At 39.6% G+C, this 144,179-nt stretch overlaps 1 protein-coding gene, 1 non-coding gene and 1 pseudogene across 3 annotated transcripts; 2 read left to right on the top strand and 1 right to left on the bottom strand.

Moving 5' to 3' along the window:
- Positions 1-50,113: 50,113 nt before the first annotated feature.
- Positions 50,114-128,419, bottom strand: LOC126174817 (putative aminopeptidase W07G4.4). Of its 2 annotated transcripts, none has more exons than XM_049921194.1 (12): positions 128,176-128,419; positions 118,861-118,996; positions 118,522-118,667; positions 115,694-115,796; positions 105,385-105,503; positions 97,413-97,591; positions 75,331-75,521; positions 69,503-69,685; positions 66,567-66,662; positions 66,247-66,373; positions 50,879-50,991; positions 50,114-50,435 (listed from the first exon to the last, which is right to left on the bottom strand). In XM_049921194.1, exons 1-12 carry the CDS (start codon positions 128,295-128,297, stop codon positions 50,298-50,300), a joined length of 1,653 nt encoding a protein of 550 aa, XP_049777151.1. In that variant the 5' UTR covers positions 128,298-128,419; the 3' UTR covers positions 50,114-50,297. The 2 variants fall into 2 exon arrangements, with proteins under 2 accessions (XP_049777151.1, XP_049777152.1); XM_049921195.1 differs by lacking the exon at positions 128,176-128,419 and adding an exon at positions 127,695-127,920 and having other exon boundaries at positions 50,115-50,435.
- On the top strand, positions 65,607-65,679 carry Trnat-agu (transfer RNA threonine (anticodon AGU)). The gene has a single exon. It is a non-coding gene; the product is annotated as a tRNA-Thr (tRNA).
- A 1,576-nt stretch (positions 128,420-129,995) lies between the features above and the next one.
- Positions 129,996-130,113, top strand: LOC126177939 (5S ribosomal RNA; annotated as a pseudogene).
- Positions 130,114-144,179: the final 14,066 nt, after the last annotated feature.

The raw sequence follows: 144,179 nt of genomic DNA, 5'->3' as shown, positions 1-144,179 counted from the left end.
GTAGCTTTGATGGATAAAGCAGTGAAGGCAGCAAAGGATCAAGTAGGTAAAAAGACGAGGGCTAGTAGAAATCCTTGGGTAACAGAAGAAATATTGATTTTAATTGATGAAAGGAGAAAATATAAAAATGCAGTAAATGAAGCAGGCAAAAAGGAATACAAACCACTCAAAAATGAGATCGACAGGAAGTGTAAACTGGCTCAGCAGGGATGGCTAGAGGATAAATGTAAGGATGTAGAGGCTTATCTCACTAGGGGTAAGATAGATACTGCCTACAGGAAAACTAAAGAGACCTTTGGAGATAAGAGAACCACTTGTAAGAATATCAAGAGCACAGATGGAAATCCAGTTCTAAGCAAAGAACGGAAAGCAGAAAGGTGGAAGGAGTATATAGAGGGTCTATTCAAGGGCGATGTACTTGAGGACAATATTATGGAAATGGAAGAGGATTTAGATGAAGACGAAATGGGAGATATGATACTGCGTGATGAGTTTGACAGAGCACTGAAAGACCTGAGTCGAAACAAGGCCCCGGGAGTAGACAACATTCCATTAGAACTACTGACGGCCTTGGGAGAGCCAGTCCTGACAAAACTCTACCATCTGGTGAGCAAGATGTATGAAACAGGTGAAATACCCTCAGACTTCATGAAGAATATATAAATTCCAATCCCAAAGAAAGCAGGTGTTGACAGATGTGAAAATTACCGAACTATCAGTTTAATAAGTCACGGCTGCAAAATACTAACGCGAATTCTTTACAGACGAATGGAAAAACTAGTAGAAGTTAACCTTGGGGAAGATCAGTTTGGATTCCGTAGAAATATTGGAACACGTGAGGCAATACTGACCCTACGGCTTATCTTAGAAGCTAGATTAAGGAAAGGCAAACCTACGTTTCTAGCGTTTGTAGACTTAGAGAAAGCTTTTGACAATGTTGACTGGAATACTCTCTTTCAAATTCTGAAGGTGGCAGGCGTAAAATACAGGGAGCGAAAGGCTATTTACAATTTGAATAGAAACCAAATGGCAGTTATAAGAGTTGAGGGGCATGAAAGGGAAGCAGAGGTTGGGAAGGGACTGAGACAGGGTTGTAGCCTCTCCCCAATGTTATTCAGCCTGTATATTGAGCGAGCAGTGAAGGAAACAAAAGAAAAATTCGGAGTAGGTATTAAAATCCATGGAGAAGAAATAAAAACTTTGAGGTTCGCCGATGACATTGTAATTCTGTCAGAGACTGCAAAGGACTTGCAGGAGCAGTTGAACGGAATGGATGGTGTCTTGAAGGGAGGATATAAGATGAACATCAACAAAAGCAAAACGAGGATAATGGAATGTAGTCAAATTAAGTCTGGTGATGCTGAGGGAATTAGATTAGGAAATGAGACACTTAAAGTAGTAAAGGAGTTTTGCTATTTGGGGAGCAAAATAACTGATGATGGTCGAAGTAGAGAGGATATAAAATGTAGACTGGCAATGGCAATGAAAGTGTTTCTGAAGAAGAGAAATTTGTTAACATCGAGTATAGATTTAAGTGTCAGGAAGTCGTTTCTGAAAGTATTTGTATGGAGTGTTCCCATGTATGGAAGTGAAACATGGACGATAAATAGTTTAGACAAGAAGAGAATAGAAGCTTTCGAAATGTGGTGCTACAGAAGAATGCTGAAGATTAGTTGTGTAGATCACGTAACTAATGAGGAGGTGTTGAATAGGATTGGGGAGAAGAGAAGTTTGTGGCATAACTTGACTAGAAGAAGGGATCGGTTGGTAGGACATGTTCTGAGGCATCAAGGGATCACCATTTTAGTATTGGAGGGCAGCGTGGAGGGTACAAATTGTAGAGGGAGACCAAGAGATGAATACACCAAGCAGATTCAGATGGATGTAGGTTGCAGTAGGTACTGGGAGATGAAGAAGCTTGCGCAGGATAGAGTAGCATGGAGAGCTGCATCAAACCAGTCTCAGGACTGAAGACCACAACAACAACAACAATGTAAGTTTAGCGTGTTATTAATCATACGTACGACAACCTGATCTAAGTAAAGTGCATCCAAAGATAGAGTTTAGGAATAAAAAAACTAGTGTGATCTTACTGAAATAAAAATAATTTTTCTACTTTATACACACGTTTGAGTGCAAGTACACTGCTGAGGTACGATTTGTAAACATGATATGAGGCATACTTAATACCGTCTCTTCCAGAAGAAAGCAAAAGAAATACGTACGAGGTAAGTTACAGGAAACTGACGGGCAGAGAAATTGGACAATGCCGAAACAACCTTAATTCTTTACAGGCGGCGTTCATCGAGATGCTACCAGACTTCAATCGGTGAAGAGAAGCAACTATATTACTCTTATGTCACTACGACTTACGATCTACGTTACAGAATTTTACCAAGATCACTTAGAAGTACACTACTTGACACTCAGTATCACCAGAAAGTTTTAATAAATGGTCTTATTTTTGACATGAGAGTGCCAAGAATCTATGCTGACTTTAGAGCAATGTATGCACTGATTTTCTCTCATGTTTACAATATGAACAATGCTATTTAAGTACGTGTATGGAGGAGTCAAGAACAACCAGTGTGTAAAGTGGTTGGGCTCTTTGCCCGGAATTTGACATTTCTTCGGACAGTTCACCCAAGGGGGCAATGTAAAGGAATTATATAAAAAAAAATTATGATCATATAGAAACTAGTTCAACTACCAGAGATTAATGCGTAAAGCAGTTGCTGAACAAAAGAAGCTTTACGCCCGTCGTTTATTAGTTTTAGAATGAGTTACCTTTCGCTGTTATCCTGTGCTAGAGTGCGCGTCATTTTTGTTGGAGGCCGAGTTTAGGTGCGTTCTGCGCATCTGACGTCACAAAACACAGTCAGCCAATGAACAGAGAACGACGTTACCTGATCTCGACTGCAGTGCAGAGCACAGACGTGTGTCTTCAGTTTTAGAAACGTTCAGTCATAAATAAAGTAATAGAACAAAATCAATGTCTTGATAGCAGACTTTCTTTTATAGAAAGTTTGGAAAAAGCATTCTTTATACCTATTGCTTCATGTTCTATTAATTAATTAAACCAAACACACAATAAGCCTCCTAATTCAGGCGATAGCAAGGAAAGGTGTTTGTATCAATCTCATGTACCGTTTTTCGCAATAAAGAACAGTGGTAATTGTTTATTTCCTATTGTACTTCGATGAAGCATGAGTAATTCATAGTCATGCCAACAGTGTTTGACAGTATTTTACGTGACGTGTTATGGTCCTTGAATGAGCTGCATTAGCATAACGGGTAAGGTATTGGGCTATAAAATGAAAGGGAGTGGGTTCAATCCTTGTGTGATGCTTAATATTTTCATTATTTAAAAACAATATCGAAGTGTCTTACTTCACGAATTTTATTCGTTTGAATGCAATTTTTGAAATTTCTAGTGCTTTGTCTCTTCATTAACCCTACTTTCGCTGCTGCAGACACGTGCTCCCCGCATTCCACGCTGTGCGCGATTTTGTCATCACTACACTGCTCGCCTGTGCAGACACATGGTGTTCCTACTGCTTTGACACTCTTATCATTCGATTTCACAAAAACTATTTGGCCACAAAATTTGATTTTTACACATCTTGTTGACTGATACCTTCCCCCCATAAATGACTTAATTTTGTTTCGATGTTCAACGCAGTTATTATGCAGCATTAAATGTAGTAAACCATTGCACGAAATTTTGAAGAGTTTGCAGAGGTAAAAGTCCGTAGCGTATACTTTCCGTATGGTCGATTTTAATTGCCACAATGTTGAGAATGAAATGTGGACAAGATACCTAAATTTCATATAAAATTTACTGTATAACAATATCTCATTTAATTTAAGTACCACATAGGTGTCGTATGTAATATTGAGAAATATTCCGTCTTTTGCGACTGTAATAAAAGTTTTATTTACACCGGGCGCGAATGATAAGAGTGTCAAAGCAGTCGGAACACCATGTGTCTGCACAGGCGAGTAGTGCAGTGACAAAATCGCGCACAGCGCGGAATGCAGGGAGCACGTCTCTGGTGGCTTTACTTCATAAACTGCGCGCTCCCCCCTAAACGTAAGCTTGCGAACTATGCTATACTAGACGCTGCTTCTATTGGGTCGTGCGTCGTGTGCAACTGGCAACGCAGCAATCTCCCATGTCTGGGCGGGCATGCGCGAGCCGCCAAGATAAAGAATTGAACTATAGTGTCAAGACGTGTTGTGCCATTTCTTACTGATAAAATTGGGTTAAATAATGAAAGTAATTTTGAAGCAGAGCGATTGCGTCTTTTGTGATGCCATGGGTCCCAGCTCCTGAAATTCTGGAAAATTATTACTATTATTTTAATTTTATGCAGAGAATTTGGATGGAGGCGACGATCTTCACGGCGACGCTGTTCAACAGTAGAGGTAGCCGCACGTGAATGTGTTCATCTTATTCCTTTCGTGGCCGCTATCGTCAATTTAAATATATTTGCCGCGACATTCAGAACCTGCTGTCTTTCTTTTCATTTAATTTAGAAGTCCACGCATTTACGTTCTAAGATGAATAAATGCATTTAACTGTAATTCTTTTTATCCAGGCCACGGGGGATGATTGCACTCAAAATGTACGTGCCTCCATCCCGTTCGTATCTTCGCATACATTTGGGTGTGTGCAAGCTTAACTATATTTAAGACACATTTCCTACTCAATATTAACGCTTTTTTTTTTTACCTCTCATTCGCGAATATACGTGCCCTCTTATTTGATGTAGTCAATCGGCCGTATTCTTTAATAACATTATTTGTAATATTCAGTGGCTTAGTTTCCACAATTGATCTTTGCCTGTGTCGCAACAGCGCTTCACGCGAAATATTTATTACGCGACATCCACAATAACTTTTATTTCAAAAATTTGACAACCGACTGAATAAAACTTTTTTAACAATAACAATAGCAAAACATAATAATATAAGAGAACGCGTTACAGCTGCAAGAAATTAGGCTGAGAAGGCTCTATGGGAACCCTGAAACGTGACGGCTAACGGGGCTCTGGTGAAGCTGCGATAGGCCTAGCAAGCCAGTAGTGGATAAATCAACTGCTTTTAAAAAGGGAACATGCCTCGGATCACGGAACGGATTTAAAGGAAACCGACCAAGCAATGGAAAAGGATTACGAGATGGTTTACGACTGGGCACCTTAAACGTAAGGACTCTAACTGGGAAGTTAGAAGAAATTGTAGAAATGATGGAAAGGAGGAAATTGGACATCTTGGGACTTGCTGAGACTAGGTGGAGAGGAGTTGGTGAAAAACCACTAAGTAAAGGATGTAAACTGTACTGGATAGGGAATGAGAGGGGAAGAAATGGAGTGGCAATAGTGGTCAGAGAGGGTCTGCAGGAGGAGGTGGAAGGTATCAATGATCGAATGATAAAAGCCAGAGTACGAGTGAAAGGAAAAAGCATTGAAATCATCCAAGCATATGCCCCACAGGTGGGGTGTACAAAAAAGGAGAAGGAGGAATTTGAAGATGACATGCAAAAGCAGCTAAATGGAGGTAATCAGATTATAATAGGGGACCTCAATGCACATGTTGGCACAGACAGGAAAGGATTCGAGGAGATAATGGGACCAGAGGGCTGGGGGAACCGAAATAGAGAAGGAAAATTGTTGCTGGAATTCTGCAAGAGGAATGGGCTGACGATCGCAAATTCCTGGTACAAGAAGAGAAGTAGTCACAAAATAACTTGGTACAGTGGGGACTGGTCCCAAACTTCAGTAGTAGACTATGTACTAGTGGATAGGCAGATGATGAGCAGCCTTACAGATGTTAAGGTCGTTCCATCTGAGGCCTTAGACAGTGACCATCGGCTGTTGGTAGCCACCCTGAGAGAGAAAAAAGATAGGAGGGCAACGGATATACAGGAGAAAAGGTTGAAGACATGGATGCTGAAAGAGGATGAACAGAGGACCCAGTACCAGACACTGATCAGGAAGAAGCTGCCAAAGGAAGATCAGAGAACAGTGGAAGAAGAATGGGGAGATTTTAAGAGGGCCCTAGTTGAGGCAGCTGAGACTGTGTGCGGAAGAACTAGCACAAAGAGGAGAAGTAAGGAAACCCCATGGTGGAACAACATATGTAAAGAGGCAGTACTTCGAAAGAACAAAGCCTTCAGAGAATGGTTCCAGACCCGAACAGAGGAAGCTAGGGTAAAATATAAGGAAAGCAAGAAAGCGGCACAGACCATAGTAAGGGCGGAGAAGAAGAAGTGGATGGAAAAATGGACAAGAATGTTAGAAGAGGACAGTGAAGGGAACAAAAAAGTACTTTACACCATGGTAAGAAATAAGAGGAAGGACAGAAGCGAGTGCCTGAGGATCATGGATAATAATGGAAGAGTTGTGGAGGAAATGCATGAGCTCAAAAAGATTTGGAAGGAGTACTTTGAAGATCTGTTGAATGCCGCCAAGCGGGTAACTAACAGCGATGAAGAGCCTAAGGCAGCAGACGATGATAATAGTGGGGAAATTGATGATCTAACTTGGAATGAAGTGGAAGAAGCCATAAAGAGGATGAAAGGGGGCAAGGCACCAGGTTGGGACGAAGTAACAGTGGATATGATACGAGCAGCAGGAGAAGTAGGAACCCAGTGGCTATACAGAGTGCTGAGGGTGGTGTGGAAGGAGAACAGAATTCCTGAGGATTGGAAGAAAGGAATTATAGTCCCGATCTTCAAGAAAGGGGATAAAAGGAGATGTGAGAACTACAGAGGAATCACCCTGCTATGCCATTGTGGAAAAATCTATGAAAAGATCCTGGAGAAGAGAATAAGAAGCAGTATTGAAAGTAGACTGCAAGAGGAGCAGTATGGTTTCAGACCGGGAAGATCAACAACGGACCTCATATTTGCGGTAAGGCAACTGCAGGAAAGGCACTATGAGTACGGGAAGGACTTAATCATGGCCTTTTTAGATATTGAGAAGGCGTATGACAGTATCTGTAGGGACAAGCTCTGGGATGTGCTGAATGCAAAAGGGATAGATGAAGAGATAACACGAAAAGTCAGAAAAATGTATGAGGGAAGTGAGAGTTGTGTGAAAGTGGGGAGGGAATGTACTGCATGGTTCAAGCTGGAAAATGGGCTGCGACAGGGAAGTGCACTTTCGCCTTTATTGTTTATTATTGTTATGGATGAAATCCTACAGCAAGTGTCAGATGCAATTGGAGATCATAAAATGAAAGCAGTGCTTTTTGCCGATGACCTGATGTTATGGGGAAATTGCGAGAAGGAGGTGCAAGAGCAGTTAGATGCATGGGAGGCAACGGCAGCACAATATGGAATGCATTTCTCTGCAAAGAAAAGTGAAATAATTGTCACAACAAGGAAGACGAATAGGCCAAATGTGGATATAACTTGTGGAGGGGAAAAACTACAAGTGGTAGAGAACTTCAAGTACCTGGGAAGCGTGATTGAAAGTAAGGGGGGAAACGCAATGGAAATAAATGAAAGGTGCAGAAAAGCAGGGCAGTTCTACAAATGCATTAGGGGGCTTATTTGGAGCAAGGAGGTGCCACAGAAATCCAAGGGAATTATATACCGAACCTACTTTGTCCCCATATTGGCATACGGAAGTGAGACATGGGTAATGCACAAAAGCGACAAAAGTAGAATACAGGCTAGCGAAATGAAGTTCCAGAGGAGCAGGTTGGGTGTAACAAGACGAGACAGATTGCGAAATGAGTATGTGAGGGAAAGACTAAAGGAGGAACCAGTACAGGACAGGATAGAAAAATCAAGACTGCAGTGGTATGGACACATGAAGAGAATGGATGAGAGAAGAATTCCTAAGAGGATGTTTGATCTGCAACTGGAGGGGAAGAGGCCCAGAGGAAGACCAAGAGATAGATGGGTGAAGGGAGTGAAGGAATGTGTGACGAGAAGAGGAGAGAAGTGGACGAAGGTGGAAGAGGGGGAATGGTGGAAAGACAGAACACGATGGAGAGGCTTGTGTTCCCGACAGACCCAGCCAGTGGCTGGAAACTGTCCAAGATGATGATGATGATGGAGGCTTTTAAACAGCAAAACATAATAATATAAGAGGACGCGTTACAGCTGCAAGAAATTAGGATTCATATGGAGGCTTTTAAACAGTTGTTTTTCCTTTGTTCTGTTTACGAGCGAACAGGAGAGGAAATTACTAGTAGGGGTACAAGTTACCCACAACCATGCACTATACAGTGGCTTGTCAAGTATGTTTATATATGGCTTGTCAAGTATGTTTATAGATGTAGATTTAAAGGTGGCACTGATGGTGTCATTGAACTGGGGCCCTTAGAGAGACCCTTTGCTATTTTATTCAATGTTCTATTTTTTATTTATTTTTTATTTATTTATTTATCCATCTTTAAGCATTGAAATGCAATCGCTGTCGTCATGAGCGATGTACAATTTACATATTAAGAAATATAACTATTGTGAGGTATCACATAAAGCTAAAGTATACATTTTAAAAGAACATACATAATAAAGGAATACATTTGATACATAAAGATATCCCACATAACTAAAGTGTGCATTTTAAAGAATGTGCATAATAAAAAAATACATTTCATACATAAGGATTTCTCCACATGTTTAACAATTAAATGTGGAACTCCAGAGATGAAAAAAGCTTAGGAAGAGGTTCAAAAAGAGTTGCAAGTTGTTTCGTAAGTCAGGTCTATTTTTGAAGAGTTTTCAAATTCTTTAACACTGTAAAAAGCTTTGTCTTTCAGCCATTTTTTAGTCTTACTTTTAAATATATTAAGAGAGGCACAATGTGCCTGCACAGGTGGTAATGTATTGAAAAGCCTTATTCCCATGTATTCATAACTGTCTTGTGTTTTCTTTAGTCGAGTTGTTGGTACGTCTATCTTAAATGTTTGACGGGTTTTATGATTATGAACGGACTGCCTAAGGTTGTAACTGTTTAAGTTTTCATTTATGTACAAAAGGCAGCTGTATGTAAAAAGAGAAGGGACTGTCATTATCTGTAATTCTTTGAAGTATGACCTACATGATACGTTATTTTTGGTAAACCCAGAGATGCTCCTGATGGCTTTCTTCTGCCAAATAAAAATTTTCCTTGGCCATGGAGAATTACCCCATAGAAGAATACCATAGCTAACATGCCAATGAAAGAATGCATAATAGGAATTAATCAGTAGGCTTTCAGAAACACAGGTGCGTAATTTTTTCAGTAGATAGATAACTCGCGAAAGCTTTCGAGATATGTTGTCTATGTGACTCTGCCAGGTTAATTTCGTATCTAAGTATATGCCAAGAAGTTTGGTAGAAGTGTACTCAACATCAGCATTGGATAAGCTGAAGGATATATTTACAGTCTTTTCATAGTTAATAGCTAACTCATTTGCTTCGAACCACATATTGGATAATCTGAGAAAATCTTTACTTTGCTCCTTCAGTTTATTTATGTCCTTCCCTGAATTGATGAAAGTTGTATCATCTGCATAAAGCAACAGATTTGCATGGCATATTGCTGGGCAGGTCATTTATAAATATTATAAACAGTAATGGCCCAAGCACTGATTTTTGGGGTACACCTCTAGTGACATTCAGTAGCTGTGACTTTTGACCATTGTAGCTTACAGTTTGCTTTCTATTACTGAGATATGATTTAATGAGGGAGAGTTCCAGATCCCTAATGCCATAACACCATAGTTTTTCCAGCAGTATTGTGTGGTTTACAGAATCAGATGCTTTGCTTAAGTCCACTAGTGTGGCTTCAGCAGATAATTTGGATTCAAAAGAAGATTGAACAATAGAAACAACATTTTCAAGAGCATTAATTGTTGATAACTGGGCCCTAAAACCGTATTGAGACTTAGTACATTGTTTTTTGACAAATGCATGTTAATTTTCTTTTGTATACAATATTCGATTATTTTTGAAAAACTAGGTATCAGAGAAATTGGACGATAATTATTAGTGCAGTTTTTATCGCCCTTTTTGTGTAATGGAATTACTACTGTCTTCTTTAGACATTCTGGAAAAATACCACTGTCAAATACCCAGTTTATGAGTGTGCAGAGAGGGAATGATATCAAGTCGATTATTTTTTTAATCACAAAATTTGAGAGGCCATAAATATCTTCTGATCTGGAGTCACTTAACTTTGCCACTGGTTTAATTACATCACTTATTTCCACATGTCCCCAATTACAGGTTGGCACAGTATCAGCAAAGTTTTGTAAAAACTGGTTTATATAAGTAGATTGTGAATTTGATTTTGAACTCTTCTTATGGGGAGGCGAGGGATTAGGGTTTGCTGCATTGATAAAAAAAAGAGATTAAATTCATCTGGGGTGACATTAACATCAGTTGCAACTTTTACACTATGACTACCTGTACCTAATTCTGCTTTAATGACCCTCCACGCAGCCTTACACTTATTATTGGAGTTTTTAATGAAGATATCATTTGCTCTACATTTTGCTAATCTGATTTGTGATCTGTAGTGTCTCTTGAGGCTAACATACATTGCATTGTCAACACTACCATTTTTTACCTTATCATAGCATATCAAAACCATTAATCTTAGCTTCTGTAAATATGGTGTGAACCACCTATGTGGAGTAGTTCTGCCATGCTTTCTTGCCATATTTTGTTTCGTTTGGTAACCATTGGACAGGAGGTATTGAAAATTTCAGATAGAGTACTAACAAACCTGCTACAAGCCTCCTCAACATTGTTGGAAGCATATATTATATTATTCCAGTTTAGTACCTTCAGCTTATCCCTGAAGCTATTTATGCTTTTATCATTTAATAACCTGACATACCGGGTTGGTTCACAATCCCCCATTGTTTCATTAATTGTTAGTTTTACCCATATACCTTTGTGATCTGTCAGATGGTTGACATTAAGGAGTCCCAATTCAAAATCATCTTTATGTATATTTGTGATAAAATTGTCGAGACAAGAAAGTTGTCTTGTGGGACTATAATTTGCACAGAAGAGATTATGGGATCTTAGCATGTTAAGCAAATTAGTATTTTTGTGTGTTTTCTTCCTTACATCAAAATTTAAATCTCCTAAAATTACTGTCTTGTGTTTGGTATATTTTTCTGTACGGTGAATAAGTTTATCTAAACACTCTACAAATTGATCGGCATCACTATCAGGAGAATGGTATATTGAAATAACTGAGTTTTAATGTTGGTAGTAGCATGACAGACACTTCAAGAATGCCTTTAACACATATGTCCATAACATCAAGCACAGTATATCTTAACCCTAGGTTGTCACTTATATATATTGAGGAACCCCCATAACCTTCATTGGTCTGCAGTAACTTGTAATTAAATTAAAACATGGTGGTACATACAGTTTTATCTCTTCTTCTCTTAACCAATGTTCATTAATACATAATACTATTCTATTGTTTCCATTCAACACAACACCAAGTTCATCAGCTTTATATTTCAGAGATCTAATATTTATGTGCATGAATAATATTGATGTTTCACAGCAAGAGGGAAGATGCATGGTGTCTTGGGCTCAACTGGATGCACACATGGTGGTTTTCCTTTCACTGGTCCTCATGTTTGGTGTGGTGATGGTGTTATGTTTCGGTAGCGGCTGGACTTCCTTGTGGCAGGCCATAAAAAATCATTACTTCTCTGTTGTATTTTTCTGGTTTTGTTTGAGGCTTGGATGGCAGACTTTATTTCACCATCATCATCATCATCATCATTTAAGACTGATTATGCCTTTCAGCATTCAGTCTGGAGCATAGCCCCCCTTATACAGTTCCTCCATGATCCCCTATTCAGTGCTAACATTGGTGCCTCTTCTGATGTTAAACCTATTACTTCAAAATCATTCTTAACCGAATCCAGGTACCTTCTCCTTGGTCTGCCCCGACTCCTCCTACCCTCTACTGCTGAATCCATGAGTCTCTTGGGTAACCTTGCTTTTCCTATGCATGTAACATGACCCCACCATCTAAGCCTGTTCGCCCTGACTGCTACATCTATAGAGTTCATTCCCAGTTTTTCTTTGATTTCCTCATTGTGGACACCCTCCATTGTTCCCATCTACTAGTACCTGCAATCATCCTAGCTACTTTCATATCTGTAACCTCAACCTTGTTGATAAGGTAACCTGAATCCTCCCAGCTTTCGCTCCCATACAATAAAGTTGGTCGAAAGATTGAACGGTGCACAGATAACTTAGTCTTGGTACTGACTTCCTTCTTGCAGAAGAGAGTAGATCGTAGCTGAGCGCTCACTGCATTAGCTTTGCTACACCTCGCTTCCAGTTCTTTCACTATGTTGCCATCCTGTGAGAATATGCATCCTAAGTACTTGAAACCGTCCACCTGTTCTAACTTTGTTCCTCCTATTTGGCACTCAATCCGTTTATATTTCTTTCCCACTGACATTACTTTCGTTTTGGAGATGCTAATCTTCATACAATAGTCCTTACATTTCTGATCTAGCTCTGAAATATTACTTTGCAAACTTTCAATCGAATCTGCCATCACAACTAAGTCATCCGCATATGCAAGACTGCTTATTTTGTATTCACATATCTTAATCTCACCCAGCCAGTCTATTGTTTTCAACATATGATCCATAAATAATATGAACAACAGTGGAGACAGGTTGCAGCCTTGTCTTACCCCTGAAACTACTCTGAGCCATGAACTCAATTTACCGTCAACTCTAACTGCTGCCTGACTATCCATGTAAAGACCTTTAATTGCTTGCAAAAGTTTGCCTCCTATTCCATAATCTTGTAGAACAGACAATAACTTCCTCCTAGGAACCCGGTCATATGCCTTTTCTAGATCTATAAAGCATAGATACAATTCCCTGTTCCACTCATAACACTTCTCCATTATTTGCTGTAAGCTAAAGATCTGGTCCTGACAACCTCTAAGAGGCCTAAACCCACACTGATTTTCATCCAATTGGTCCTCAACTAATACTTGCACTTTCCTTTCAACAATACCTGCGAAGATTTTACCCACAACGCTGATTAAAGAGATACCTCTGTAGTTGTTACAATCTTTTCTGTTTCCATGTTTAAAGATTGGTGTGATTACTGCTTTTGTCCAGTCTGATGGAACATGTCCCGACTCCCAGGCCATTTCAATTATCCTGTGTAGCCATTTAAGACCTGACATTCCACTGTATTTGATGAGTTCCGACTTAATTTCATCCACCCCAGCCGCTTTATTGCACTGCAATCTATTGACCATTTTTTCCACTTCCTCAAGTGTGATCCTATTTCCATCATCATTCCTATCCCATTCTACCTCGAAATCTGAAACATTACTGATCGCATTTTCACCTACATTGAGCAACTCTTCAAAATATTCCCTCCATCTGCCCAAGGCATCCACAGGATTCACCAGCAGTTTTCCTGACCAGTCCAAAATACTTGTCATTTTCTTCTTACCTCCCTTTCGAAGACTGCTAATTACACTCCAGAATGGTTTTCCAGCAGCTTGACCCATAGTCTCCAACCTGTTTCCAAAGTCTTCCCACGATTTCTTCTTGGATGCTGCAATTATCTGTTTGGCTTTGTTTCTTTCTTCAACATAACTTTCTCTGTCTACCTGGGTTCTGGTATGTAGCCATTTTTGATACGCCTTCTTTTTCCTTTTACAGGCTGTCTTGACTGTATCATTCCACCAAGCTGTTTGCTTCATCCTACTTTTACACACTACTGTTCCAAGACATTCTTTAGCCACTTCTAGTACTGTGTCCCTGTACCTTGTCCATTCCTTTTCCAATGACTGTAATTGAATACATTCAACTAACTGGTACCTTTCTGAGATCGCTGTTATGTACTTGTGCCTGATTTCCTTATCCTGAAGTTTCTCCACTCTTATCCTCCTACATATGGACATGACCTCCTGCACTTTCGGCCTCACAATCCCAATTTCACTGCAGATTAAATAATGATCAGTGTCATCAAAGAATCCCCTGAATACACGTGTGTCCCTCACAGCCTTCCTGAATTCCTGATCTGTTATTATATAGTCAATGACAGATCTGGTTCCCCTGCCTTCCCAAGTATACCGGTGAATGTTCTTATGTTTAAAAAAGGAGTTTGTGATTACTAAGCCCATACTGGCACAGAAATCCAAGAGTTGTTTCCCGTTCCTGTTGGCCTCCATATCCTCTCGAAATTTACCCATAACCTTTTCATACCCTTCTGTTCGATTTCCAATCCTGGCGTTAAAATCACCCATGAGCAGAACACTGTCCTTGTCCTTTACTCTAACAACTACATCACTGAGTGCCTCATAAAAACTATCCGTCTTATCTTGATCTGTCCCTTCACAATGCGAATATACTGACACAATCCTAATTTTCTTGCTAGACACTGTCAAATCTATCCACATCAGTCGTTCGTTCACATACCTTATTGCAACTACGCTGGGTTCTATTTCTTTCCTGATGTAAAGCCCTACACCCCATTGTGCTATTCCTGCTTTGACTCCTGACAGGTAGACCTTGTATTCTCCCACTTCCTCTTCTTTCTCACCCCTTACCCGAATGTCACTAACAGCTAAAACGTCCAGCCCCATCTTACTTGCAGCCTCTGCCAGCTCTACCTTCTTCCCAGAGTAGCCCCCATTGATATTAATAGCTCCCCATCTCATTACCATTTGTTTGCCAAGTCGTATCTTAGGAGTCCCTGGTTTGTCAGTTAGAGGTGGGACTCCGTCACCTCCAAAGGTCCGAGGCATTTTGCTCTGATTATTGCCAGCATCATATTTAAAGTACCAGGGAAGCAGGTTGCTAGCCTTACTTGCCCCGAGTCCCATTGGGTTTTACCCCTAATGGCTGAGGGACTAACCGGTGGATTTGGTAGTCTTTGCCGTATGAGCACAAAGGTGACCACGACTCAGAATATGTCCGAGATGCCCAGCCTTATTCCAAAGTAACTGGTATCCCGACTGTCGGGACCACTTACTTGGCCACTCATACATTGCCCATGGTTCATGAACTAGGACACGACTACAGGAACCCACACCATGAACCACTTCCTGCATAATTTCACTTCCTGCATAATTTATCTCGCATGGGGGATTTGATATACGCCTACTTGATAACACATTAGTGTGGGATGGCTGATTTGATGCACTAGATAACACTTCACTATGGGATGGAGATGATACAATACTTACTGAGGTTTCTGTTTTCTTATCTGCTAATCGAGGTGACATTTTTGTTGTCTGTTTCTCAAGGTTCTTATTTGTCTCACATGTTACATAGTTTATGTGGGTAGGCTCAGTTGAGGCACTTGTAACACTTTGGCGTAGGATGGAGGTGGTCATACAATACTCACTGTGGTTTCCTTCCTCTTTTCTGCCAGTGACTGTAGTGGAACTGCTACAGTTGTTGACACCATTTCTGCTTCTGTTGCTTGTGCTGCTGCTGTTATTGGTCTTGTTGCTTGAGCTGGTTCAGATGTTGCTGGTTTTGCTGGTGCTGCAGTTGTTACTGAATTTGACCGTGATGCTGTAGCAATTTGTGGTTCTGCAGCTGCTTTAGTTGTTGTCTCCAAGACAGATTCACTTCCTCCATGGTTGCTTTCAGTAATGTATTGGTAGTTCATTACAATGGCTGGTACTGACTCATAGATACTTTGTTTTTTATATGTTTCTAACGTTTCGTAAATTGCTTTGCACAGAGATGACTTGCCTCTTCTATTCAGGTGCATGCCATGTTTTGTAAAGCTGCATCTATCCAGGAAATCTACTGATAGAAATCTTATGTTTGGGTACACTTTACACGCTGTTTGTATCTGTTTATTTGCTTCCTTAATTTCGGTGTTCACACATGAAGCAGATATGAGGTCATGCCTATGTGGTATACCAATAACAGTTACTTTTTGGTTTTCTATCGAACTGAGGGCACTTTTGAGACTGATAATAGCGTTAGCTAACTCGTTACAATACACGTCATTTGCTCCTCCAATTAATACAACATGACGATTTTTGTTGTCTTGTTTGTCCAGTAAAACGTCCCTAATAATTTCCCGCATTGGTGCTCCTGGTTTCACAAGACTGCATACTTTCAGATCGTAATGGTTTCGTAGTACTTCCGCCAGTCCGCGTCCATGGCTATCTGAGTAGATATTTAACTCAGTGAGATTTCGTGAAGATTTATTATTTATTCTTGAAGACAAATATTTCACTTGGGCACAGATTTTCGCTTCGCTGGTATGCATTTTCTGTTGAAATTCATCGATCTCTGTGTGTTTTCTATGTGAGGCCTGTCTTTGTAGTTCATTAGTTAATGAACTTATTATTATTTTTGCTTCTTCCAGTTCGCTTTTATATTTTAATATATCAGGCTGTAGGTCTTCTTGTGTTAAGGCCTCATATTTACGTTTTAAAATGCCGATCTCAGTTAGCAACGTTGCAATCACTTCACTTTCGCATTCTGCACTGATCAATTTTTTTTTCAATGTCGTCTACATCATTCCCCTGTACTCATGCCACAGGAGAGCACAAAAAAGGAAGGATGAAAAAGTATTAACAGCCTTATCTGCTTTGGATGATGTTCAAATTTTGCCAAACGGTTTTGAACAGCCCTAGTGATTCCACCCTATATGCCAAAGCAAACCTTGCAGTCATGCTACATTTCAAAGGGGTAAGATCATGTTCAATGTGTTTGTAGCCCTGTAATTCCATAATATTGTCCTCAAGTACATCGCCCTTGTATAGACCTCTATATACTCCTTCCACCTTTCTGCTTTCCCTTCTTTGCTTAGAACTGGGTTGCCATCTGAGCTCTTGATGTTCATACAAGTGGTTCTCTTATCTCCAAAGGTCTCTTTAATTTTCCTGTAGGCAGTATCTATCTTACCCCTAGTGAGATAAGCCTCTACATCCTTACATTTGTCCTCTAGCCATCCCTGCTTAGCCATTTTGCACTTCCTGTCGATATCATTTTTGAGACGTTTGTATTCCTTTTTGCCTGCTTCATTAACTGCATTTTTATATTTTCTCCTTTCATCAATTAAAATCAATATTTCTTCTGTTACCCAAGGATTTCTGCTAGCCCTCATCTTTTTACCTACTTGATCCTCTGCTGCCTTCACTACTTCATCCCTCAAAGCTACCCATTCTTCTTCTACTGTATTTCTTTCCCCCATTCCTGTCAATTGTTCCCTTATGCTCTCCCTGAAACTCTGTACAACCTCTGGTTCTTTCAGTTTATCCAGGTCCCATCTCCTTAAATTCCCACCTTTTTGCAGTTTCTTCAGTTTTAATCTACAGGTCATAACCAATAGATTGTGGTCAGAGTCCACATCTGCCCCTGCAAATGTCTTACAATTTAAAACCTGGTATCTTAAATCTCTGTCTTATCATTATATAATCTATCTGATACCTTTTAGTAGACATAAGTAATATTTGTATAAAAGGGGATAATGGTCTGACCACTTGATCTCAAGCATCAATTATCAAAAACATTTACTTTTTCATGTGCAATTAATGTTATAAGCCAATCACAATGTTCTATCCGTTTCATATGCATTTATTGACAATAATGTAACCTGTGACAAAAACCTTTAAAATGTAATAAAACAAAAGTACCAAAAGCATGCATTATATATGATTTCTGAGTAAAATATTTCATTATCTCATGTGTCCCAATAGACAGGGAATCAGGAACAAATGATTAAGGTTGAGTCCCAGTACATTACAGAGAAGCTACGTCATTATGGATGTAAGAAAAAGCTAACTGTGGTCCAGTGTTAATCAATACAAGGCACATAGTGTTAAAACTCAACATTTTAATAAATGGTATCTTAATGTTGGTATACAGAAAATTTGTCAATAAATTTAATGTCCATTTATAGCACATGGCTAAAATAATGTAGCACACAACATCAACCTTACAAACAAACAGGAATTATATGGAACACATATCACAAGAGGAATCAGTATACAGTTCTAAAATGTGTAAGATCAACATGGAACATCAAACAAACAGCAAATCAGCTTGCAATAGTTACACAAAACTAGGTAGAACCATGGTCATCTGGTTTAGGCAATTGAACACTGTATAGAATGGGACAAAGCATGTGAACAACAAATGGATATCTTAAGTAGTGGTTTTTGGGAAGTGGCTATAAATTAAAAAATATAAAATCAATTTTTGACTATTACAACTCAGTGAAACGCTTAAATAACTAATGAACAGTGTTGTGCAATAATGATGGGAGACACCATCACAGCAGAGACAAGAATCCCTCAACTCCAATAAGCCATACCGCCATCATAAAGCAATCCTATTAAATGGCATATATATATGTATAATCTTAAATTTTACAGGACTAACCAGAAGGGGTAATGTAACTCATCAATATGAGCTGTATGTGATGGTATCAAAGTGAAATGTAACACTAAAATTACCAAAAAATACATAATGGGTAGTGCACATACGTGATAATGGACCAGGCTGAATAACAACTATCACAATTCCTTGAAAGTCTCTTAGTCATGCAGCCAGATTGATTGATCATTGTAGAACTATTTTTTGGTTGCATAACATACTATCATCATCAGGTTACTCTTGCTGACTGACATCCTGGACGAGCGGATGCCATATATGTACTGGGCATCTCCCCCTTCACTGACTCCATGTGTGGATCACATGATGCACCAGCCATGGTAGTGGGGGTAGCTGGCACTCAGGAGTCGAATTACGGTCGTCCGTCTGCACTCCACCTTTGCCGTGCTCAGCATTCCATTTCTGCTGCATTTGAAGAATTTTAAGAGCTGGAGCCCACACCTGACTAAGTTGAAATCCATTGTCCTTGTTGATTTTGCCAGGTACTGCATAGTTCTATCTTGGTTCACACTCTTTTGCAGTGTCACACATGAGTCCTGAGGAGCAAGGAGGTCATACACAGAAAGAACTTGGTAATGTGACAGAAGTTCACTGCACTGATGTGCGTTGGTGATGGGACAAGCATTGCCGTCTACCCCAGTGACGTGTGTGTCTGCTGTGTAAGTTATGGAGTTCTGTGTTTCATTCACGATAAGAAAGCTGGAATAGTGCGATTGCTCCTGTGTGATGAGTTGCAGATAAGAAGACACAACACTGAACTCAGCTGCAGTTAAAAGAATTTTAACAAGCAGTTTGTGATTCTCCTCACAGTCTGATCACCTCCTTTTGACTTCTTCATAAAACCATGTGATCTGTGGTACATCTAATTCCGTAGCCTGGCAGCCATGGCTGTACCACAGTTGGTTACCATAAGCAGCAATAGGGTTTGATGTCTGTGCGTCTGTATTTGCCAATGGCTGTTGTGTGTATTGTGGTGGGGTACTAATGATGCCAATGATAGATTCTCCGCTGTGGTGTATGAGTGTTCCATATGTCAAATCCAGAGAGAGGTGGAAGTGGCAAAGAAAGTCTGGCCCCAAGACAGGTTCTCTGACCAAAACCCACCATGGTAAAACGTCATGCAGCCCTGGTTGACAGTTCAAGTGTCAGTTCCATAAATCACTAAATCATAATAAGAGAATTGTTTGCACAATAAAAAGCTGGATGGCTGGTATATGCTACTCCATTGGAGGGTCCTCATTGGGGGGGAGGGGGGGGGGGGCAATGGTGATCACTTCTGAACCAATGTCATCGAGAAAGAATTGGTTGGTTGAACAATCCTGTAAGTAGAGTCTGTCACCTCACACGGAATTGGGACAAAACTAGCTTCACCCACATATCACGATTTAATGATTTTAGGTGACTTGGACAAGTACTGCGATTTGAGGCACCTGTTCATCTACTGCAGATCATGTTCCAATTTTGGATGACTGCACAGTGGTGAGCAGTTGCATGCTTTGTCACCAAAGTGTGCATGGAACCAACACTGGCAAGACCTCACCTGCTTGCCTGGGTATGGATTGTTGTTCATAGTTGGAGGAATGTTCATTTTGACAGCACTGCACTAATGATGGTTGTTGGTGGCATCATCCGCAGTAGTGCCTGTGACCATTTGGGTTGGCTTGACTGTCTGCAGCACTGTGCCATGGTATGATCCTTAGCTGTGCAGCTGGCTGTTATTATAATAGAGTTAAAAGCCTTTAAGGCATAATTAATTTTCATTTCATCACTTCATCCTCATGCAAAATCACAGCCATCTGTATCTCTGTATGCGTGGCAGAAGCTTGACAAGCCACACCACAGCATCCATAGTGCATCATTGGCATCAGGGTCAAGTCAGTTAATGTCTGGAGGTGTCTCCAGAGCTGAGATGTGTCTTTGGGTCTAATCATTCATTGCAAATGACTTGACTTACCGGTAGTTACTGCTCTGGTGTCTTGGCTAGTAGGTGGAGCAATGCTGGCTTTGCTCCATCAAATTTGCAGTCAACTGGTTGTGTCTGCATGATATCACTGATGATGAGAGATTGCTCACTTATGTGGGGCAAGTGACAAACTTGGAGTTGTCAAAAATGCTGTAGTTCTGCAGGATGCATTTGATCTGGGCAAAAATTGTGCAGTTTCAGGTGAGGTCCAGGTTGAACAAATGCTCCACAGAAATAATATTGTAGATATGGTGGAACGTGAGGTTGGAGAGCTAGGGCAGATGAGCTTTCTGAGTCCAGTCTGAGAATTTTCTCATGTAAGCAAGCTGGCTGGGCCACACATTACATTGTGAGAGGGCACAGGTGGAATGTTCTTGATGCAGATGGTCCAAGAAAACTGGACACTGTGCCACTGTGTCTGTCTGAAACAGTCTGTGGAACCATGTATTGAGGATATGAGAATTGGTTGCAATCATTACCAAGATCATCTAGGAAGGCAGCAGTCTTCACACATTGTCTACACGCACAAGGGTCGTTGTTGTTACCCACAGTACAAGATGTAAAAACACCACTTTCGTATTTCACACCTAATGGTGCCAGTTCCTGCTGGTTTGAAACACTAAAAGAAGTACCATAGACATCACTGTTTTGTACCCATAATTTATTAGGACTCTAATTGTGCAATGGCTCCATTGTTGGAACTTGAATGATGAGGTGAAGTACACTGAGTAATGATAGTAGCTGCTGATGTGCTCTGCAGTGTCACCAATGTGGTGTATCTGTATAGGATGGCAGAAAAACTAAGGCAGCTAGTGTGGATAACACATTCTTCACTAGCAGCTCTGTGATACAGAGGAAAGCTCGTAAATGCACAATTTTTTTCAGAGAGAACTTACTCAGCCAAACATAGTCTCATCACAGCACTCTCACCTCCGAGCAGATTTTCCTTCTCTACTGCTACCATTATTGACGTTGGAGCTGCCAAAAGCTTAATGATTGCTTCTATAGCTTGTGTTGTTCTCTGCATTATTTTTCATTTAAAGGAATCCTGGACTGAGATTATGACGCATTTGTATTTATACTTTTGATATGTATTATTTCCATCTGTGATGATATCATGATGTTTGTTTCTGATAAAGAGATTTTTGTTTTAGAAATATTTATTGTTAGTCTGGCCTTATTGTATGTGTCTATGATTTTTCTCACCATGCACTCTATATTATAGTCATATGTACCCAATATAATTTGATTGTCATTGAACAGTTAGCTGGATTGTAAACCACATCATGTCTAGGCCCATTCCTTCACACTTATTCATCCATTCCTTAACAACTTAGATAAGACACATTTTAAACAATGTAGCTGCTATGCAGCACCATAGTCTGAGGCCTTTGGTTGGTTGTGTTACTTGAGAAATTTCCTTTTCTGTTCTGATTCTCATCTCTAATTCTCCATAAACCTTTTTAACTGTGGGAACATATATCTTAATTATTTACTCTCACTGAAATATCAATACAGATTATTTAATGGGATGCTGTCATATGTTTTTGTAAAGCTATGAAAATCAAGAGAAAGATCTTGGTAAACAGAAAAGATAATGAGGGTGTCAGTTGACAGTTCAAACACAATGTGAATTACATAATTCTCTATTGGTAATGTTCTTCTTGTTAATACCAAAATTAAATAAGAAGAATGAGTACTATGGTTCTCCTTCCTATTGACAATGAGTTTATTAGTGATGGATAAGGTGTGCCAAGTGTGGCATTATTTTTCCTTGGATAGTGGTGTCCCACGTGTGGCATTATTTTTCCTTTGACACTGAGGTTGGCACTACTCTGGTTCGACATGTCACTGGGCAGTGATGATGTGCCCTCTCTGGCAGAAGAAGTAATATCTGGTGATGCCAAGTGGGGAAAGGGAGTGGACTGTAAGCTGTGTTGCAAGTTTATCATTGATTGTGGAGGATAGCAGACTGCAGAGAAGTTTACTGCGAGCAGAAGCTGGCTTGTTGTAGGGAAGGATGGATGACCGCAGTTGAGCTGTCCTGTGGCATAGTGAGCAGAGCACAAACTTCGAGTTGTGGAATGTATGGCTCGCCAAAATCATTTTGGATACAGGGTGATATGACATGGTTGATGTGTGATTATGAACAATTGTGCTAATAAAGATAGTGCCTCAGCAGGTATTCATAGAAACATTGTTAAGTACAGACCTGATTTTGTTAATATGACTGGACAAAGAGAATGATTAGATGAGTTTGGATACAGACTTCACGTCATTGTGGTCTTCAGTCCAAAGACTGGTTTGATGCAGCTCTCCATGCAGTAAACTTCTCTGCAGTCTGCTGTCCTCCACAATCAATGACAAACTTGCAACACAGCTTACAGTCCACTTCCTTTCCCCACTTGGAACCGCCAGATATTACCTCTTCTGCTAGAGAGGGCACACCATCAATGCCTAGCGACATGTCGAACCAGAGTAGTGCCAACATGTGTAAGCCTCTTCATCTCAGAGTACCTACTGCAACCTAAATCTTTCTGAATCTGCTTAGTGTATTCATCTCTTGGTCTCGCTCTATGATTTTTACCCTCTACACTACCTTCCAGTACTAAACTGGTGATCCCTTGGCATCTCAGAATGTGTCCTACCAACTGATTGCTTCCTTTAGTCAACTTGTGCCACAAATTCCTCTTCTCCCCAATTCGTTTCAGTACCTCCTCATTAGATATGTGATCTACCAATCTAATCTTCAGCATTCTCCTGTAGCACCACATTTCAAAAGCTTTTATTCTCTTCTTGTCTAAACTGCTTATCGTCCATATTTCACATCCATACATGGCTACGCTCCATAAAAATACTTACAGAAAAGACTTCCTGACACTTAAATCTATACATGATGTTAACAAACTTCTGTCTTTCGGAAATACTTTTCTTGCCATCACCAGTCTACATTTTATATCTTCTCTACTTTGACCATCCTTAGTTATTTTGATAGTCAAATGACAAAACTCATCTACTACTTTAAGTGTCTCATTTCCAAATATAATTCCCTCAGCATCACCTGATTTAATTTGACTACATTCCATTATCCTCATTTTGCTTTGTTGATGTTCATCTTATATCATTCTTTCAGGACCCTTTCCATTCCGTTCAGCTGCTCTTCCAGGTCCTTTGCTGTCTCTGACAGAATTACAATGTCATTGGCAAACCTCAAAGTTTTTATTTCTTCTCCATGGATTTTAATTCCTACTCCAAATTTTTCTTTTGTTTCCTTTACACCTTGTTCGATGTGCAGATTGAATAACACCGGGGATAGGCTACAATCCTGTCTCACTCCCTTCTCAACCATTTCTTCCCTTTCATGCCCCTTGATTCTTATAACTGCCTTATGGCTTCTGTACAAATTATAAATAGCCTTTTGTTCCCTGTATTTTACCCTTCCACCTTCAGAATTTGAATGACAGTATTCCAGTCAACATTGTCAAAAGCTTTCTCTAAGTCTACAAATGCTAGGAATGTAGGTTCGCCTTTCCTTAACTTAGTTTCTAAGATAAGTTGTACAGTCAGTATTGCCTCATGTATTTCTACATTTCAGTGGAATCTAAGCTGATCTTCTCTGAGGTTGGCTTCTACCAGTTTTTCCACTCATCTGTAAGGGATTTGTGTTAGTATTTTGCAACCGTGACTTATTAAACTGGTAGTTTAGTAATTTTCACGTCCGTCAACACCTGCTTTCTTTGGAATTGGAATTATTATATTCTTCTTGAAGTCTGAGGGTATTTTGCCTGTCTCATACATCCCGCTTACCAGATGGAAGAGTTTTGTCATGGCTGGCTCTCCCAAGGCTATCAGTAGTTCTAACAGCATATCGTCTACTCCCGGGCCCTTGTTTCTACTCAGCGCTTTCAGTGCTCTGTCAAATTATTGGCACAGTGTCATATCTCCCATCTCATCTTCATCTACATCCTCTTCCATTTCCAAAATATTCCCCTCAAGTACATCGACCTTGTACAGACCCTCTATATACTCCTTCCACCTTTTGGCTTCCCTTCTTTGCTTAGGACTGGGTTACCATTTGAGCTCCTGAAATTCATACAGGTGGTTCTCTTTTCTCCAAAGGTCTCTTTAATTTTTCTGTAGGTGGAATCTATCTTACTCCTAGCGATACATGCATCTACATCCTTACACTTGTCCTCTTCCGAGCATGGTAGTGCAGTGGTTAGCACACTGGACTCGCATTCAGGAGGGTGATGGTTCAATCCCGCATCCGGCCATCCTGATTTAGGTTTTCCATGATTTCCCTAAATTGCTCCATGCTAATGCCGGGATGGTTTGTCTGAAAGGGCACAGCCAAAATCCTTCCTCGTTCTTCCCTAATCCGATGAGACCAATGACCTTGCTGTTTGGTCTCTTCCCCCAAACAACCCAACCCAACCTTGTCCGCTAGCCATTCCTGCTTAGCCATTTTGCACTTCCTGTTGATCTAATTTTTTGGATATTCATATTCCTTTTTGCCTGCTTTATTTACTGCATTTTTATATTTTCTCCTTTCATCAATTAACTTCAATATTTCTTGTGTTGCCCAGTTTGCCTAGTTTGTCTCTCAAAGCTACTCATTCTTCTAATGCTGTATTCCTTTCCCCTGTTCTTGTCAATTGTTTTGTAATGCTCCCTCTGAAACTCACTACAGTCTTTAATTCGTTTGGCTTATCCAGGTCCCATCTCCTTAAATTCCTATCTTTTTGCAGTTTCTTAAGTTTTAATCTGCAGTTCATAACCAATAAGTTGCGGTCAGAGTTCACATCTGACCCTGGAAATGTCTTACGGTTTAAAAGCTAGTTCCTAAATCTCTGTCTTACCATTACATAACCAATCTGAAACCTTCTAGTGTCCCCAGACTTCATAACAGATTGTTTAATGTGACTGGTCATAAAGCATGTTTGGTAAACTCTTAAATGCAGACTGTGTGTTACAGAGACTAGCCATAATACATTATTGTCTATATTCATACTGTTGTTGTGATCTGATTCGATGAGCTATCAACACTACTCTATCCTGTGCAAGCCTCTCCATTTCTGAATAACTACTGCAACATACATCCTTTTGAATTTGCATCTCTTGGTCTCCCTCCACAATTTTTAACCCATTCACTTCCCACCAGCAGTAAATTGGTGATTCCTTGGTGTCTCAGAATGTGCCCTATCAACTAATCTCTTCTTTTGGTCAAGTTATGCCACATTTCTTTTCTTCCAAATCCTGTTCTGCATGGTACTTGAGGACAATATTATGGAAATGGGAGAGGATGTAGATGAAGATGAAACGGGAGATACAATACTGCGTGAAGAGTTTGACAGAGCACTGAAAGACTTGAGTCGAAACAAGGCCCCGGGAGTAGACAACATTCCATTGGAACTACTGACGGCCTTGGGAGAGCCAGTCCTGACAAAACTCTACCATCTGGTGAGCAAGATGTATGAAACAGGCAAAATACCCTCAGACTTCAAGAAGAATATAATAATTCCAATCCCAAAGAAAGCAGGTGTTGACAGATGTGAAAATTACTGAACTATCAGTTTAATAAGTCGCAGCTGCAAAATACTAATGCGAATTCTTTACAGACAAATGGAATAACTGGTAGAAGCCGACCTCAGGGAAGATCAGTTCGGATTCCCTAGAAATGTTGGAACACGTGAGGCAATACTGACTCTATGACTTATCTTAGAAAATAGATTAAGGAAAAGCAAACCTACATTTCTAGCATTTGTAGACTTAGAGAAAGCTTTTGACAATGTTGACTGGAATACTCTCTTTCAAATTCTAAAGGTGGCAGGGGTAAAATACAGGGAGCGAAAGGCTATTTACAATTTGTACAGAAAGCAGATGGCAGTTATAAGAGTCGAGGGGCACGAAAGAGAAGCAGTGGTTGGGAAGGGAGTGAGACAGGGTTGTAGCCTGTCTCCAATGTTATTCAATCTGTATATTGAGCAAACAGCAAAGGAAACAAAAGAAAAATTCGGAGTAGGTATTAAAATCCATGGAGAAGAAATAAAAATGTTGAGGATCGCCGATGACATTGTAATTCTGTCAGAGACAGCAAAGGACTTGGAAGAGCAGTTGAACGGAATGGACAGTGGCTTGAAAGGAGGATACAAGATGAACATCAACGAAAGCAAAACGAGGATAATGGAATGTAGTCGAATTAAATCAGGTGATGCTGCGGGAATTAGGATAGGAAATGAGACACTTAAAGTGGTAAAGGAGTTTTGCCATTTGGGGAGCAAAATAACTGATGATGGTCGAAGTAGAGAGGATATAAAATGTAAACTGGCAATGGCAAGGGAAGCGTTTCTGAAGAAGAGTAATTTGTTAAGATCGAGTATAGATTTAAGTGTCAGGAAGTCGTTTCTGAAAGTATTTGTATGGAGTGTAGCCATGTATGGAAGTGAAACATGGACAATAAATAGTTTGGACAAGAAGAGAATAGAAGCTTTCGAAATGTGGTGCTACAGAAGACTGCTGAAGATTAGATCATTAGATCACATAACTAATGAGGAGGTATTGAATAGAATTGGGGAGAAGAGGAGTTTGTGGCACAACTTGACAAGAAGAAGGGACCGGTTGGTAGGACATGTTCTCAGGCATCAAAGGATCACAAATTTAGCATTGGAGGGCAGCGTGGAGGGTAAAAATCATAGACGGAGACCAAGAGATGAATACACTAAGCAGATTCAGAAGGATGTAGGTTGCAGTAAGTACTGGGAGATGAAGAAGCTTGCACAGGATAGAGTAGCATGGAGAGCTGCATCAAACCAGTCTCAGGACTGAAGACAACAACAACAACAACAACAACAACAACAATGGTACTTCCTCTTTTGTCACATACCGTATTTACTCGAATCTAAGCCGCACTCGAATCTAAGCCGCACCTGAAAAATGAGACTCGAAATAAAGGAAAAAAAAAATTCCCAAATCTAAGCCGCATCTGAAATTTGAGACTCGAAATTCAAGGGGAGAGAAAAGTTTTAGGTCGTACCTCCAAATCGAAACAAAGTTGGTTCATTGTAATATGAGACACAATTTAGGTCGAATGAATGACGATACAGCTACAGTAGTTTGGTTCGAGTCGAAAGCTTAGCAGTTAAGCTTTACTAGGTAGCCATTGCTATGTGTCAGGCGCTCCGTCCGTATTTATACGGATACCCTTCCTTTTTCACGTGCTTCGTCTGGTTTGAATCAATTACTTATTTTGCTTTGATCTGATAAGTGCCGTTTTCTATATGTGTTTACGTCAGTCACTCGAAGCTGAAAATGCATTACTATACTGTGTCATGCATTGTTTGTCGCATTCTGATAGTGCGTGTTTACGGCCTGTCGCTGCTCGCGGCATGGCTTGCTTTTGTGCGCGCTACCGCCGCCTACAATTTAAAAAAGAGAGGAATCGTCTCATTAGCGAAACAATGGCAAGAGACTGCTATTTGTTGTTACTTACACTGCTGCTTTCTTTGATAATGATCAACAAGAACCAAATAATAGACTGCGTATGATAGAACATGTTCTGAACGAGAGTTTGGCGAAAATTTTTCTCCGTTTGAAAATCTCTGCGGCCGCTTCTTTAGTACATCAAATTCTGCACAGAAATTAGTCATCTTAGATTTAAAAATCTATTCAGTTGCCGTGCTTCATTTCTGACTGTATCACTATTAGGCATAAGAGTAATACGAATATAAACATGACACGATACGTATATTCTTCCGCGTTTGCTGTTGTCTCACTCTAGTTTCGTAGTTTATTTGGCAGACAGGATTTAAATGAGATAGAAGCAAACACGAAAGAATACATGGCAAAATGTTTATATTCGTATTATTCTTATGGTGAAGAGAATACTGCATGTGATTCACATTTCATCAGGTTCCTATTAGCAACCATCTCTTCTCACAGGTAGGAAAAAATTCAGAACGTAGAGTTGGCCATATTGACAAAAATCCCAGTATTACCAGTCGGATTTTCGTAGTACATTGAAATTCGAAGATGAACAATACGGAATTTGTATTTACTTCATTGGATTATGTATGAAAAAGCAGTGGTCGAAACTCGGGCGGAGAAAAAAAGCTCGTCTTCCAATTTTTTTTTTTTAATTTTATTTACTGACGCAGTGGTTTTGGCGCCAGTATTTGTCTTTGTGCCTACAAAGGATGCCTGTGTAGCGCTACATATATTCGATGGCAGAAGTTAGATGTGGCGGCACCTATCAACATTTTTCAGAACTTCCGCTTGCTTTGCACTCGATTCTAAGCCGCAGGCGGTTTTTTGGATTACAAAAACCGGAAAAAAAGTGCGGCTTAGATTCGAGTAAATATGGTAACCTACCTATCTAATTTTCAGCATTCTTCTCCAGCAACTCATTTGAAAAGGTTCTGTTCTGTTCTCATCTGAACTGTTTATCATCCATGTTTCACTTCCATCTAGGGCTACACTTCAGATAAGTACCTTCAGTAAAGACTTCCTAACACGGAAATCTATGGGGTGATTCCATGATGATGTTGCAAACTTTCAGGGATGATGGAAAAGGACAGATGTATTAATATGTGTTAAGGGATACAGGTCTGAAAATTACAGAGTAGAAAGTTATAAGTGAAAATAGCTCTGATACCTCTGACAGTTGAGTTCATGTACAAGTACTGTTGTTGCCAACACTGTTGGGTAGGCACCTTTCAGAAGTGGTAGCTCAGAAAAAAATATCTAATAAACTTTGACTCTTAAATACATACATTAAGACTTATGAGCACTTGTTCATGTACACTACAGTGAAACAAATCTCTTGTACTGAACAAGTGCCAACAGCTCCTAAGGTATGCATTTTAGAGTCCATATTTACTTGACTTTTTTCTTGGTTTTGATCCATAATACCACCTCTGAAAGTTGCCTACATGGCAATCTTAGCAACAACAGTACCTGTATATGTATTCCACTGACAGAGGTATTAGAGTGATTTTTAATCATAATTTTCCACTCGGTCATTTCCAGACCACAGTCCCTTAGCTCAGATTGATGCATTTATCTTCTCCATCATCCCTGAAACTTTGTAATATCACCACAGAATCACCCTGAATATTCAAAGTTATCATATTGCTATCCTTCAGAAACACTTTTCTTGTCATTGCCAGTCTAAATTTTATATCTTCTTTATTTCAGCCACCATCAGTTATTTTGCTGCCTAAATAGCAAAACTCATCTACTAATTTTAGTGTCTTGTTTCCTAATTTAATTTGCTCAGTATCACCTGATTTAATTTGACTATGTTCCACTATTCTTGCTTTGCTTTTATTAATGTTCATCTTACATCCTCCCTTCAAGACACTGTCCATTTTGTTCAACAACTCTTTCAAGTCCTTTGCTGTCTCTGAAAGAATTACAGTGTCATTGTCAAACCTTAAAGATTTTATTTGTTGTCCATGAACTTTAATTCCTTCTGCAAATTTTTCTTTGGTTTCCTTTATTGCTTGCTCAGTGTACAGATTGAATAACACCTGGGATAGGCTACAGCCTTGTCTCTCTCTCATCTCAATCATTGGACCCCTTTCATGCCCCTCAACTCTTATAACTACCGTCAGATTTCTGTACAAATTGTATTTAACCTTTTGCTCCCGTCAAATTCTTCTTGCAGTATCTTATCTTCTGTCTCATCTTCATTTATGTCCTCTTTCATTTTTATAATGTAACCTATAAGTTCATTTCCCCTGTTTAGCAGTCAGGCAGATAAAGCCTGGGAAGGCCACTGGAGTTGATGATACACCTGCAGAACTCATCAGTGCCACTGCAGAAAAACTACATGAAGAATGGTTTCACGTTATACAAGTTGTACATGAAACTGGGGAGCTCCCAACAGACTATAAAAAAGTATCACAGTGCCAGTAACAAAGAAAACTTCTGCAAACAGATGTGAACAATATAGGGCCCTCAGCTTGGTAACATGCCTTGAAGATCTTGACCTCTATCATTCAAAGGTAGATCGAAGGCAGGATAGATGCAATGGTCACAAATGAGCAGTTTGGTTTTAGAAGAGGTGTAGGCAATGAAAAACAATACTCTGCTTATGATTAATTCTTGAGAAAAGACTAAAGAAGGCCTTCATCAACTTCGAAAATACATTTGATGGGGTTTGATTAGATTAGATTAGTTTTTCGTTCCATAGATCCGTGCTGAGGAGATCCTCATGGATGTGGAATATGTCAATTTTTTTAAAGCTGAAATAACAATACTAATAGTATGAATATATACAATACATCATTTGTTTCTATTAAAAAAAATGGTCAATGGAGTAGAAGGAGTTGGTGACTAGAAAGTCTTTCAGGCTCCTTTTAAACTGATCTTTATTTGTAACTAAATTTTTTATGTTTACTGGCAAATTATTGAAGATGAGTGTTCCTGAGTAGTGGACCCCTTTTTGAACTAAGTAAGTGCTTTTAAGTCCTTGTGCAGATCATTTTTGTTCCTGGTATTGTATGTATGAACTGAGCTGTTTGTTGGAAAAAAGAGATATATTATTTAGGACAAATTTCATTAAGGAGTAAATATACTGAGAGGCAGTAGTTAGTATACCCAGTTCTTTGAAGAGGTGTCTATAGGACATTCGTGAATTTACTCCACAAATAATATGTATTACATGCTTTTGGACTCGGAAAACTTTTGTTTGACTTTAAGAGTTACCCCAAAATATTATACCATATGACATTATGGAATGAAAGTAGGCAAAGTATGCAAGCTTTTTCATTTTTATGTCACCTATGTCTGCTAACACTCGAATTGCAAATACAAATTTGTTAAGGCATTTCTTCAGTTCTGTGGTGTGCATTGGTACATTGGTGACAGCTTTTTAAGAAGCTGAGAGAGATTAGCTTAAAGTATAAGGGCAGAAGAGTTATGTAGAGATTGTATAGAGAAGATATGAGTGTGATAATATATGGAGAACATATTAAGAAGAGTGTATGACATGGATGTTCACTCTCTCCTGTCTTGTCCAATGAATACATTCAGAGGGCAATAGATGAAGTTAGGGAGAAATTAGGAGCTATAGGAAGAATTACAATTCATGGGAAGAAAGCTGACATGCTAAGATTTCCTGATGATATCACCATATTAAATGAAGATGCACAATAATTAGAAGCAATGCTGGACCAGATGGAAATCACCCTCAACTCTTTCTAAAATATGAAAATTAATAAAGGTAAACCAAATCTTAGTGACGAGTAGACAAAATACGATTGCCCAGCACTCACTCAACAATGAGCAACTGGAATCCATCGAATCCTTTGCCGACCTAGGGAGTAAAGTTACATCAACGGGAGATCAAACAAGGATATTGCAAGCTGAATCCACCAGGAGAAAGTTGCTTTTAACAAGAGAAGAAATCTTTTCACATCAGCAGCATCATATCTCAGGAAAGACCTTTTAAAGATGTTTGTTTGGGGTGTGCTGTTGAACAGAGATGGAGCACTGACACTTGAAGAAGCCAAAAAACATAAAATAACAGACTTTGAGATGTGGTGCTGCCACAGAAAGCTCAAGATTTGCTGGGTAGACAAGATATGAAACAAAAGGAAGCCTTGTCTGCTGCATCTCATCAAACACAAAAGGGACACACAGATTGGCCATCTGTGAGACATGTTGATATCATCAGAAGAATGCAAGATGTAGCCTGAGACTAGAATATATCAACCACATTATGGAGGATACCAAATGCACCACCCATACTGCTCTCAAGAGGGAGACTGAAGTCAGAAATGCATGGTGAGTTGCTGCTAACCAACCTGATGGTTGAAGACCAAATAAGAAGAAACCCCTCTAAATACTCCTTCCATCTTTCCCTTCTTTGCTCAGTACTGGTTTTCCATTTGAGCTCTTGATGTTCACACAGCTGCTTTTTCTTTTCTCCAAATGTCTCACTAATTTTCCTATAGGTGGCTTCTGTCTTTTCCCTATGGAAAATCCATGTTACATATTCTTCTATATCCTTATGTTTGTGCTCTAGCCATTCCTACTTAGTCATTTTGCATCTCTTGTCAGTTTCATTTCTTGCAAGTTTCCTTTCACCTGCTTCATTTGTTGCATTTCTTATTTCTTTCTTTCATTACTTAAATTCAATATTCCTTGTGATACCCAAGGACCTCTACTTTTTCTTTGTACCTATTTCATCTCTCAAAGCTATCCATTAGTCTTCTACTGTATTCCTTTCCCCAGTTTCAGTCAGTCACTGCTTAATGCTCCCCCTGCATCTTCCAACAACCCATGGTACTTCCAACTTATCCAGGTCCCCTCTCCTTAATTTCCCATCTTTTTGCAATTTATTCAGCTTTGATCTAGAGTTCATAACCAGTGAATTGTGCTCAGAGTCTACCTCTGCTCCTGTAAACATCTTCCAATTTAAAATCTGGTTCTGGAATTTATTTATTTATTTATTTATTTATTTATTTATTTTTTACCCTTATACAGCGTGAACAAAATTCACGTACTTGGGCTTCACAGCACAACTCCTCACAAGCCAGGGGTAAAAAAATGTCTCTCAAAAAATTTTGTCCGGCAAGTATGTGCGGCAGAAAATGGGCATTAAAGAGTGGCAATCTGTCAACACTGTAACCACATGTATGGTAACTACTTCTGTCAGGTAGTCCTTGTGCTGTACAGTTGGTGCAATGGATAGAGCTTTGAGTTAGCATGCAGCAGGTCAATGATTCGATCCTGGGTTGAGGCCTATGTTTCTTATTTGGTAAATGTAGTGCAGGTGGTACGGTATCTGGCATCTTGATCATCAACAGCAATTGCAGCAGCTCCTCTAGAAAACACTTGCACTTATATGCTACAATCGTAGAAATGGAAGATTGGTCAGCTTTGAAAGAAGCCCTTTTCATGTCACGGAATTTCACCATTACGTCATCCACTAGATGTGAAACCTATTTTCTTTGTATCCTTCTCCAGTGCTCTCAGAGATTAGTAGCAACTATTATTCTTGCCTCGTTCAGGACCATACATTTTGTTAGGGCCTTATGTTACCAGTAGGACTACCAATTTTCTTTGCGAATAATGTTCAAACTCAGTTACTATTTGTATGAGTTATCACCATGGTCCCATGCCCTTCAACACTGAGTTTGGTAAATGCATGCTGTTTAGCATGTATTTCAATGCATTATTATTATTATTATTATCATTCTATCCAATCAATTCCATATGTGGCATACGGCAGACCAGTGCTTAACAGTATTGGTTGAAAACAGTCTTGGTTGCAATTTTAGCTTTTTATTTTTCAACTACGCATTTCGCCTTATTTAGGCGTCTTCAGGTTGATCTTAATTTGGTATTTCTTAGAGCAATCCTTTAGACAGTGTAGCCAAAGGGCATCGTTGAACACATCAGGCCAACATTCCCTTCGTTAAACTCAGTAAAAACTTTTCTAGAGGGACGCGAGTGACTCCAAGACCTGCATAACACGTTCCCATTCACAGGAGTGAGTGCAAGCTTTTATGAGTACATTATATTGAAAGATATAGCTGCATTGTTTATGTATGTACATTGAAACAACTACTAGCAATGTGAGTCATTGTATCTTTAATATAAGTATGAAAATGAAAGAATGCTCATTTAGTATATTCCATCAAATGACACAAAGCCACACAAATAAAAAGCACTGACTTCTACACGGTACAGTCATGGTAATGTGATGACCTATCAAAAGCCTGAGTAATGGCTTTTTGCATGAAGGACAAGAGTCGATGAGGTTCTCAAGGTACCAACAGGGATGTGAAGCCATTCCAACACCAGTGCCGTGGCTAGCTGCACTAGGCTTCTAGGATCCATGGTGTGAACAGCCCGATTGAGGTGGTCTGACAGATTCTTAACTTTAAATCCAGGGAGTTTGGTAGCCAAAGGAATATGGTAAATTCATCCTGGTGCTCTTTGAACCAAGCATATTTCTGTTGATCTATTGTGTCTTCCTAAATCATGACCCATATGCAGCAACGCTCACTGAAGGATCATTGAGGAGACACTGTTGGTAAACCCTTGGTTCATCTGGGTGGTCAGCTGCTCAGCAGTTGCACATCTGTTCGCCTGTACACATCTCCACTGCCAGTGGTTGACATCAGTTGGCGACGGGTGATGGTGGCCATTTTGGTACCCACAATTTTTGGTCAAATTGAAACGGTTCACACGTCTACAGGAACAGTATCTCACCAACTGAGTACAATTAAGTGTTCAAGGACCACAGACTAGCTTTCCAATTAGGAATAGATGTCAACAATCGATGTTAAAAGGTGACATGAGCTACAGAATGGACACTGGTGAATTAAGAGGGATATATAAACATGGCAAAACCTACTTGTCCATGAAAACAAATGAGATGCCGAAGGAGAGTGTAGTTTCTCTGGCTGCAAGTTGGGGATTGATGTCCCTCGTGGGTTGGGAGTTGATGCCGCCAAAATAGGTGTGGGGAAAACAACAAGAGGAGGGCCCCCAACCGCCAGGAGAGATGGTGTAGCTAAGCACCCTGAGGCCCCGATGTAGAAGGCACAAACTGTTGCTGACAGGTTGACGTCATGATCGTCATCATATGTACAGGATGCAAATCATAATATTTCTTCTTGGTCTCCTAAGTAGGTCAAGAGTCCTATATTCTTGGACTTCCTTTTCTCTTTGGAAGATGATACAGTCTGGTGAACAGGGGAACTGTGTTCACCACAGTTGGCACAGGCAAGAGAAGGGACACAAGGAGCATTTTTATGCAACCAATGTCCACCATCCCTACAGGCGCAGCTGACATTATAACATGAAGAAATGTACCCAAATCCCATGCATTTGAAGCACTGCATGGGAGGGGAGACAAACGGTTTCAGATCATATCAACACACCATCACCTTGACCGTTTCAAGTAATGAGTTGCCTTCAAAGGCCAAGATGAAGGCCCCAGTATCAAATCTGTTGTCCTTTGGTTCCCAGTGGACATGATGGACAAAATGCATATCCCATTGCTCCAAATTGGAGCACATAACTCGTCATCAGTTTGTAAAAGGCGGTCATGGTGGAAGACTTATAGGGGGCAGTGATAGTTACAGGTAAGTCACCCAGCATGTCATAGGCAATGTAATGGGACAAGAAGGTTCCTCAACAGCTTTCTTGGTCAGCACAAAAGATACGCAGCTGTTAAACATTTTCTTGTTTGTGAATTGTAAGGTGTTTGTTTATCTAGTATCTTCATACTTTTTTTCTTTCTTTTTTTCCCGATGAGTGACACAGGAAGGAATAGACAATGATGGCAGCCTTCACCACCCAGTCAGCCATAAGAGTATCTGGTCAACTTTGCCATCCAGTCAATGGCAATGGGAAGAAGACAAAGAAGAAGATGAAGAATAAGACGAAAAAGACACCTTGTGCGTTGACTTCCGACTGTGATGTATTAAAGGAGAAGATGAAAAACAAGACTTCTCATGTGTCATCTTCTGACTGCTACAATTTGAAAAAAAAAGGGGGGGGGAGGGGGAATGTCAAGTAATTTTGCATTGTATAGAGTCAGCCTATATTATGCTCCTAAGTCAAGATGGTTGTTATATAGTGTATTGTATGCCATGAGCAGTCATTACTTATGTTACTTGGCTCATGTTGTGTGAGGAGAATAAAATAAAATTATCAAGAAGTGTGTAGAGTTTCTATGAAGAGTTTTGACTTTTTTATGTTTGATGTCATGTCATATCTATTAAGAGGCAACATGGTTTTCCTTCCAAGTGTGAAGAATTTATAGAAAAGTAAAGTCAATTCATTCACCATACAGTTGGCCATGAACAGCATCTTTGACATTTGTCGCAGTTTCTTTACAATGAAATTAGCCCTTACTACTGCAGTCTGTAAAAATAGATTGCACCAGAATATTTACTTGATTGACATTTTAATTTGGAATTTACACTGTAAGTGGCATTTGGAGAGATTTTTTTTGTGTATAATAATTTTGACATATTCTGTAAACATGAAGTCCAGAGGTAGTGTAACCCGCTGATTCACTCAGGAAGAGAATTTCTGGCAGAGAGAGCTTATGCAAATGTTTGTGAAAATGGGATATTAATTAAGTCAACTGGACTTCAACAACATGTACAGTGAATGAAAATTAAAGAGAAGAAGCCCATATATACCTATGTCCCACACTAACTCGAAATATGTCTAATTATGTATGTATATTGATTTTGCTAATAGTCTGATGACTCGCTGTCGAAGATAAATATAGGTTTTGAGGTACCCATAGCACTGAAAGACATAATGTAGAAAATCTGACCTACATCACTGATGTTAACATCTTCATACTAAGCTGGCACACTTATCTCTTATCTATCCACATACAGACTGCAAAAACCCACTGAGTCTGCATAATTTAGACAAAAATTTCTTCAGAGCTAGTGTACAGTAGCCTTGTGGAGGTTTGTACTGCTGTCAAAAAGTTTATGCCATATGTCACACATAACTTCTGCTAGACTTATATAGAGCACATACCCCTACAGAAAAGGTCATACAACTACAGTGAGCAGTACCCACTACTCAGCAGGGGATGCAGTTTTAATCAGAATTCAGCCACTTTTCATTTTTTTTAAATTGCTTCTACTTCCACAGACCTGTCCTCAAAGTGTTCAATAAAGAACAATGGCTTTGTGGTCATAAAGCAGTCCTAGAGCAAACTAAGTATTGTGGGAACATTTCCCTCACTGACTCTTAGCCCTACATTCCTCCCATCATACAGCTAGGGAAAGAAACCTTGTGGGATCTTATCTCACTGCATTATAGTAATTCTTTACTTCAGAAGAGACTGCTGGGGCTGTGCAAACACCAGCACAAGAAAGTATATGCCGCCTTGGTGCCACTCACTCCAAATGAAGGCTCTTTCTATGTGTGCCACCCAACAACAGCGGCAGCAGCAGCAACAACCTGGCCCACTAAAAATTGTCGAGTACTCATGCCACAGCCACGATAGGCACATTCTCCTTGGCATGTGCAGAGTGCTTCCATCTAAAGCACCCGTACTGGTACTTTGTGACCTCTGCCCTCCCCCACAATGGGATGAGTACCATGTTGGGTATTGGTTGTAATACTCTTGCCAGAAAGAAAGGGTGAAAGACAGAAAAGCACCAAAGGTGGAATATACACTGTCCTGGATGACCTTCATGATACGATCTGCGCCTAAGCAAAAATTTGGAAGAGTAACGATAGGTCAAATGGGGAGCATGTAGTGAAGGATGAAAAGTTTTCTAAAGTGCCAAGAGCTGACCACTGAGCAGCAAAGGGAGTCCCAGGCTTGCACTCAACTGCTATACAGGGTGAAACAAAATTCGCACCCTCAGGCTTCGCAGTGCGATTCCTCACATGCCAGTGATAACAAAATGTCTCACACAAAATTTCATCCGGAAAGCACACCTGGCAGAAAAAGGACGTTCAAGATTGGCAATCTGGCAACACTGTAACCACATGTACGGTAACTACCTCTGTCAGCATGAATTTGCCATCCTCTGCAGCTGGCACAGTGGATAGAGTTTTGGGTTAGCATGCAGGAGGTCAAGGGTTTGGTCCTGGGTTGGGGCACATTTTTTTATTTGCTAATTTCATTCTGTCACTTCATACTGTAATATACACCATTTCTTAGCTCATATGTAACCTAAGTTTACAACATTATGTAACACTGAACATAACAAATACGTGGTTAGACAAATAAGAAATAGACAATTGGAACAAATTACCTGCAATAGGACAGAATAACTACAGAAACATATCAATTTCAGGATACTAAACATGCTCGTACAGTATAATATCGCAGCATCTACTTGTCATTTATACTACATGTAATATGAGTGCTCAGATGTCGCACATTAGCAGACAGTGACAGTAATAATGTCCATATTAATGACCACCTGACCTTTACAACAGAACACGTTGTCCTCAGAACAACAGATGCTCAAAGTGACCTCCTGCAGTCCAAAACATTGCGCAGACCGCCGGATCATACAGCTCTGGACCCTTTGCACCAAAGTTGTGTCCACAGTAACAGGAGGAGCATGAACACACACTACCAATTCTTCCACATTTGTCAGCAGAGTAGAGTACACATGCTCCTTCAGGTGTCCCCACAGGAAGAAATCCAGGTCACATGAACGCAGTGGACACACAACTGGACCTCAATGTCCGAGCTGTTTCCCTGAAATGTTCTGCCACACATTAATTCCAGAGTTGGAGGTGCAGCATCATATTGGAACATGTAGCGGAACGTCTTCCAGCGCATCAGGCAGATAGTTTGAGAGGAATTCATGATACCTTTGTGCAGTCAACTGGTCAGGCAACATGTAGGGGCCCAAACACATCACCCAAAATTCAGGTCCAGACGCTGATACTAAAATGAACTTGATATCCACGGTCGCAGGTGACATGTGGGTTAACCTCCCACCAATGTTGGGCATTGTACATATTGAAGACACCCTCAAGGGGGAATGCTGCTTCATCTGACCATACTACAGTGTTCACGAAGTCATCGTTGGCTTCCTGTTATTGGAACCATTCACAGAATTGCATCTACTGATGGCAATCTGCAGGATGAAGGTCTTGCATGAAATGGGTGCAAGCCAAGCTCATGCAGAACGTTAATGACCGTGCATTGTGAGACACACAGCTGCTTTGCTACACTACATGTACTTCACTGAGGTTCTTGGTGTATGACCTCTACTCTAGAACGTCTTCCTCAGTAGCTGGAGTATGACGAGTCCGTGGATGACCTCTGTCACACGATGCTAGAAGGAGAGAACCAGACTCCTGAAGGCGCAGCTCCAGACGACGAAATACATTTTTATCTCAATTATTGCGTTGATGAGGATATCTAGCAGCATATTCATGAGTGGCAACACCTCCCTGGTTATCAGATGCACCAAGGACCAGAAGTATATCAACATATTCCTTGTTTCTGTATGCCATACGTCTGCCACACTGGTTTAGAGGTTTACAATAAGAAACTTCGATACATGTACGCTTGTACATTTGAGTCTGTCACTGGCGCGTTACTCCACTCGCAACTAATCCCTTTCTGGTGAACACGACATACAGTATAAACATGCCATCAGTCCTGCGTAATGTTCCACGTGACGTGCATTACCCCTCCGACAGATACTGTTGTACATGATTCAACCCGACACCCCTAATTGTGAAATGTTTCGTTTTGAACTACACTGTTTCCCTAACAGTTATAGACGTAATGTTTCCACAATCCCATTGACAGAATAATGTTGTTGTTGTTGAGGTCTTCAGTCCTCAGACTGGTTTGATGCAGCTCTCCATGCTACTCTATCCTGTGCAAGCTTCTTCATCTCCCAGTACCTACTGCTTAGTGTATTCATCTCTTGGTCTCCGTCTATGATTTTTACCCTCCACGCTGCCCTCCAGTACTAAATTGGTGATCCCTTGATGCCTCAGAACATGTCCTACCAACCGGTTCCTTCTTCTAGTCAAGTTGTGCCACAAACTCCTCTTCTCCCCAATTCTATTCAATACCTCCTCATTAATTATGTGATCTACCCATCTAATCTTCAGCATTCTTATGTAGCACCACATGTCGAAAGCTTCTATTCTCTTCTTGCCTAAACTATTTATCGTCCATGCTTCACTTCCATACATGACTACACTCCATACAAATACTTTCAGAAATGACTTCCTGACACTTAAATCTATACTCGATGTTAACAAATTTGTCTTCTTCAGAAACACTTTCCTTGCCATTGCCAGTCTACATTTTATATCCTCTCTACTTCGACTATCATCAGTTATTTTGCTCCCCAAATGGCAAAACTCCTTTACTACTTTAAGTGTCTCATTTCCTAATCCAATTCCCTGAGCATCACCAGACTTAATTCGACTACATTCCATTATCCTCATTTTGCTTTTGTTGATGTTCATCTTAAACCCTCCTTTCAACACACTGTCCATTCCGTTCAACTGCTCTTCCAAGTCCTTTGCTGTTTCTGATAGAATTACGTCATCGGTGACCCTCAAAGTTTTTATTTCTTCTCCATGGATTTTAATGCCTACTCTGAACTTTTCTTTTGTTTCCTTTACTGCTTGCTCAATATACAGATTGAATAGCATCGGGGAGAGGCTACAACCCTGTGTCACTCCCTTCCCAACCACTGCTTCCCTTTCATGTCCCTCGACTCTTATAACTGCCATCTGCTTTCTGTACAAACAGTAAATAGCCTTTCACCCTCTGTATTTTACCCCTGCCACCTTCAGAATTTGAAAGAGAGTATTCCAGTCAACATTGTCAAAAGCTTTCTTTAAGTCTACAAATGCTAGAAACGTAGGTTTGCCTTTCCCTAATCTTTCTTCTAAGATACGTTGTAGGGTCAGTATTGCCTCACGTGTCCCAACATTTCTGTGGAATCCAAACTGATCTTCGTCAAGGTCGGCTTCTACCAGTTTTTCCATACGTCTGTAAAGAATTCGCATTAGTATTTTGCAGCTGTGACTTATTAAACTGATAGTTCAGTAATTTTCACATCTGTCAACACCTGCTTTCTTTGGGATTGGAATTATATTCTTCTTGAAGTCTGAAGGTATTTCGCCTGTCTCATACATCTTGCTCACCAGATGGTAGAGTTTTGTCAGGACTTGCTCTCCCAAGGCTGTCAGTAATTCTAATGGAATGTTGTCTACTCCCGGGGCCTTGTTTCGACTTAGGTCTTTCAGTGCTCTGTCAAACTCTTCACGCAGTATCATATCTCTCATTTTTGAGACGTTTGTATTCCTTTTTGTCTGTTTCATTTTCTGCATTTTTGTATTTTCTCCTTTCATCAATTAAATTCAGTATCTCTTCTGTTACCCAAGGATTTCTACTAGCCCTCGTCTTTTTACCTACTTGATCCTCTGCTGCGTTCACTATTTCATCCCTCAAAGCTATCCATTCTTCTTCTACTGTACTTCTTTCCCCCACTGCTGTCAATTGTTCAGCAGTTAGAAATCGTAACATAAACGTGTACTCACAACTAAAAAAAATTGTATATTAAAGAATACTCAAGATATCAGTATGAAATTTTGGAATAAGTTTGTGTATTATATCTAAATGTTAAAAAAAATTACCTGTCCTTTTTCCCCCTAAGGTAAGTCTTTCCGCTCCCGGGATTGGAATGACTCCTTACCCTCTCCCTTAAAACCCACATCCTTTTGTCTTTCCTTCTTTCCTGACGAAGCAACCGTTTGTTGCGAAAGCTTGAATTTTGTGTGTATGTTTGTGTTTGTTTGTGTGTCTATCGACCTGCCAGCACTTTTGTTTGGTAAGTTTCATCATATTTGGTTTCAGATATATAATAATAATAATAATAATAATAATAATAATAATAATGCATTGAGATACATACTAAACAGCAGGCGGTTACCAGACTCAATGTTGAAAGGCATAATTAGTGGGGCCATGGTGATAACACACACAAATAGTAACTGGGTTTGGACATTATTCACAAAGCATGTTGCTAGTCCTACAGGTAACGCAAGGCCCTAACAAAATGTGATGGACCTGAACGAGGCAAGAATAATAGTTGGTACTAATCTATGGGACCATTGGAGGAAGGTACAAAGGAAACAGGTTTCGCATCTAGTAGATGAAATGGTGTGAATAAATTGAGGCCCACAACATAGAAAGGGCTTCTTTCAAAGCTGACCAGTCTTCCATTTCAACGGTTGTAGTATGTAGGTGCAAATGTTTTGTAGACGACCTACTGCAATCGCTGTTGACGTTTAAGATGCCAGATACCGTATCAGCTGGACTACATTTACCAAATAAAAAAAAGCCTCAACCCAGGATTGAACCATCGACCTCCTACATGCTAACCCAAAACTCTATCCACTGTACTAACTGTACAGCACGACAAATGTGTGCTGACAGAGGTACTTACCATACAAGTGGTTACGGTGTTACCAGATTGTCACTCTTTAACGCTGTTTTTCTGCGAGATGTACTCGCTAGATGAAATTTTGACAGACATTTTTTTTTATCACTGGCATGTGAGGAGTCATGCTGCGAAGCCTGACTGCTCGAATTTCACTTCCCCCTGTACAGTTTGGGAGCTCATTTTAAAGTTCATAAAACTTCAGATAAAGGTTTTGGCTGTTGCTCCATGCCAAGCTGAGCGCTACATCATTATTGCCTAATCTACCTGCACTCTGTAGCCTACTTTTGTGCTGGGGTTACCTGAGCAGCCTACCTCGCCCTCTGACCAATATTTCTGCAATGCTTTCCGTGGTGTCTCCTTCAGTCACACCCAGACAAACATTCCTGTAAGGTAAAAACTAGTTTCTGACTTTGAAGCTTTCTGTGAATTTAGCATTTGGTACAAATCTGCACGTATGTGAAGATGGCTTTTCTTTCAAAAGTTTCTGATCCAATTTTGGAAACCAATGCCAATAGTTACTAAGAATTTAATTTTTTTGGATTCAGAAGGACTATCAATTACATCTCTTATCGAAATGTACAAATGTAGTGTTAGACCTGCAGATGTAGGTGGCTTACGTCTGTTACTTTCAGAATGTGTGAAGGAGTTACCACTTACTTCAACACTGTATTCTTCATCCTCACTATAGTTCTTCATGGGTAACGCCATGATGTCTTCCTCAGTGCAACAAGACATCTCATTTTCTTTGTGGAACTGATGATGAGAGATAAACTATAATGCCAATCCTGATGAACAGTAAGGCATAAATCAAAGTCAAATACAGCAAAATGAGATCACAACTCACAAGACAGAACTGTGCAAAGCTACTGGGACACAAGGGAGAAATTCTGCTGAATGCTTAAATTCATCAAAAGCACTCATGTACCTAAGTGGTGGCACATCCATACTTATCATTAGCACTCAGGTGTCAGTGACGACGCCCGAGCAAATTCACCAGCAGCAACGAAAGAAAACCCAGAGGCTGCATTTTAACTAGTCAACAACTGGGGATCAGTGACGCATGTGTTATTTCATTAACAGCAGTCAAAGGGTTGAAAACATAAACAGAACTGCAGTCACCCTTGTACCTCATGAAATCTAGTATCAGTCTGCACATGATCAATAACAAGAGTGGCAGTTAGTTCCAACCCTGGGTTTGGGTCAGCAGTTGCCCCATACCAAGTGCATGTAGCACGTGCCTCACACAGATTCCAAATGGCCTTGTTACTCACGGACAGTTCGTGAAAACTGGTTCATTTGAAAGGCAAGCAATGATTTAGTAGGCTGGCAGATTTGGTATGCTGGAGATATTAGACACCTGACATTACCATGAGGAATTACTACCAGATTATTAGTAGTGCCTCCCCAGCCTTAGCACAGAGGCTCAGTGTGGGGAAGGTGGGGGGGAGGGTGAGAGGCTGATTTTGCAAGCTGCTGTGGGCAGCCCAACTTCTCGTGGAGAACAGTGTCACAAAGATTTTATGATATGTAGGCCGTGCCGAAATGTACAATAGGCAACCATAATCTAGACATCTTACAATAGCTTTATAAAACTGATGTATTCCAGTTTGTGGTTTTTTGTGTAAACCCCCACCCAAGACCTGTGGCCCTTGTTTCTACAACACACTTCTCAAACGTCCTGACTGAGCTGCAACTGGTTACTTGCTGTTTTGGCATTAGAAGGAGAACGAAAAAGTTGCAAAACTGTCCACAGATAACAAGGAATGGATTGGCTCACTACTGTTGGTGTTGTGCCATTTATGGCAATGGCAGAGAGGACTTATTTAAAATACTACAGTAACTTGAGTGACAACCATTCTTCTGTCACATAAAACAGAGTCATCTCGCATGTAAATAAATAAAAAAAAAAAAACCACTGGGGCGGGACAAATCAAATAAACAGAAACAGCCAGCCACTGAATTACCGTTGATGGGGATAACCCTTGAGCACATGTGTGTATGTATAAAGTGCACTAAATACAAATTAAATTGTTTTGTATTGTTCCAATGTTGTTTCACAATTGCAAACCCATACCTATTTCTTCATTATTGCTTCAAATAACATAGTGATAAACTGCATTGTCATATAGCCAAGTGAGCAGCAGCAGTACCGTATTTTACAGACTATAAGACACACTTCTTTCTTGAAAAAGTTCAGATGCTTCTTATACTCGAAATTAATATAAAAATGTCCAGTGTTTGACTTAAAATTCCTGCCAGTCTTAAAAATGGCCATATATTTGATGCTGTGGGAAATCTCTATCTGGCAACAACCGCAGTCTAAGGCACCAGAGAGCTTGGATTGAAAGTGATTTGTGTTATTGGTAACAGTACAATATTTTTGTTAGTAGGGGAAAAAATATATTTATGTGATGTGGGTTACAAATTGAAAAATAATAGCATATTCAGGACAACGTGGAAACAGACCAGCCGAGTGGCATTTCGCTCCTCCATTAACAGAAAAAAACATTCTCAGTTGGCAGGCTTGTAAGGAAAAACTGAAAAAAATGAGGAACAGTAAATGTGCAAATAGAAGATTGAATGCAAAACGGCCACAACTACTGCAATGGATTCAAGGACAACATCAAAATGGCATTGGAATTAATACAAAAATGATTCAAATACATGCTGATAAGCTAGCACTACAGTAGAATTTAACAGACTTTAAGGGTAGAGTTGACTTGTGATACAGGTTTATGAATCGTCATGGACTTAGCATGCAAAACAAAACCAAAATATCTGAGAAAATACCACATGAGTTTGAACAGAAAACATTATCTTTCCATCACTTTTATTATTGAATATTAGAAGAAAACCAGTGTGGAAGTAAGCCAAATAGCGAATATGGACGAAACTCCTCTAACATCTGATGTGCCAAGTTACACAACTGTTGCAATGAAAGGTGCAAAAACGATAAATATAAAAATAAGTGAGCATGAAAAAATGCATTACACTGTTGTCCTTTAATGTTTTGCTGCTGGTACTAAATGTAATCCAATGATCATTTTCAAGTGCAAAACAATGCCAAAATCTTAAGAAATACCACCAGGTGGTGATGTTCACATACATGAAAAGGGTTGTATGGGTGAGGCTGGTATAAAATTATGGATTAACAGAGTGTGGGAGAAAAGGAAAAGTGCTTTATTAAAGAAAAGTCCTATTCTTTTGCTAGACCAATTTAGCAGTCATTTGAAAAATTCTGTGAAAGAGAAACTGAGACAGGAAAATACAGAGCTTGCTGTTGTTCTGGAAGAACTTACTTTACAATTGCAACCTCTTGATTTCTCAGTAAATAAACCATTTAAAGTATATATGAGAGAAATGGAATGAATGGATGATGGAAGGAACCCAACATGAATTTACACCAAAGGGAGCATTAAAACAACCTACAATCAAATGTGTGTCAGTGGACAAAACAGTCGTGGTCTAGAATGAGAGAAGAGATTTAACAATAATCTTTCAAGAAGTGTAGCATAAGTAAGGCTCTCAATGGCAGTGAAGATCATCTTATACATGAAGAGGACAACAATGATGACGAGGAGGAGGAGGAGGAGGAGGAAGAAGAATACAATCCTAGCAAGAAAATGACCCACATTATGAGCTAGCAGCTTAATCTCACAATAAGGCAGTTGTCTATGAGATAATGAGCAATTGAATAAGCAGCCAGCTTTGATCTGATGCAACTATGCTGTTTACTGCTTTGAGTGGGTCATTACTGTGGGAAAAAAGCTTTCAATGGCAACAGAGTGAAATAATGAAAGTTTATTTCATTATTGTTTAATTAAACAACACTTTGTTGTATATTATGTAAGTTTATTTTACCATCATGTAGATCAAACAACGGCTTTCCTCTTAAAATGTTTATCTTGGTGACATAAAAACAGCTATTCTTCACATGTGTACAAAGTATGCTGTGTGACCGCTCATGTTATGAAAATTGCCCCCCCCCCCCCCCAATTGTTAAGCAAGTATAATGTTTTTCCAACTAGGATCACATACATCTTATCTACATAAAAAACTATGCCAATTAAATATTGTTTTTGAGCCTGTGGTATAGCGGACTCCATAAGGATCATTGATACATCCTGAGCCCACACTAAAAATAGCTGTAAGGCTTTCTGGTCTTTATTATCTAGATCATTTGCTAAAAACAAAGTTTCAGCATATATGATAATTTCCTGGTTTGAGGAGGAATACAAAAATTGCCTTCCTCCAAGAGCTGGAAAATGTCATGTCTGCCACATTTTGTTAAAAAGTTGTAGACAGATTTCTTTGGGTTTGTTGTCAAAGATCTGAAGCACGTTGCACTTGATATAGCTGTGATCATGAGCAGAACCTCAAATGACAGACAGTGCTGAACCCAGCTCCCACATGGAGATAGGGCAGTTGTCAGACTTACAATTGTTGAATCTGAAGGCCATCTCACCCTCTCTACATGGCAGTGTGGTACTAAATACAAGTAGGCATGGCTGCAGGTGTGGAGAAATGGACTGCCACCACCTTGCAGACATGTCTAGGTGATGCTTGGAGATAACTTTCTTTCAGTACAGCTGTTATATGGACCAATTGAGTTTTCTGGAAATCCTTTTGGTGGCATCCCTTACTTGTGATGAGTTAATGGAGAAATTGATGTGGTCCAAGAATACTCATTGCTCTCTTTTACAATTCATTGGGCATTTCTGCTTGTAACCCAAAAGGCTGTAAAGTTCTCTGCAGTTGTTCAGATTTTGTAATGTGAACTCTGTTGCAGTGTACAAATACATCCAATGGCTGAACAGCATGCAGCTAGTCTTGTTGTTCAACAATTTTTGCAGCTATATTTCTGCTACTGTTCACTCTTTTACATTTACTCATTGGGAAATCAGCCAACGGTCACTGGAGTGCACATTATTGGTTACTTTCCATTGAACTCTCTCTCTCCAAGGATTGAAGAGAAAACTGGCAGGCCTAGGTGAACAACATACCCATAATAGAGGTGAGAATTTATGGTGTACACTATGTTGTAGAAAAGTTTGGATTAATGTCCCATCAAGCTCATATCAGGGTAAGATGGGAAAGGAAATCAGTTGTGCACTTTTCAAAGGAACTATTCCAGCATTTGATTTACCGTATTTACTCGAATCTAAGCCGCACTTTTTTTCTGGTTTTTGTAATCCAAAAAACTGCCTGCAGCTTAGAATCGAGTGCAAAGCAAGCGGAAGTTCTGAAAAATGTTGGTAGGTGCCGCCACAACTAACTTCTGCCGTCAAATATATGTAGCGCCACACAGGCATGATTTGTAGGCACAGAGATAAATACTGGCACCAAAACCTCTGCGTCAGTAAAAAAAAAAAAAAAGGGGGTGGAAGACGAGCTTTTTTTTCTCCGCCCCGAGTTTAGACCACTGCATTTTCATACATTATCCAACGAAGTAAATACAAATTCCGTATTGCTCATCTTCGAATGTAGCAGAATTTCAATGTACTATGAAAATTCGACTGGCAATACTGTTTGGGATGTTTGTTAATATGGCCAACTCTACGTTCTGAATTTTTTCCTACCTGTGAGAAGTGATGGTTGCTAATAGGAACCTGATGAAATGTGAATCACATGCAGTATTCTCTTCACCATAAGAATAATACGAATATAAACATTTTGCCATGTATTCTTTCATGTTTGCTGCTATCTCATTTAAATCCTGTCTGCCTAATAAACTTCGAAACTAGAGTGAGACAACAGCAAACGCGGAAGAATATACGTATTGTGTCATGTTTATATTCGTGTTATTCTTATGCCTAAAAGTGATACAGTCAGAAATGAAGCACGGCAACTGACTAGATTTTTAAATCTAAGATGACTAACTTCTGTACAGAATCTGATGTACTAAAGAAGCGGCCGCAAAGATTTTCAAATGGAGAAAAATTTTCGCCTAACTCTCGTTCAGAACATGTTGTATCATATGCAGTCTTTTATTTGGTTCTTGTTGATCATTATCAAAGAAAGCAGCAGTGTAAGTAACAACAAATAGCAGTCTCTTGCCATTGTTTCGCTAATGAGACGATTCCTCTCTCTCTCTCTCTCTCTCTCTTTTTAATGTAAGCGGCGTTAGTGTGCACAAAAGCAAGCCATGCCGCGAGCGGCGACAGGTCGTAAACACGCACTATCAGAATGCGACAAACAATGCACGATGCTGTACAGTAATGTATTTTCAGCTTAGAGTGACATAAACACCAATAACAAAGAAAATGGCACTTATCAGATCAAAGCAAAACAAGCAGTTGATTCAAACCAGACGAAGCACGTGAAAAAGGAAGAGTACCCGTATAAATACGGACGGAGCGCCTGACGCATAGTAATGGCTACCTGGTAAAGCTTAACTGCTAAGCTTACAACTCAAACCAAACTACTGTAGCTGTATCGTCTTTCATTCGACCTAAATTGTGTCTCATATTACAATAGACCAACTTTGTTTCGATTTGGAGATGCGGCCTAAAACTTTTCTCTCACCTTGAATTTCGAGTCTCAAATTTCAGGTGCGGCTTAGATTCGGGAATTTTTTTTCCCTTTATTTCGAGTCTCATTTTTCAGGTGCGGCTTAGATTCGAGTGCGTCTTAGATTCGAGTAAATACGGTAACTATTTTTTTCCTGTATTCACAAGACTGTTTTTGAATCACAGCCCATGTCATTATGGACCACCACCAGCTTGCACAGTGCCAACAAGGCCACTGTTTTCCAGCTATCTAGTGTCAAACTGATATGGTCACGAGCCCAAACACCCTCGCGTTGGTCATCTGGTGGCATAGACCATTAATCCCAAATTTCGCTGTTTTGTCCTAATGGATACATTGGTCATAAGTCCCATGTTGGCACTGACAACTCTACTGAAACACCTCTGCTCTCAGTCATTAAGTGAAGGCTGTTGGCCACAGCATTGTACATAGTGAGAACTAATGCCTGACATGTGGTATTCTTGGCACACTCTAGACACTATGAATCTCAGAATATTAAACTCCCTAATGATATCCAAAACGGAATGTCCCACGCATCTAGCTCCAACTACCATTCCATGTTCAAAGTCTATTAATTCCCATCATGTGACCACAATAATGTCGGAAAGCTTTTCACAAGAATCACCCGAGCACAAATGACAGCTCTGACAATGCACTGCCCTTTTAATACCTTGTGCATACAATACCATTGCCACCTGTGAATGTGCATATCACTATCCCATGATTTTTGTTACCTCAGAGTAAAGTAGCACAGAGAAAGAATGGGTGGTGAAGCCACACAGCTAGTTCTGTGAGAACTACAAAGCCCACAGTCAGAGGGGCAGGCATGGTGGACAATGAAGCTTCTATCTGTCTGTAGAAACTTGCAACAACAAAAAATGTGATCTGGTAAAGCATGTATTTCTTAGAAGTGCACCAGTGTTCAACAACCTAGTAATTCTTTGGTATGTTCAGAACGGCTCTATATAATGGACAAATGTTCAAAGAAAATTAGCACAATCTGCTGCACATTTTAATGGAGTCCTAGATAAAACACAAAACTTCAGATGGAGAGCTGGAGAAGGGGCACAAGATAATTTGAGCCATATTGTTATTACAATTATGAGAACTTACTACACTGAAATGTAGTAAACATTTCTAATTTTGTTGAATGTGTAATGATAGGTTAGAAAACTTAAAAATGTGTACACAACATAGAAAACTGTATCACATACAGGCTTACAAGCTTAAAGTGAATGTGTCTTTATTTTGATGGGAAACTAGAGCTTGTTGTGTAGAATACGACAGCTGTATTTATTTATTCATTTATTTATATCCTTTTTATTCAGAAATAGCCCAGTAAATTGGCATAACAACAACATAAGTACATTTTGTATATAAAAAACAAGTAAAAGAGTAAGTACAGTTCTTTGATATATTATTAAGCACCCGACCGTTATATACTGAGATCATGAGATATAAAAACAGTATCTTTAGTTAACATGAGGAAGAAGAAAATACGTAGAGAATCCAACTACTGGACATCCTGTCGGTTCATTTGGCAGTGAACCAGAAGAACCTGCAATGTCGACATGGGTGTACTTCATTGGCTTGTCAGACCCAATTCCATTCTGTAAAAGAAGCAACACACACTGAGTGCAATGCAAATTAAAGAAATACTACAGTACTACAGCTGTGTTATTGCTAGCATCACATTTTTATAAAGTAGTACCGTAAAAATAATTTTTAAATTATTTACAAAATGTTTGTCAATTCTGTCAGAATCCATTATTTTGATCATAGTCACCTATTTTAATCATACTTCACCGAATCTGTAGTATTAATGTCTTTAGTATTAGTGTCAACATATCATATTCACAAATAAGTGGTCAAAGTGTTGCACAAGCTTTTACAGCATAGTCACTACAGTTAATTTAGCAGAAATTAAGAACATGTCATTACAAAAGCACAGAAAAAGTTTTTCATGTCTTTCTGCTTGGAACAGCAATAGTCACATCTGACTCAACACAGATGAAAATCAAAATTTTGCAGATTAAACTGATGAAGCACTCACTTTATCAAGCCCTGACACTCTCAGAAGAAAGGCTGCTGGAAACTGATGCCCCCTTGGAGTCCGTGATGAGGGTTCATTGTTGCTCTGGAGCACATCAGCCACTTCAGCTTTATCTATATATATATCAAAAAGAAAAAAAATGGTGTCCATCCTTGGCATCAAGAGGAGCTGGCACTTCTATCAGCTAGCATTTTAAATATGTACGGTTAGTAGTAGTAAGTATGAAACAAGCACACACTAGCAAAAGTTTAGGGTTCTAACAAATATACATTTTTTGTTGGCTGTCCTGTAACATAGATAACTGAATAGGCTGAAACAAAACTCAAAGTTCCATAACTGATTAGTCAAAGCTTTACTTTCATCCTTGAGATATTCTCGCACAGTTCAAATAGATAGATAGTGTCTGCAAAAGCCACATATATATAAACTCAAGTCCTGTTAAGTCAGTCAAGTCCTGTTAAGTCAGTCAAGTCCTGTTAAGTCAGTCAAGTCCTGTTAAGTCAGTCAAGTCCTGTTAAGTCAGTCAAGTCCTGTTAAGTCAGTCAAGTCCTGTTAAGTCAGTCAAGTCCTGTTAAGTCAGTCAAGTCCTGTTAAGTCAGTCAAGTCCTGTTAAGTCAGTCAAGTCCTGTTAAGTCAGTCAAGTCCTGTTAAGTCAGTCAAGTCCTGTTAAGTCAGTCAAGTCCTGTTAAGTCAGTCAAGTCCTGTTAAGTCAGTCAAGTCCTGTTAAGTCAGTCAAGTCCTGTTAAGTCAGTCAAGTCCTGTTAAGTCAGTCAAGTCCTGTTAAGTCAGTCAAGTCCTGTTAAGTCAGTCAAGTCCTGTTAAGTCAGTCAAGTCCTGTTAAGTCAGTCAAGTCCTGTTAAGTCAGTCAAGTCCTGTTAAGTCAGTCAAGTTGAAATTATCATGCCTGTTAAATTTAGTGAATATTCTGTTAAAGGCTTCATTTCACTTACATATTTGTGGTAAAATGTATGCCTAATATTATCATTTGCTTATTCCTCTGTTTTAATTTATATGGAGAAGAGAATGGTGAAAAAATGGAAATAAAAAGACATGATCACTTCTTTATACACACATCGAAAAAAGTTTTGCACCACCCCGGTTCCAAGAACTCCTTAAGATAGACATTGATTGTGGATATTGTATCACAGACACAGTCCCTTTGACTGTTCAGATATGTCACTAAACCCACCCAAAGATGTAAATAACCATGCATGAGCAGCACCTATTAGACGGAGGGGGACAGCCGATCAATTCCAGTCATTCCACCAGGAAAGAGGTACACGGCTTATGTTGTCTGTAGTTCAACCATACCTAGATGGTCAATACCGCAGTTCGATTGCGTTCGCATTGTTACTTTGTGCCAGGATGGGCTCTTGACAAGGGAAGTGTCCAAGTGTCTCAGAATGAGCCAAAGCAATGTTGTTCGGACATGGAAGAGATAGAGAGATAGAGATAGAGAGAGAGAGAGAGAGAGAGAGAGAGAGAGAGAGAGAGAGAGAGAGAGAGAGAGAGAGAGAGAGAGATATAGAGAGAGAGAGAGATAGATAGGAACTGTCAATGACATGCCTCGTTCAGGCCGCCCAAGGTCTACTACTGCAGTGGATGACAACTACCTATGGATTATGGCTTGGAAGAACCCTGACAGCAACACCACCATGTTGAATAATGCTTTTTGTACAGCCACAGGATGACATGTTATGACTCAAACTGTGCGCAACAGGCTGCATGATGCGCAACTTCACTCCCGACGTCCATGGCGAGGTCCATCTTTGCAACCACGACACCATGCAGCGCGGTACAGATGGGCCCAACAACATGCCGAATTGACCGCTCAGGACTGTCATCACATTCTCTTCACCGATGAGTGTCACATATGCCTTCAATCAGACAATCATAGGAGACGAGTTTGGAGGCAACCCAGTCAGGCTGAACGCCTTAGACACACCCTCCAGCGAGTGCAGCAAGGTGGAGGTTCCCTGATGTTTTGGGGTGGCATTATGTTGGACCGAAGTACACTGCTGGTGGTCATGGAAGGTGCTGTAAAGGCTGTACGATACGTGAATGCCATCTTCCACCTTTAGTGCAACCATATCAGCAGCACAACGGCAAGGCACCCGTCTTCATGGACAACAATTCGCACCCCCATTATGGACATCTTGTGAATGACTTCCTTCAGGATAACGACATCGCTCAACCAGAGTGGTCAGCATGTTCTCCAGACATGAACCCTATTGAACACATCTGGGATATATTGAAACGGGCTGTTTATGGATGACATGACACACCAACCACTGTGAGAAATCTATTCCGAATCGCCGTTGAGGAGTGGGACAATCTGGACCAACAGTGCCTTGATGAACTTGTGGATAGTATGCCATGACGAATACAGGCATGCAACAATCCTAGAGGACATGCTACTGGGTATTAGAGATACTGGTGTGTACAGCAATTTGGACCACCACCTCTGAATATCTCGCAGTACGGTGGTACAACATGCAATGTGTGGTTTTCATGAGCAATAAAAAGGGCAGAAATGAAGTTTATGTTGTTCTCTATTCCAATTTTCTGTACATGTTAACTCTCGGAACCGAGGTGATGCAGAACTTTTTTTGATGTGTGTACTTTAAAGTAGGGCTTCACTGGAAAGGTGCTTTGCGAGCAGGCAGTGAGTGCAGGCCAGTGAACAGTGAGTAATGTATCCCTCCACTGTCACAGGGAATAGGGGCAGAAATCAATCCTAAGGGAAATGTTTGGAGAAATGCTAAGACTGTAACATTCAGCTGTGTGCCTGTGATATCTACATTTAGTAGAGCCCTAGAGAATATGCAACAAACTCTTTACACAGATTTTGCAAGTTCACTCTGAATGTAGTCTGCATAACCTGTGTGTGATGCACGACTGTCATGTTTGATGAACATGAAATTGTTCTGCCTGAAGTAAATATCAAATGTTAAGCCATAACTACCAAGTACTGTATTCTTTTATTAAATAAACATGCATTACAGGCCACAAATACATTGCTAAAAGTAGTGCAATTTTGTAGCTCATCTGAATGGAGCAGTCACTTTATTTTTCTTCCCCTTCTTCCTCCTCTTAGAGAGCTTCCTTTAAATACTTGTTTACATTTTCCATTTCCATATTTTTTGACACAGTAAGATGTGTAGTGTCTTAGTTAACTGAGCTTCCTGGAAGAATTCAGCATCTTAGAATATGCTAAACATTACGTGAACACATCTTTTGGTGTAAAAGATAATGTATCTCATACAGTGGATTGAAGAACGAAGACATTGTTGATGTTACATGATGCCAACTTGCCCTGTTGATATTAGATGGCACTGCTGTCAAAACTGAACCACCTCTATGTTGCAGTTGTAGCTAGTCCTTTATTGTCAAGACAACATGATGCATGTTCATTTCCTTCACTCCCCACCATGCCGCAACTGCTCTGCTTGTGATCAAGAGGGTGAGCTGGTGCAACTACTCACACTAAAAAACAGTGATTCATTAAGCCCTGTTTTACAAGATCACTTAATGACTATTTTACAGTAAACAGAAAGATCAAATAAGAAACAGAAAATTAGTTTTCAGAGACAAAGGTATATTTGCCAATCCAAAATTTAGAATCACATAGTGATGTTGCTGGGAGGGTTAAGGACAACTGGACATTCAAAAATTAATTATTCCACAAAACTAGAAGAGAAGGAGTGACATGCATTTTCCTTCTTTCTCTCCACAACATTCACCATGGTAACCTCACTTTGTACTCTTCCTCTATGTCGCAATGCACACAGACTATACAGATACTTTTACTAGACTATCGAAATCTGCCTTCTTAGTGTTAATTTGCTTTGTCACACAGCAGGATTTTTCCCGCTGCTCAAATGTATGTGTTCCAAATCCCTGATACTTCACCTGTGCTTGTGAGTAGTTCATACATATTCCCTACAGAGTGAACTTTGATTTTCCTCTGAAGTTGAAATTTTTCTTCCTACAAGTTACAACGTTTCCCTTTACAACCACTCTGATTCACGGTAGCAATTCTGACTTATCCTATTTGATGCTCACTTTGTTTGTTGCTAATTAGTTTCATCATCATTTGCATTTCTGTGTTTCCTTCTGTCATTAAATCTTTGAATTGTCACATTTACTTGATGATGATGATAGTTGGTTTGTGAGGCACTCAACTGCGTGTTTATCAGTGCCTGTACAAATTCCCAATCTTTTCACTGTCCAGTCTTGCCACTTTCTCAAACGATGATGAATTGATAAGAACAACACAAACGCCCAGTCCTCAGGCAGAGAAAATCCCCGACGCAGATGGGAACTTAACCCGGGATCCCATGATCCAGAAGCAGCAATGTTAGCCACTAGACCACAAGCTGTAGACTCACAGTTTCGCTGTTTTACCTGTGCCTTCTTACAGCTTACATTTCAGTACATACACTCCCTGATTTTATAAAAGTGTATGCCGTGTTTTGGATACATATAACTTTTAGAAATCAGAAAATTTAAAATTCAAGACAACATTTATCAGAATCCTACTCTATATTATAACCTAACAGGAGCCATACTTATTTTGATTGATTTCCTATTTATTTATTTCACTAGATTATAATTTTAATCTGCACTTGCAGCTTGCTACTTTTTTCTGTCTTACAAAGGGAAGCCACAACATTCGGATCATGGATTTGCTTCAAATTGCAAGAGCAGTTTTACACATCAGTGATGTACCAGTGTGTTGTGGCCCTGAGCTTGGGATAGTGGTGGCCGTTGTTAGCACTGAAGCTCCATAATCGGTGGATTGATGGATGGAATCCTGCTCATGAAGAAGTTTCATATCAGCGCACACTCCGCTGTAGAGTGAAAATTTCATTCTAGATACATATTGTCATAATACACAAGTATAAATACAGAAACCAACAAATCTGGTATGAAATCAATGTGGTGGTTGCTCAATTTGCTTCTATCAGCCAGTCACAGCACAGGACTTGTGATATCATGGAAACATTACTATTTTGTCTCTCAAACCCACATATGCACCAGTTAAACACATACAACACATTAAACATCAAGTTTAGAGCTGAAAAAATAAAAATAAAAAATTAAGCTTGCAACCAAATTAACACACACTGCATTAAAGATTTCTCTGAAATGTGTGCAGCTTGTTTTGAATAGTGTCAAATGTGACTTGGACAGATAAATATCCTACCTGCATATCTTATCTTTCCATTAGTTTCTGTTTTTATTTAGCAGCTGGGTATGAAATGGAAAGGAGACACAGTATGTAAAGTTTTGGATACAGTATGATGTGGGCCTCCTCACTGAAATCTTGACTGTGGTGTCTGCTCTAGGGTAGTTATGATGAGTAAATGTTGCAGCCTTCCCCAATATGGAAACCACGAAGTGTGCCAGCCTTGAGGGGTACCATTATTTGCCCACACTGTGGTTGGAACAACTTACCAGTGCCACATTCTGTTCCTGTGTACCTGTGGCTTCACCCTCTCAGGTGTGATTTGTTGTGCCAAATTGTGAAAAAATGCGACAGTAGTGGGAAAGGATTGTTACCATCCATATTTAAGCCCTCCATTTAGTATGCTAAATAACAATTTCTTCTTATCACTTATTAATGCACATTTTGCTTACCTTACTTTGTTTGTTTACTGATGAAATCAGTTCATCTCCCCTTCTGTACTTTAAATGGTCTATGATCAAGTCATCAAAAAATCTTACAGAATTGACAAAACTGGAAATGAAAAACTGTCTAAAACACCACCTAAACAAAATTAAGCATCGATTAATGTTACATCAAAGCTTAATAGAAATATACTGAGGCAAAGGTTTGATAGCAAAGTTTCAGCCACTCCATTTTTTCCTCTTGATGTAAGCAGCAGACTGTGAAAATAGTGTTCAAGTTGGAAGGATACCCTTAGGCTCTGCCAGTTAAGCCCTCAGGAGGCCCATGACAGCTGCACTTTGCACAAGCCACATACCCCCAACCTCCTACTGGCATTCTAGGGCGCAGTTTTAAGACTGGCTACTGCCTGTCCAAGAAGCATCAGCCAGTGTCAACAGTTCCAAAAATACTGACTGCCTTCCAAAAACACTGACTGCCATTATTTGTTTGAGAAATACAGGTATACCTCGTTATGCACAGAATCATTATCTGCATTTTCATACACACACTGTTTTAGTTTTAAGTCCAGGTCTGCTATTTACTAATAGTACACAGAAGCAGTAATGCATTCACACATCATCTACTGTGTTTGTCGAAATGTGGATCGTCAGTTCAGCTCAGTAGAGCTGAGAAGTTGCACTTGACAGGGTGTGTGTTTAAAGAATATAGGGTAAAAGGAAAGAAAGCGTGCCTATCGAGGAAAAGATAAGTGTACAAAGATCATATTCATTAGAAATAAAGTTAGAAATTTTGGGCTGCTACAGGAAAGGTGAGCATATTGTTGACATTCAGCGTGCTTTGGGACTTTGTGAATCTACTGTGGGAACTATTCGTGACAATGGGGAATCAGTTTGCTGTTAACTCTTCAAATGACTTAAGTGTGCCTAGAGTGACCAAACCTCACTTGGGGACAATGGAAATAATGGAGAAAATGTTAAACCACTGTACTGAGCACCATGACCAACAGTATATGCCTCTCCCTGGAGCTGCTATTCAAGCTAAAACCAAGCGCTTGTATGCAGATGTAACAAACTTTCTCACTCACATAAAGTTGATTTGAACACTTCAAATATCATTTTGGATTTGACAACATTAAAATAATAGTAGAGGCAGCTATGGTAGATTAAGTTAGAGCCGAAGACTTTAAAAGGAGGTTTAAAGAAACTGCAACAGAAAAATGCTGTACTGTGATGCAGGTTCTCAACCCTGATGAAATGGGTTTATATGCAAAAGAATGCCTAGCCACACATTCATTTCTACTGATAAAAAAACAGCACTTGGATTCAAGGCTGCCAAGGACCAATGCACCCTTCATTTTGGAGGAAATGTTGCAAAGGATTGGAAATTAAAACCTCTTCTGATCTATTGCTGTCAAAATCCTAGGGCAATAAAGGGCTGTGAAAATAGCAGGCTGGAAATTCATTGAATATGGAGTAAAAATGTTGAATGACTTCTGTTATAGTCAGTGACTATTTTTTTTAATGAACTGAATAGAGAATGATAGGTCTACTGTGAGAAAGGAAAATTCCCTTTCAAAATTCTTCTCCTCTTTGATAATGTCTCCAGCCAGCTACATTTCATTACTGATTCAAATCAAAACACTGCCACCTGTTTCTGCCCTCAAACACTATATCTATCCTGCAACCCATGGACCAGGGAGTTATTTCTACATTCAAGGCATACTATCTAAATGAAACTTTTTCAAATTTTACAGAAGAAAGGGATTTGAGTGACGTACTTACCACCAAGTTTTTCTGGCAACATGTTAATATTAAGATGGCAACTGATGCTATTATAGATGTATGGACTGATACAACTCCAAACTGTGTGAATGGGTTATGGAAGAAACTGTAGCCCAATGCTGTGTCAGTGCTGCAAGATGAAGTGATATCACCATTGCAGCGGGTGAAATTGCGGACGGGGCACAGCAGATTGGATTTGCTTATGTCTATGAAGAGAATGGCTGTGACCTCTGACACTTTGATTCTGTAGATATGAACAATGAAGAATTGTGTGTACAGAAATCCATTACGAAAACTGATTTGACTATAGAACCATCAGACTCTTCTTATGTAGATGATACAGAGGCTATTTAGCTTGTAGATGGACTTAATAACAATGATTTTAGTATATTACTACATGTTTCAGTATAAAAATTTTAAGTGTATTAATTTTGCATTATAATGTGTTTCAGAAAGATGTAATGGTTATCTCTGGTAAAAGTACTAAAAACACTGCTATAATCTCAGCCCACATTTTCCATTTAAAAAGACTCAGTAGTGTGGTGATTGTGCAGAATGTAACTATCATGTAAAACATGATTCACCTCTTGATAATTCAAATTATGTAATACATTATTAAGAAATTTATTTTAATATATATTTTGGGACGACTTCACCTCTGAGCCTTTAAATATGAGGTGTGCCTGCCCTCAGGGACATGGTAGCAAGGGATAGAAAGAAATCTAGGTACACTCACTGTTTGTTCCCGGGAAGGAAACTGCGAAAGAAACAGACTACCGCATAGTAGGTTTAAAACAAAGCAGGGCACTACAGATATAGATATGATGAATGAAACAAATTTGGCTGTCAGCAGGGAATGCATAAAACCTTCAAGAGATTTATATAATGATCTTTCTCGAAAACCCAAAGAAATTATGGTCATTTCAAGGGCCATTAGTGGCTTTAAAATTCGTGTCCAGACACTCACTGATGAGACAGAACTGACAAGAGGCAGCAAAGTACAAGAAATGCTGGACACCTTTTCCAAATATTCCTTTGCAAACGAACGTCCAGGGGTATAGTCCCAATTTAATTTATGCTCCACTCTAAAGGTGAGAGAAGTAGATATTGGTGCTAGTGGCATTGAAGTGGCTGAAATCACTAAAACTGGACACAGTTCCAGGGCCCAATGGAATGTCTATCAGATTATACACTGAATTTTCAGCTGAGTAGCTCCTCTTTTAATGATAGTGTACTGAAGATCCTCACACAAAGAGCTGTTCCCACTAATTGGAAGAAAGCATTTATCTACAAAAGGGTTAGCAGGAAGTTATTCACAAAACTACCATCAAAAATTCTTGACATCCATTTGTTGCAGAATCTTAGAATATATTCTGCGCTGGTTCGAGTAGCACTGAATGTGAAACCCAGCTTGAACTTTTCTCACATGGCATCCTGCAAAGCCATGGATCAAGCAAACAGGTAGATACAGTATTTCGTAATTTCCAAAAAGCATTCGACTCGGTATCAGACTACACTTATTTTCGGATGTATGATAATGTGGGGTATCAAGTGAAATTTACGACTAGACTGAGGATTTCTTAGTAGGGAGGGTGCAGCGTATTATCTTGGAGGAAGATTTAATCAAGAGATGTATACGAAACTTCAGGTGTGCCCCAGGGAAGTGTATTGGGGGACTTGCTATTCATGTCTTACATCAGGGCTTCACAACATACATGCTCGCGGAGCAAGCTGTGAGCAGCAAGGCGCGAGCACGGAGCAGCGCGAGCACGCTACGCCCACTACCGGACCAGAGCGGAGAGTAGGGAAAGTCACGTGGGGCACACAACAGCTGCCACCAGTCAATGTAAATCCGCGGCCACCTGCAGGGATATCACTCACGAATTATTACTGCGACAAATGAAACAAAGGAGAATGTACACATGCCACATAATTTTATTAGCTTAGTGTATGCCTCTACATTCGCATTAATTTGTGAACTGTTACACAATAAAAGGTGTCACTGAAGTGTGGGATTCACGGTTATCTTGTACTTTTTGCCCTTTACAATTGCGTCTATGTTCGGAGTAATTGTTCTTGTGCATTTTAGGTGCAGCATGCAGTTTAAATTTCGATCAGACAATGCGTTTCTCAGGCGCGTCTTGTTACATTTCATTGCAGAGAACAGTTGTTCACAAACATACGTGGAACAGAACATTGATATTATTGTAGCCGCCAGTTTGTGCAAACGAGGAAATCTATCCTGAGGGAAGTGTCTGTAGAATTCCAAAATGTTTTTCTTGTTCCGAAATTTGTGTCTCTATTCTCTGTCACACTGCAGGTAAATAATTTCTTGCTGCAGCTCAGGGCAAATCTCGTAAATATTCGCTGAATATGGAGAGAACAGATCAAAATCACTGTCTAGTGCTGTCAGATCTTGAAAGCGCTGATCAACTAAACTATGTGAATAACGTTCACAGCCTTTGTGAACATCTTGCATGGATGATAATTTAGGAAAATGAGCTAGGTTTCCTGTTTCCAGCTGACTCACCCAAAGTGTCAATTTCATTTTAAAAGCTCGTATTCGATCTATGAAATGAGTAATTAGCAGATCTTTACCTTGTGGTAAAATGTTCAAAGCATTCAGATGGCTAGTTAAATCTGCTAAGAACGCGAGATCACATTCAAACGTGCGCACGCATTTCCCCTCCCACCCTACTCCACGCACCTGCTCGCGAGCACGTGTCTGAGCAGACGTGAGTACTCGTGCTCAAAACTGGCCAGTTGTTAAGCCCTGTCTTATATTAATGGCCATGCACACAATATTAATAATAAACTGAGATTTATTGTAGATGATACAATTACCTATAATGAAATACTGACTGAAAAAATTTGCACAAATGTTCAATCAAATCCTCCACACACACACACACACACACACACACACACACACACACACACACACACAGAGAGAGAGAGAGAGAGAGAGAGAGAGAGAGAGAGAGAGAGAGAGAGAGAGAGACACGCGACTGCAGTCTCAGGCAACTTTAGCCACACTTCGACTCAGCATCTCCGCAATATGGTGAGTGGTAACTTTCCTTTTCACAAAACTGTTACATTCCATCCTGGATTTTCCATTGTTGGAGTCACAATCATAGGTACTTCAAGATGCAGATGTTCAATGAGAGATTGCTTACAAATCACTTGTGTGACCCATCCTAAATATTGCTCAAGTGTGTGGGACATGTACCAAACAGGGCTAACAAGGGTACTGGAAGCATACAAAGAAGGGCAGCATGAATAGTCACAGGTTTGTTGGAGCCTGGAAGAGTATTACTGACATGCTAAAAAAACTGAACTGGCTAATGGTTGAAGATGGATGAGAACAATCCCATGAAAGCCTAAATACGAGGTTTCAAGAACCAATTTTAAGCAGTTGCAAGTATTTCTACTCCAAATTTGGGTGCTATGCAGAGAAAGCAGCTACTCAGGTAACAAAATAAAAGCACAAGCAATGTGAAGCTCACATGTATCATGACTCTCACCCACCATGAAGTTCCAAGTGATTAAAAAATAAAATAAAATAAAATAAAAGAGCAGTTGACTCCTTTATGAAAGTATGTTAAAAGAACAGACCCACAACATTACAGATGAACACCTTAACATCCATTCGCTGCAAAATTGCTGAGCACATTATAAGTTTGAATATAATAAATTTCCTTGAGAGGGATAAGTTTCTATCTGCAAACCGACATTGAGTTGGAAATTGTCACTCATGGGTAACTCAACCTGCCCTTTCCTGTTAACCACGAATGATGGACAACACGCAGATTCCATACTCCTAGATTTCCACAAACTATTTGCACAGTGCCACACTGCAAGCTTAATGAAAATACAAGCATAGGGAATAGGTTCCCAGACCTATGAATGGCTCAAAGACTTTTTAAGAAATAGAACGTTGTCCTTGATGGTGAGTTCACAAGGAACAAATACAGTGTCAGAAGTGCCGGAAGGGAGTGTGATAGCACTGCTCTTGTTCTCTATAAAAATAAAATATTTCAGAGACAGTTACTATCTGTAACTGTTTGATGTTGATGCTGTAGGGCATGAGGAAGTGTTGTCACTAGGTGAATGTAGAAGGATAAGGATGATGCGGGCATTAAAACATAGCGAAACAATTAGGAGGCATGCTGCTGGATTAGTTACCAGTAGGTTCAATCAAAATGTGAGTATTATGTAAATGCTCTATGAACTCAAGTGGCAACCTCTGGAGGGAAGATGACATTCATTTCTCAGAACACTATTTAGAATGATCCTACTACCATCAACATACATCTCGTGGAAGAACAACGAAGACAAGATAAGAGAAAACAGATCTTTTAAGGAAAAATATAGACAGTCATTTTTCCCTCGCTTCATTTGTGAGAGGAACAAGAAAGGGAATGATAAGCAATGACATGAGGTGTCAGGCGCCATATGGAGGCCTGTGAAATACTTACAGGGTGTTTAGAACTGATGGTCAATATTCTGGGATATGACACAAATATCATTCAAAAGTAAAAAGTCAAGTAAATATGGGATTTAAAAAGCATACCTTAAGTGCTATAAGCAGTGGCAGTGAAAGGAGAGTACGGGTGGAGGACAGTACAATGCTCTTTGTGGAAGCATACAGGGACAAGGTGGAGAGAGGGTGGTGCAGCTAGGTGCAATTGGGAGGCTAGATGCCAGGGTGTGTGTGTGTGGGGCGGGGGGGGGGGGGGGCGGGGGCAGAATAGGAGAGATAAAGACTATGGGTGCACTAGTGAAGTGGAAGACTGTGGAGTGGGAACAGGAAAGGGAATAGGTGGGTGAACGACTATGATTAATGAAGACAGGCCAGGAATATTACGGGAACGTAGGATATATTGCAGGGAGAGTTCTCATCAGCACAATTCAGAAAAGATGGTGTCAGTAAAAGGATCCAGATGGCACAGGCTGTGAAACAGTCATTAAAATGTAGAATGTTGTGTTGGGCAGGTTGCTAAGCAGCTAGGTCGTCCAGTTGTTTCTTGGCCACAGTCTGTAGATAGCCATTCATGCGGACAGACAGCTTATTGGTGGTCTTGCTCACTTGCTACATGTGAAACCAGTCATGTGATCTATAAGCTAAGCTGCAACCACTGTGCTCCGTTCTACGTGGGCATGAAAACCAACAAACTGTCTTTCCACCTACAAACTATGGCCAAGAAACACCTGGAACAACGAGTTGCTGAGCAAGATGCCCAATACAACATTCTTCGTCTTAATGACTGCTTCACAGCCTGTGCCATCTAGGTCCCTCCTACCAACACCAGTTTTTCTGAATTGCACAGGTGGGACTCTCCCTGCAATTCATCTTGTGTTCCCATAACCCTCCTTGCCTCAACCTTCGTTACTCATTGTTCTTCGCCCACCCATTCCCTTCCCTGTACCCCCTCCACAGCCCTCTATTCCACAAGTGCACCAACAGTCTTTTTACTGCCCTCCTTTTGCACCTCCCGCAGTCTAACCTCTCGATTGCACCTGGCTGTCCTCCGCTCTCTCCACCTGGTCCCTGTATGCTCCCACAAAAAGCACTTTACCATCTTCCACAGGTACTTTGTTCTCCCTCCATCTCCCTGCCCCAGCTACCCCCACCACCCAAATTGCTTCTCCCATCATGTGCAGCTGCTCACAGTCTGGTCCCGGCAATCAAAAGTGGTCATTTGTGTGTGAGCTGCATTTGCATAAATGTGTGTGTGTGTGTTGTCAATTTCAGAAGAAAGCCTTTTGACAGAAAGCTTATTTGTTCAGTAGTCTTTTTGTTGTGCCTGTCTACAACTCAGCACCTCCACTATATGTTGAGTAGCAATCTATCATTCTCATAATATTGTCATTATTCCATCCTTTGCAATGCGATTTTTTAATAAACATCACTGTATAGAATGTTTAAAAGTATTATTTCGACAAAATAAATAATTAACGAATTTAGAATATTAGAAACTTTTGTCAGTTATTAAGTAATCAAGAGCCACTTATGAATTCAATTTAAATAATATCAGTACAGGATTTGCTACCAGAATGGATACCCAATTCATGTGACCAAGTGCCATTTTTAACTGAAATGTCAGGTTATCAAAACAAGACCCTAGAAAAAGACTCAGTGGCTGTAGTACTTCTAGAGCAGCTTATGCCAAATGCCACAAAAAAAAATTCCAATTTCTTCCCTAGAGTCTGATGTACAGCATTTTCTAAAATCCTGCTCCTTCTTAAAGCAGAATCTTAAAGCAGAGTTCTTTGGTGTACAGTGCCCGTGATTGTAGTTACTAATGACCCATAAACACACTTTGGTAGTGACTTACTGCAAAAAAGCCTTGGATGCTGTTATATGTCCATATAAAAACTCTTACCACATGCTATTTTTATTCTGTTTCCTTATAGATTTTTCTATTAATTCCTTGGTTTCATTAATGATATTTTCCCTCACACACTGCAGAAATATATTTACATCCTTTTTAAATACCTTATGCTCTTGAACAAAGAAATGATGGTGGGGAAAACTGCCTTGCATCACTGTACCTGTACACACACTGATATTTTAAAAGTTTGCCGTTTTCAATTTTTCGCTTTCTTGCTTCCTGAAGAAAAGCTAAAAGAACTTCAATGTTTCTACCACAATGTGGAGTTTCTTGATAGCTGCCTCACAGAACTATATTTTAGTGAATTCTGTACTCTGGAGAATGTTGGCTTTTGCGAGCAGCATTCCACTAAAGTACACAAAGATTTTTCACTTCATCGATCTGCCCACACAAGAAAAGCCACTACATGCTTACAACTAACAGCTGAAGCTGTACAATCATGGTACTGGCAACTTACTATTTTGCCTATGTTTTCATTCACAACCAAAGTAGTACAATACAAACTGCACCCACTTCATGTTCAGGGCATATCTTGCATTTGACAGTACGAAAACCATTGTCATGATGCAATTGAACATAGCCAACAGCATCGTCTCCAGAGAATTCTCTTGAGGCCTTTTATAAGCAAAATAAAAAGTAAGATACAAAGGACTTATAAACATGGGCTGTGAGTGGGCATTGATTTAAATCAATGGGGTAAGTTGAAAATTTGTGCTGGACCAGAATTCGAACCCAGGTCTCCTGTTTACTAAGCAGACACACTGACCACTAAGCCATCCAGACACAATGCATGGGCTACCATAGCACATCTACCACCAGACTAAAATTCTCAAGTTATCCACAAACTACTACACTGTAGTGATTAGTAGTTGAGAAATCAGGTCTGACAGGAGGCGTGCAGTTGCGATGAGCATTATGTCCAGGTGGCTTAGTGGTCAGAGCATCTGCCTAGTAAGCAGGAGACCCTGGTTCGAATCCTGGTCCAGCACAAATTTTCAGTTTTCTACATTGATTTCAACCAATGCCCACTCACAGCCAATTCTGTAATTCCTTTGTCTCATAATTCATAGTGGATGCTGGATCAAAATGGTGTCTATTCCTTCATACAGATCCAAAAAACAGACACCTCATGTACAAAAAAGAAACAAATATTGTTGGAGAATACATGTATTCTAAAGACATATCCATGGCATTTCATCATATTCCACAGATTTCAGTTTGTTACAGCTTGTTACCAATTGCATAAAAATGAAAGTATTTTCTTATTTGTGTGCTTCACTGCATAATTTGTGGACATTATATGCCACAGTACAAATGGGCAACCCACAGAATGAAAACCGAAGAGTCTGATTTCAAATTCTTCGATACATACAATAAGTAGAGAGAGGTGTTAAACCAGGAAGCTAACAACCAACAAAACAGAGTGAACAAAGAAAAGAAGCAGTGAGACAGACCACTGGAACTGTAAGCACAGAAACGACCCTAGTAAGTAGCAACAAAAACAACTGCTCTTTACTTGTCACTTTAGAAACAATGCATGATGAGTCAGTGCCATACCTTTAATGAATTCAAAGTCCTCCCGGCGAACAGTGCTAATTTCAATCATATCACCAACAGATTCCGATACAGCTTGCAGTTTCTGTGCTGACTGTTCTTCCCTGGCAGGTCCATTATCCACCAGAACCTAGAAATAATGTGAGAGAAACTCATAGCTGCCACCTAGCGCATAGTGAGAGGAAGACAAGAACAGACAAAAAAAAATGAGGATGGAGAGGAAGAGGGGGACAGGAATAAGAGCCACAAGAAATCTGCATATCTTACCAGCACTAAGATTTAATTTGTCAGTAAATACAATACATTTAAATGATAACACATACCGTGTAATTTTCTCCATATGTCAGAACAGCATGTCCAGTAAGAGTTGCTATTGTGAAAAGATGTGGATTCACTTCATCCATAGCTATTTCTCTCATCTGTAAAAGTAATGCAGGAATATGTGACATTTTATCCTTTCAACATGCAGCAATATCATACTACAAAAAAAATTACACATGTAACAATACTGTTCAACTTAAAAGTGAACTAGATGTGGAAAAACAGAATTGAAGATTCCAATTTCTTCTGTTCTTGATATTCCATTCTCAGCTACAAACTTAATTTCACAGTTGCACAGTTGTGACCAATAACCAAGTCCCACAGCTTTACTTTCTGTACTTTTCTGTTACCTTAAGTTCAGCTTTGATATGAGAGGTAACTTTTCTATCTAATATATGATTAACTAATATAACATTACTGTTGTTGTCGTCTTCAGTCCAGAGTGATTTGATGCAGCTCTCCATGCTACTCTATTCTGTGCAAGCTGCTTCACCTCCCAGCACCTACTGCAAACTACATCCTTCTGAATCTGCATAGTGTATTGATCTCTTGGTCTCCTCCTATGATTTTCATCCTCCATGCTTCTATCCATCACCAAATTGGTAATCCCTTAATGCCGCAGAACATGTCCTACTAACTGATCCCTTCTTCTAGTCAAGTTGTGCCACAAATTCCTCTTCTCCCCGATTCTATTCAGTACCTCCTCATTAGTTACATGATCTACCCATCTAATCTTCAGCATTCTTCTGTAGCACCACATTTCTAAAGCTTCTAATCTCTTCTTGTCTAAACTATTTATCATCTATGTTTCACTTCCAAACAAATACTTTTAGAAAAGACTTCGTGACACTTAAATCTATACTCAATGTTAACAAATTTCTCTTCTTCAGAAAAACTTTTCTTGCCATTGCTAGACTACATTTTATATCCTCCCTACTTCGACCATCATCAGTTATTTTGCTCCCCAAATAGCAAAACTCATCTACTACTTTAAGTGTCTCATTTCCTAACCTACTTCTCTTAGCATCACCTGATTTAATTAGACTACATTCCATTATCCTTGTTTTGCTTTTGTTGATGTTCATCTTATATCCGCCTTTCAATACACTGTCCATTCCATTCAACTGCTCTTCCAGGTCCTTTGCTGTCGCTGACAGAATTACAATGTCATTGGCAAACCTCAAAGTTTTTATTTCTTCTCCGTGGATTTTAATTCCTACTCCAAATTTTTCTTTTGTTTCCTTTACTGCTTGCTCAATATACATATTGAATAACATCGAGGATAGGCTACAACCCTGTCTCACTCTCTTCCCAACCACTGCTTCCCTTTCATGCCCCTTGATTCTTATAACTGCCACCTGGTTCTTGTACAAATTGTAAATAGCCTTTCGCTCCCTGTATTTTACCCCTGCCACCTTCAGAATTTGAAGGAGAGTATTCCAGTCAACCTTGTCAAAAGCTTTCTCTAAGTCTACAAATGCTAGAAACATAGGTTTGCCTTTCCTTAATCTTTCTTCTAAGGTAAGTCGTAGGGTCAGTATTGCCTCACGTGTTTCAACATGTCTACGGAATCTGAACCGATCTTCCCCAAGGTCGGCTTCTACCAGTTTTTCCATTCGTCTGTATAGAATTCGTGTTAGTATATTGCAGCCGTGACTTATTAAGCTGATAGTTTGGTAATTTTCACACCTATCAACACCTGCTTTCTTTGGGATTGGAATTATTATATTCTTCCTGAAGCCTGAGAGTATTTCGCCTGTCTCATACATCTTGCTCACCAGATGGTAGAGTTTTGTCATAGCTGGCTCTCCAAGGCTATCAGTAGTTTCGAGTTAGGTCTTTCAGTGCTCTGTCAAATTCTTCTCACAGTATCACATCTCCCATTTCATCTTCACTTATGTCCTCTTCCATTTGAATAACATTGCCCTAAAGTACATCACCCTTGTATAGACCCTCTATATACTCCTTCCACCTTTCTGCTTTCCCTTCTTTGCTTAGAACTGGGTTTCCATCTGAGCTCTTGATATTCATACAAGTGGTTCTCTTTTCTCCAAAAGGTCTCTCTGATTTTCCTGTAGGCAGTATCTATCTTACCCCTAGTGATATATGCCTCTACGTTTTTACATTTGTCCTCTAGCCATCCCTGCTTAGCCATTTTACACTTCCTGTCGATCTCATTTTTGAGACATTTGTATTTCTTTTTGCCTGCCTCATTTACTACATTTTTTGTATTTTCTCCTTTCATCAATTAAATTCAATATCACTTCCATTACCCAAGGATTTCGACTAGCCCCCTGCTTTTTACTTACTTTATCCTCCGCTGCCTTCACTATTTCGTCTCTCAAAGCTACCCAATCTTCTTCTACCATACTTCTTTGCCCTGTTCCTGTCAATCATTCCCTAATGCTCTCTCTGAAACTCTCTACAAAATTGGGTTCTTTCAGTTTATCCAGGTCCCATCTTCTTAAATTCCCACCTCTTTGCGGTTTCTTCAGTTTTACTCTACAGTTCATAACCAATAGATTGCGGTCAGAGTCCACATCTGCTCCTGGAAATGTCTTACAATATAAAACGTGGTTCCTAAATCTCTGTCTTACTTACCATTATATAATCTATCTGAAACCTTCCAGTGTCTCCAGGCCTCTTCCATGTATACAACCTCCTTTCACGATTCTTAAACCAAGTGTTAGCTATGATCAAGTTATGCTCTGTGCAAAATTCTACCAGCAGCTTCCTCTTTCATTCCTTATCTCCATTCCATATTCACCTACTACGTTTCCTTCTCTTCCTTTTCTTACTATCAAATTCCAGTCCCCCATGACTATTAAATTTTCGTCTCCCTTCACAGCAAGGCCGTTTTGGTTAATGTTGCAAGGCCAGGTCAGTCAATCATCCACACTGTTGCCCCTGCAACATTTATTAACCATGACAAACTTACCTTACATAAAACATCTGCCATCACCATACGTCCCTCAGCATCAGTATTCCCGACACGTAAGCGAACTTTGCTCCGGGATGTTATAACCTCATCAGCTACATAACAGTTCTCACCAACACTATTTCGTGCAAGGCAGAGTGCTCCAACAATCTTTGTAGATTTAGGTTTCAACAGTGCTGCAACCTAAAATTAAGAAGAATAAATGAATATTTTAAAATAAGTTCAACAATTATGATTTATTCTACCAAGGTATTACATTTCAGTATTTTTTTCACATCTGAATTTCAAAACACATGCAAGTTAGCTGTCACAAAAATGGAAAATAAAAATAAAACTAGGATCATAATACGAGTATGGCTTTTCACAACATTTGTAAATGTTACTATTATTCTCAAACTGAATCAAGTGGTTGCCAATAAATTTAATCAGAACTTAATTTGGTGGCTATTCCCAACTAAAATATGTATGCAGGAATGTAACAATATTACGAAGAGGATAGTTGCTTCTGACCACATAACAGAGATGCTGAGTCGCAGGTAGATACTACAAAAAGGCTGTCACAAAATAAGCTTTCGGTCAACAAGGCCTTTGTCAAAATTAGATGACACACACACACACACACACACACACACACACACACACACACACACACACACTCTCTCTCTCTCTCTCTCTCTCTCTCTCTCTCTCTCTACACTACGAACAGCAGCAGTGCATGAGGGGAGAGGCAACTGGGTGGGAGTAAGGTGGAGGCTGGGGCAAAGAGGAGGAGGGGTAGTAGGGTAGGGGTGGGGGACAGTGACGAGCTGCTGGGAAGCCCACAGGGACAAGGTGGGGGGAGGTAGGGCAGCTAGGTGCAGTCAGGAGCTTAGATGGAGGTCGGGGAGAGAGCTGAGGGGCAGGGTAGCGGAAAAGGAGAAAAGTAAAAAGTGTGTTGGCGGAATAGAGGGCTGTGTAGTGGTGCAATGGGGCCAGGGAAGGGACTGAGGGGTGAGGACAATGACTAGCGAAAGTTAAGGCTAGGAGGATTACGGGAATGTAGGATGTACTGTAGGGAGAGTTCCCACCTGTGTAATTCAGAAAATCTGGTTTTGGTGGGTAGGATCCACAGGGCACAGGCTGCGAAGCAGTCATTGAAATGAAAAATGTCATGTTGGGCAGCATGCTCAGCAACAGGGTGGCCCAGTAGTTTCATGGCCATAGTTTGTCAGTGGCCATTCATGCAGACAGACAGCTTGTTGGTTGTCATGCCCACAGTGGTTGCATCAATGACTACAAGTGTAATAAGAAATGCCAAGAAAGGAAGGAAAATATATTTGCTTAACAAGAGTGATAGGGCACAAATCGCAGAATATCTGAGTGACCACCATCAAACGTTCATTTCTGAGGAAGAGGATGTGGAACAAAAATGGAAAAAATTCAGAAACATCGTCCAGTACGCCTTAGATAAGTTCGTACCGACTAAGGTCCAAAGCGAGGGGAAAGATCCACCGTGGTATAACAATCATGTACGAAAGGTACTAGGGAAACAAAGAAAGCTTCATCATAGGTTTAAGAGTAGTCGAATCATAGCTGATAAGGAAAAGCTGAACGAAGCAAAAAAGAGTGTAAAGAGAGCAATGAGAGAAGCATTCAACGAATTCGAACATAAAACATTGGCAAACAATCTAAACAAGAACCCTAAAAAGTTTTGGTCATATGTAAAATCGGTAAGCGGATCTAAATCCCCTATTCAGTCACTCGTTGACCACGATGGCACCGAAACAGAGGACGACCGAAGAAAGGCAGAAATACTGAATTCAGTGTTCCGAAACTGTTTCACTGCGGAAAATCGTAACACGGTCCCTGACTTCAGCCGTCGCACGGACGCCAAAATGGAAAATATTGAAATAAACGATATCGGAATTGAAAAACAACTGCTATCACTTAGTAGCGGAAAAGCATCCGGACCAGACGAGATACCCTTAAGATTCTACAGTGATTATGCTAAAGAACTTGCCCCCTTTCTATCAGCAATTTATCGTAGATCGCTGGAAGAACGTAAAGTACCTAGCGACTGGAAGAAAGCGCAGGTCGTTCCCATTTTCAAGAAGGGTCATAAATCAGATGCGAATAATTATAGGCCTATTTCGCTTACGTCAATCTGTTGTAGAATAATGGAACATGTTTTGTGTTCTCGTATTATGACGTTCTTAGATAATACAAATCTCCTTCATCATAACCAACATGGATTCCGCAAACAGAGATCATGTGAAACTCAGCTCGCCCTATTTGCCCAAGAAATTCACAGTGCCGTAGACACTGGCGAGCAGATTGATGCCGTATTCCTGGACTTCAGGAAGGCATTTGATACGGTTCCGCACTTACGTTTAGTGAAAAAAATACGAGCTTACGGAATATCGGACCAGGTTTGTGATTGGATTCAGGATTTCCTAGAAGAAAGAACACAACATGTCATTCTTAACGGTTCAAAATCTGCAGATGTAGAGGTAATTTCGGGAGTACCACAAGGAAGCGTGATAGGACCTTTATTGTTTACAATATACATAAATGACTTAGTTGACAACATCGGTAGCTCCGTGAGGCTATTTGCAGATGACACGGTTGTCTACAAGAAAGTAGCAACATCAGAAGACTCGTACGTACTCCAGGAAGACCTGCAGAGGATTAATGCATGGTGCGACAGCTGGCAGCTTTCCCTAAACGTAGATAAATGTAATATAATGCGCATACATAGGGGCAGAAATCCATTCCAGTACGATTATGCCATAGGTGGTAAATCATTGGAAGCGGTAACGACCGTAAAATACTTAGGAGTTACTATCCGGAGTGATCTGAAGTGGAATGATCACATAAAACAAATAGTGGGAAAAGCAGGCGCCAGGTTGAGATTCATAGGAAGAATTCTAAGAAAATGTGACTCATCGATGAAAGAAGTAGCTTACAAAATGCTTGTTCGTCCGATTCTTGAGTATTGCTCATCAGTATGGGACCCTTACCAGGTTGGATTAATAGAAGAGATAGACATGATCCAGCAAAAAGCAGCGCGATTCGTCATGGGGACATTTAGTCAGCGCGAGAGCGTTACGGAGATGCTGAACAAGCTCCAGTGGCGGACACTTCAAGAAAGGCGTTACGCAACACGGAGAGGTTTATTATCGAAATTACGAGAGAGCACATTCCGGGAAGAGATGGGCAACATATTACTACCGCCCACATATATCTCGCGTAATGATAACAACGAAAAGATCCGAGAAATTAGAGCAAATACGGAGACTTACAAGCAGTCGTTCTTCCCACGCACAATTCGTGAATGGAACAGGGAAGGGGGGATCAGATAGTGGTACAATAAGTACCCTCCGCCACACACCGTAAGGTGGCTCGCGGAGTATAGATGTAGATAGAATGCAGCACAGTGGTTGCAGCTTAGCTTGTAGATTATGTGACTGGTTTCACAGGTAGTCATGCCTGTGTTGGGATAGGTGATGTTTCTGACTGGATCAGAGTAGGTAGTGGTGGGAGGATGTATGGGACACGTCTTGCACCTAGGTGCAGTACAGTGATATGAGCCATGAGGTAAGGGGTCAGGATTTGTAGAGATGGACAAGTATATTGCATAGGTTTGGTGGACAGTGCAATATCAGGGTGGGAGGGTTGGGAAGAATAGGGGGCAGGACATTTCTCATTTCAGGGCACCATGAGAGGTAGTCGAAACCCTGGTGGAAAATGAGTATCAGTTGCTCCAGTCCTGGGTAGTACTGAGTTATGAGGGGAATGCTCCTCTATGGCTGGACAGTTAGACTTTGGGAGGTGGTGGGTGACTGGAAAGATAAGGCTCAGGAGATTTTGTTTTTGTACAAGTTTTGGGAGGAGATTTACGGTCTGCAAAGACCTCGCTGAGACCCTCGGTATATTTCGAGAGGGACCACTCATCACTGCAAATGCAACAACCATGGGTGGTTAGGCTGAATGGGAGAGACTTCTTGGTGTGGAATGGGTGGCAGCTGTCGAAATGGAGGTATTGCTGGTGGACAGTAGGTTTGATATGGACAGAGGTACCAATGTAGCCATCTTTGAGGTGGCTCATTGGGTTGAGTAGGACCATGTAAAGCCAATAGGATAAAAGCTGTTGAGGTTCTGGAGGAATATGGATAGGGTGTCCTCACCCTTGATGCAGATTGCAAATATGTCATCAATGGATCTCAACCTGTCCAGATTGCAAAGATGTCATCAATGAAACTAAACCAGGTGAGGGGTTTAGGACTCTAGGTGTTTAGGAAGGATTCCTCTAGATGGCCCATGAATAGGTTGGCATAGGATGGTGCCATGTGTGTGCCCATAGCCGTACCACAGATTTGTTTGTATGTAATGCCTTCAAAAAAAAAGTAAGTGTGGGTGTGGATTTAGTTGGTCATGGTGACCAGGAAGGAGGTTGCTGGTTTGGAATCTGTCGGGCTAGGTACTGCTCAAACGCAGTTAAGGCCATGGTCATTAGGAATGTTAGTGTAAAGGGAGGTGGCGTCAACAGTGTCAAGCAGGGCACTGTGTGGTAAACGGGCAGGAACTGTGGTGAGACACTGGAGGAAATGGTTAAAATATATTGTGTAGGTTCGGTGGATGGCAGAATACTAACTAGATGCAAGACCTGTCACATACATCCTTCCACAACCGCTGCCGCCGCCGCCACCACCACCACCACCACCACCACCACCACCACCACCACCACCACCACCTACCCCAGTCCGGCAATAAACATCACATATCCTAACAAAGGCACAGCTACCTGCGGAACCAGTCATGTGATCTACAAGCTGAACTGCAACCACTGTGCTGCATTCTATGTAGGCATGATAACCAACAAGCTGTCTGCATGAATGGCCACTGATAAACTGTGGCCAAGAAACAAGTGGACCACTCTGCTGCTCAGCACGCCACCTCATCTAGATCTTGATTATTAAGACTTATTTTAATTTTTTTGCGATTTTGACTGTTTTGTTATGAAATGGCTCATAAGCAGTTTTGGGCTGTTCATGATTAAACTATTAGGCCCAATACAGTCACAGAAAATGAACTTGTATGTGACTAGTGATGCTATTATAAATATTTACATTTCTCCTAAGTTTAATGAGTATAGCAAATTGCAAACTTTACTTGAAGCTTTCAACGGTCTGAGTATTATGTAAGAATTGGTTAGTATAACAACTACTTTTCATTTTGTGCATTGCTTTGTAAACAGCTGTACACTGCACATGTAATTTTGAGAACACAACACATGCATTTCTACACATGTCAAGATGCAAATTCCTCTGAAACTACAGAACATGGATCGAGGTAATAAGTAAAACTAATTTTCTAATTTTGAGCACCATGTTGTCACAACAACAAAGGTAGATCAATGATGAGGTCATTAGTGATCAAGATCCAGCTGAGACTAGACAAGGATGGGTGCAGGAATTTGGCTATGTCCTTTTAGAAGGAACTATTCTGACAGTTTTCTTAAGCAAGTCATGGAAAACCTGCTGTGAGTCATTTTAATTTTCTGCTCGCTCTGCATAACAACTATATTGTTTGTTTGCATCTGTGTAACTACCAACAAAATCTCAAAGAAATAAACACATTTTAAAAATAAAGGTTTATTTCTGTTTTTCATCAATTATAGCAAAACCCTGCAAAACAGAGCAAAAAGAAAAACTGGTGTCACAAGCAACATCTAAGGCAGAAATTTGCTTCTTTGAACACCCATGCTTTTGTTAAAATTCAGACACTTATTACTATTTACTTGCACTTTTCTTTGTTTTTGTTTCCCTTTAATTTGACGCTTCGCTTACCTGCATAAATCCAGCAACAGCAGCTGCTCCACACTTATCTCTAGACATTCCTGCCATAATTCCTCCAGCTTTAATATCAGCACCACCTGTGTCATAGGTTATTCCTTTACCCACCAAGAGCAGGGTTTGACTAATAGTATCCCCTGAATCATATGTCAAGTAAATAATACGGCCCTTGTGTCTCTCTATTACTGTAAAGACAGAAACATTATGAGTTAATATATTTATTAGATCATGCTGTTTACAGCATCATAAAGTATTCTCCCAGTAGGAGGAGGGCAGTTAATTGTTAAACAGCTACCACAATTTTAAAAGTATGTTTCCTGATTGAGCATATTATTAAGCCCCAAAACACCCAAAAACATGTAACTCAAATGAAACTGTACCAATAAGAATGAATTTGTTGAGACAAAAATCAACACAGCACATGTGGTCTCTTTGGGAAGAGCGGCAGTCCACTTAATGAGCAAACAAAATTACGAAAACTCACAATCATTTTAAATTAACACTATCAAAAGGAATATTAACTTGAAAAATCTGTAAAATTACAAGAAGCTGCATTTTAGTAATTGCAAGTACTGCTGACAAATTTACAAGTAGAAAAACCAATCAGGGGGAAAATGCTCCTTTAAGAGCACAGAAAAGGCTAGTATGTTCCTCTTTAACCCTAAAGTGGATGCACCTATGTATAAAGTGTGCCAACCACAAATAATATTCTCTTGTACCATTCCACTGTTGTTTTACAATTGCAAGCTCATACCTATTCCTTAAGCAACGATATAAAATAAACAGTGAGCTAGGTGAGAAAAAATTTACAATTCGTACAAGAAAATTACCCAGATTACAAGCTAACAGTACAATCCCACAATGAGGCAGATGTCTACCAGATAATTAGTAATCGAATAAGTGTTTTGCTGAGATCTGATACAATTGCACTACTTAACGCTCTGATGGGTCATTACTGTGGGGTAACATCCGTACTTGGTAACAGAATGATACAACAAAGTTTAATGTTGTTATTGTTTAATTAAACAGTGATTTGGCTGATACAATGTAATTTTATTTTACCGCTGTTTAATTAAACTAACATTACACTACGTTTTTGCTCCTACATGTTTACCTTGGTTACATAAAGACAGACGTTTTTTTACATGTGTTCAAAGTACGCCGCGTGCCTGCCCGTGTTCTAAAAATCGACGCAGCCACTCGAGGGTTAAAAGAGACAGAAAAGTGGGGAACCAGTTGCTTCAATCCACATTCTGCCTTCCTCACTAAAAATGTTTGCACGTGGATGGGTGACCGTCCGGTCTGCTGAATGCTGTTAGCAAGCGGTGTGCACTCGGGAGGCATTGTGAGGCAAACTGAGGAGCTACTTGATTGAGGAGTAGTGGCTCCAGTCTCAGAAACTGACATGTGGGCAGGAGAGCCCCTCCACATCTGCATCCAGTGACACCTATGGGCTGAGGATGACACGGCAGCCTGTCGGTACCGGTGGGCCTTCATGGCACGTTCGGGAGGAGTTTAGTTGTTTAGTCTCTCTTCATACTTGTTCCCTCCTCTCACTGTCATTGGATGTGTCTCTCCCTTCAATGTCTCCCTTTTCTCCCGTTGATTTACATTATAATCTACTGCCACTGTCACCTCTCTCCCTTACACTGTCTCCTTTTGTCTTTCTTTCCTACTGTCACTATCTCCACCATACGCTGGCAGTTCAAAACGTCTGAGGTGTCCAACACAATTTTTCCCCTACACTCACTTGCTTAAAGTTTCTGCCCAAAATGGGCTTGCACTACACCTACATGTTAATGTTTGGTGGTCTGGGAGGGGACAGACCCCCCAACCTTATGTATGGTCTCCATTCACATAGTTTTCAGCTTCACTGTTGCCTTTGTCTTTTGCTGACGTTGCTATCTGCATCCTCTCTCTCTCTCTCTCTCTCTCTCTCTCCCTCCCTCCCTCCCTCCCTCTCTCTCTCTCTCTCTCCCTCCCTCCCCACCCTCTTTCACTGCCACTTTCTCTCAGACAATCACTGTCCCCTCTGTTGCCAGAATTCATTTCCAGCAGAAGAAAGCTGAAATACATTAGCATACCAACATTTTTGTTAAGGAAACCAAAATGAGGATTGAGACAGTTTTTTCCCCCCACTTTTCTGTCAGAGTCTTTTTAGAGAGGGACACATTTGCCTTTTTTTATGCTCTGGCAGAGGAATTTTTCTGCTGGTTTGCTTCTTTCCCTGTTAGAGCACTGTGTGCTGCATTTATAAATGCAATTTCATGGGTCAGTAAAGTTTTAACAGTTTATTTATCTATTTCAACACATTTATATACTTTATATCTAAAAACAAAGATGATGTGACTTACCAAACGAAAGTGCTGGCAGGTCGATAGACACACAAACAAACACAAACATACACACAAAATTCAAGCTTTCGCAACCAATGGTTGCTTCGTCAGGAAAGAGGGAAGGACGGGGAAAGACGAAAGGATGTGGGTTTTAAGGGAGAGGGTAAGGAGTCATTCCAATCCCGGGAGCGGAAAGACTTACCTTAGGGGGAAAAAAGGACAGGTTAGAAATGGTTAGAAATGGTTTACTGAATTTGCACACACACACACACACACACACACACACACACACACACACACACACACACACATCCATCTGCACATACACAAGCAGACATTTGTAAAGGCAAAGAGTTTTGCCTTTACAAATGTCTGTGTATGTGCGGATGGATATGTGTGTGTGTACACGAGTGTATACCTGTCCTTTTTTCCACCTAAGGTAAGTCTTTCCGCTTCCGGGATTGGAATGACTCCTTACCCTCTCCCTTAAAACCGACATCCTTTCATCTTTCCCTCTCCTTCCCTCTTTCCTGACGAAGCAACCGTTGGTTGCGAAAGCTTGAATTTTGTGTGTATGTTTGTGTGTCTATCGACCTGCCAGCACTTTCGTTTGGTAAGTCACATCATCTTTGTTTTTAGATATAATTTTCCCACGTGGAATGTTTCCCTCTATTATATTCATTTATATACTTTGTCACATATAAAGAACACATGAAGTACGCATAATATAAGGTTAACACTAAATCGTTTGCTTCACATTTTTATTGGATATTGTGCTCATCAATAGCAATCCCCCTGACTCATGATGTGTGTCTTAAAAGAGTAAAAATGTTGTTAGAAATGGTTTACTGAATTTGCAGTCTTTCCAGTTCACATAATTTTTGGCAGTCATTGTCAGTTCCCTTTTTAGCCTATCTTTTCTTACTGCATTGCAACTTTGGGCATATTTGTGTAGGTGTCAAGAGCTCATTATACAGAGACAGAGCATCAAAGTTCTACTGGGGAAAAAAATGCTGATTAAAAACATGGTTTTGTGACATCAGAACCCTTGCAGTAATCCTACAATCCTTAATATGTGTTGACTATGTCAATTAAAATTACATTTATGCCTCAGAGTGGATATTACGTGCTTATTTTATGTGCATAAGTACAATAACTTTGAGCCTTCGGATCTCAATAACGAATAATGATAACGAAAAAGTTTCAAAGTTCCTTGAGAATATCATCTTAAGAACATATAGCTTTTGGCCATCAAGGCGACAGACACACGAACACACACACACATGAAAACGCAACTCACACACACGTGACTGCACCCTCTGGCAGCTGAAGCCACACTGCGAGCAGCAGCAGGGAATGATGGGAGAGGCAATTGGGTGGGGGTAAGGAGGAGGCTGTGGGCACCCGCATGGCACCATCCTATGCCAACTTATTCATGGGCCATCTAGAGGAATCCTTCCTAAACACCCAGAATACTACACCTCTTACCAGGTTCAGATTCGCTGATGACATCTTTGCTATCTGCATCAGGGTGAGGACATCCTACCCACATTCCTACAGAACCTCAACTCTCCTCCCCCCCCCCCCCCCCCCCATTTGCTTCACTTGGTCCAACTCAATGCAACAAAACACCTTGCTTCACTTGGTCCAACTCAATGCAACAAAACACCTTCCTAGATGCTGACCTCCACCTGAAAGATCAGTACCTCTGTCCATATCAAACCTACTAACCACCAGCAATACCTCCATTTCGAAAGCTGCCACCTGTCCCATACCAAGATGTACCTTCCATACAGCCTAGCCACCCATGGTCGTCACACCTGCAGTGATGAGCGGTCCCTCCAGAAATATACCGAGAGCCTCAGTGAGGCCTTTCCAGACCGTATTTGTCCTCCCAAACCTTGTACAAAAACAAATCTCCCATGCTTTATCTTTCAAGTCACCGACCACCTCCCAAAGTCTCACTGTCCACCCACAGAGGAGTATTCACCTCGTAACTCAGTACCACCCAGGAATGGAGCATGAATTACATTCTCCGCCAGGGTTTCAACTACCTCTTGTCATGCCCTGATACGAGAAGTGTCCTGCCCAGTATCCTTCCCACCCCTACCTCAGCCATGTTCCACTGTCCAGCAAAACTACACAATATACTCATCCATCCCTACACAACCCTTTCTCCCAACTACTTACCTCAAGGCTCCTATCCCTGTAGTAGACCTAGATGCAAGACATGTCCCATACATCCTCCCACCACCCCCTACTTCGGTCTGGTCAGAAACATCACCTATCCCATCATAGGCAGAGCTACCTGTGAAACCAGTCACATAATCTAAAAGTTAAGCTGCAACCACTTTGCTGCATTCTATATGAGCATGACAACCAACAAGCTGTCTGTCCGCATGAATGGCCACTGACAAACTGTGGCGAAGAAACAAATGGACCACCCTGTTGTTGAGCATGCTACCAAACATGACATCATTCATTTAAATTAGTGCTTCACAGCCTGTGCCATATGGATCCTTCCCACCAACACCAGCTTTTCTGAACTGCACAGGTGGGAACTCTCCCTGCAATATATTCTGCATTCCCATAACCCTCCTGGCCTCAACTTCGTTAGTCATTTTTGTCACCCATCTAGCCCCTTACCTGTTTCCATTCCAGCACTACACAGCCCTTATTCTATCAACACACCCAGTCTCTTTACTTCTGTCCTTTTCCACAACCCCCACCCCCCACCCCCCACACCACCACCACCACCACTCCCCTGCCCACTGTCTATCCTCCCAACCGCACCTAGCTGCCCTCTCATCTCCACCTTGTCCTTGCATGCTTCCCAGAAGCACTTCACTGTCCCCCACCCACTATCCTGCTATCCCTCCCCCTCCCTGCCCCAGCCTCCATCTTACAGCCCCCTCCCACCCACCTCAGCTGTCACTCCCATATGCACCGCTGCTGTTCCTCACAGTGTGGCTTCAGCTGCCAGATGCTGCAGTGAAGTGTGTGTGTGTGTGTGTGTGTGTGTGTGTGTGTGTGTGTGTGTGTAGCATCATCTATTTTTGACAAAGGCCTTGATGGCTGAAAACATATATTGTGACAGTCTATTTGTTGTGCCTATCTGTGACTCAGCATCTCAGCTATATGGTGATTAGCGAGTTCCCTTTTCATAATATTGTTACATTACATCCCCGATTATGTTGCATTATAGCAGTGACCATCCCCAAAACCCAGAAATCATACTTTTTTCAAGGTTTTCTCAGGAACCAACCATGAACAAATGGTGCTTGTATAAGCCACCTAAGGTCCACAACCATAGACCACACGAAAAAGAACCAATTGATTTGCTCAATTTGCGGGGTTGGAGGAAGTGTGTAATGTTCGAAGTATGCCTGTTCTCCTGATAGGTATACAAACTGTTGCTAGGGTACGGGCTATCCAAAACACTTACTCCTTACCTCTGAGCAATAGAACCCAAGTATGATCCTGAAAAATTAAATTTTCACAAGCAGCATATGAAGTCTATTCAAAAAATTCCGGAACATTCGTAATTTTGCATCAATGGTGTGCTGGAGCAAAATGCAGTTGGCTTCCCTGCACACACCTATGTTTAATGTGTAACTACTGGAATTTTCACTGCTGTATGTCTGTTAGTTATTGTTCAGTGCTATATTGAGTAGAATGTTATGTCGCACAGTCTGTTAATTTCAAGCTGGCAGAGTTAGAGGAGCAACATGTCTGCATTAAATTTTGCGTGAAACTCAAAAACTTCTTTACAGGGGCACACTAAATGATGCAGATAGCCTACAGTGATGGGTGCTTAAACTGAACTCAGTGTTTCAAATGGTTTACTTGGTTTAACAATGGCCAGACGGAAGTCAATAATGACCCTCATTCAGGACGCCCTCCGATGTCTACCAACGACGCTCATGTCAGGAACATCAATGAAATTGTGCATGCCAATCGAAGACTGACTGTCCAAGAGATTGCAGAATAATGTAGCATTTCAGTTGGATCATGTCATGAAATCCTGACGCAGCATCTTGGAATACACTGGCTTGCCGTCAAGTTCGTCTCACGGCTCATGACTGAAGACCAGAAAGAGCTTTGTCTTGCAATCTGTGAGGAGCTTTTGGATAGTGTGAATGAGAATGAGATGTTCCTTACGAGAATCATAACTGGTGATGAGACGTGGGTCTACGGTTATGATACTGAGACCAAGGTTAAATATCCACAAAGGGTCAGGAAAGATTCTCCAAGACTAAGAAACACACATCAGACCAGGTCAAATATCAACTCGATGCTGATAATTTTCTTTTACTTTGAAGAATTGGTTCATCATGAATTCATACCATAAGGACAAAATGATAATCGATGGTACTATCGGAATGTGCTGCGAAGCCTGCAAGAAATCAGACAAGTTGAAGAATTCTACGAAAGTGGCAGTAAAGCTAAGATAGAATCAATAAAATGAATTGGTACAGTAAAGGGAGATCTGAAGGAAGTAAGAACAGCCACTTTATATAACAGACAGAAGAATTACACTACGTGATCGAAAGTATCTGGACACCTGGCTGAAAATGACTTACAAGTTCATGGTGCCCTCCATCAGTAATGCTGGAGTTCAATATCGTGCTGGCCCACCCCTAGCTTTGATGACAGCTTCCACTCTTACAGGCATATGTTCAAACAGGGAAGGTTTCTTGGGAAATGGCAGCCCATTCTTCACAGAGTGCTGCACTGAGGAGAGGTATCAATGTCGGTCAGTTAGACCTGGCACGAAGTCAGCATTCCAAAACATCCCAAAGGTGTTCAATAGGATTCAGGTCAGGACTCTGTGCAGGCCAGTCCATTACAGGGATGTTGTTGTTGTGTAACCTCTCTGCCACATGCCGTGCATTATGAATAGGTGCTCAATTGTGTTGAAACATGCAATTGCCATCCCCGAATTGCTCTTCAACAGTGGGAAGCAAGAAGGTGCTTAAAACATCAATGTAGGCCTGTGCTGTGACAGTGCCACTCAAAACCACAAGGGGTGCAAGCCCCCTCAATGAAAAACACGATCACACCTTAATACCACTGCCTCCAAATTTTAGAGTTGGCACAATACATGCTGGCAGATGACATTCACCCTACATTCGCCATACCCACACCTTGCCATTGTATTGCTACATTGTGTACCATGATTTGTCAATCCGCACAATGTTTTTCCACTGTCCAATTGTCCAATGTTTATGCTCCTTACACCAAGCAAGGTGTCATTTGGCATTAATTAGCGTGATGTGTGGCTTATGAGCAGCCACTTGACCGTGAAATCCAAGTTTTCTCACCTCCCACCTAACTGTCCTAGAACTTGCAGTGAATCTTGATGCAGTGTGGAATTCCTGTGTGATGGTCCAGATAGACGTCTGCCTATTGCACATTACGACCCTTTTCAACTGTCGGCGGTCTCTGTCAGTCAACAACAGATGAGGTCGGCCTGTACGCTTTTGTGCTGTATGTGTCCCTTCACATTTCCACTTCACTATCACATGGGAAACAGTGGACCTAGGGATGCTTAGGAGTATGGAAATCTTGTGTACAGACATATGACACAAGTGACACCCAATCACATGACCACGTTTGAAGTCCGTGAGTTCTGCGGAGTGCCCCAATCTGCTCTCTCACAATGCCTAATGACTACTGAGGTCGTGGGTATGGAGTACCTGACAGTAGGTGGGAACACAATGCACCTAATATGAAAAACATATGTTTTTGACGGTATCCGGATAATTTTGATCATATATAGAGTATTAGGCAGAAAATCCATGACCTGACAATTGTCCTGCCAGAATACCAAGAAGACTGAAACAACTTGGTCTGACAAGTGAAAAAGAACCCAATCTGAGAGAAATATAGACACAAATGAAAGGTAAAACAAAACTCTGGAAATGCCCTTTGCTGTACATCATGTGGTCCAGTGGGTCCAAAAGTAAATAAAAATATATTTCATTGAACTCACTACAGTGCTTCAGTATAACTTACAAGAAATTGCAATTAAGAGAATTACACCATTTGAAAAGCTTTTATTAAAAAATTTAAGAAATACCAGTAGATGTGTCATGCAACTGATTTAAGAACTACAATACCAACAAACTCTCACAATTTCGAAGTCATATTGCACACAAGAACATTGAAGTGTGCACACACCATTATCAGTATTTCAATTTGTACTTAGATTGTGAACATGTGACTGCAAACTAAGACCATGTAAGCAAATAAATAATGGGGCAGGGGGGTGCCGTTTGAAACAAACTCCATTCCAGAAAGTCAGTCATACTGTTTTACTTTTCTTAGCAGAACATCTATCCTCACTGAACTTCATATGGTTTCCCCATTCTAACTGTGGAATAGTGGTGTCTGATTTGTTGTTGGGAGATATGATCTGTCTGTTTATTGGTGCAATTACCCAGTTAAAATGTTTTCTGCAGCCACTCGGGCTGCAAACTCTTACACCTGGGAAAGCAAGTGAAAATTACCATTGTATTGTACTGTACTGTACTGTATTGTATTGAATTGGGGACCTAGAAACGACGAAGAGGCTTTGTCTCCGCCATAACCCTCAGTGGTTCACAACCCCACAACAGGCTACAGCAATCCACTCACCCCACCACCGCCCCCCCAGTGCCCCCCCCCCCCCCCTCTCCCTTCACCCCGCGAATGTCTCACAGCAGAAAAGTGTAACATCAAATGTTTGCGTAGTAAAGTAATTATGGTGTATGCGTACATGGAGACAGTGTTTGTGCAGCAATCGCCGACATCGTATAACTGAGGCAGAATAGGGGAAACCATCCTGCATTTGCCGAGACAGATGGAAAACCGCCTTAAAAATCATCCACGGACTGGCCGGCACACTGGACCTTGACACTAATCCACCAGGCGGATTTGTACCAGTCCCACCCGGAAAGCAATGTATTATATTGCACAGCTAACCGGGCAGGCAAAATTACCCTTCGTCAAATACAGATAGTAATTTTATAAAATTCCTTGCCATTTTCATGACATTCACCCTACTTTATTCTCCAGAAGTTAGCTGAGAAACTTGGAAAATGTAAAAATATAAAGGTTTTAAGTAAGAAGAGGGGATTGGGGCTGGGGAGGGAGGGGGGGATCCTGACTCCCATGATACCCCCTCCTTCAATCAAGTGAAGCTGAGAGTCACAGGGCAGGCACACAAATTCTTCTGCAGCATCTGCAGCTCAACACAGCAATCTAGAGGCGTGCAATGTTATTTGGACTGGAGCAATTGAGGCATACAAAATAGAGAGATGACGAAAACAGATAAATTTTCACAGACATCACACAATGGCAAAGCAGCAACACTAAAATCTAGAGTTTAAATGTGAAGAGGGACTGACTTCGCAGATACATTTCACATTAAGTGGTCTAACGCAGTGCAAGTCATGTTACAAAGAACCTCTACACAGAGTAGTTTAGCTGCCCCTACAGCTGTTGTTTTATGTAATCTACAATCAGAGATGGGCAAACCCATTCATCCTTGGGAACTAGTTCACTGGTGATCGTTCTGTTTTGGAACAACTCATTTTTGCTTGTTCACTGTTCATTTGTCCATGGTATATAGTTCTTAATAAAAATTGAAAATTAATGGCATAGGTGACCAAAGGATGGAGGGCGCCCAGAGGGTGCACTTACCTCCCCCCTGGAGACTGGAATACAGAGTTTTTATTCATTACATAATTCTCACACACCTGTAGAAGTAATTTCCTTGATTTGGCAAAACCTCCCATTTAGCCAACTGTAGCTTTATATGGCTGATTTCAGTGAAATAATACAGGGATTCCTTTACAAAATATGACACGAGACACTCGATTATGGAGCGTAGGCTTCATTTGATTGTAAGACGGTCTGCCTTCCATAACAATGAAAATACTGTTTTACCTTGGATCGAAGTATTGTTATGGAGTTGCATATGAGGCATTTCCTCGCTGTTGTGAAATCAGATTCCCTTCACAGTCTTCTTAACGTAATCAGCAATAGCTAAACATAGTGCTTCCTGGAGCATTTTTTTGTTTAACAGAATGCCGTGTGCATTCTGCTATGCCTTGAAATTTGTTTTCTGCTTTATCAGTTTTGAAAAGGATTAGTTAAAGGCTATTTATGACATTCATTTTGTTTATAAACAATAGTATTCTCATATATAATTGTTTCTTACTTCAGATTTTTCACTTTCGGTATCAGTTTAATGTTACTAGTATTTGACAAAAGTATCTTTTCTAAATATTTTACTGATTTATTTCCTAACTTATGGTTCATTTTCTTCAAGACGTGTCAAATGTCATTGTAAAATGATATAACTTTAGGATATTAACTTCAATAATGTGTCACAATAGAATCATAATAATAAGACAGAAAGGTTTACTTCAAAGAAGATAATCGTGGACCTTGGATACCTTATAAGTATCAAAGTAATCTACGTACGTATAACAATTATGAACATTGCAACAAAAATAATCAATTATTGATAATACACTCCTGGAAATGGAAAAAAGAACACATTGACACCGGTGTGTCAGACCCACCATACTTGCTCCGGACACTGCGAGAGGGCTGTACAAGCAATGATCACACGCACGGCACAGTGGACACACCAGGAACCGCGGTGTTGGCCGTCGAATGGCGCTAGCTGCGCAGCATTTGTGCACCGCTGCCGTCAGTGTCAGCCAGTTTGCCGTGGCATACGGAGCTCCATCGCAGTCTTTAACACTGGTAGCATGCCGCGACAGCGTGGACGTGAACCGTATGTGCAGTTGACGGACTTTGAGCGAGGGCGTATAGTGGGCATGCGGGAGGCCGGGTGGACGTACCGCCGAATTGCTCAACACGTGGGGCGTGAGGTCTCCACAGTACATCGATGTTGTCGCCAGTGGTCGGCGGAAGGTGCACGTGCCCGTCGACCTGGGACCGGACCGCAGCGACGCACGGATGCACGCCAAGACCGTAGGATCCTACGCAGTGCCGTAGGGGACCGCACCGCCACATCCCAGCAAATTAGGGACACTGTTGATCCTGGGGTATCGGCGAGGACCATTCGCAACCGTCTCCATGAAGCTGGGCTACGGTCCCGCACACCGTTAGGCCGTCTTCCGCTCATGCCCCAACATCGTGCAGCCCGCCTCCAGTGGTGTCGCGACAGGCGTGAATGGAGGGACGAATGGAGACGTGTCGTCCTCAGCGATGAGAGTCGCTTCTGCCTTGGTGCCAATGATGGTCGTATGCGTGTTTGGCGCCGTGCAGGTGAGCACCACAATCAGGACTGCATACGACCGAGGCACACAGGGCCAACACCCGGCATCATGGTGTGGGGAGCGATCTCCTACACTGGCCGTACACCACTGGTGATCGTCGAGGGGACACTGAATAGTGCACGGTACATCCAAACCGTCATCAAACCCATCGTTCTACCATTCCTAGACCGGCAAGGGAACTTGCTGTTCCAACAGGACAATGCACGTCCGCATGTATCCCGAGCCACCCAACGTGCTCTAGAAGGTGTAAGTCAACTACCCTGGCCAGCAAGATCTCCGGATCTGTCCCCCATTGAGCATGTTTGGGACTGGATGAAGCGTCGTCTCACGCGGTCTGCACATCCAGCACGAACGCTGGTCCAACTGAGGCGCCAGGTGGAAATGGCATGGCAAGCCGTTCCACAGGACTACATCCAGCATCTCTACGATCGTCTCCATGGGAGAATAGCAGCCTGCATTGCTGCGAAAGGTGGATATACACTGTACTAGTGCCGACATTGTGCATGCTCTGTTGCCTGTGTCTATGTGCCTGTGGTTCTGTCAGTGTGATCATGTGATGTATCTGACCCCAGGAATGTGTCAATAAAGTTTCCCCTTCCTGGGACAATGAATTCACGGTGTTCTTATTTCAATTTCCAGGAGTGTATAATAAGAATGGATAGATAAAAAATTACTCACCAAGCGGCGGCACGGGAACAAACACACAAAAAGATTTAAATTTTTAGAAGCTTTCAGAGCCAGTGGCTCCTTCTTCTGGCAGAAGAGTTGAAGGAGAACGAAGAGGGGTGAAGGAAAAGGACGGGAGAGGTTTAGGGGAAGGGTTGCAGTTCAGAAAAGTCATCCAGCACCCTGGGTCAAGGGAGGCTTACCAGATGGGTTAGAGTTTAAAAGTGGAAGACAAGGAAATATGAAACACAGATTACTACTAAAACATCACGCACGAGTTAATAAGATTGGAAAGCTAAGACAGCAAAAAATAGACAAGTCAGAAAATGAAAGACGTAGGAAACTAAGGTGGAGTGAAGAACGGAGTAGTTACTGTGAACAAATGCCGAGATGGCAGGAATTAACGTAAATTAAGGCCAGGTGGGTGGCAAGAACCAAGGACAAGTTGTAGTTCTAGTTCCCACCTGCGAAGTTCTGAGAAAAAGTGTCTTGGATAAGAATTCAGATGGCATGTGTGATGAAACAGGCACCGATGTCTTGACTGTCATCTTGTACAGCATGCTCTACAACAGGATATTGTGTTGCCTGTATACGACCTCTGTCTATGCCCTTTCATCCTGACTGATAACTGGCTGGTAGTCATGCCGGTGTAAAAGGCCGAACGGTGTTTACATAACAGCTGGTATACAACATGTCGTTTCACAGATGGCTCTTCCTTTGATAGTATATGTTTTGCCAGTTACAGGTCTGGAATAGGAGGTGGTGGTAGGGTGCATAGGGCATGTCTGGTAGCAGGCATGGTCACAGGCGTAGGAGCCACAGGGTAGGGAGATGGGTGCTGAAGGAGCATAGGGTCAAACAAGGATAATGTGGAGATTGGGAGGGTAACGAAAAGCTATTCTAAGTGTGGTGGGCAAACTCTCAGACAGAACGGATCTCATTTCAAGGCATGATTTTAGGAAGTCATCGCCTTATTGAAGTATTTGATTGATAAATTCAAGACCAGGATAGTAATGGGTGACAAGTGTTGTGATCTGATTATGTTTTTTGGAGGGATCATCAGTATCAGGATTGGATGTGATGACCCAGGAAATCTGCTTTTGAACTAGGCAGTTTTGATAACTACGTCCAGTGAAGACTGAAGTGAGAGTGGTGGTGTATTGCTCTAAAGAGTCTGCGTCTGAACAAATACATTTGCCTAGAATGCCAAGTCTGTAGAAACTTCGAGAAGGCCATGACTTTCTAAAATCCATTCTGCCTGACATTTTGCCCATCACATCTAAAATAGCTTCTTGTCGCCCTTAAAATCTGCGCAATATCCTTGTCAGACCCTATGCTCCTTCTGCACCCATCTCCCTACCCTATGGCACGATGCAGAGTCGACGTTACGTTAGGAGGAGGAGAGTTAGGCCATCTGTTTTTAAAGTTTGTAAGAGTGTTAATCTTTCACCAAAATCAACCGACGAGGCTTCTATATTTCAAGGAGCGCACAGATGGATGGGTTTTGTAGCTAGATTTTCTTTGGCCATGTCTGTACATGTAGGCTGAAAGACATGCCCTATGCACCCTCCGACCACCACCTATTCCAGCACTGTAACTGGCAAAACATATACTATGAAAGGCAGAGCAACTTGTGAAACGACACGCCATATATATCATCTGTTATGTAAACATCGTTCGGCCTTTCACATCAGCATGACTACCACCCAGTTATCGGTCAGGATGAATGGGCATGAATGTATACAGGCAACATACAATATCCTGTTGTAGAGTGTGATGTACAACATGACTGTCATGATCTCAGTGCCTGTTTCACCACACATGCCATCTGGATTCTTATCCGAGACACCAGTTTCTTGGAACTCTGTAGGTGGGAACCAGCACTACAAGTCCTTGGTTCTTGTCACCCGCCTGGCCTTAATTTATGTTAATTCCTTCCATCTAGGCATTTGTTCACAGTAACTACTTCTTTCTTCACTCCGTCTTCATTTTCTGCATCTTTCATTTTCTGATTTGTCTATTTTTTGCTGTCCCTTTCCCACCTATGTTACATACATTGCACTTAGTTTTTCACTCTTATTAACTCATTTCATATCTTGTCTGGTGCAGTCCCCAAAAATCAGTCTTTCCTTCTCATTCTGTCTGGTAAGTCTCCCCTGACCCAGGGTTCTGGGTGCCTTTTCTGAACTAAGCCCTTTTCCCTAAACCTCTCCAGTCCTTTTTCTTCACCCCTCTTCTACCCCTTCAACTCTTCTGCCAGAAGAAGGAGCCACTGGCTCTGAAAGCTTGTAAAAATTTAAATCCTGTTGTTTGTGTGTGTGTGGAGGGGGGGGGGGGGGGGGTGTTCCCCTTCCGCCACTTGGTGAGTAGATTTTTTATCTGTACCTTTATATTAAATACGAATATTGAGTGGATACAGAGAAATAAATAATGATTTTTTTGTATATTGTCCAACTATTAGCTCCGGTGGCATTTCATATCTCAAAAGTGATCAATTAATTTATATCAGAAATGTCTCTCTTAGGGTCTTTGCCCTCTTCGATGGAAAATTTTCTCCATAAACTCTTGGCAAGTTGTATTGTATGCTACAAGCACTATGTTTTTTAGAGTATTGGATAAAAATTGTAGAAGAAATTTTTTAAAATTATAATTCATAAATGTCTTTCTTTCATGACACACAGTAATTTCCATCAAAAAAAGTATTACAGGTAATGCAAAAACTGTAATATTTGAATAGATATTTTACATTCTCTAAACTCAAATGGCTCAGACATTTTCAAGGCATGAGCTATTTAGAAAAAAAAGGTAAGTTGGTGACTCAAGCAAACAGAAATGAGATTAGAATGAACTCAAAGTAGTCAGACTGCCCTGTAATTCCTCCAAAGGATACCAACAGAATCTGAGATGCATAAATAGTACAAGGGGCTATTTAAATAAATTCATTTCATTAAATTTTAAATTTTTATTTCTTTTAACAGTTTGTAGAACACATATATTCAAACTTAAACATTAGCATTGATAAATATAATTTATGAAACTTCCGATGGCCCCAATCAACTCCTTTTATCAGTCGGTGTTTGTCCTGCTTTCGAAAATATCCTCTCTCAAGATGCTGAACTCACTGTTACACATAGCCTATTTAGGGCCAATGAATATAAATACGGGAACGAAGTTTCCTTTGTTCCCACCATAACAGACAATCAGCATCCCTCAGGAGAAACATCTTGGAAAAGTGCTTGTCCATTTCGAATACAGCCACAGTCTTAGAATCCAAGTTTCTGTTGTTTTTGCCCCCTTCATGATCAAAGCCTTTCCACAAATTAAAATTTGTTAATGTCAGAAAAGATGAAGATGATGAAGGTGGAAGTCCATTTGAAGAGGAAGTTACTGAAGTATGTTCATTAGCTTTCTCTTGTGCTAATAACTGATGAACTTCACTTACAGTTCGATCTGGTTGGCTGGTTTAAAAGAGGGGGGAAGGGATCAAACTATGAGGTCATTGGTTCCTTGTTCCTAATAAAACAATGCCACAAGTGTGAGAATAAAACAGACGAGACATATCATACAAAATGGAAAGAAAGGAAAAACCATATGAACGAAGGAAAGGCAACGAACACTAAAAGGGACAAAAGAGGACAAGAAAACAACAGAGAGACACTAGAAACAGAAGAGAATAAAACAAGAAAGCAGATTACAGTGGCTGGCCGACCACGAGAATAAAAAGAAAAAGCCAGCCACTCTGCAACACATTAAAACTTCCACACTGAAAGCACTCTAGGGTGGAGGACACACAGGGACAAAGGACATGCACTAAAACCTACATACAAGTATAAAACCTACTCTCACGGATAAAACGTAAAACTAAAGCTGCTGCTGAGGCATCATTGCTCAACACCAAAGGCAGGGAGCTGGAAAAGTTAAAAGCCCACCGATGAGCGGCTGAAAGTGGGCAGTCCAGTAAGAGGTGGACGACCATCATTTGGGAGCCACAGCGACACAGAGGTGGGTCCTCGTGACGGAGTAGGTAACTATGCATTAACCATATATGGCCAATGCAGAGCTGGCAGAGGACAACTGATTCCCTGCAAGAGGACTGCATGGAAGACTTCCACATGTTCGTAGTCTCCTTAATGACACGCAGTTTGTTGTGCGTACTTTTATGTCATTCGATCTCCCAAAACCAGGAAACCCTGCAGCATAAGACAGAGTGCAAGTCAGCTTCGGAGATGCCCATCTCCAGAAGTGGTTTCCGTGTTGCCAGTTTGGCCAGCCTGTCGGCAAGTACATTGCCTGGGATTCCGACGTGTCGTGAAGTCCACACGAGCACCAACAAACGACGGGACCATTCCAGGGCATAGATGGACTCCTGGATGGACACTACCAGAGGGTGGCGAGGCTAGCACTGGTCAATAGCTTGTAGGCTGCTCAATGAGTCAGTACACAGGAGAAATGACGAGCCAGGGCATGAGCGGATGTGCTCAAGAGCATGAGACATGGCCGCCAGCTCTGCAATGAAAACACTTCAGCCATCTGGCAAGGAGTGCTGTTCAATATGTCCTCCATGAAAATACGCAAAGCCTACATGACCATCAGCCATCAAGCCGTTGGTGTAAACCACCTCAGAGCCTCGGAACATGTCAAGAATCTAGAGGAAGTGACAGCGGAGAGCAGCGGGGTTAACGGAGTACTTAGGGCCATGCAAAAGGTCCAGACAAAGCTGTGGTCAAGGTGCACACCATGGAAGCATACATGAACGGACTGCAAGTAAAGGTGGTAAAGGGAAGGACTCCAGTTCGGGGAGAAACCGCAATCGTTAGACCCGACCTGGGCTGCCGACGCGGGAGATGGACTGCTGCGAGCGGAAGAATGAGATGGTAATTCAGATGCTCAGGAGAACTAAGAATGTGTGCAGCATAACTGGTGAGCAGTTGTGCAAGTCTGATCTGCAATGGAGGAAGCCCAGCCTCCACCAGTATGCTGGTCACCGGAATCTGCCTAAAAGCTCCTGTTGCTAGTTGAATCCCACAGTGGTGCACAGGGTCAAGTAATTGCAACGCTGAGGGGCACTGCCAAACCATAACCCACACTCCCATGGTCAATTCAGTATTGGACAAGGGCTCTGTAGAGCCACAGCAGCGTGGAGCGATTGAAACCCCAATTGGTGTTGTTCAGGCAACGGAGGGCATTGAGGCACAGCCAGCACTTCCAGTTAAGCTGACAAAGATGAGGAAGCCAAGTCAATTGAGTGTCAAAAACCAGTCCTAAGAATCGACATGTCTCCACTACAGTGAGGGGATCATCATGAAGGTCAAGTTCTGAGTCTGGATGAATGGTACAACATTGACAGAAGTGCATGACACACGACTTTGTGGCTGAAAACTGGAAGCCGTGGGCTAGAGCCCATGACTGCGCCTTGTGGATGGCTCCCTGTAGGTGCTGCTCAGCAACACCAGTACTCGAGCAACAGTATGAAATGCAGAAATCATCTGCATACAGAGATGGTGAGACTGAGGGCCCTACAGCTGCTGCTAGACCATTAATGACCACTAAAAAGAGACAGACACTCAATACAGAGGCCTGCTGGACGCCATTCTCCTGGATATGGGGGGAACTAAGGGAGGCACCAACTTGGACACGGAAAGAACAAAGCGACAGGAAGTTTTGGATAAAAATCGAGAGCGGGCCCCGGAGACCCCACTCATACAATGTGGCAAGGATATGATGTCGCCAGGCCATGTCATATGCTTTATTATATAAGTCAAAAAAGACGGCAACCATGTTGGCATATGGAAAAGGCAGTTCGGATGGCAGACTCGTGGGACACTAGATTCTCAGTGGTAGAGTGATCCTGGCAGAAGCTGCCCTGACACGGGGCCAGGAGGCTACATGACTCCAGGACCCAACTCAACCACTGACACACCATACGTTCCAGCAGCTTACAAAGAACGTTGGTGAGGCTAATGGGCCAATAGCTATCCACATCAAGCAGGTTCTTACCAGGTTTGAGCACCGGAATGATGGTGCTCTCACATCATTGTGATGGAAAGACGTCGTCACACCAGATCCAGTTGAAGACGACGAGGAGATGCCGCTTGCAGTCAGGTGAGAGATATTTAATCATCTGACTGTGGATCCAATCTGGCACAGGAGCTGTGTTGGGGCAGCGTGCAAGGGTGCTGAGCAGCTCCCACTCTGTAAATGGAGCGTTATGGGTTCATTGTGGCGCGTAGTGAACGCGAGAACCCTCCCATCCATCCACCATTTGAGGACACCAAAGGCTGGGGATTAATTCTCCGACGCAGAGGCACAGTGCTCTGCAAAGTGCTCGGCAACTGTATTTGCATCGGTAGACAACACGCCATTGATGTGAATACCAGGGATACCCGTTGGGGTCTGGAACCCGATAAGACGTTTGATCTAGATCCAGACTTGGGAAGGTGATGTATGGATTCCAATGGTCAAGACATACCTCTCCCAACACTCCTGTTTCCATCTTTTTATAAGCTGGCGAACGCGAGCACGGAGCCGTTTAAATGATATTAAGTGCTTTAGGCAAAGGTAACACTTATGTTGCTGTAGAGCTCGCTGACGCTCTTTAATGACCTCAGCGACTTCCAGCAACCACCACGGGACTGACTTTCGCTGGGGGCACCCTAGAGAACGAGGGATCGCATTTTCCGCCACAGAAATGACCGCAGTGGTGACCTGGTCAACTGTCACATTGATGGCACCATATGGGGGAGAGTCAATGGTGACAGCAGAGGTGAAGGCTTCCCAGTCTGCCTTGTCTACAGCCCATCTGGGTAAGTGTTCCCCAAATTCCTGTAACACTACATTGAAAGGTTCCTATTCTTTTCTTGTCTGAATAGTTTCTCATCCATGTTTCACTTCCATACAAATCTATATTACAGCCAATTACCTTTAGAAAAGACCTCCTAATACTTTAAACTGATTTTCGGTTTTAACAAATTTCTATTTTTCAAAAATGATTTTTTTACTATTGCCAGTCTGCAGTCAATATCCTCTCTACTTCATGTTATAGTACTTTTCAATTTGACGCTTACTGTGAATCCTCAACCACGGACACGGTTATTTATTTTTCTCCAAATCATCACTTAAAACATAAGAAGGCAGTTTTTCATTCATTGCTTCAGCACTTCCATAATATTTCCTTATCAACTCAAGCATCAGATCATGAATATAAGGTTAATACAATGTATCATACTTCAAATGGTAATGACTTGCACTTTGTCCATAAAACAGATACAGAAATAATGAAAAAGAAGGAGATATCCTCAATTTGAAAAGGTTTTTTTCACTATGTTAACACAAATGCAACACAACAAAAGTAACAAGAATTTCCCATCATCTCCCTTACTCCAGCTTCTTCTCTGAAACGATAGATAAACAACTGACAAAGAGCAAAACAGCTCCAGCTTTTTTTGTTCCACTGACCGAAGGAACCAGATACAGCCACTGCAATCAACCAACTAGTAGTCCATATAAAAATGCAGGTATTTACTCTATTACATGTAACAAATGTCCAAAACACTACATAGGATGAATAGGCAGAGTATTTGATACATGATTCAAAAAACATCACAATGGAAATAGCTCCAGATCTGGATTAACTACACATCTATGAGACGACCAACATTCTATTAGAAGTCCTCAAAATAAGTTAGAAATACCACATAAAGAAGGTAAGGGTAATATTTTAAATGCAGTGGAAGAAAAACACATTAAAAGGCCCATCGCGCAATCACCAGACTATTCGTTTAACAGTTATACAGAGCTCAAACAACTGAATATTAGCAAACTATGATTACTTACAACCAGTAAATTAGGAGGTTCTATAGCTTAAGGTATTTTGATTGTGTTATACAGAAGACTGGTCTTAAAGGAAGAAAGATTGGGTTTAATGTCCTGTCGACATCAAGCTCATTAGAGATGGAGCACAAGCTCGGACTGTGTCAAGGAAAGGGAAGGAAATTGATTGTACTCTTTTGAAGGAACCATCCTGGCATTTGCCTGGAGAGACTTAGGAAGATCACAGAAAAACCCAAATATGGATGGTCGAACATGGGTTTGAACAGTCATAATCCTGAATGCGAATCCAGTGTGCTAACCACTGCACCACCTCACTCAGTGAGACTCCAGCACCTCGTGCATAGTGCCCTTCCAGACTGCTGGTCAGTCTGCTCAATTCTTGTGGCTTGTGCATGACGCTGCACCCTCATGACAGCCCATTAGTTAGACATGGTCTACATACTGACATTATGGGACAGATGTTCCAACCGTTTTCATTGATTAAGGTGGTGTACTGGTTTCTAACCACAGCACCAGCAATCAGTAAGTTCACTTCTGTACGTTTATGCTGGCTGCAGTATTAAACCTGATCTGAGCTGTGAATAGCACTTTATCCATTATAGTTACCACCTTACAATAGAAGCTTTATTATAGGGCCACTCACATTATCTGTATGAAACATTTACAAGTTAAAACAGTAATGTTCTCAATTGTACAGGGCATCTGCACATTTTATATTCAACGGGATTGGTTTTAAGGTTAGTTTAACTAATTTTTGGGTGAATAAATCGCTTGTTTTTACCTTGACATGAAAGGTGGTCACGTAATTTGAACTTCTGCAATTGCTGAGGATACTGTGGGTCAGTGTCGACCATTATACCTTGTCAATAGTGAACTACAACAGCTAAATGTAACAGGCAATGTAAGTAAGTCTACAACACACCAGTATATGTTCAAAATCATTATGCAACAGTAGCCCCTGATCATAGATTCATAACACAACCACTTTATGTATAAATTTAACCCTCGAGCGGGCGCACCATTTTTCATAACACGAGCGGACGCGCGGCGCACTTTGTACACATGTATAGAACAGGTTTCCTTATGTTACCAAGTTAAGTCAAGTATGATAAATCACAGTTTAATCTTAGTTTATTTAAACAAGGAGAAAATAAACTTACATAATATAAGCTAAACTACTGTTGTATTAAACAATGATGAAATAAATTTTCACTATAACTCTCTTTTGTCAAGGACAGATGTTAAAGAGACAGTAATAACGCATTCAAAGCATTAAGCAGTTCAGTTGCATCAGATCTCAGTCAGTTGCTTATTCGATCACTAATTATCTCGTAGACAACTGCCTCAATGTGGGATTATGTTGCTAGTTTGTAACTGGGGTCATTTTTTTTAACTGATCATAAAGTTTTTTCCCGCGTAGCTCGCTTTGTATTTTATACTGCTGCTGATTACTTGGACGTACGACAACACAATTTATTGCTGTGTTACCTGAAGCAATACTGAAGGAATAGGTATGGGTTTGCAGTTGTGAAACAAAACTGGAACCACACAAAATCATTTTATTTTTGGTTGGCGCACTTTATAAACAGGCGTGCCCACTTGAGGGTTAAGCATATTGGTTAATCCAATTCTAATCTCATGGGTTTTTTTTTTTTAAATTATTCAATTCACAAATAATTTATTCTGACTACATAAAGACATTTTCACTATAATAATAGTATTGTTAATTTTTTATACAGAGATGTGTCAGAAGATGCAACTAAAAATGTCGCAAAACTAGTAGTGTCAGTCTATAAAGACATCAATAAATACAGCTATAGTGGATTAACAAGGTTTCATTCATTTTAACATCTATACTTTACTGCTTGGAAGTTCCATAAACTATGTGTATATATCATAGCCCCTTCTTTAAATTAGATGTATAAATACAAATACATCAACTCACCACTTGCTGCTCTATTGACAGCGGCGAACAGTGGATACTCTTGACACAGAACACTTTCATCACTCACTGTCTCAATACATATCTGTGTATTTCCTTCGAACAGCTTGCGCACATACTCCTCTACTCGTGGTGCAGCCATACGCTCCGGATCTCCACCACCAATGTCTCGAGCAGTCCACCTGGATTAAAAATTCAAAATATTTCATGTTTTTATTAAAACCTGAATTTTTAAACTGTTTAACTTTATAAAACAGTGTAAAATGATGGTACAGTTTTAGCCGGGCATAGCAATTTCTCAAAACTGTTTCCCACTTATTAGAAGCATGTTGTCTTACATTGTGCACCTAAATGAAATTTGTTTGGTGATCTAAAGAAAGTTTAAATTAACAACAGTAATAATAGCTTTCATATAATACTAACTTCAGTTTCAAGAAATAGCAGAGGCTATTACAGAATGTAGATAAGTGCTCCAACGCAATGAACACTATCCACAAGCGAACAATTTAGTTTCATTTAAACAACTCCATGTGAAAGAAAGGTTTTTAATTAAAAAATGAAGAAAATAATTTTTGAGGCAACACATCTCATCTAGGATGGAAACCCCTCCCACCACCCCCAATCTTCTCAAATATGGGCATTTGTGGCCATCTTTCTTCTACAGAAATCTCTAGCACCAGTGCTAAGGGAGACATTAGCACATACCTCCTAAATATTTCTGAATATGCAGTTGCACACTTTACAGAAATGTCTGCATCCAGCAGTTACAAGCAGATCTTTACAAATCAGTGATGCACAGTAGAATACAGCTCTTTATCATTTTGCTGTCACCATCTAGAATCTTATAATGCCCCCTTTTAATATGGTTTTTCAAGACCACTTTAAGTTATGTTGAGAGGTCAGCCAGCTAATACAAAATGTTGGAAATAATGGTTAATAATCAACTTCATTGTTGCTTGGAATCTAAAAAACTTCTTCCTCAATCCCAATGTCATTTCCGAGAAACACGGTCCACCGCTTTTACCCTAGAACCAGCACTCCACAATGCTTCTGCACACCACTGACATCTTATTGTTGTATTCTTTGAACTTCAAAGAGCATACAATACAATATGGCATTACCATATGTTATCCACATTACACAAATGAGGTTTTCACAGCTGCATGCTAATTTTTATGGAGGAATTTTATTGTACACTGCTTCAAATCCAAATAAGCACAAGAAAAAGGGAACGTAGGGTGTGAGGGGAGTGGCAGGGGTACAGTGATTAGTAGCAATTACTGCCAATTTTGCTATAGCAATAAACAATATTGTAAATGCTGTGGAACTTAGTCTCATTGGCGCTACTATACACTGATGATTTCTGCTTATAATACAGCTCTATGTCATTACAGATATCATCTTCAGACTTGTATGAAAGTCAAGTGACTGGGCACAATATGATGGGCATTTCCTCTCACAAGCTAAATACAGTGTCATCTTTTTGTGTATAAGATACTTAGTCTCAATTTGGACTTCAAAAAGGTCACTCCATAGGACATGCTATTTTTCCGCACACAAATCACAATATAAAAAATTTAAATGACAAAATATTGCCAAATGGTATTTTCTGTGATGTATCAAAAGCATTTTACTGTGGTGTTCACAGTATTCTCCAAGAGAAGCTCAAATGCCATACATATTTGAATAATCCGTACATATTTTTTCTCCAAATTTAAGGACAAAAAACTGAGGTATGCAGATTAATTGAAATAATGTTGTACTGCTTTGCCTCCAACATTAGATCCTATTATACTACTATAGAATTGTTGTGGCCTCAATCTGAGACTTGTCAATCGCTTGTTACAAGTGAAGTGTTAACAGAGTGTTAACTTATTAATTAGGGCTACAAGTTCTCGTTATTGTTCATACACAGCTAAAGAAAAAGTTAAAATTATTGAAGAACCAAAGACCACTGGAAACAGTACAGTGGGAAGAAAATACGATGAGAGTGAGGGTTGTATTTGCAAAAAAACCTAGCTTCAAGAAGCAATTGGTAATAGCTGAGCATTTCCCAGCTGAAACGCAAATCATCTGGACTTTGAAAAAGGCTGTATGATTATGTAGATGAGAAGCAACGTCATAAATGTGCAGTGACTAGTGAAATGTTTAAACTCTCAAAACATTGGCTTTAGCCAAAGAATGAGGCATTACCAGTTTCAAAGTTAGCCTGGGCTGGCTATCAAGATTTTTCATTAGAAAGTATTAGGCTTCTAGAACAAAACAATCATTATTCAATGGCTTTCAATTGATTACAAGGATACAGTCGTGAATTTTCATCACTATGCGACAAAATGTGCACCATGAACATTCCTATACATTATTGCAAATCGGTAATGCGGATCAAACACCAGTATATTTTGAGATGCTGCTTGACAATACCATAAAAAGGTAAGGTCAATTCAGCATCATGATACAAACTAGCAGAAATGAGAAGCAAATGCATACAATGATGGTGTGAGCATATTAGCATGGGCGCGTGTGCACTACCACATTATGTGATATTTAAAAGGCAAACTATTCCGAAAATGTAAGTGAAAGGCATATTGGTGAGAGCAAATCTGAAAGGGGGCCAGACAACGACCTTGTGGTTGACTGGGTGATGCACATTTGGCAGGGGCAGGGTGGGGCAGGTGGGAGAGGGGCAGGGGAGATGGGAGGGGGGGGAGGCGGGAGAGGGTGATTAATGCTTGTCTTCTGAAATGGTAAAGATGAATGTTGTAATAGTAAAGCTGAGATATGGAGAGTTGAGCAGGATAGACTAGTCCAAAGAGCCACATTAAATCAAACCAGTTTTCTGACTTGGCAACCACAACACACCTCAGAAGCTACTGAAAAATGAACTAAATGCTATCTGTACTGTTCACTTATATAGTATTCCTGCTGTATTTGTAAATAGTACCTGAAATACTGAAAAATCTGCATGTAACATTTTGTATACACTATGTATCACTTGACACATTCAACACTTTTCCCGTACGCCTAATGGGCGCACATGTTTCGGCCGTGTGGACGGCACCCGCATCCCGTACAGGCACTGCTTTTGTGGTCACTAAAAGGTGTTTTTCATTGCACAAGGCTCGCGGCTGTGAGATAACTGCAGTTGTTCATATTTTGTCCACTAGATGCAACAGTAGTCGATGAGTTCTGTGTATCACTTGCATGAGTAGAATATCTGTCAGTGTAGTGATCGGTTCTTTGACGACATTTTCACTTGTCGCACAATCGTAAATTTGCATACTGAGCAAAAATGACAGGGACTTCTGGGAAAGTGAAGTTCTGGACATTTTATTCAGAGAAACTGACTTTGGTACTGATGTCAGTGATGAGGAAAGTAAATACGAGTGAGAAAGTGGTTCAAGTGATGAATCAAGTAATAGCTTTCTCTCCTCCTCAATTTTGATGCTAATGTATATGGAGAATTTGTAAAGAAAACACTTTTTTTTCTTTTTATTTAATTTTAATTATAGTTTTCCATTAGATGAGGAGCTGCAATGATCAACAAATGTTACAGCAACAAATGGAACTGTAGGTCTTACTCAACACAGTGCTAAGACTGTCAGGAACACGGCGCACTGCCTCAGCTTCCAGTATCTCAGTACCTGGAGCCGCTTGTTTGTGAACAGGAGCTGATGTTTACAACTGTATTTTGAACTTTTTTAGTCGCGGTGTTATCCAAAACATAAAGACTGAGACAAACAGATACGCAGGTACAAAAATTGCCACAATGAAACAGCAAAATGAAATAAAAAAGAACTCTATGTGGCACAAATGGGATCCAATAAACTACACAATATAATTTTGCAACATTTCTGCATATGTGTGTCATGAAGTTACCAAAGCTAATTGACTATTGGTCAACTGATCCAATTTTACAAACGGGCTTTGCGAGTCGATTGTTGAGCCAGGTCAGGTTTTCCAATATTATATTCATGCTGCATGCCAATGATAACTCAATGTACATAAAAAAAGCAGAGGAAAACCACATTCTCTTCTTTAAATTAAACCTCTGTTCGATTTTTTTGTCGACAAATGTAGATCCAGTTTCATGCCATTTGAAAATTTGACTATATATGAAGCTATTTGTCCATTTCATGGATGTGTTGCTTCAGGGTTTACATGAAAAACAAACCCAATAAATATGGCATGAAGCTTTATGCACTTGCTGATGCTGCAACAGGCTATCTCCTGAACTGCAATGTTTACACTGGGTCAGTAAGGAGGACTGACAACCATATTCCAGAGTTAGTAGATAGACTCTGTCCTCCATATTATGGTAAAGGCCATTGAATTTACATGGACAGATATTACACTAGTGTTCTCCTACTGAAGATATTGTGGGAGAAAAATAAATTAGCTGTTGGAACTGTAATGGAAAACAGAAAAAGCTTAGCAATAAGCTTCAAAACAAAGAAATCGAAGCAAAATGAAATATTTTGTAGGAATGGGCCCATTCTAGAGCTGAAGTGGAAAAATAAACATGATGTATACTGTCTATACACAAAACATCAAGTTACCACCAAATACATTCCAGTATGTTCAAAAGGTGGTATTACATCAGTAATGAAAGCAGACGTAATTGACTATAACATGAACAAGACTGGTGTAGATCGTGTGGATCACCTGTGCAATTACTGCCCATTCATGCAAAAAGTAATGAAGTGGTGGAAAAAAACTTTTCTTCCATATTTTTGTAATGTCTGTCATGAACAGTTTTATTTTGTACAAAAAGGTCAGCAAACAGAAACTCTCTCTTGTGGACTTCATAAGAAAAGTTAGCTTGAAATTGGTAGTAACAGTAGGAGACTTTTGATCTTTAGAACCAACACCAAGCACTAGACTGGACAGAAATTTTGGCCGTCACTTTCCACAAAATGTACCTCCCACTGCCAACAAAGTAAATTCTATGCATTATTGCACAGTTTGCTCTAATAAAGGGAAGAAAGAAACCAGCAAGCGGACAAGAAAAGAAAGCAGATGGTGGTGCAAAGACTGTGACATAGGACTCTGTGTACCTCAGTGCTCGCAGGGTTACCCCTCTAAAGTGAATTATGTGTAAAATATATGTAATCATTTTATATCATAAAATAATAAATAAAAAAACTCCTGTTAACCAAATTCTTTTTATTATAAACACCAGAAATCATGTTAAAAAACGTAAAAAATTTTCCAGGTGAAGGTTTCTCATGTTTTTGGGAATGCTGGTACACCTCTACCGATGCAAGTATACAGTATATACAAGGTGTGATTGGAAAGTTTTAAGAATGGGCTTTTAATTGTACAATGGTGATACATGCTACTGTGACGCATCTCCTTCATAATAGTACCCTTCTGACTGAACACACCAACTCCAACAGTGTTTCCACTTTTGGAAACATCCCTGGAAATTTTTTTCCTGAAGTGTATTAAGGACGCTCTCCGTATTTGCCTGGATGTTTTCAATCAAGTCAAATCACTTCCCTTTCAGTGAAAAATCAGTTTAGGAAACAGGTAGAAGTCCGCAGTGGCCAAATAAGGGGAATATGTTGGTTGTGGAAGCACAGGAATTTTGAATTTGGTAAAAAATTCAATGATGGAGATGGCATGATGAGCCGAAGCACCCTACTCCTCTCTCTCCACAATGCAGGCCTTTTCTTCCGCACCTTTTTGTGCAAACACTCAAGGACACATTTGTAGTATTCCTGGTTAATTGTCTGTCCTCCAGGGGTAAATACATGATGCACAATACCGGTAGAATCGAAAAAAATCACCAACGTAGTCTTCACTTTCAACCGACTTTGCCATGCTTTTTTTGGTCGTGGTGAACCTGGAGTCTTCCACTGCAAAGACTGCACTTTGGTTTCAGAATCATATCCATATACCCACAATTCATCACCTGTAATTACCCTATTTAACAAATCTGAGTCATTTTTAGTCCAGTTAGTCAGATCTTGGCACACTTCAAGTCGGTATTGTCTCTGGTCACTTGACAACACTTTTCGAATGAATTTTGCAGACACTCGACACAAGTTCACATTTTCAGTTAAAATTGACTGAACTGCATAGAAACTTAAATTAAGTTCATCAGCCATCTCCCTAATTGTAATTCTATGATCAGAGCGCACTAAATCATGAACTTTCACAACATTTTCATTCGTTTTTGAGGTGGAAGGACAGCTGGACCATGGTCCATCTTCAAATGATTCACGGCCATTTTTAAATCTGTTGAACCAGACAAAAACATATGACTGGCTCATACAATTATCTTCAAAAGCTGTTTTTAATTCGTATGTCTCAGAAGCTGATTTCAAAGTTTTAAAACAAAATTTCATACAAACTTGTTGCTCCGTTTTTATGTCCACTTTCCCGGAGACAGAGTCCGGCAACGAGCCCTAACAAACCCACACACAACCAGCTGTCACAATGAACTGAATAAGGAAACACAGTTTCCTGTCAGAGGGCTTTCAAGGACAAGGCAATGACTCACTCCCCAATCCATGTACAGTGTGTAAACTTTTAGATGGCATACCTCTCCCTAGTCCTGAATCTGTAGAAGTCGGTAAACGTTGGGAGGCTTCGGTAGGCACGCAGTTTCGACTGCTGCCAACATTACGTAGCTGACTGTGTTGTACAAGGTAGCCATTGTCGTCTGCTTCGTTATTGTTTTGCACTGTACTGTTCTGCGTGTTTTTATTGTGCAGCTGTGCTAAACATTATCAAAATGAGTGAAGAGGTAGTTGCTGGCCCATCTCGGGAGTCGCCAACAACCCCTACCGGTAGGGCTACAGTTAGAAGGAAACCAGTATTACTTAGCGATGCTCGCAAAATTATATTGCGTGTGATTGAATGCTGCGAAAGGGAAAGGGAGCAGAAAAAATTGCTTCACCTCATTTACAAATCTTCAGTGAGAGCTGCTACATACACAGGACAAAGCATGCGTAGCATTGGAAGATTCAAACAGTTTTCCAAGAATCATCGTGGCGTACCACCACAAATGCCTGGCAAGAAAAGGTGAGTTTCCATTTCCGCGAGCAAAATACCTGAGATGGAAATGCACAGAGGGCAGACATACATACATACATTCATTCATTTTTATATATAGAGATTGACAGTTATGTTATACTATAAGACCTGTTTAAGTATATTTTAATTTTATAATTAATAGTTTAACATTGCGGAGAATGAAAAAGAAAAAAAAAAAAAAAATTGCAAGCAGTGGTAATCGAACCCGGGTCTGCTGCATGACAAGCCTCTATTTAATCAATTGCGCTACACATGCTACAATGACCTAACTGTTGAAACATTGTCCATTACTCTTTTCGGGCACTCTGAGAACAACTCACCAAAGTTTCATTGCAATCGGATGAATGGTTTGTGAGCGCATAGTAGACAAACATACATACATTCATTTTTATATATATAGATTTTAATGTACATAACGATTTCAGTTTAGTTTACAAACAACATTTAAAGTGAGTTTTACTTCCAAGCCTTTTGTCTGCTTTCGTGTAAGAATGGCGCGCAATTTGTAGTGCCAGCACTGCAACTGGTAGGCGTGCCTTGTCTCCCCCCCCCCCCCCCCCCCAACGGCTCCTCACCCCTCGCCAGCCAAAGCTTGCTTCCTCCTCTCCCCGCACTCCCATCACAACTCTGCCGTCTTACAGTTAACACACTGTACCTGACCTGCCCGCCTAACTAGTACGCAGTAGCGGATCCATTCTTAAAACTTTCCAATCACACCTCATAAAGACTATATTTTTCCTAATCTATAAAGTATGGAGTTTCAAATGATGCTAGAAATGTGCCTTTGAGGCCATTTGTTATTGTACACTTACTCATTAAAGTTGCTTGAAAATCGCCAGTGCACCTGCACAGTCAAGGCGCATACATAGCAGTGTGGAATGTGTTAATGGTTGTAGTCTTAAGATTAGTTAGGATTGCATATTCAGTTGATTACCTCCCACTTTCGATGGCAACAGCATTCTTAATGACTTCACGCAGGTCACAGCTACCAACCACTCCAATATTTTTGACCTTACTGCTTTTACTGGGCACATCTTCGCGTAGCTGAAGAGGCTGTGACAAGGAAGGTAGATTATTTATAATGTACTATTCTTACAACTAAAACGAAAATACTCTGGAATATATACTTAAAAAGTGAAAAAAAAGCTGTTGTGCACTTGCTTCAGGAGGTGTAATTCTAAATGTCATCAATAGAAAAAAAAAAGCACAATTACAGATTTCATAACTGGTGGGTTCCTGTCATCCTGGGACCTTAAGTGTCCTGCCTCTCCTTTCTAATCTTCCCCAAGATATCCCTCTTTCCTCCTTAAGGAAGAGACTAACATTCTGAACGGTAGGGAGGCTTTTGTTTTTTACTGTATATGACTACTTGGAGTACATAAAATTTTATCTCTTGAAGGTAATTGATTACCATCTTTCTACTTCTAATTTTAATTTTCTCAAGTGAAATTTTCCTCTGGCACAAGTACGTATATGGCAAATTAAAAATATTCAAACTCTTCTTTTGAAATGACATACTAGATTTTCAGTAGCTACTGCTATGGTTGTAGTTTAATAAATAGGAAATATCACATAACTGGGATTTAAATGAAAACATAGTTACTGTCTATGCTGGCTTATATGGAAGAACAACTACAGTGGAACCTCTCTTTTACAATTTTCAGGGGACTTTAAAAAAGTGATACAAATTGCAGGACTATGTAAATGGTGGGAAATTACTTTTTATGCACATACATTAGTTATAAACTTCATGAATACATTGGTAGTTTATACTTTTTGATGAAAAAACCCAGTATTATAGCTTGTTTCAATTTCTTGTGGAGGTTTTCCTATCATTTCTTTTAGTTTATCAATACAATGTGAAATTTATAACCGGGTAGTTAAAAATCCACTCAACAAGCAGCAGCAGTAAAACACACATACACAAGATATTCAAGTTTGCAAGCTTACAGAGCCAATGGCCCGTCCTCCTAGCAGAAAGGTTGAAGGGGAAGGAAGAGGGGTGAAGGAAAAGGACTGTTGAGGTTTAGGAAGAGGGATAAATTTGGGAAAGTCATTTAGAACCCCAGGTTAGGGGAGACTTACAGGATGGGATGAAAAAAAAGACTGATTGCTTGATTGATGGGGACTGCACTGTACAAGATTTCAAAACCTGAGAACTTAAAGGTGGAAGATAGAGTAATGTGCAAGAAACAGATTACTGCAAAGACATCAAGCACGAGTTAATAAGAGCAGAAATCTAAGTGCATTGTATGTGATAGAGGTAGGGGACAGGGAAAAATAGGCAGGATGGAAATTAAAAGAGATAGAAAAGTAAAATGGAGTGGAGAAAGGAAAAGTTGCTGAGAAGAAATACAGAGACCGAAGAAATTAACATTAAATTTAGGCCAAGAGGGTGGTGAGAACCACGGATATTTTGTAATGTCACTTCCCACCTGTGGAGTTTTGAGAAATTGTGTCTTGGGGAAGAATCCAGATGCTACGTATGGTGAAACAAGCACCAAGATCACAAATGTCATGCTGTAGAGTACCCTATGCAACAGGATATATTGTGTTGACAGTGTACACCCTCTGTCTATGTCAACCCATCTCAACTGGTAACTTGGTGGTGGTCATGCCAATGTAGAAGGCCCAGCAGTGTTTACATAACAGCTGATATAAGACGCGTCGTTTCACAGGTGGCTCTCCCTCTGACAGTATATGTTTTACTAGTTATAGAACTATTATAGGTCATGGAAGTAGGATACATAGGGCACGTCTTACAGCAGGGACAGTCACAGGTGTAGAAGCCGTAGGATAGAGAGGTGGGTGCAAAAAGAGCATAGAGTCTGACAAGGATACTGTGGAGATAGGGAGGGTGATGAAAAGCTGTGGAATTTATGTTGTCTACATCAAAAATTTAGCAGAAATGTGGAAGTGATGAAAGACCTGAACATATATAACATATTTGTGAATGTAAATCTTTAGGGAAGAAGTATATCTAACTTCAAATAAAAAAACTTACTACATTGTGCACTAAAAATAATTTTTAAGAAAAATATTCCAGATACAGGATATCAGTTGGCAACAGGTGATTACAGAAGATGGCAGACCCAATGACAGATTAACAGGGTGCTGCAAAATGAATATACAGTTTTAAAGCTTCATAGCATTTATTACATTTTACTTACAATTATAAATAATACAGCACATGATAGAGCAACTCAAACAGTATTTTTTGGCACACCTGTGCACAAATGGAAGAGTATGTAACAACAGAGTGACTGAAGATGTTGAACAAGTGGGTCTTTCACACATAGCCCCATGAAATCAGTTCAGAAGGCTCGTCATGGATTAGAAATTCCAGTGACATCTTTGTGGGGGCTTTTAAGAAGACACTTATAACTCAGTTCTTATTGTTTGCAATTCTTACAAGCTCTAAAGCATGCAGACTACAAGCCATGTCTCCGCAATATCCTTTCTTTCAGGAGTGCTAGTCCTGCAAGTTTCGCAGGAGAGCTTCTGTAAAGTTTGGAAGGTAGGAGACGAGGTACTGGCAGAAGCAAAGCTGTGAGGACGGGGCATGAGTCGTGCTTGGGTAGCTCAGTTGGTAGAGCACTTGCCCGCGAAAGGCAAAGGTCCCGAGTTCGAGTCTCAGTCTGGCACACAGTTTTAATCTGCCAGGAAGTTTCATATGAGCGCACACTCTGCTGGGTAGTGAAAATCTCATTCTGGATGTAGCCTACAGTTTATGTTCCAAATTTGCATATGAAATATTTCTGCATGGCAAAGATTCTCTGTGTCATGTTGTCTTTAGTGATGAACTGACATTTCACCTAAATGGAAATGTAAACACACACAAAGTGCATATCCAGGGGTCAGCAAATACCCATGAGATGGACAGTTGTGATGAGACTCTTACAAATTGAATGTTTTTTTGTGCTATATCCTGGCAGAAAGTTTATGGGCCTTTCTTTTTCTGTGAAAGAACTGTAACTGGTGGTTCTTATCTTGCTGGCTACAGCTATGGCTCTTTCCTCAATTGGAAGAAGCTGAACCACAGAACTTTAATTGCCAGAAAGATGGTACAACATCTCACAGACATAATTCAGTATGCAACTGGTTAAACGACATTGTACCCAACCACTAGATTGGCTGCAAGAGGCTGGATGATAGAGTTTGTTTTCCATGACTTTTACATTCTCATACAACCAGACACCACGCGATTTTTGTTGTATTTCATAAATGAGTATGTGCCTTTGCAACCAGCTGATCCAGCTAACTTAAAAAAACAGGACTGAAGCAGTTGTTGCAACAATTATTCCAGCCTTGCTTATCAAGATTTGGGAAGAATTTGGCTGTCAAATCAATGTGTGATGAATGGTGTTCACATTGAACACTTAATAAAAACTCTGAGTTGCTCTTTCATATAATGTATTATTTATGATTGTAAGCTGAATGTAATAAATACTACAAAGCTTTAAAACCCCTATATCATTTTCAAATACCCTGAATATTCTATACATGTCACCATGAAGTTAAATGTATGTATATACACAGTGGCATAATATAACTTTGTAGTACATGATACTGAGTGGAATGTGAAGATAATTTTAATTGTGCTGTCAGGTAATGATGGGAACAACAGAATGAAAACCATCAATTCATTCAATTGTAGTTTTAACATTGGACTATTCATTCATTCTTTTGCATGAAGTCTGTCTGTAATACTTTCATTCATTGAACTATAGGAATGGTATATAAGCAGAGTACACATACGGCTGAGAGGTAGACCTACCCCAGGATAAGTGAAGACATTTCAGGGTATACACCAAAGTTAAAATTAGCATTGAACATATTTATTTCATTGTGTTCTGAATAGACTAAGTCTTCTTTTCATTATTTTAAACTGATTGAAATACTGCTATTGATTACATAGGTCCACATGCTGTTAATGCACTACTAATGATGCTGATGTATCGCTGGGTGTATGAAGTTGAGCATAAAAGTTCCTTTACAGGCACATCAAGAAGAAAGGAATACCGCCAAATTTTAGCGACTATTTGCATTATGTTTTACTGAAAAGGCTTGATGATGTTCATAAATTAAAAATCATTTTAATCTTGCCCTTAAATACTTATTCTATCATTTTTTTTGTGTGTGGAAGGTAAATACGTTGTGCAGAAAATTACACTGGCGGCTACATACATACAAATCACACTCATTCACACAAACCTTTATACATTTTACAGCCTTTGAAAAGTAGCAGGTATACATACTTCTCAGGCATGAAGAAGTACTGTTCATATTCATATATTGATACTTCAGTTTCACAGTTAATCCTAATTCTAACAATCACTGTAAACAGCCTGGACACCATGTTCACACTCCTTTGGACTGCTGTAAGCTAAATGTTACGTCATCTGTGCTGCCATCCAGGAGAGCAGGAGCAGTGGAGAGGTGACATGTATCATCCGCTACTTGTTAGCAGCAGGTGCTCACTAGTTCCTCCATTTGCCTGCTCTCCTGGTTGACCAGAATGTAGTGTGCTCCATTCTGAGTACAGGCAGGCAAATTTTCAGAGGAGAAGGGGAGGGGAGGAGAGGAGGTTAATATAAGCAGTAACCTTTTGCTCATACGAAGTAGCTCTCAGCATGTGTTAGCTTTCACAGTTCCTACAATATCCAGCAATGGTCTGCTGAGATTTCCGTAATGTGTAACACATAAAATGAAGTTTTTATTCTACATTAATAACCTATCTGTGGACCAGGGGTAACGTCTTTGTCTAGTAATCGTAACATCCTGGGTCCCATGTTCAAACCTTGGCACTGTTTAAATTTTGAATAAAAATCATCAGCAATGGCAGCGGAAGACCTGCAACATAAGATGTCAACCTCATTCTGCCAATGGACTTGTCAGAGTGTACAGAGGAAAGGAGAAAGGTTCAGGGCACACTCTTGGACATGGGGTGGGAAATTCCCCCTAAAAGGCAGGAGAATCAGCAATGACCAACAGCATGAAGATGCAAAAGGCAATGGAAACCACTGCATTAAAGACACACATGTATCTAAAGTGCATGTGGCCTGTAACTGAAAAAGTCTCATCATGATCTCTCCATTGGCAAAAGATTCCAGCCTAGCCCCCATTTGGATCTCTGGGAGGGAACTGTCAATGTGAAGGGTAATGTTCTATGAGCGGGTTGGGAATTTCAGAAATTTGAACATAATAAAAAAGATAGAAAATCTGAAAATGGAAATTTAATCAAAACACAGTTCAGTGAGTGAAGTGAAGAAAGACAACAAGGATTTCTAGTAAGACGAGTATAGGGTTCTATCAACAGCAGCAGAAAATGGTATAATGGGAGTAGGATTCATTATGAATACCAAGGTGAGAGACTGAATTACTGTAAACAGTACAGTGATGGGATGGTCCTCATCAGAATCTACGGTAAACCAATATCGACGATAACAGTTCAGGTATACAAGCTGATTTTACAAGCAGAAGATGAAGACACAGAGAAAGTTTACAAGGACACTGAATGGGTAATTCAGAAGGTAACGGGAATTGGAAAGTAGTTGCAGGGAAGAATTGGTAATGGGACAATATGGGCTTGATAGTAGGAATGAGGGAGGAGAGTTCTGCAATAAATTTCAGCTAGTAGTACGGAATACTCTGTTCAAGAATCACAAGAGGAGGTAATATACTTGGAAAAGGCCAAGAGATATGGAAAGATTCCAGTTGGATTGCACCATAAGCATAAATCAGATAGTAGATTGTAAAGCATAACTAGGAGCAGATATACAATCACATTATAGCATAGTAAAAACGAAGTTTGAGAGACTAGTCATGAAAAATCAGTGCACAAAGAAATGGGATATGGAAGTACTGAAGAATGAAGAGACACACTAAGTTCTCTGAGGATGTCGATACTCTGACAGTGAGTAGCTTATCAGGCAGTTCAGCTGAGGAGTGGACAACTCTAAAAAGGGTAATCACAGAAGCCGGAAAGAAAATCATAGGTACAAAGGAGGTAACTGCAAAGAAATCACTTCAGTTGATTGATGAAAGAAGAAAGTACAAAAATATTCAGGGAAATTCAGGAATACAGAAATACAAGTCACTTAGGAATAAAATAAATACTGTAAGAAGTGCAAGGAAGCTAAGATGAAATGGCTGCATGAAAAACGCAATGATATCGAAAGAGAACTGATTGTCAGAAGGGTTGACTCAGCATATAGATAAGTCAAACAACCCTCAGTGAAATTAGAAGCAAAGGCAGTAACATTAAGAGTGCAATAGGAATTACACTGTTAAATGCAGAGGAGAGAGTACATAGGTGGAAAGAGTACACTGAAGGCCTCTATGAGGGAGAGGACTTACCTGAAGTTGTGATAGAAGAAGGAACAGGGAATTACAAGGATGAAATAGTGGATCCAGTATTAGAATAAGAATTTAAAATGCCTTGGATGACTTAAGAGCAAATAAAGCAGAGGGGATAATTAACATTCCATTTCTCAAATCATTGGGGGATGTGGCAATAAAACAATTATTCACATTGCTGTATGGAATGTATGAGACTGACAACATACCATCAGACTTTAGGAAAAACATCATCCACACAATTCAAAGATAGCAAGAGCCAACAGGTGCAAAAACTAATGCAGAATTGGCTTAACAGTTCATGCACCCAAATTGCTGATAAGAATTATGTACAGAAGAATGAAAAAGGAAACTGAGGATCTGTTACCCGAAGATCACTTTGGCTAAAACCAGGGAGGCAGTTTGATGCTGCAGTTGATAATGGAAGCAAGACTGAAGAAAATCAAGACACATTCATAGGATCTGTCAAACTGGAAAATGTGTTCAACAATGTAAAATGGCACAAGATGTGTGAAATTCTGAGAAAAATAGAAATGAATTATAGGGAAAGGTAGGTAATATAAAATATATGTAGGAACCAAGAGGAAACAATAAGACTGGAAAACCAAGAACGAAGCGCTTGGATTAAAAATAGTGTAAGACACAGATGTAGTTTTCATGCCTGTAGTTCTGTCTGTATATCAAAGAAGCAATGGCAGAAATAAAAGAAAGGTTCAACTGTGGTATTAAAATGCCAGGTGAAAGGATATCAGTGATAAGATTCGTTGGTGACATTGTTATCCTCAGTGAAAGTGAAGAAGAATTGCGGGATAATTTGAAGTCGCATTGACTATTAATTGACTGTGACTGTTTCGAAAGTATGAAACAGTTTTCAAATACCACTACTGTTCACAAAATTTGTTGACAACTAAATTATTTATTTAGTGACATGTTTCAAGAATTACACTTCATCCTCAGGCTATATTGGCATTACAAAAACATTTAACACATGTTTGTACAGATATAAGCTTCTCGCAGAATGATCATAGCAGTCATGTAAAGAAATTTTAATATCTGTATAAACATGTGTTAAATGTTTTTGTAATGACGAAATAGCCTGATGATGAGTTATAATCATTGAAACATGTCACAAAATAAATAATTTGGTTGTCAACAATTTTTGTAATTGGTAGCAGCATTTGAAAACCTTTTCATAGAATTACAGGATTTGTTGAATGGAATGAACAGTCTAATGCATACAGAATATGGATTGAGAGCAAATCAAAAGAACACTAAAGTAACAGAAGAAGCAGAAATAGAACAGCAAGAAACTTGGGGATGACGAAGTAGACACAGTTAAGGAATTCTGATATCTAGACAGCAAAATAACACATAATGGACATAGTCAAAATGAGATAAAAAGCAAACTAGCACTGGCAAAAAGGGTATTCCTGGTTAAGAGAAGTCTACTAGTATCAAATGTAGGCCTTAATCTGAGGAAGAAATTCCTGAGAATGTATGTTTCAAGCACAGAATTGTATAGTAGTGAAACATGCACTGTGGAAAAACGGGAACAAAAGAGGTTCAAAGAATTTGAGATGTGTTGCTACAGAAGAATGCTGTAAATTTTGTGGAGTGATAAGGTAAGAAATTAAAGAGGTTCTCCACGGAATGTCAGGAAAGGAACATATGGAAAACAATGACAAGATGAAGGGACAGGATGATAGGACAGCTGTTAAAACATCAGGGAATAATTTCCACTGCACTAGAGAGAGCTGTAGAGGGTGAAAACTGTAGAAGACAGAGATCGGAATACATCTGGCGAACAACTGGGAAAGGAGGTTGCAAGTGCTACTATGTGATAAAAAGAACCAGGTAGATCACTGATGAAAAAAAAACTACACATCAATACAAACGTCCCATTGGTTTTATTTGTGGGTGATACATTTGCATTAATTGAGGACCATAAGTCAGCAAATATCCTGGTCTGCATCATCAATACAATAAATCCTCTCGAAGCCCGGTTTCAGCTTAGGGCCTAATAGTTTAATCGTGAACAGCCCAAAACCCCTTATGATCCATTGCAGAACAAAACAGTCAAAATCACAAAAAATTAAAATAAGTCTTAATATTCAAGATCTAGATGAAGCGGATTCTGTAAAATTTTTAGGATTAACGCTAGATAAGAATTTCAACTTGAGTGTATAGCAAGCAAATCAAACAATGGAAGCTCCAAGAGGAATATCAAAAATGTAAGGAAAATAATGATTGCTACTTACTGTAAAGATGATATGTTAAGATGCAGACAGGTGCCCGCCCGCAACTTAGGGTGTCACCTTTATGGTAAGCACCAGTCTGTCTTTTCTTTACGTCATTAGTAAACTAATGGTTTAGCTTTGCATTTGACAGAAATCAGGAAAATCTCATACAACAGTTACTTTCTATTAGTTGTAAGGTATGGTGGTGTCTTTTCAGCAAATTTGAGTAACATATTAGCACATTAAAAATACAGAAAAAAATCATTAAAAACATATGGTGGTGTCTTTTCAGCAAATTCGAGTAACATATTAGCACATTAAAAATACAGAAAAAAATCATTAAAAACATGTGATGTACAACCAAGGAAATTATGTAACCCATCATTCAAAAATCTGGAATTATTAACAATTCCCTCCATCCATACATATGACAGCATCTTTTTGTACAGCAACTTAGAATTACTCGAGGAAAACTGTTTCTATCACTCATATAATAAGTGAAATAAGATAATTTTATGCCACCTGCTCTTCACTTAAACTTATATGCTTAGGCTGTCTAGTATATGGGAATGAAAATTTACAACAAATTAAAAGGCAAGAACATTCCGGGTATGAATCAATATTCGCTGAAAAACCTACATGGCACACTGCATCAGCAATGCTAGGAGATTTCATGAAGGATGAATTGAATATCTGGGCAGGATGTAGTTTATCAATTGTTTACTTGTGTAAATGTTGCTGTATCCTCACATAAAAGTTACAAAGCTGTTTAAGTATTGATCTGTCTGAGTTAATTTTATAGAAAGTTTTATAGGAGCTGTATTACTTGTTTTGATGTATCTGCTATACTCTAATCAAATTATTAGGATCTGTATGTTATGAGACTAGATCACAATTCGCAATATATTGTATGCAGGTATACCAAAATAATATGATGACTAGGTAACTTTCAACAACAAATAGTTGATTTTATTGTCTCATAGTTTTTTTTTTTTTTTTTTTTTTTTTTTATCAGTACACTGGCTCCCCAAAGGAGAGCTTGTGCTCTTTTCAGCATACTTTTGGTTGTTCTGTTTGGATTCAATTTATTTCTATACGAGGCACAAAGGAGCATTCTTGATTTATTGTCTAGAGTCAGAATTAAGTCCGAGAGTTATCTTTTAGCCAAAAAATGGTCTAAATTATACGAAACTGCCTTCAAAAGATATTTTAATTTCAAGGTTATAGGTCTCAGGTTCCCAACCATACTTCAAATCTTTAGAAGCTATTTAAATAAAATCTACAAAACTGAGACAGTTTGAAGTTTATCTCTTAATGTTTTACTTAGCAATCAGCTATTCTGCAGTTTACAGCTATGTCGTGCACACATCTCAGACGACTATTTTGCAGCAACCCTTTATTATTTAGTTTTTTTAAGTTTGATTTCTAATGCATATGAGACCAAAGAGAGTGAACGGTGTGTAAAAATAAATAGAGAGATCTAATGTCATTCATGTTACTACATAGGAATACATTTACATTTTTTGCAACTATAAAGAATTCCTGTCAGTAATGAAAAGTAACAATTGCAACAAAGACCATTTCATCAGCCATGTAAGAGGTTTACTTAACACTATTAAACTCTGATGCAATTTAGCGTTAACTTACCACATATAATGCTTTCAGTGCCCCAAGCAATGTAACAAGTTGTACCGATTTTTCTGCCTGAGGTAGGAGAAGCAGAGGTTCCTTTACTCCAGCTTCCAGGGCTCTGTATAAATACAAAAGATCTGTGAATTAAATAGTATCATTTATAAATTATCTGCCCTTTTGCCCAACAATATGCTGCAATCTGTAAAAGAAAAATAAAACTGCAGGCACATCTGACAGAAGCTACAGAAATTCAGAATGAAATCTATAATGTTGACTTTATGGTACTGAACAGGAGCAGTTTCACATCAACATAATTTTTTCTGTTGAACGAGTACTATTTGTAATTCAAGTGCTCAGAGCCATATCCGCAGCATCACAGGTAACAGTTATATTTTACAATGTCTATCATTAATGGCATTCTTGTCCTTCAGAAATTTCTTTAATTTTCAGGGTTCATATGACTGTTACCAACATTACATTCACAATTGGGATCCTCTCCACCACACTCACAGCCTGCTGTGATACTTGGCTGCAAAGAGCAAAATCCTACAACACCTTACCCTGCTCTTGTGCAATGAGAATTAAAAAATATAATTATTTAACCAAAATATATTTTTAATATAACATTTTCTTAAATTGGACTACGAAGTACAAAATAATTTCTCCTAGACCCATACAGATTCCTAACCCAATACAGACAGTCCTGATAATTTGCGCTTGCGAATTTTTAATAAACAGCTATGACTTTTAAGATTTATAATGAAAAACATTGGGTGCATGCAATGCATAACTGATACATGAATAGTTCACCTCTTAACTATTATCTATTGCATGTGCCCCATGTTTTCCATTATAAATCTTACAAGTACTGCCATAGCAATTAAAAATTCAAGGGTACCAATTTCCAGGTCTCTCTCTCTCTCTCTCTCTCTCTCTCTCTCTCTCTCTCTCTCTCTCTCTCTATGAGGCTACAAGTCTGTATGGTGGTAGGAGAAATTATTTTGTACTTTTTAGTCTGATTTAAGAATGTTTACCATAGAAAAACTGCCAAAAAAAGCTGTACATTTTCTGAAGTTATTTTATTTAGATGACCAGTTTCGGATCTCATTAATGCCATCTTCAGGCCCCTATGCACTCTATGTGTGGATAGTCAGATACATCGATACTTGCATAACTAGCCATCAACATCTGGTTCCTGTGAATTCGGTTTTGGAGTGGTCACTTCACTTCAGAGACTTGACAACAAGCCTGAGATGCTCTCCGATATTAACCACACAACATGCCAGTCCTGCACAGCAGCTGAGAAGTCGTGCATTACCCATTTTTTTCACTGCTGCCCAACCGAACACACTGGCAAGAGTTTGAGTTAATATTGCACTGTCACCCAGTTCTGAACTACATTTAAAATTCCAAGTCTCTAGCTCATCGGCAAGTTAATTTAAAATCAATTACAAAAATATGTACTGAACAGACATACAGACAAGAAAGTGACCAAAGATGAGTTGCACTAAATGCACCAAGATCAAACATACCAAGCTTGTACCATAAAAAACATGAAATAACTACAATTATTATATTTGACTGATTTGTGTTTTTCACAGTTATACTAGATGTTTCCTTATAATCACAAATAACTTGTGTTTGCTGTCATAATGCAGCCTACATTTTTCCACCTATGACACCTTGTATGAAGTCTACTGTATGTAGACCAAGTAGCAGCAAATTAAATGTTCTAAGATTTTTTTTTACACTAGCTAAGTAATTTATAAAAGAAAATGATTTATTGGCTCATGGATCTCTGCCATTTTACTGACTACCTGTCAGGTAGCCCACTGTGTTGGTAGCAAGATCTGCCCGACAAAGAATGCTGTGAAGTGAACTGTCATGCATACGAAATAAGGTCCATCTCCTACCCCTTCATGTTTCACAGATACATTGAATTAAGATTTCATGCTTTGTACCTTGTATCAAGAATGATACACACCCAACATGTTTTGCATAATACTTATACTGTATACAACAACATACAGTACTTTGTAGGATAGGAGGGGAAAACTTTACCAATTGCTAGAACTAAAAAAGACAAGCAGTTCAAATTCTTCAGACTTCTGGCAATTGGGAACTAGGGAGGCAAGGGCCGAAGAGAAAAGGCACTTCTCATGACAATTAGATACCTGAAACAAAATGTAGCACCTGGACGGAAAAAAAAACTAAAATAAGGAAAGCCACATTATACAACTAGTTATTATTGACTTCTTATTCATATTTAAATGTCAATATACTATCAGCAGATTTGCAGTTTTTATTCTAAAATAAAAAATACCCTAATGCAATAATAATAATAATAACAATATTATATTATTATTATTATTATTATTATTATTTCTTTCTTTCTATTCTCAGAAGTTATGTCTGGTCAAAAACGGATAGTGACGCGGACCTTGATCAAGCGTGACTCCCTTTTAACTGTACGGTATATGTTATATTGCATTTAGGAACTTTCGGGTCGTTGAACATGTATCAATAATTACAGATTTTTGTAGTTGTATATATATATATATATATATATGTTTGGATGTAGCTGTATTGCATTGATGTACTGGTGAATATTGTGAGGTATGACTCCTGTAGTTGATAGTATTATTATTATTATTATTTTAAGAAACACAAAAATAAGGAAAAGAAACTAAATGACAGATGAAGCTGAATCTGAAAAGTGGATATATTTGTTTTCATAGCTTTGTTAACACTGACTTAGTTCATTTTTTAGTATATCTGTTCTCTCTATTTTTCACAGTTATGGATCATTTGATTACGTGAAAGTAACCTTATACAAACATCACCTCTTTATGCCTTTTTCTGCAGCATCCTCATAGCTCCTAACATCATCGTAGTCAGCATTAAGTGGTCCAACAGGGGAATATACAAGGCGAGCTGCTGGCAGTTCCACCTCTAGAACAGAAACTTTTGTTTCTGCAGCAGCATCAATCTGCCCCAAACAGACAAATGAATTATTAGACATAAAAATATCATCCCAGGTGCACTCACAGTAAAAATTCCATGTCAGAAAGAGCACAATACACTAATTTATAAGAGTAAAAATACAAAACTGATCTGTTTATCAAGTAGTGAAGTGTGTGCTTTCATAATATCTCTTAATTGCAAAATTCATAATATTTTACCTTGGCAAGCCTTTGCAAGGATGTTCTTAAACTGTCTGGGTGTTCTTCACTTCCACATTTGGCACCTGACACATAAACAATACCATCATAGTTCAGCACAGTTAGTGATTCTTCTGCTTTCACAGTGTATGGTAAACTGGAAAAAAATGAACATAAATGAGAACTGCATAGAACAACAATTCTCTTTAGCACTGATAGCAATAAAATGAGTGATCTCACATTCTTAACAGGTGCAGAAATAAATAATATTTTTACCTGAAGCATGATTCAATGGTGGTACAAGCAGAACCTTTTTCATAAAATATTTATAATATGTCATGAGAGCTACCATAAAATATTTCCTGTGGGCCACATAATTAAGCCAAGATGTCTGGTCTACAAAACAAATTTTCAGTTTCATGCTCAACAGCAGTCATTGAAGCATCCAAGATTTTATGCATATGTATGTCTGTTGCTTCTTTTTATAAACTGGAAGATTATAAAAAACCATGGGAATCTAGATTACTATCTTAAGTACAGCCAGTCAACCCAGAACTCCACCTTTTTGGCACAAATTGCTTCATCTTGTGTGGCACCTCTATCTGTGTTTCTATACAAACATGTTTAAATGAGAGACAACAAATCTCTATACGCAGGGTCCACTATGCATCAATCTAGTGTTATACTAAAAGCTTCCTCTCCATACTGTAATTAGGTTATTATAAATGGAGTAATGTAGTATTTTCTCTTAATGCTCAGGATGTTTTGTGTTAACATTTCATTATTACTGTGAACAAACTTTGGTGTCCTCTGTCAGTATAATATACATATCTATCAATATTCAAGTCTCACAAAAAATTATATTCAAAGTAATTCTGTTTAACTGCATTAATACTTAAACACTGATCAACCAGAACATGATGACCACCAACGTACTATTGATATAAACCCATCCAGGCGATAGCAGTGTCACCTGGCAAGGAATGACTGCTGGTCGGACACAAGCATGGTACATGTAGTATCAGTGAGCTGTTCGTCTGTAGAATGGGGAAGGCACACAATCTATCTGAGTTTGGCCAAAAGCAGATTATGGAGGCCTGGAAAGAGCATTTCAGAAACTGTGTGACTTGTCAAGTGTTCAAGGAGTGCTGTGGTGAGTGTCTTCAATACATGATGAAACCATGTCCAGATGTTGTTGGGTAGGGCAGTCACCCCTCATTACAGCTGTCTGAGATCATAGACTGGGCAGACTGATAAAACAGGACAGGCTGTGAACTGTGGCGGACCTAATATCAAACTTTAATGCTGGGCAGCTGGGCAGAGTATAAGTTTGTGCACTGAACACTCGTAATGGTTTCAGTGTCAGTAGGTTTTCATGTGCTCGTGCTTCATACCTTTTAGCAGTGCTGTACAATGTGAATCTTGAGTTTCATTGTCTGAGGCACATTTTAAATCAAAGTTTCATGTTTTACCTCCATCATTAATTAATTTGTGCATTTTGTACTTTTATGCAGTGTCATGTAATCTGTTCACTTTTGTTTTCAATTTTTCCAATAGTGTTTTATTTTCAAAGTTCTTTGCATTTATTTAGTTAGTCTGCATGTTGCACTCAAAATGTAGAGATTACTTTTGTTATTCCCCTTCCAATCATGTACCGAGTGAGGTGGCTTCTCCAGTATTAACTTACTAGACTCACATTCAAGAGGACTGGGGCGTGTTCCCCATTCGGCCATCTTGGCTTGGGTTTCCCATGGTTTTCCTTGTTGAAAAGATGATTCCTGGTATGGTTTCTTTGATTAGATCAGGCCGATTTTCTGCCCTGTCATCACTTTATCCTATCCTCTTTTGTAAATGTTTCTGGCATGACTGATACTACTGCACCAAATGGTCTATGGATGAATAAATAAGTAAATAAATAAATAAATAAATAAACCTCACGAGACCTTTGTACAGGTTTTTTGGTCTAAAAGTAAAATTCGTGATTTTCCCTATTTTTTGTGAAGAAAAAGTATTTGTAATCAGAAAGGACATTAGTGAATATATATGTTGTGAAGCAGTTAAAACACTCAGTTTTTTGAAGAGGTCTTTGCAGAAAGTTCGTGAATTAACATAAAATATAACATGCTTCTGTTTTCTGATAATATTACCCTTGTTATCTTGAATTTCCCAAAAAGATGATTCCATACCTCATTAGTGAATGGAAATAAGCAGAATAAACTAGTTTCTTTATTTTTGAATTGCCTGTAACAATCATGGGTAGACCCTACAGCAAACACAGATGAACCAAGACACTTCATTAATTCTAGACAGTGGGTTTTCCCAAGTGAGGTTGTGATTTATCTGCAGTAAAAAAAGTTGACACTGTTCGCTTCTTGTGTTTCACTGACTGTGAGAACCTTAATTTTAAAGTTTGTGGAATTCTTTGGGCAGTACTGTACTAAACGTACTGAGTTTTGACAAAATTCAATGATAACCCATTTGCATTGAACCATCTGAGGATGAGGGTACTATTTTTTGTTCCTACCCTTGTAACAAAAAAGGCAACTTCTGAAACTGCAACTGAAAGGTCATATTTGAGTATATCAGAAACACAGTACTCAAAATGGAACCTTGTGGGACACCATGTCTTACCGCTTATATATGTTGGTTGGTTTGGGGAGTAAAGGCACTAAATTTCTGGGTTATCAGTCCCAGTCACTTATGTCAGCAAGGGGTCTCGCAGCAGTTTCGCACAAGTTGTACACCAAAGTGATCAGTGTGTTCTTTTAAGGTGGTGACTTAAAATTTGTACATTAAGCTTATATTCACTCTGCAGCTCTCTTTATTGGAAGAATTTGCCATCAAAAAAGCCTTATTAAAAATAATAATAATCAGGACTGGACAGATGTTGCTTTGTTTACTTTGAATGTTTTAGGCTAAGCAATTAGCTATGTGACTTGCTTTTCATTGGAAGTAAGTCTATTCAGTGGGGCCCAACTATGTGTAAGGTAAACAAACCTAATGCTCAACTCAAATATGAAGAGCATTTCATTGGAATGGAGATGTCTAGAGTTAAGTTTTCGGACCTCCAGTACCACCTATATCTTGGACTGGGTTGAATACAGTTTTCTGGCATAGTCCTAACAATTTTGCTGGAAGTTGCAATCCCAAGTGCAACAACGTCTGTGACAAACAGACGCAAAACAAAATCTTGGTATTCATATTTTAAATCCAAATACCCAACATTTTCATTTTATTTTGTTTAACTGGACAAAACATGTGAGCATTTTGGCAAAGAAGCTATCCTCAACATGTTACACCCCGCAAATCCTTGCACCTGTGTGCAGCATTTCATGCCTCAAAGTAGCCCACTTTGAAAATATGCATTCAATCCTCAGTTATGGGATAATGATTTGGGGAGTAAGTGCTGGGAACATACAGACACCTGTATGAATATCAAGAGTCTCAAGCAAAGAAGGGAAAGCAGAAACGTGGAAAGAGTATATAGAGTGTCTATACAAGGGTGATGTACTTGAGGACAATGTTATGGAAATGGAAGAGGACATAGATCAAGATGAACTAGGAGATATGATACTGCATGATGAATCTGACAGAGTACTGAAAGACCTAAGTCGAAACAAGGTCCCAGGAGTAGACAACACTCCATTTGAACTACTGATAGTGTTGGGAGTGCCAGCCATAACAAAACTCTTCCATCTGGTGAACAAGATGTATGAGACAGGCAAAATACCCTCAGACTTCAAGAGGAATATAATAATACCAATCCCAAAGAAAGCAGGTGCTGACAAGTGAGAAAATTAACTGACTATCAATTTAATAAGTCACGGTTGCAAAATACTATCACGAATTCTTTGCAGACGAATGGAAAAACTGATAGAACCTGACCTCGGGGAAGATCAGTTTGGATTCCATAGAAATGTTGGAATACACAAGGCAATACCCTACGACTTATCTTAGAAGATAGATTAAGGGAAGGCAAACCAAATTTTCTAGCATTTGTAGACCTAGAGAAAGCTTTTGACAATGTTGACTGGAACACACACTTTCAAATTCTGAAGGAGGCAGGGGTAAAATACACGGATCGAAAGGCTATTTATAATTTGTAAAGAAACCAGATGGCAGTTATACGAGTCAAGGGGCAGGAAAGAGAAGCAGTGGTTGAGAAAGGAGTGAGTCAGGGTTGTAGCCCATCACCAACGTTATTTAATCTGTATATTGAGCAAGCAGAAAAGCAAACAGAAGAAAAATTTGGAACAGGAATTAAAATCCATGGATAAGAAATAAAAACTTTGAGGTTTGCGGACGACATTGTAATTCTGTTATAGACAGCAAAGGACCTGGAAGAGTAACTGAATGGAATGGACAGTGTCTTGAAAGAAGGATACAAGATGAACATCAACAAAAGCAAAATGAAGATAAAGGAACATACTCAAGTTAAATCAGGTGATATTGAGGGAATTAAATTAGGAAATGAGACAAAATGAGTTGCTATTTGGGAAGCAAAAAATTGATGACTGTTGAAGTAGGGAGGATATAAAATGTAGACTGGCTATGGCAAGGAAAGCGTTTCTGAAGAAGAGAAAATTTTTAACATTGAGTACAGATTCTTTTCTGAAAGTATTTGTATGGAGTGTAGCCATGTATGGAAGTGAAACTTTGACAATAACTAGTCTAGATGAGAAGAGAATAGACATAACTAATGAGGTACTGAATAGAATTGGGGAGAAGAGGAATTTGTGGCACAACTTGACTAGAAGAAGGTATCGGTCGGTAGGACATGTTCTGAGATGTCAAGGAATCACCAATTTAGTATTGGAGGGAAGCGTGGAGGGTAAAAATCATATAGGGAGACCAAGAGATGAATACACTAAGCAGATTCAGAAGAATGTAGGTTGCAATAGTTATTCGGAGATGAAGAGGCTTTCACAGCAGAGATGAAGAGGCTTTCACAGGATAGAGTAGCATGGAAAGCTACATAAAACCAGTCTCCTGACTGAAGCCCACAACAACAGAGTTGAACAGAAAGGTAGTGTCATAGACCCTCTGCTGTTCCTGATTTACATAAATGATCTAGGTGATAATCTGAGCAGTCCCCTTAGATTGTTTGCAGATGACATTGTAATTTACTGTCTAGTAAAATCATCAGACAATCAATTCTGATTACAAAATGATCTAGAGAGAATTTCTGTATGGTGCAAAATGTAGCAAATGGCACTAAACGAAGAAAAGTGTGAGGTCATCCACATGGGTACTAAAAGAAATCTGATAAATTTTGGGTATACGATAAATCACACAAATCTAAGGGCTGTCAATTCGACTAAATACCTAGGAATTACAATTACAAGCAACTTAAATTGGAAAGACCACATAGACAATATTGTGGGAAAGGCGAAACAAAGACTGTGCTTTGTTGGCAGAACACTTAGAAGATGTGACAAACCCACTAAAGAGACAGCCTACAGAACACTTGTCTGGGCTCTGCTGGAATATTGTTGCGCGGTGTGGGATCCTTACCAGGTAGGATTGACGGAGGACATCGAAAAAGTGCAAAGAAGGGCAGCTCGTTTCGTGTTATCGCACAATAAGGGTGAGAGTGTCACTGATATGATATGTCGCTGAAACAGAGGCGGTTTTCTTTGCGGCGAGATCTATTTACGAAATTTCAATCACCAACTTTCTCTTACAAATGCGAAAATATTTTGTTGACACCCACCTATGTAGGGAAAAATGATCATCACAATAAAATAAGAGAAATCAGAGCTTGAATGGAAAGATTTAGGTTTTCCTTTTTCCCACGTGCCATTTGAAAGTGGAATGGTAGAGAAGTAGTATGAAAATGGTTTGATGAACCCTCTGTCAGGCACTGAAGTGTGAATTGCAGAGTAACCATGTAGATGTAGAACAAAAACAACTATGGAATAAAATTGTACAACAGACTGCCACAAGAAATAAAAGATGCAAATGATCCCCACACCTTTAGCAAAGCTTGAAAAAATACTTACTAAATAAGAGCTACTAGACTGTAAATGAATATTTAAAATAATTATAGATTGTAACTTAATCTTGATAAATATTGCACTATGTAACAATTTTGTGATATAATTAGAAAAGTAGAACTAAGTAAAATACTGTAAGAGGAATGTTTATATTAATAAGAAATATTGTACAAACATTTGACGACATCCATACAATGTATATTGCTCTATGGATGAATAAATAAATCAATCAAAAAATTAATGACCCATTTACTTCCAAGAGTGCCAGGAGTATAGAGCCTACACTATTCCAATATAATCAAACCATAAATAAATAGTATATAAAATGTAGGCAGACAATTGCAAGAGAAGCATTTCTGAAAAATACAAATTTGTTTACATCAAATATAGACTTAAGTGTCGGGAAGTCTTTTTTGAGGTATTTGGAGTGTAGCCGTGTATGGAAATGAAAAACGGACAACAAACAGTTTAGACAAGAAGAGAATATAAGCTTTTAGGATTATGGGTGGATGAGCATCTAAGATGGGAAAAACATGTAGAAATGCTTAACAAAAAATTAAGCAAGTACTGTTACATATTGAGAGTACTTAAAGATTGCTGCAATACCAAAACAGTGTTAAGTGCTTATTATGCGTACATGCATAGTCTACTGAAGCATGGAATAGTGTTCTGGGGAAATAACTCTTTTGCAAAGCAGTCTTTTAAGCTAGGAAAGAAAGCTTTAAGATTAATAAGTAATGCTGCTTACAGAGCACCACATAGAGGTATCTTTACGGAATTAAAAATCATGACTTTACCTTCTATATTTATATTTGAAAGCATATGCTTCATTAAAAACCATCAAGTTTCAGTTTTGAATAGTGAAATCCACCATTATCAAACAAAGAACAGGGACGACATTCATAGGGATGTGTACAGAAAATCAATATATCAGGACAGTGCTGTTTACAAACCAAAAATTCTGTACAGTGCATAGCCAGATAACGTAAAAAAACCAAACAGTAACACATTCAAAAAAGAACTAAAAAGTCTACTAATAAACAACAGCTACTACAGCATTAACGAATACCTGGAATTTTGCTCAAATCTGTAGGTCTACTTCATAACACTCTAAGCAAAAAATTCATAGTTATCAACCGTACCTAGATAAAACCAAACTTCTTTCATCCATGTGTGTATGTTTGTAATTATGCACCTAGCTTTTCTGCTGTATGTTACTATGCCTAGTTAACTAAAGTACTGGTATTTAATAGTTTTAGTAAAATCAACCAAGGGGTTTCACAAGCTTTTCTTCTATCAGTATGCACATAAGCAGAATAATGTTTAGTTAAAAAGATGTGTTGATACTAATGATAAGATTGTACATGTAATATTTTATACCGTACTGTTCTGTACTTTTACAAGTCCAGTATCATGAATGTGACAATACGGGCACTAAATAAATAACTAAATAGAAGGCTACTTAAGATTAGATGGCTAGATCTACATCTACATTGATACTCCGCAAGCCACCCAACGGTGTGTGGCGGAGGGCACTTATCACGTAACTAATGAGGAGGTACTGAACAGAACTGGGGAAAAAAGAAATTTGTGGCATAACTTGACTAAAAGAAGGGATCAGTTTGTAGGACACACTCTGAAACATCAAGGGATCACCAATTTAGTAATGGAAGGAAGTTTGGGTAGTAAAAATTGACCAATATATGAATGCAGTAAGCAGATTCTGAAGGATAGGGGTTGCAGCAGTTATTCAGAGACGAACAGGTTTGTCCAGGATAGAGTAGCATGGGGAGCTGCATCAAACCACTCTTTGGACTGAAGACTACAACAACAAATACCAGTAACATAGTGTGATGATATACGTATAGCAAGCATATCAGTTGTTTGTACTACACTTTACTCTGCTAAGAGTGCCTACATATTCTCTGCCTTCCTACTAAATTTTGAGCTTTAGCTACCAAATCATCATCTTTGTATTCCATAGTGCTAACAATTTCAAACTTTGCTGCGGTTTGTACCAGATTCTCAAATTTAACGTCCTTTCGTTTCTTCAAGAATGGGCCTGCAGTACATCACAAAAGTCCAACCTATAGTTCTACCCCGTGCAACGCCTTCCAACTACACTGATCAAGTCACTTTAGTACCGATTAAAGCCTAGTTAATGTACTTATTGAAGAGAAGATAGTAGTTGTGCATCAACATATCTTCATGTGATTTTAACTTCAATTCATCTCAAGTGATAACTGCTTTTACGAGAAACACACACATTTGCCACACAACTAAAAAGACTTTCTGCTTTATCTATTTTCTTGCTAATTAACTCATTAATGGCATGTTAATCTCACAGTTTATTAAACTTTATAAAATCACAGAGTGACAGTAGTAAATTTGAAAACTGGTGTTTACAGTTTTGTTTCTGTGTTAAAACTAAGACTAGTCATCTGTGAGAAACATCAATGGCGATAAGAATGAATGATAGACAGAATTGGGGAAATTTAACTCATTCCTATATAAACATTACTGTCCGTATAAATTGAATGTCTTTTAGTTGTAATATTGCCACACAGAACATCAAGTGCGTCTATAATTCGCTATGTATTATACCATCTGGAGTTTCTCTAGTTTCGTGCAGTCCAGAAAATGTAAATTTTTCATATTAACTGATCTATATAAAATCAAAATCCAATGCTATGCATCACAGAGTCGCTGTCACAAAGGATAATCACTGCACTTTTCCTTTCAAGTGATATTTTCCTTGGAATAAGGAAGGTGGGGAAATACATACGAAAAAAGTGTGCAAGGTAACACGCAGTCATATTCCAACCGTAAGCCGCTCTATGTTAAATCTGTAACACTTACTTGACCGGCTGCATTTTTCTTTTGTATCGACTGCTTTCGACGCTCTGTTAATGTGCTTGTGCTATCACTCAAGTCACGAGCCTACTTCCACGTCAAAGTTATCTGTTGTGCGATAATGTAAATCAGTAAACAGAGCACATTGCTGACAGTAAACACCAGAGCGTCTAATGTCTATACTGGCTGTGGCTTGGAATTTCAACGATGTCTGGATAAATCAGATGCAAATGAATGATATAGCGGGAACAGTAAACGACCTAACAGAAAAGTCAAGAAACTGTACTTTATAATGTTATGAGAAGTGAAATCCTAAACTTCAGTGGGTTAAATTTTTATGCGTCAGAAATCTGAAAAGATGTTCCAGACCGATGACATTCATAGTGGTTGTAAATGAGTTTACGTGCACTATTCTAGCCACAAGCAAAATGTTCTGTGGCTTTCAGCTCGTTAGTTTGCTTCAGTACTATATGGTCTCAATACGTACCTTTTCGTATGACAGAATATTGTCGTGCATTTCGAAAAGTATCTAGAAGTTAACTTAACAAATTGAGCAGTTCCCGGTTTAGCGACGAGAGTAGAGAAAATCAGCTGTCGGGCACAGTACATTGCTGTAAAACGTGTAATGTTATAAAAAGCTCCGCGTCTTTCTCCCTACATAAGATAAAAATCACCAATAGGATCCTAGCGGTCTAGTTTAACATTACAGATTCCCTCGTAATCCAATTCAGACATGCAGATAGTGTATACAGGTATATATTTTTGGTTTTTAGGCCTATCTTCCGCTGTCGCGATCCTCAATTACTTACAATGGTACTGTCAGTTACAAGTTCGCTGAAGCTTCCACATTTTATTGGAATTCTTTTGAATGTCACCCGGTCGTATTAACCCAAACGTCGATGCTTTGGCGCCTAGATTATTTCGTGGAGTGAGAAGTTATAGTGACGAAAGATTAAAAGTAGTCTGTGAAAGTTCGTTATTATCGTCAATATTCCTTCGCAAACTGTCATAGTGGTACACTTCGTAGTGTGTAACCATAAACGTAACAGATAATATTAATAAAAAAAAAGCCATCGCAAACACTCATTGGTACATCTACGCCCATACTTTGCAACCAATTGTAAAATGCATGTCAAGTGATACGCTTCATTGTGCCAGTTACTAGGGCTTCGCCAAGACCACCTACGATAAATGTATAAATGTAGGTGGTCTTGGCTTCTCATTGCATTCATATGGAGCACGGAAGAATGACTGCTCAAATCCCTGTGTGTGTGTGTGTGTGTGTAATCTTCTCCTTCGATCGCTACGGGTGCGATACGTGGGAGGTTGTAGAATATTCCTAGCGACCATTTAGAGTTGTTTCTTGCAATTTTGTAAATCGGCTTTCTCAGGTAGTTTACGCCTGTCTTCAAGAGTCTGCCATTTTAGTTCTTTCAGCATATCCGTGACATTCTCTCAAGAGTCACAAACCTGTGAAAATTCGTGCTGCCCTACTACGTATAAGTTTAATATCTCCTGTTACTCCGTAGGTCCTCCCCCCCCCCCCCCTATCTTTTCAGGTGTCAGTGTAAGGGAAAGAAATAATAGTCGTGTATATTTCTTTCAAGAAAATAATTTAAAGTCAATTTTACTGAGATTAAGATTTTGACAGGGTCGGAACTAGTTCCACAAACCTCACAAAATATGAAAAATACTCTGTACTCTCAGGTTCAGTACCCCCCCCCCCCCCCCCACGCACAAACTAGCCCTATTTGAGACAGTTTCTATATTCTTGAACAATATCCTAGCATGAGTTACATGAGTGATTTGTAAGCAATCTCCATTGTAGACTGATTTTGCTAGAATCCCACAAATAAACCAAAGTATGCCACTTCCTTTACCTGCAAGTGAGGCCATGTGATCATTCCATTTCACACCCCTGTCAAGTGTTACACCCAAGTAACTGTAAGAGCTGACAAATTCCAACTGTGACTCATTGATATTAAAGTCATAGGATACTACAGTTTTTCATTCTGTGAAGTACACAATTTTACATTCCTGAACATTTAGAGCAAGATACCAGTCTTTGTACCACTTTTAAGTCTAATCAGTACATGACTGTAGAGTTGTGCAATTCTTTTTCAGTAACTACTGCTTGTAACAAGGCAGAATTTATCTATTCCACAGAGATACAAAGAACTTAGAAAGTTGGATTTGTGTTGTCACCTATCTGCGAAGAAAATGTAATGTTAGTTTTTCACCACAGGCCTCGCCGTTGTTTCAGGACAGAGCCCTTTAGTTAATTTCTCCTTCCCATTAAATCATTGTGCCAACAGCCTTGCCGCAGTGGTAACACCTGTTCCCGTCAGATCACCGAAGTTAAGCACTGTCAGGCTGGGCTAGCACTTGGATGGGTGACTATCCAGTCTGTCGAGTGCTGTTGGCAAGTGGGATGCACTCAGCCCTTGTGACACAAACTGAGGAGCTACTTGATTGAGAAGCAGCAGCTCCAGTCTCGTAAACTGACATACGGCTGGGAGAGCGGTGTGCTGACCACATGCCCCTCCATATCCAAATCCAGTGATGCCTGTGAGCTGAGGATGACATGGCGGCCGGTCAGTACCATTGGACCTTCCAAGGTCTGTTCAGATGGAGAGGGAGAGAGAATGAACTGTGAAAAACAAGCTTTTTACATTGTGAAATAATGTGTGTGCAATCATTGGTGTTGAGAAATGAATGAACAGTTAACACTAGCTGTTTTACATTATGAAATGATTTCTTTGCTGGAATGTTTAAACAAGCCAGTATATATTATTATTATTATTATTATTATAGGACCAAAAGCATCAATACAAAGAACATACAGAATACGTGAAACAAGTAACTTAAAATAAACATGTCCAGCTATAAGTGCACAGGAGATTACACCATGATGACCAAAATTGGGCTACTTCAAAGCACATGCAGTTGCTTGACATAGATTTTCTTCTGTACTGGGGGCAGAACAGAGCAGTAGCAGAGCAAGTAGTCTGTGATTTGTGCTTCTCTCAGTAGCATCAATGACTGGAAATCCCTAAGAGATTGAGTGTGTCCCATGTAGTTCATTTTGCTGGTGGCCTGAAAGATTTTCAAATGGTCAAGACGAATAGGGATTGTTTAGGACCTGTGTTTTCCATATTGTCATTCTTGCTTTGGATGGAGTTGTTGGCAAGATGTTTGCTAGTTTGCATCAAGCTTTTTATTCTATTTATCTCGATCTCTTGATGGTTGTTATGTAATCATTCAGTGAATGTCGAGGCTTGGTGACAAGGTTTGTTCTTCCTACACTGCTAGCAAATTCACAATACTGTCCAGGGAGGGTACAGGGTATATGTGCCAGAAATTTTGTGCAGTTATTCACCTGATTGTTGCCTTGAGCAATTAATCAAAGAACCCACTTGTGAGAGTAACATCTTAAATGTGGTTACAAACAGGTCCAAATTTTTGGACTCACCACAGAATATATGGGAATACTGAGCAATTTAAAGTGGAACCAAGCACACAAAATTAATTGTAGGAAGGCAGAAGTTAAGCCTCTTTACAAGAGGGGGATAAAGAGATAACATCAAACTATCAACCAATTTCACTTTTGCCAGCTTTCTCAAAAATACTTGAAAAGGTTGTGCCCAAGCATCTCCTTAAGCATCTGACTGCAAATAATATATTGTCCAAGTCACAGTTTGGATTTCTTAAAGGTCCTGATATAGAGAAAGCTATTTACACTTACAGTGAGAATTTACTTAATTCATTAGATAATAAATTAGAGGCTACAGGCTTTGTCTGTGACCTGTCAAAAGCCTTTGACTGTGTGAACCACAGCATTCTCTTAAGTACATTAGAATATCAGAGTGTCACTGGCAAATGGTTTGAGTCTTATCTACCTAACAGGAAACAACGGGTGTCGTTGCAAAATACCTGTGCAGTCTTCATCTGACTGGGAATTAATTACAAGTGGTGTTCCTCAAGGTTCCATCTTGGGTCCATTGCTTTTTCTTGTGTGCATTAATGACCTGTCATCTATTACACTGCCAGATGCTAAGTTTGTTTTGTTTGCAGGTGATACAAACATTGCAATAAGTAGCAAGTCAAGTAAAGATTTAGAAATAGCTGCTAATCAAATTTTCACTGATATTAATAAGTGGTTTAAAGCTAATTCACTGTCATTAAACTTTGAGAAGACCCAATGTATGCAGTTCACAACCTGTAATAGATTTCCTTCCAGCATGAGTACAACATATCAAGACATGCAGATCGAAGAGGTTGACAGTGTTAAATTTCTGGGATTACAACTCAATAATAAATTCAGTTGGGAAGGGCATACCACAGAATTACTTAAGCACCTAAACAAGTCTGTATTTGCCGTGAGAATGATGTCAGATGTAGGAGATATAAATATAAAAAAAAAAAACTTGCATACTTTCATTATATTATGTCATATGGGATCATATTCTAGGGCAACTCATCAAACAGAGCAAAAATTTTAGGATGCAAACATGTGTGATAAGAATCATTTGTGGTGTACATTCAAGAACATCTTGTGGAAACTTGTACAAGGAACTTTGTATTCTAACCACTGCTTCCCAGTATATTTATTCCTTAATGAAATTTGTTGCAAGTAATACATCTCTTTCCAACCAATAGCTCAATACATAGTATCAATACTAGGAATAAGAACAATCTACATAAAGATCTAAAATCACTTACCTTGGTCCAAAAAGGGGTCCAATATTCAGGAACACACATTTTCATTAAACTACCAGGAACATTAAAAACTTGGTTTCAGATAAAGCATGGTTTAAACAGAGTTTGGAAGACTTTTTGACAGGCAACTCCTACTCCATAGATGAATATTTTAACAGAACTGTTAAACCAGCTTAAGTAAAAATATCTGTTAGATTTCAGTTTTGACAACACTTAGTCACAACAGTCAAGATTAGGTATTTTGTGTATGATAAATTTATTAATAGTGCATAACAGTATTTCATTTTGACAGTGTGTTAATTCTGTAAATATTAGCTGTTCCAGTTTACTGCGATGTATTAACCTATTTCGACCATCTCCTGACAAGTGATCAGGGTAATAAGTATTATATTCAAACGTTTTATGTTACACTGTCTGACATATTCCACACTCACGAGAATCATCTCATTTTTTGGGTCTATGGAACGAAAATTGAATCTAATCTAATCTAATCTAAGACAAATTCATTGGAAGACTCTTCAGAAAGTGTAGCCCATCCTCAAAAGAAATAGCTTACAAACAAATACTTGTTTATTAAGACTGATAGATGAAAGAGAGCATAAAAGTAGTAGGGGAAGATAGATATTATTACATATCCAACAAAATTAAAAATATTGGATGCAAGTGCTACTCTGAGCCAAAGAAGTTTGCAGAAGAGTGGAAGTCATGAGCAGGTAGTGTCATATGAGTTAGAAGATTGATTGTGGGGTGGGGAATGAAACTGGGAAGATACAGAGAAGAATAACTCACTTCATTACAAATTAATCTAGCAGGTGCTGAAGTGTCACAGAGAGGCAGGTGTTACAACAGACACATCATGCATCAGAATGTGATTTACTGTTATATGTCCATACAAGAGTGGACCAATACATCACTTCCTCCTACGTATCTTTAGTATTTATTTCTTTGTAACACTTATTATTTTGTAATCTTTATCTCTCTCTAAAATGTATTTTTGTAGTGGGACCTAAGTTACTGTTCACTGTTTTTTTGTTTTGTAATCTCTATCTATATCTAAAATGTATTTTTTTGTAGTGGGACCTAAGTTACTGTTTACTGTTTTTGTTTTGTTTTATGTATTACCATAAATTCTGGCCAAAAGCTTGTAAAATTGACACGTTCCATATCCTGTGATACTGTCACAACATAGATCACCGGAACAAGAGATAAATAAATAAAATAAATAAAAAATAAATAAAAAGTAAAACAATCATGATTAGAGAGATCCAGAACAAGTGTTCTTCCTGCACACCAATTGCAACTGGATCAGGAAAGAGGGAAATGACAGTCGTACACAAAGTACCCTCTGCGATAAATCAGAAGGTGATTTGCAAAGTATAGATATATATCTAGATTTCGTAAGTGATACCATGCCTCAGGAACCACGATCTCAGTTGTTATAATAAATGAAGAAACACTGCTGTCTTATCAAAAACTGTGATGCAGGTTATCTTCATGTCTGCCAACTGGTGGTCATTAATAAAAGACATTGTGATCCAGATGCTGTTAGTTGTTTAGCAGATCCAGATTATGGCAAGTGGTGTAGGCTGCAGACAAATAGGACTGAGCCTGTACCTCTCATTCAGTGCTTTTTGAACCTCTCTGGAATTGGCAAGCCAGTGCCAGACAGGGCATTCCTATTCCGCCAAGAGTAACATATTGGTTAGCCATTGTTCTTCAACTGTGCACCCGAAATCCCCTTGTAATACTGATTATTTTCCTTAGGATGTTGTATATGGCTTCCACTTTCAGCCTAGTCTTAAAGCAATCCTACTTGGAAGTCGTGTGATTAAGTGTGACACCTAGATAATTTGTTTATGGAGTAGCATCCAATTAATCTCCTTGGCAAAAGACACCAAGTTTATGATTCAGTATGTGATTAAGATGGAAATCACACAGTTGAGTATTAATGATTACACTGAGTAGGCACAGACAGATTGTCTGAACTAAGAAAAGTTATAGTGTGCTCTGGAAGTGGCTTGTCATTAGTTTCGATGTTAAAAAGAGCAGGGGGCCAATACACTTCCTTGTGGTAGCACTTTTCTGACACTACCATTGGCTGCACTGCTCCTGAAAGACTACATGCAACGTTGCATTTCTGAGAAATTCTTTAGTGTCTTGGTAAATCCATAGTCCTTGATAAACCTGTAGGTATCAGTATACAGTGGCTGACAGTATCTTAGGCAGCTGTCAGATCGATGAAAGATACATCAGTGATATTGTGTGTTTTTAAGTCATCCTCTGTATATTGGGTCACATTAAGAATCTGATATGAACAATTCTTTTCTGATATGAATCATGCTTGTTGATGAATTAATGCTGGCTTCAATAAAGGCTGTAATTAGCTCAGTAACATCCTTTCTAAGTTTTAAGTAAGTGACACAATAGCAAATTTTGGTCTGTAGCTTTCAGCACGTGTTGGTTGTTTACCTGGCTTTAGAATGGGCATCACACAAGATTTCTTCAACGGTTTTCTTTTATGGTGTTTGATGAGGTAGTTGTTATAGATTTCAGGGATACATTCTCTCACTTTCTTTCCTCAGTTTATGGTTGACTATTTCTGACGTCATCTACACCAGCAGCTTTATAATTCTTTGAAATATCTATGGCTAGTTTCAATTCAGTTATACTAAATTACAGGATTAGTTTCATGTTCTTTAGTCCAATTTAGTTTACAGCATGTAATTCATCAGGTTTTCCATTCAAGAACTAATTGGCAGTAACATTTGCATGCCATGTGATAGCTGAATTTCTTCAAAGTCTCTTAAAAAGTCTCTGTAATTGAACAAAGCTCCAGAGCCTGATAGAATCCCCGTCAGTTTTATACTGAATTTGCAGCTGAATTATCCCCTCTGTTAACAATAATCTATCATAGATCCCTCTGTCCTTAAAAAAAAAGGGAGAGGGGATGGTGATGATATTAGTTTCTGGAACACTGCTAATGCACTGCTTGTGCCATTAATGGTTTGTTGCATGTTAATGGCTGCCAGTTATTCAGTGGAAAGGAATTTCCCATAACTGACACACACACACACCCACACACACACACACACACACACACACACACACACACACAAAAGTGGTATGAAGCATGATACTAGCCAAGAAGTAAGAACCATTTTTCATTTGCAGTGTATGAAACTGACAACTGACCAACATTAATAAAATGTAAATCATTGAATATTGTGATTCACAAGTGGGAAAGAGAAATGCAGTCCAGGAAATGAAAAACAGATCTCAGTGTTCCAGCAAAATTTTAAGTCCATTGGCCAGTCCCCACATTGAAACACTGCCTTGAGCAACATGAATGCATTACAACCTGTCACAAACTCTGTGGTACGTGCTGCCTCAGCAGCAGAGCCGGTGGACAAAAAAAAGGGACAACTGAGTTGTAACATGTGATGTGCCAGTTTCTCTGCCACTGCTCCATCTCGAGTTAACAGCCTGCACACAGCCCATTGAAACTGAAAACATTTTCAGGTGCTTGCAAACTGCAGACAGCTCCTCCTGTGTTCACACACAACATGTACACACTCTGTCCCTTCTAATATGTACTAAAATTTGAACAAAACAATAGGTGCAAAGGAAACTGCACACAGTGAGGCACTGCACACATTCAGCAACAATTTATTGAAGACAATTCCAACTACCACTGTGGTATTTTCACCCTTGTTTCACATCATTCAGCTAAGTGTATAACAAATTTTATAACATATTTGAACTGCAATTTCTCTTGCAGTTACCTGAAATATCTAATCTAAAAATTTGATTCAGATCCAATCATCCTCCTCCGGAGGAAAAAAGTGGGAAGAGAGAAATCATAACATCAATATGAACACATGACAGTCTCCAGTGTGTGCCTCACAACTGATTCCAGCTATGAGATTGGCCTTATTATGACCAAGTGACGCATATTCTCTTTGGAGGCTATCTAAATTGTGTGGAGATGCTAAGCAAGTTCCTTACAAAGCTTGAGAGTGTGGATCAGTTCTTAAATTTATTGTGTGTTTTGTGTGTTCTGAGCAGAATAGTCTCACATTTTAATAACTGTGTAGTGTAGGTTTATACTGTCTGGAGGAATTCTGTCATGTGATTTGAAAAGTCAGTGGCTGTTTTAGACAGCTCAGTCACATGTCAGTCTCAGCTTGTGGACCACAAGGAGAGTTGATAGTCCATTTGTAGCTGCCAGATTGCAGTGAACTAGCATCAGTGACAGGCTTAGTTCTGAGGTAGCTTGCATTTGTGTTTGAACATGTTTGTTAGGGCAGATCCGCGATTAAAAGACAAGAGGGATTGTTTCTACATTTCATTTGCACCTACTGTTTTATTCGAATTTTAGTAATAGGATGCACAGGGTGTGTTCATGCTGTGTGTAGATACAAGAGGAGCTGGCTGCAGTTTGGTAACATTTGAATATGTTTTTGGCCAAGATTATCTCTTAGTGTAGCAGTGGTGGAGAAACTGGCACATTACACAGTACAACTCTGGTGTCCCTTTTATCGCCGACGCACTGTGCTGCTGGTGGCTGGTTTAAAGCAACTCTGTCACTTGAGGTGGAAATTCAATATGGGGACTGGCCATCTGGTCTCACCTTTCATCACTTTGTGAGTCAACAAGTGGCCACTCTCCAACAGGCACATGAGGGATGCTTTTGCTATTTATTGGGAGCTCCAATGTTAGGTGCATTATGGAGTCTCTTAGGAAAAAAGCATCCACGACAAGAAAAAAGTCAAATGTACAGTCGATATGTCTGTCAAAGGGCCTCATCTGAGATGTGAAGGTGGCCCTGCCTACAGTTAGTGGCGGTGTAGAATGCAGTCATCTTGAGGTCGTGGCTTACCAAAGGTACCTGTCAGTTGGAGCCCTCAACAGTTAGTACAAACAACTGGAAGAAATGTTGAAGACTGCTGACCTCACTTGCTGTCACAAGCAGAGCTTACAATTTGTGAATCTTACCCATAATTGATCGGGGTCCTTTGTTTTGGAATCTAGTGGATGATTTCAACATGAGGCTCCTTTGATTCTGTGATGGTCTTGGCTGCAGAATTCTTGACCTGCATTATAAGGTGGAAAATTGTAGAACTCTCCTTGATAGGTCCAGAGTGCACTACATAGAGGAAGCAGATGCTCAGTTGGCAGTGTACTTCTGGAGTGCACCTGGTGGTTTTTTAGGCTAGGCAATAGTTTGAGATCCTCTAATGAACGCTCACCATTTGATACGCAGAGAGCAAAACTGGATTGCATGAAAAGTAAAGACATTTCAAAGGTCAAAACTATAACAAACAATTGCAAAAGCATTTATAACAAAGTTCCAGAAAAGCTGTCTCACTCCAGTTATACTTGGATCTGAGATCTGGATGCAGTCCTAAGTAAAAATGTCTGAAATATTTAATGAGGTATGGAACATATATTGAAAAGACATGTTAGAGACTATAGGAGAGGGAATGTTCATTGCCATCAACAGAAATATTTTGTCTACTGAGGTCAAAATTGAGTCTGATTGTGAAGTTATCTGGACAGTAACTGGTCAAGGTGAACTCAAGTTAATCATCAGATACTTTTACTAGCAACATGAATTCTGCCGTAATAGTTGTAGACTCATTCAATGAAAGTCTACAACCTGTAGTGCTGATGTACCCCAGTCACACAATATTATTTGGAGGCAAGTTTAACCTACTACAGTAGACTGGGATGTCTACTGATTCACTGCTGATAGTTTACATCTTGTAGCTATGAACAAGCCTGACCTTATCAACAATGTCAGTACAGAGAGATGATTAGTGATCATGATAACATAGTGAGACTCCAGTTACTAAAGTCAATAAATCCATCAAGAAGGCTAAGAGATTTTTTTTACACTTGAGAGAGCAGAAAATCAATTATTAGCATCCTGTTTATACAGCAAATGGACAGCATTTTGGCCCCATGTAATGGACGTAGAGGAATTATGGGCGAAGTTTAAATTGACTGTAAATCGAGCTCTGGGGAATTATGAGCTGAGTAAGTGGATCAAAGACAGAAAAGACCTACCGTGGTTTAATAACACTGTTCGGAAATTAACAAGCGGAGATTGTTGCAGCCTGAGTTCAAAAAGGAATGTGGAAACAAGCATCTGTAGAAAGACTGATGGGTGAGGCATACAACTTCCACAAACCTCAGCAAAAGGTCTTGCTGAGAAAATTCTTGTCCTACAAAAATCACTAAAGTTGGTTGAAGGCTTCAATCCAGTTTAAATGTTGCATTAAATGTCATTTGCGCAGGAGTATTGTACACACATCCCACTGTTTGACCATCACACAAACCCTTGTATGGAGGACAAAGAAATAAGGATCCCTGGAACTCAGAAGCAACTTGAAGAGCTGAAGTAAGTAAGTTGCAAGGTCCAGATGGAATCTAAATTCAGTTTTAGAGAAAGTGCTCTTTTGATACTAGCCCCATACTTGGCTTGCATTTATCTCCCCCCCCCCCCCCCCTCCCCCCAGCACAAAGAAATCCAAGTAACTGAAAAACATGCAAGTAACTCCTGCACACAAGAAGAGTAAAAGAATAGACCTGCAAAGTGAAAGACCAATATCCTTAACATCCATTTGCTGCAGAATTCATGAACATATTCCAAGTTTGAAGATAATAAACTTCTTTGAGGCAATAAAGTTTCTCACCATGAAACATCACAGATTTAGAAAGCATCGCCTGTGCAAAACTCAACTTGCCCTATTCTCACACAGTATCCTGTGAACCATGGATGAATAGTATCAGGCAAATTCCATGTTCCTAGAGTTCTGGAAAGCACTCAACATAGTGCCCCACTCCAGACTGTTAACAAAGCTCTGAGTGTATGGAATATTTTTCCAAGTATGTTAGTGGCTGGAAACTTCTTAAGTTGCAGATCCTAGTTCTCTGTCCTGTACAGTGAGTTTTCATCAGAGACAAGGGGTGCCCCAGGGAAGTGTGACAGGACAGTTGTTCTCCATATACACAAATAATCAGATTGGTAGGATGAGCAATACTCTGTGACTGTTTGCTGATGACAAAGAAGTGTTGCAGGGAAGTGTCATCGTTGTATGACTATCGGAGGAGACGGGATGACTCTGGGAGAATTTCTATTCTGTATGATGAATGGCGGCTTGGTCTGAATGCAGAAAAATGGTAGTTAATGGAGATAAGGGGGAAAAACAATCCTGTAGTGTTAGAATACAGTATTAGTGATGCACTGCTTGACAGTCAAACAGTCACATTGACTAAATATTCAGGTGTAACTTTGCAATGCAATATGAAATAGAACAATCATGTAAGGACAATTGAAGGGAAAAGCAAATGGTCACCTTCATTTTATTGGGTCAATTTTAGGGCAGTGTAGCTCATCTACCAAGCAGATTTCATGCAGAACACGAGTGAAAAGGAAGGAAAATTAGGGTTTAATGTCCCGCCAACATTGAGCTCATTAGAGATGGGGCACGAGTCCTTTCCGAGGGGTCATCCTGGTATTTGCCAGAGAAATTGGGAGGAATCATGGGAAACCTAAAACTGGATAGCAGGTTGCGGATTTGAATCATCATCCTAGTGTGCTAACCACTGTGCAGTCTCATTTCGGAGAACACTAGTGCAGCCCATTCTCGAGTACTGCTTGAGTGTTTGGGATACCCACTTGGTCAGATTAGAGGAAGATGCCAAAGCAATTGAGAAGTGTGTTGCTAGATTTGTTACTGGTAGGTTCGTTTCATAAAATATATTACAAAATGCTTCGTTAACTCAAAAGGGAATCCCTGTAAAATGATATTCTTTTTGTGAAACACTATTGACAAAATTTACCAGCCTGGCACCTGCAGTTGACTGCAGAACAGATTTTTATCAACGCCAATGCACTTTTCAAATTGGGATCTTGAAATCAAGGTAAGAGAAGAAATGGTCTGTACCGAGGCATACAGGCAATAATTTTGTCCTCGCTCTACTTGGTAGTGGAGCAGGAATGGGAATAACTATTTGCAGTACAACATACTCATCATCCACTGTGTGGTGGCTTGCAGAATATGCATAGAGATGTAGGTATAAAGGAACTGAGTTTAAGTCAGATCATTACCCTGTTTGAGCACAAATTCTTCTATTTGAAAGCCCAGTGAATAAGATAGCAGAATAAATAAGAGTATTAACATAATAAAAATTAAGGATACCGATTTTAGAAAGAATTTCCTGGTTACTCTCAATGACAGAATTTCAATTGTAAACAGAGACTATGGTGCCAACATACATAACACTTGAAAATTGCTTAAAAAGATAATCATGAAACAGTAGTAAAACACGAGGGATTCCAAACTTCTGAGAAGAGAAAAGAACAGACAATCAATGACATCTTAGACTTGATGGAAAAAAGAAAACTATGTTCCACCACTGCCCACAGCACAAGACGTCTGTATTACATATGCTGACCAAAAAGTTCATGTGCAGGCAACAAAGTCAGAACTGTACGATGTGTACCAACTTCAGAGCTAATGGATACAGTACACAAACCATCAACAAATCAGGTCCACAAAGAACAAGAGAACACAGAATATGAGGTGGAACAACAAGTATGTGCACGGTGTCACCCCCATTATGGGAAAATTCTTTGCTGAGTTGGCATTAAAACACACAATTATAAGAGCACCAACCTGCTGCTATCCACCAAAGATGACTCTGATACACTATACGTGCTGGGACTATATGAGGTCAGACAGAGGGGCAACATAATGGCACACAAGCGTCACTTACAGCTAAGACAACACAGCAGATCAGTAGTGACAGACACACCAAAATGAATGTGGCAACATTAATAGTTTGAGGAGGCTTGCCTGTTAGCTAGGCAGAAACGTACTTAAAAAGGAAGATATGAGATTCTAGAATGTCAATTAGCTCTCCACTGTAAACCACAATGGCAATTACAAGCTTGCATTTTCTTGGTGGTTGCCATTAAGCAGACTACACTTTTATGGCTACCCATCATGTGCACAAGGGACACAACAAACTATCCATGCTGACTGCTACTGCACAACCTGAGTGCAGCACAAATAACAAAATTAATTCCCTAATGATTGCAAACATGGATCAATAAAATCCCATCTTAAATTAATATCAACAAAAAACTTCAGTTCCATTCCTTTCCAATCCTGATAGCGAATCATATGATGAATTTCATTCGCACAAATTTTAAGAAGTTATAGGTACAGGAGTGAAGACACTAGAGTTAAAACTGCACTGTGCCAAAAGTATTATAAACCAAGATAAAGGTCATTTCCAATACCAACTGAAAAACTTGTTCATCATTTTACAGTACGTCATGATCTACAACTGAAAGTAATTTTATCGAAACCAAGGACAGTATTACAAGAGACAAAACTGTGAAGAGTGGATGGAACATACAGTATGATATATTTTAAAGTACAAGCATATCTATAATGCTTGGGACATAATTGTAGAATGGCTTCACAACCTTACCATAGACATGTAACAGCAAATACAAGTGACTATAGACTAATTAGTCTAATAAGCCTTGCTCTCAACTTATTCCTAGACTTCTCAAAAGTTAGCTGCAGATGGGAATTAAGGCAAACATGAAGGAAACAAAGTCGGGATTTAACTATGTATGGACTTGGAAGCAATAATGTCTTGTCTTCTGTGCTGGTCTCAATCATGCATTTGATAATGCCTAACATCACAACATTGTTAATCTAATTTAACTTATATCAGCAGCATATTAAAAAATAAAAAATAAATTAAAAAAAAAAAAGAAACCTGAACTAAAAAGGTGGCTCTAATCAAGGTTACATATTACATTAAGATTAGAAGTGGCACCATAATACAAAAAGTAGTTGTGTGCAATGATGTATATTATTTTCAAAATTCTTAAATTTTCTCTTCGATTATAGATGATGCCAATAACAAAATTTATCATCAGTGGTCAATGTTCAACACCTTCTGTGTAGATGAAACTGTAATATTTGTTGACAACATAGAAGATCTTCAGTCTCTTCTTGCCAGAATTACAAAGGCCAGTAAATATGTTGAAGTACTCCCAGAACATTTGTGAAACCAGTAAAACAATTAAGATTCGTGAATCTTCCTGTTTTCACACCACATTATTTATCCATAGAATTGCAGGAATTTAGCATTAATCAAATAGTCTTCTTTAGAAGAATTAAGAGTCTTGCACTTAGACAAATTATGACCTCATAAATATAATCTGGCAGCCAGATACGATTGTGGAACTATAACATCCAAATATAGTGGCACACGCTGAGTCATTCTTTAGATGTTAGCAACTGCTATCCTTTTTATCCTAACATGATGGCTTTCTTGTGACAAAAATGCTTGATACAATATCTACACATATAAATTCACTTAAAATTGAATTGCCTTTAAAACCAGAATAAGAACTTGTATAGTATAATCTTTTGAAATTTTATTTCTGATCTACTGAAAATGAAGCGCTACAGACCCAGTACATAAAAAATTAATGACAAAAGTCTACCCAAAATCACATATCTAATTTTGTGACCCAAAAGTGGGTTAGGACTTCCACGCCAGCATTACAGCCTGTAATTTCATAATGTGACACTGTTCCCATTGGCTGTACATGACTTTTTTTCCTTGTGAGCTATAATTTCAGGATATTAATTCACTCACCTTGTTACTTCTTCACATATGCCAATCTTGAAATGCTCGGACTTTGTTTTCCAAATTCTTCAGTTGTCACTGTACATTAAGAGCACAGCAAAAAAACCAATCATGAAAATAAATATGACACTTCTCGAATTAACATGACAGGTATTCGTACTCTCAAATGTAATGACTGTTCATAGCAACAGTTTTTTTTTATGATGCACATCACAATAATATCAATGTGAAATATGGAACTGACAATGCCAGATACCACAGAACCACTATATATTTAACAGTTACTGAGATTCTTGTCATCTTTGATGACATCAGTATTGTCATGGTATGTTGTTTTCCATGGTGCACACCACATCTACAAGCCAGGACACTGTAGCATGGAATAACTGAAGGCCCAGCAGCCATAGCAAGTTGGAGTAAAAGCTACAACTGCTGTGTCACATTGAAGAAGTGCAGCATCCATTCATGTACCAGTGTGAATGAGATATCCTAGCATTTATTTATTTATTTATTCATCCGTGGAACAATAAATATTGTATGGATGTCGTCAGTTTACAACACATGAGCACACATTTACATTTACAATGAAACAGGTTTATCATATTTTGTGTAGTTTTTATAACTAGTCATACACACATTTATAATTATATAATATTTTGGTGATAATGTCATATGTTGCTAATAATCTACATCTATGTTAAATATTCTTTTACAGTATAACAACTTTTACTTACTAAAAAGGTTTTAAGCTTTTGTCGGAAAGTGAGGGGCTCATTTATTTCTTTAATTTCTTGTGGTAATTTGTTATACAGTTTTATCCCATTATAAAATATACTTTTTTGCGTCTTTGCCTTGTTCTTTCCATCTAGATGGAGGTGGTGACAAGCTCTTGTTTCATGGTCATGTATTAGGTAGTTTGTGTTGTACATGTTGAGATTTTTCTGAATGAACATTATGTTCTGAAAGATATACTCACAAGAAACAGTTAGAATGCCTAGCTTTCTAAATAATTCTAGACAGTGGGCCCTGTTGTTGCTGTTTGTTATTATCCTTATGGCTCGTTTTTGTACTTTGAACACAATTTGT

This window comes from Schistocerca cancellata, chromosome 3, assembly GCF_023864275.1.
Source record: "Schistocerca cancellata isolate TAMUIC-IGC-003103 chromosome 3, iqSchCanc2.1, whole genome shotgun sequence".
Taxonomy (NCBI): domain Eukaryota; kingdom Metazoa; phylum Arthropoda; class Insecta; order Orthoptera; family Acrididae; genus Schistocerca; species Schistocerca cancellata.
Note: the sequence above shows the minus strand (reverse complement) of the source record. Positions and strands in the feature narration are given on the sequence as shown.

Bases quoted from the DNA above. Each gene is read 5' to 3' on its own strand.
- LOC126174817 (XM_049921194.1), bottom strand. From the start codon at position 128,297: ATGTACTGTGCCCGACAGCTGATTTTCTCTACTCTCGTCGCTAAACCG. The intron at 118,668-118,860 runs GTAAAATATTAT...TGTTTGGGGCAG, and splicing joins CCTTGCAAAGGCTTGCCAAG to ATTGATGCTGCTGCAGAAAC. The intron at 115,797-118,521 runs GTGATGTTTGTA...GTATTTATACAG, and splicing joins GCAGAAAAAGGCATAAAGAG to AGCCCTGGAAGCTGGAGTAA.